Below are 144,179 nucleotides of genomic sequence, written 5' to 3'. Positions count from 1 at the left end.
GATGATATACCATTGGATTCCAGGGTTCAGCTTTATCTAAAGCCAGGGTGGTGTTTTCTGCTTGCCTTTCTTACTTAACTAGAATTCAATATAAGTTCACAGATTGCACCACTTTAGAGCCTAGAAATAGTTGTTTGTTAGGTTCTAGTGCTGGACTGTGTACTAAGGGATGGGGTTGTGCATCTCATCCCCATCTGATGTGAAACATGGTGCCATGCCAACTGGTGGTACTGCAGAGCCAGAGTCTTTCTTTGTCTGTAAATATTGCTCTCCCTATTCACTTACAGCCTTTACAGACAAACAGGGAATACAGGCAACAGCTCAAGACAAATAATAAGCGAGGGGAATTGTTATGCTGAGTATCTCCATATCCCTTATTGGGTAGCTTTGGATGGGAACTCTGGCATGACAGACAGTGCTGGGTGAGAGAATGAAGAAATTACAGTCTGTGGTTTTGCCAAGACCAAACTCTTAGTAATGATCATCTCAGCCTGTAGCCCAAAGCTAGACTGATGACAGAGACTTGCAGAGCAGGTCCATGGCTTGTGGTTTTGTCCTTCTGTAGACATCTTGGTGCTTCAAAGGCAGATTTTACCCCTGCTAGCCATGCCCCAGTATTGGCTATATTTATGCTTCCTGCCATTGTTTTACCAAACTGCTTCAGGTTATGGTCAAAGGAGGCCTCAGGGTACAATAAGTCAAAATTGGCTCTGATGTGTTCTAGATTGCTAGACAGTCTGGGTCTCTTCCAGTCTGAACTTGGGAAGTGGACACACCACCAAAAGGGAAGTGTTGGACTGAATTATGAACTGTCTGGAAAAGCTAAAATCAAAAAGCCGAAGTTTTCTGGAAAAGCTAAAATAGACTTTAAGCTTTCTGACATAAATCTAGCCCTAGGTTAGGCTTCCTGGGGAGTCTGGAGGGTGATGTTGCTTGCTTTCTAAGCAAATGGGTCTTCCTACCTCAGCACATGCATGCTGAGGGATTAGATGTTGCCTGGTATATTTCTGTAGGCAGCCGTTTAGGGGTTTAAATCCCTAGCTGCTATCCTTCTTTCACGAATGGTAGAGGTCTCACAGCAACAGAGAGCAAGAGTATTTTAACTGGCAATATTGACAGGGACAATTTATAGTCTATTGTGTGGATGCAGCTGCTGAGCCTGCCACCATCTTGGCATTCCTGGTGCTATTTTTGACAAAGGATGTTTCACCAGGAATACCTTCATATCTCAGCATAATTTATATCTTGGCCATTTGCATCTCTTCTCTGTTCCCTTCCTTCAGCTTCCCCTCCTTCCCAAGCTTCTCCTCCTACACACACATCTTTGCAAAACAATGAAGTGGGGAGGAGTGTGGAAATGAAGATAAAATCATCATCACACACCATAAATAAAACTTGGTAACAGAAGAAAAGGTTGTTTGGCAAATATTTACATAAATCAACTCTGAAACCAGGGAAACTCCTGCATATTTACTACTGCAGTTAAAAATATCTCTATGCAGTTATTGGATAAAGAATTCTGAAGTGCTCTCCTTTCAGACTCCAGTTTTATGGTTACCTTAGGATGGGGCTCACTACAGAGAGGATGCCTAGAGTGTTCTGCCAAGGCACTGCATGCCCTGTGAGCAGAAAGCTGGGGAGAAAGTCTTTGCACAGTGGCAACTGACTCTCTGAAATGGTTAGTTTCACCATTTTTCCAGGTAAGATGTGTTCGGCCATAAAGCTTAGCCTAGTTACAGTGACCATAACTCAAGCAGTGTCAGCACACAGCTCAGTGTCTGTGCCAACCCACCTTGCTTCCCCAGGCAAAGCACATGAGAAGGGCTGCAGTGCAAAGCTTGTGCCTGGACTGCTGGCAGCCCTCAGATGTCAGGTTGTCATGACATCACTTTTCTCTCTTGCTGTGTCATTCACAGAGTTCTTTTTCAGTTGTTTTTCTATTTATTGTGATAGTCTTTCCTGGCAGTAGGTGTCGTGACATTTGTCCCTATTGCAGCAGACTCAAAATGGCAGAGTAGCATCCCCTAAGCAGTTTAATAGTGGGTGGAAAATGGTAGTAGATTATTTTCCCCAAGGGAATTGGGTACAATAACAGTGAGAAAAGAAAAGCTGAGACTCTTATTTTGACCCATGTGTTTTTTTTCCTGGGGTCCAACCTGGTCTGGTCTATTCTATTCTATTCTATTCTATTCTATTCTATTCTATTCTATTCTATTCTATGCAGCCACACAGTGTCAAGGACACACTGTGCAATTGCACCTAGCACTCAAGGAGCCTTCAGCCCGTGGGGTGTCCTGCTCTGAGGAGACAGCTCACTCCATCATTGCTGCAGTGGCTTGCTGGGGCTTCAGAATGCTGGGCAACCAGCCGCAGGATCTTCTGAGTGACATCCAGAGTACCAAGCAGTTCAGGCAGAAAGAACTGATATAAATTAAAAGTAAGTGACTTGTGGCATCTTAGAAACCAGCCCCTACCCTTGGGGGGGTTTAATTTTATGTATTTTTTTTGAATGCTTCCCCTGTTTTTCATCATGCCTGCAGGGAGGCTCAGCCTGCTGGCTGGCTCAGCACACAGGAGAAAATATGGTGTGGCTGTGATTGACAGGGCCATGATGTCCTGTCAGGGAGGCCGTGTTTTAGAAATAAAATTGCTTTGGGAAATTGCATTGGAATAGCTTCCAGTGAGCTAAGCTGAAAGTGCCTTTCAAACATAGGGATGCTTGTCCTTCCTTCTATTATCCATCTGCAGCTCTCATGGGGAGACAGAGGGGTATCTGTTATTTTCTGGTCTGTACTTTTCTTCCTCTCTTCCCCTCTCCCTGTCTTTCACCACTGAAATATCTCAGCAATGCCAGGAGGCTGGTATGTCCCGGGAGGGTAAGAATAGTCTACAATGGCAGGGAGGACTCCTGTCGTCATTTGTCTGCTTGCAGTTTTCTGGGCAGAGGATCTTTACAAGAGGTAGGAGCAATCTGAGAAGCCAGAGCCTTTGCAAGACAAGCTCTTAAAGCCTTAAGAAGATTTGTTCCAACATTCAAAACTAAACAGGCCTGTTCAAATCACCAAAATAATCTTTCATCAATACGTTGGTGTGGCTGGGTTGCTCCTGGACCCTCATGAAGAATTCCTTTAATTTTATTTGTTTATTATTTAATTGCTAATTCCCTGTCTAGGTCTAATCTCCTCTGGAAAAGCCAAGGTTGTTAGGACACCAGGAGCCGGAAGCGTTGCGAACTTGCTCAAACATGGAGCACTGGGACTCGCTGGGACTTTTGATTGTCACCCTCAACTATAATGTGACTATTGTAGGTAAGTGCCTTAAAAGAGCCCTTTTCCATTCCTGAAGCCACCCAAATGTCCTACTGCCCTGTTCCATTCCTGAAGCCACCCAAATGTCCTACTGATAGCTGACTAATTGCTAGCTGTATCTCCGTGATCCTTATGCCGGGAAGCTGTTATTTAGATACATGATGTGAGTGGCTAATGTACTTCATTTCTTGTTAAACAGATCCTTCCTCCCTTCCTGACAGCTATTTTCTGAAATTTATGTAAAAAATTCTGGCAGGGTTTTAAAATTTGGCTCCTGTTGGTGTTTAGGCTTCCAGCTAGCTCCAGCAGCTGTCATAGGCACTGTGGTTGAAATACTCAGAAGTAACACTTTATTGATGCTGCCTAAAGTGAACAGTGGAACGTATCCAATAGATTAGTGATGAATTAAAAAGTTTAAAGAAAGTAAAAACAACAACAACAAAAAAAACCCCAACCACTTCTCTTTTACAGGAAGATGATTGTGGTTTATTACTCTTGTAGTTAATTACCATGGATTTTAATTTTTTTGTTTTTATAAAGTTCACATGCATTTAAAAACCAAAATACAGAATGCTGGCTGGCTGGTTAGTTGGTTGGTTGGGGTTTTTTTCCTCAGCTAGCAGTCATTTCAATGCTTCTTTTCCCCCCCTGTTCTTACTTAAATAAGACACTGTTGCTTTTTTTTCATAGGCTACTTTGCTCAAAACTTTCAAGGGCCTTTCAAAGACCTTTTGCCTCCAGCTGTGGAGGGTTGCTGTAGTTTGTGCTGTGCATTGCAGGGAGTATCCAGCTAAGCAGCAAGGGGGTCAGCGAAGGGGCTTGTTATAGCATGTTTAATCAAGACTGAGTCACTAGGGAGGGTATTGCATGGAGGGATTATCACTACAATGTATGTCACACTAAACTACTTCCTAAGGATCCATTGATTTTTCTTAATCAGTACTCCCTACTGTACATGGTCTAATGAAAAATTGATAGGGAAATAGCATATGGTGTTTTGAGCTTAATTAACTGAGGTGCTTCAAACACCTCGAGGTCCTTGCAGGGAAGAAAGGCTACCTAAGGATGAAACATTGCTTGCTAAAGATGACTGATTCTGTACAGCTGGTGTTCCCTATTGGCCCACACTATGCTGAAAGGAGAGTAAGCAGGGCTGTGGCAACACAGCAAAGCCACCGCTAAAGTTTGGGTGATGAAAGATGAAATGGAAAGGCCTCAGTTTATTTGTGGTTAGGTAATATCACAGAATTATAGACCCACAGAATGCATCGGGTTGGAAGAGACCCTCGAAGCTCTTCTTGTCCAACCCACTCTGCAGTGAGCAGGAACATCTTTGACTTTAGGTTGCTCAGGACTCCATCAAGTTCCACCCCTGGAGTTTTTTAAGGCCAGGCTGCATGGGGCTCTGAGCAACCTGGTCTAGCGTGTGGTGTCCCTCCCTGTGGCAGGGGGGCTGCAACTGGATGATCTTTGAGATCCCTTCCAACCCTGACAATTCTGTTATTCTGTGAAGTCTGGCCTTCAATGTCTCCAGGGATGGGGCCTTCAACACCTGCTAGAATATTTCACTACCCTCATTGTAAAGAAATTCCTCCTAATGTACAACCTAGGTCAACCCTGCTCTAGTTTAAAACCATTGGCCCTCATCCTATCACTACATGCTTTTGTAAACAGTCCCTCCATATATTGTTTGGCCAGGAGCAGCAGGTTTCGCTTACATATCATCAACCTTTTTCCAAGCCAAAGAGGAGTTTTTAACAGGGGAGGCTGATTACAAGAGACTATTTCTTCAAATGTCTGGTGTGTAGAGACATCGTCTCTACATGAGGCCTTCCTTTCCTTCTCAGTGCTCTGATTCTTTTTCTTACCTGTTCTTCTCTTCTAGGAAAGGTCTGGCTAATGTTAATGCTTCTGCTGCGAATGGCAGTGGTAGTGCTAGCAGGCTATCCACTCTACCAAGATGAGCAGGAGCGCTTTGTCTGCAACACCCTGCAACCAGGCTGCTCCAATGTTTGCTATGACTTGTTCTCTCCGGTATCTCACTTTAGATTCTGGCTCATTCAGACTGTGTCTGTCCTGCTACCTTATGCTGCATTCAGTGTTTATGTTTTGCACAAGGTAGCTATGCACATTGTAAGAATGCATGGTTTGGTGCATGGATGCAAAGAGAAAAAAGGGTTGTCAAGCCCTGAAGACCTGAAAGAGCTTGCTAGAAGTGCTGTGGTCAATAGATTAGATTGTGGTGCCCACAACCTGAGTGTACTTGATTTTTCTGGAGCATATACCCTTCATCTTTTTTTCAGGACACTGCTGGAAGCTGCCTTTGCAGCTGTGCAATATTTTCTTTTTGGCTTTCTTGTTCCTGATCGCTTTTCCTGCTACCATTCCCCTTGCACCAGCACAGTTGACTGTTATATTTCTCGGCCCACTGAGAAATCCATCATGATGGTTTTCATCTGGGGGGTCAGTGGTCTATCCTTTCTGCTTAGCCTTGTTGATCTTGTCTGTGCTCTCCAGAGAACAACAGCAAGAAACCAAAAGAACAAGTTGCTGGCAAACCTCCATGTAGAGGATGAGAGCATTTTGACTATTCCTCCAGTACAGCATGGTAGCTCTTCACCTCAAAATCAAGACTGTGTGGTACCAAATAGCAGCCAGACCAGCGATGGCTCCTGCTCACTTCTCTCTGGAGAGGAAGAAGAGGCTGTCTGTCATCCTGAAGTGGTGTCTCAGCAAATTGCCAGAACTAACCTTAACAGCAACAGCACTAAGCTCTGTGTATCAGGGGACCATATTGTTAAGGAAGATAGCACTGAGGAACCTGGTGCCAGTGGCCATCAGGCAACTACATGCAGGCAAGTGAGACCCAGATTTCAGCAAGATGCCATTAAAGATACTGCCCTGTCTTTGAGACCTCAGAGCAAGTCTCACCTTGGAGTTTCTTCCTCTCTAGTTCAGAGCAAGCTCTTAGGCTATTATCCTTCAGCTGAACTGAAAAACCCTGATGCACAATCAAATTACAGCAGTACTAGTTGCTTGAGGTCAAAAAAGTCAGAATGGGTATAGAGCCCTGAGTGAACGCTACCCTATGATCCTGGCAGGGCAAATCATTGCATCACTGAGGTGGTTTCAGCTGGATGTCTTGGCTGTAGTTTCACTGCAGAGACACTCTGATATGCTGTGCTCCTTCCACTGATGAGGCAGCAAAAGCCTTGGATAAGATTTTGAAGGATACTGAATTAAGGGAGCTGTTATTTGGAAACTGTAACATCTTTATGTTTTTCTGACTGTGAGTGACTTTAAAAAAGTTGTAAAATGTTGCTGATGTGATTGACCTGGTTTTCCAGAACTATGTGTGAACAGTTCTTTAGCCTAGCCTAATTTTATTGTAAAAGAATGAGCTTAGGAAAGACATTACTTTAAAGCACAGCTGTACATTGTCTCCTGCTAGAAGGTTAATTTATCTCCTCATACTAAATTGTCAAAGCCCACTCAAGGCAAGAAGAGTGGACAGTGACTAAAATAAAAATGCATATTTTGTAGTAAAATGTTAATGTGAAACAAAAACATCAAAACCAAACCACACAAAACCAACCCTGGACCTTACTGATGGAAGGTTATGCCTACGCTAGTTAGCAATGCCATGGCAGTACCTTTCCCTAACCCTGACATCATCTGGCACAGTCAGACCATGTCTGTATTGTTCAACTCAAATAGCTAAATAAATAAAACAAGGTGGCTGCATTCAGATTAATTGTTGGGAATGGTCCTGTGCTCAGGAATTGCTCAGGAGATGACTATCACAGTATCACCAAGGTTGGAAGAGACCTCAAAGATCATCGTGTCCAACCTGTCACCACAGACCTCATGACTAGACCATGGAACCAAGTCCAATCCCCTCTTGAATGCTTCCAGCATCTGTGACTCCACCACCTCCCCGGGCAGCACATTCCAATGACGAACGACTCTCTCAGTGAAGAACTTTCTCCTCACCTCAAGCCTAAATTTCCCCTGGTGCAGCTTGAGACTGTGTCCTCTTGTTCTGGTGCTGGTTGCTAGAGAGAAGAGACCAACCCCTTCCTGGCTACAACCTCCTTTCAGGTAGTTGTAGAGAGCAATGAGGTCTCCCCTGAGCCTCCTCTTCTCCAGGCTAAGCAACCCCAGCTCCCTCAGCCTCTCCTCACAGCGCTGTGCTCAAGGCCTCTCCCCAGCCTTGTTGCCCTTCTCTGGACACGTTCAAGTGTCTCAATGTCCTTCCTAAACTGAGGGGCCCAGAACTGGACTAGGAGGTATAAGCCCCAAAAGGGTGTCAGGGAATGCTCCAGCAGTTTGATAGAGCAGGGGACTGACATGTACTACTGACATGTCTACAAGGTGTTACATGACTCAATCTGAAATAGTCACCCTGGGCTATTGATTTCAGTAGGGAGAATGAATCACAAGACCAGTTTTAGGCATCTCTGAAGGTAACATGAGTCACTATTCCAGGTGTACCTACTTCTCCCACAGTGTGATTAGCTCAGACTTGGGCTTAAAGAAAATGGTTTGTACCCTGAAAGAAAGGTGTAGTGGCAATGTCTATATCAAAGTGCTCACCCTCTTTGTCTGACAGACTTCTGCACTGAGAATGTGTCTAAACTGAGTGAATCACAGAAGATTTTACTGCTGTCATGCTTTGTGCTTTCCTTGAGTGCTAATTCTGTTGCATTTACATAAGCATGGTCCAGCACTGAAGCACAGTGGTGTGCGAGTTGAGTTTTCTTTTACCTACGAGTCAGTGGTGGTTGAAGGTTGCATATAAGCTGCAGATCATCAGTGGGAATGACTGTGGAGGAGCATGTACCCAGAGAAATGTGTTTGAGATAATGTCTTATAAAACAGATTATTCAGAGGGTAGCAAGAGCTCATTTTTGTAGATATTGCTAGGAGCTGGAGTAGCTACAACACTGTTTAGTCCTAGGCACAGCTCTAGTCTTGGTCTAGTTTCTGTAATGACTTAATGGCTGGCTCCTCTGTGCAGGACATCAAGGGATAAGACCTTTCACATTCTTCCTTTTCTGTGGGTGCAGAAGTCTTTAAGACAGGCTCACAACACCTGTGTATCATTTTTCCCATATGCAAGGTATAGACTAGCACTTAATTATCCCTCACTTTCTGCATCCTCCTCAAAATTAAGTAGGTTGATAATAGATGGGCAGCTCTTTGGGTTGGGAGGCAGATTTTGCTTCCGCCAGCAAAGTTCTTTGGGACCTTGAGCTGTGCTACAGAGGGTTTTAATTACTATCTTCTAAGTAGGGTTTTTCCTCTCTGTTAGTTGTGTTTGTTTCTTTTATCATGTGTGCTTGTTGTAGGATTTGTCATTTCCAAGGTAGGAGCAGCATTAATTATTAAACTTACAATAGGCAGAAAACCATAAAATATTCAAACTTCTCATCCTCCAGAGCCTCTTTAACGAGGTCTGTGCTGATTACACACACCACGACAAAACCTTGCACCAATGAAACCTTTTATGATTCATTGCTGCTTCTCAGTTGTGAGAAGGAATTCAAGGATCAAATGTGGATTCGGTCTTATCACACACATCCTTCAGCATGAGATATAAATAGGGTAGGATGAATAATAAATGCATGGTGGCTGGACAGTTTGCTTTTTTGGTATCTCTAGCTAGACAGCTTGTAATAACTGAGGAGTCTCATTTCAAGTCAGAAAGATCCTGATTGTGTTTGGAATGGGAAGTTAAATTAGTGAACGTCTTCCTTATTCCATTTGCAGTTTCTTCTTGTGGGATGTGGCCTTTGGTTTGTGTCACTCAGCTGCAGACCTGTCTGCTTTTGGGATTTATGGCACCTTTGACTTGTAATTCAGAGTCAATGTAGCAAGCACTAAATGTGTTTACAAAACCTGCTTATTGAAAGAGCAGGATTCACATGGGCTTTTCACTGTGGAGTGAGGAGAAACTTCTGTCACCAGCAACCTGCTCCTAAGGAAATGTCTCCACATCTCTTCTAACAACTATTTCTGAGTCACATTTATTAATTACAGAGACATGGGTTTACAAGCTGGGTGGATGTACTAGCAAGGGAAAAGCAAGGGAAATGTGTTTGAAATGTTCTGAGCTTCCAAAGTGAATTAGAAGTGATCCTTAGTAGGGGCTATCCACAATGGGGAGGAGAAAATAGGAAAGGAAATCTGTTTGAATGAACCAAGAGGATAACCTCTAATTTCTCCATATATTCAATATCACTGAATGTTAAGGTGCAGTAAAGATGCCTAGATGTCCTAGAAGCAGTAAGTCAAAGATGCGGTAGAAATGGATCAAGAAAGCAACAAGCTGTTGTTTAAGAAAGTATTTAGTCTTTTAAATTTGTGATCTGGTTTTGTAAGTTCTCTCAGGCCAAAAAAAACCCCACCCCACAAACAAAACCAACCAAACAAAAAACCCACACAAAACCCCCACAACCAACCAAACCCCAACAAAAACTACAAAAGAACAGCAAACTTGGTATGTTTGCCAGTGGTCTTTAAATCTGTTCTTAACCCAGTGACTTCAGAAAAGCATTTCAGAAGATGCACCGAAAACTCAGTAGTCCTAATGCTGCCCTGGGGAAGGTTTGTCTTGCATTCAGACAAGGCTGCCAGAGCAGCAGCACAGGCACCACTTGCACCTTGAGGTGAGTTTATGGACCAACACATAAGATACTGTTCATGCAGTCTCATGCAGTACTGAACACAGGGCTACACAGAAATGAATGGAGCTGCCTGGCAGTAAGTTTGATCTGGTGAGGAAACCTGTGCTAAGACAGTTTTCATGTGGGAAATACAGTTTTTATTGGAAAACTATAAAATGTCTGAAAAAATGTTGTTTTCAGAGGATCTTTGACTGCATCTTAGCACTTCTCTTGCTAAATAAATACTAGTAGGCTGTCAGAGACGTGGAATTTACATTTTCCATGCAGCAAAGGTATCACTGGGAGTTTCTGCAGTATCAACGTGATATAAAGAAAAGAAAAAAACCACAAAATTTTTTAGTTCTCTATGAGATAGAGTTAAAAAAAAAAAATAATAATTTCTAAACAAAAAAAATAATTTGTTTTAGTTTGAAATACATTTTAAAAACACAAAGTAAAAGCCAAATCTCAAGTTTCAACTGGTTATCATCACTTTATTTTCTTTTCCTCACACTCTAGGTTGGGTCACTTTGATTCATCATCGTAACGAGAAGCTGTGATTCTCTCTTCTCTTGTGAAATATGCTGTAGACAAGTGTCTAGGGAATGTATCATTTCCCATTAGCAGCGATTGTTCTCCATGAAACTTTCAGTGCAGACCAGAATAAGTAAGTATTAAATCTGAAGTTAACAATGTAGAGAGATCCTCAGTGTATTCTTTCAAGTTATTAAAATTACCTGCTCTGGTGTGACACATTATTGCAGTGATTATCTTTCTAGAAGGGATCTTTGAAGACTATTTTAATTGCACATTATTTTAATATCATTATTACAATGGAGAACAAATAATTATTACTGCTTGTAGTATTTTAGGACAATAAAGACATGCATTTCCAAAAATAGGGAAGGAGAATAGGTTGAAAAGGCTGCTCTTTAACTTCAGTCTTTTGTACTGCTTTTAATAGACTGATGTTCAACTGAGAGAGAAGGAAATTTACAATGTAATGCTCTTACATGGTAATTGAGTTGCTAAAATGTTCTGCAGATTAGATGTGCTCTGTTCAAATCATAGAATGAGCTCTCGGCCTGTGATGCACAGCAATGCCAGTTCTGAAACATCAGATCAACTGAAAGCAGAAAGAAATTTGATCAGAAATTATGACTTGTATCTTTATAATTGTCCAGTGTCCACATAAGTAGTTTACAGTCACAGTCTACTTCACCAGCTTTTGCCTTCTCCCACTTTACTTTCTGACCATTTGTGTCTGACAGGCAGGATGTCCCAGGCCATCTCTATAGCTATAATTCAAAGATGGGAGTGCACCTACAGTGCTAACTTCCAGGACTCTTTTGTGATCCTCTGCCATTCACAGCATGGAAATGCCAGGATACAGAGAGCTGTTTCTAATTCAGATTCTGCAGCTTAATGCTTTAGGTTGAATATACTGACGAACAATTTACTGAGTGAAAATAGCAGATTCTGAGATTCTGAGCTTTTCTTATTTTTAAGAAACTGAAGTTTATATATGATGTTCTTGATAAAGATGGAGGATTTGGGGTCAGGAATCAGAAGCAAGCCCTTTCGCTTCTGGTTTCGCTATGTGTGTAACAACTTCTTTTGCCTGTAAGACTGTAGATGACGTGTTTGGGGATTTTCTTTCACTGAATGTGCTACTTTTGACAAAGAGGTAAAAGTAATGGAAGGAAAGAAAAGATTTTGACCTAGCAGAATGTATTTTTACATATTCATCTGTGATTTCTTGCCTTTTCCTCATAATGAAGGTAGCCTTGCCTTATTTATTTGTTTTAAAGAAACCAGAACAAGATGTTTTTAGAACCCCAGTAGGCTTGTTAAGCAATGCCCTTCTTGTCCTGACAAATTAAGCACCCACTCAGACACCCACTCCTGCTCATTTCTCTGGAAGTCAGAGTGTAATGCAGTTAGCTCCTTCTTTCTGATACCTGTTTTTTCCTGTAGCTCTGTGTGCTATCTTTGAAGGGCTAGTGGAGGTATACCAAGGTAGGTGTATGGACAACTCATATTCACAAATCCAACCTTTTATTTTCTCTTCCCCCCCACCCCCCGGCTTCAGCAAACCTCTTTCTAAAGCATTTTTCTGAAATACAAACATGGAATATTTATAATGCAGTTTACCAAGTGTGATACATTGGTAGGTACCTGATTGTAGAGAGACTTTCACATAAATCATGGTGAATAGTCTGTAAAGGATCCTGATCATTGAATGGCTGGGAAAAAATCCACAGGATTTGCATTATAGAGCCCCACTCCTGTCTCCCACCAGTCACTCAGAGCTGATCCCATAGAGCACAAACCCATATGAAATTCAAAAGATGATCCTAAATTAACAAATTATCTAAATACAGAGGTTTTGGTAAGATAGATAGAAGTGATAACAATTATCCACTTCATGGGCCGGAGTGATGTGAAACACAGAACTATGTCAGTGTAGAAGAAATCCAGCTCAATTTTCAGAGTCTATAGCAATAGGCACTGAAATGTGCAGATAAATAGGAAATAATTTCTCCAAATGCACTGCCTGAGAAACATATTTCATTACTTTTGAAACATACTTCACGACTTCTGAACTTCTAGAAATATTACCAGCCCCTTAGAACAACATTCTGATGTTTTCTCTCTGGAAAAAAAAATCCTTCAAATGGTATCAGCCCACAGATCTGGTGGACATCCAAGCCTAGTTCCTGGCCCTGGCTGCATCCCTATTGCCTTCTCTCCTCTGCATTATGATGTCGGTGAGTTGGGGTTGGGGTCAAGCAGGGCCTACAGAGAGTAGAGTGCTGCATCCACACTAAGTGCCAGGGCTCAGACAATGTCTCAAAATGCCAGACTCGAGTAATTGTCCATTCCTTCTAGTTCTTTGTTCTTTATTAGTACTTAGATAGCTTAGTTAATGAAGATTGTGTCTCAGGGAACGTGAGGTTGAATCACATTACTGTTTCATTTGAACATATTTGCTGCTCTCTAGAGGAGCTGGTGGAACTTGCATGGTTTAAGGATACATGGTTATGTACTTTCAGCCTAAAGTACGGATAAATGAGGAAAAAGGAAGAAAGGCAGCTAACCAAAGGCTAAAACAGCCTCCCTCAAACGTTGCCAGGATATGAAGCAGCAGCAATATAAATGTTTAAAATAACGAACAGAAGTTAATATACTGCAAAGTGGTAGAAGAAAGCACATAGATACCATTACAGATGAGGGAACTGACAAAAGAGGTGATACCTTTCCAAGAAATTATTGTTGTACTGAATGAATTATGATTATACCACTAAGAGGCCTTGTCAAGAATAACTGCTCCAAAAGCCTTGGCAGACAATGTGCAGAGTGCTTTTAAGGCAGTCAGGCCAGTCGTTAAGAAACAGCCCCTCTGTTGAACAACCGAAACTAGAAATTGTACCAGCTTGTATGATACAGCTCAGCAAAAAGTGTAAAAATCCAGGAAGCAGCAACTAAGGAATCTATCACCAAGAAAATACTGAAATCTTGCAACTGTGTGGCTAATGGCAAACACAATACCAGACACTCTCAGCAAGGCTCAGCTCAAGATTAGGTCACTCACGTTTTAGCTTGTAGCTGTGAGGTAGGTGTCCAAAATCCCACGACTCTCCAAAGAGATGTTGTTAAATGCAGTTCTGAGTGACATCAATTGCCCACAAAGTATCCTCAAAGATGCCAGAGGGTAACTGAGATATTACATGACACCCATGAACATTCAGAGAGGCAGATAGATAAGAGTCTCCAGGACTACCTGGAACCTATGTCTGCCAAGTGAATTAAGGCCCACCTGGAGCCTGTGCCAGGGCAGCTGAATTAAGACCCGCAAGTTCACTTCAGAGGGAATTGACTCACCTGTCAGGAATCATAGAATCAAAGAATCAATAAGGTTGGAAGAGACCTCAAAGATCATCAAGTCCAACCAAGACCTCATGACTAGTAAACCACGGCTTCAAGTGCCACATCCAATCCCCTCTTGAACACCTCCAGGGATGGTGACTCCACCACCTCCCTGGGCAGCCCATTCCAACAGCTAACAACTCTCTGAGTGAAGAACTTTCTCCTCACCTTGAGCCTAAACTTCCCCTGGTGCAGCTTGAAACTGTGTCCTCTTGTTCTGGTGCTGGTTGCCTTGGAGAGGACCCACAGACTACATTACTAACACTGTATTGACTGCAGCAGGGGGTTATGTGATAGCTTACCTTTAAAAAATACCTCACTCGTGTTTAGATACCTACCTGAATTTAGATGTCTTAAGCTGAACTTCAGTCTTCACCTAAACATGACACTTGCTGGGGTGGGGGAAGAGAAAATGGTAATTTAAATCATCAATAAATATTTAAACAATGATCACAGCCTGGAGAAGTACTACTGAAGAGGATGTTGTATTTCATCACATGTGATACGGGTTTTGCTCAGCAAAAGAGACAGAGAAAGCAAAGTCAGGAGTATAATGTTGCTATTAACCTGGAATATCATAGGATGTCAAACATTTCACAGTAGAATTATTTAGGAAAAGAGCAGGAAAACCAAACCCACACTGCTCATACTTTTCACAGATTTCAGAAAGACCTCTTGCAAGTCACTACTGCAACACTCTGAAATCTTCTAAAATGCAGAAGGAAGAGTTGACACCGAATTCTTAACTTTCACAATATGGCCCCACAGCTGCAAAATGAAATCTTTTCATTCTCCTGTGTTTTGTTGCTAATGACTTACTTGAGAGAAATGCTTAAAAAGTAGTGCTGCAGTTCCACAAGAGTATGCTAGGAGATGTAAATACACAGCTAGACTGATGCTTCAGTAGAAACTGAAAGATTATCCACTGTTGACAAAGAAATATCATCTCTCATTATCAGAAAACACAGCACATCACAATCTGTCACCTCAAGATAGTTACAGGTAGACACACAGCATTTTTTGGAGACATTAAATAAGGTTTTTCTGTCCAGTGTTTGTGACAAATGACTGGGGGGAAAAAACAGCAGGAGTTTCTTAAAAGCAATTCTCTTACTTTTCTCAAAGATAGAATATAACTTCATGTAAACCAGCATATCCCATTTCTTCCAAGAGGCTAGTGTGATCTATAGAATACTTTACATTCAAAATCTTCCATAATTTAGTTGGGATGAAGGGTCTATAAAAGCTGTTCTATGAACAGTATTCACTCTCAACTTTGGCAGGTTGTTTTTTCTGTTTTCACTGTTGGCTTTTGGACCTTAAAGAAAATTCCACCCTGAATAATTCTCTCCAGGCTATTTTTCCATTAGCTTCTTTTGAGACATAAAAAAAATTATATATATTAAAATTACATTTTGTATTGTTCTTATCTATCCTGTTTTCCCAGAAGGAATTACATGTGAAAGCATTGTGTAAATTCATGAGTTAAACCCTAACTCAGAAAAGCACTCTTGTTCTAGGAAAACATATACCCCTTACTTTAAGCACCTTATAAAATCTCACTGAAATCAATAGGACTTTGGCATGCACTTAAATAGTCCTTACCACCCTACATGCTTATGATGGACTTCTATTCAAGAAAGCAATCAAGCACAAGATTCTGAATCAGGATCTAAATGTATTCTGTGAAAACCATTTCTATTCCAAGCTCTACTAATAAATTAGGGGTTTTGTGATTTTGTTGTTTAGTTGTTTTTTTCCCCCCTTTTTTTCCTTTTTTTTTTTTTTTTCCATTAAGAATGTATAATGTGAATGTGCTTTGCTTCATTTGAAGCTGCAAAGGCCCATTTTATATACTGCTTGTTAAATCAGATTCTAATGATTCTTTCCCTCATGCAAATCTTTCCTCTCATTCATGGATTGTATTTAAATTCTGCTCAGCTTGCATTCATGATGCCTTGTCAGTGATTTGCATTGCTCTGATGCGTTTGCCCTGGTTGCACCTCTCACTCACTTTGGCTTGAGAACATAGAAGCCATAAATAACTCTTTAGCTGCTAAAAACAACACATACAATTCTTGTACGCTAATGAGCTAGAGGATGGCAGCAATGAAGCTCCTTGTGGGTCTCCGTGGTTTCCTGATCTGACTATTCCCAATGCCTTGTTTCATACTTTGGAAAATTGCTGTTTTCCAAATTGTTAAGGGCCAAATACCACTTCCATAGAGTTTTTACAAAAAGGTATCTTCAGCTTAAATCTCAACAGAAAATGTGTTTTCTGCCCAGCAGGTTTTGGAAAAGAAAGTAAAGCAGCTGCCTGCTGAGGGGTTGGTCTGCCCTCTGCACGGTGCTGGGAGGCTGTAGCTCCAAATGGCAGCAGTGCCCCAAAGCTGCAGGTTCTGTTGCTGGATGAGAAACACTCCCTTCCAAAAAGTCAGATTTAGTTTTATTCCCACCCTGCATTTGGACAGAAAGCCAAAGTCAGTCGCTGAGTTTCATAAGCCAGATTGCTACATTTTCTGCTTTACATTGAAAGGGATTCTTTCGATTTCAACCATTGAGAAATGATGAGGGTATCACATCTAACATGCATTTTTAACCAAATCAGTTCACAGCATGAAAATTAATCCTCTTAATTTCAGAAGATGTTAAAAATGGGGCCAGTACTACTCCTAGGTTTATTTTGTTTGTGTGTGTAAACATCGAATGGAAAGAATAATTGAGGCTAATGCTCCTTGGTGAAGAATGTTAGGTGTAATTTAGCAATGACAAATGTTTGGAGTAAAGAACATCTAGGTAAGGCATTTAAAACATACATGGAAACATCGAATAAGTCACACGTAAAGCAAAAACGATTGGAAAAGGACAGCTATTATTTTTTTCCCTGCAATAAATGAAATCAGGTAGCATCCAAGAGAGACAGTCCAGCTTTCTACTGGGTAATCTACTGAGTACAAAAAATAACTTGCCCACATTTTTCTGACTAAATGTATGTTCTAAGAAAGGACAGCCTAGTTCTGTATTTTCCCTCGCTGGTTGAAGTGCCACTCCGCTCTCTCCGGAGGGTGGCCGCAGGAGGTATGTGCCAGGTCAGTGCTTGCCGCGGCAGGTGCCGCGGAAGAGGCATCGCCCTCGCCACGGCCTCCGCCGCGCACCAGCGGCAGCGCAGGGCTGAGAGTCTCGCTACCGAGGGCAGAGATCAGGGCAAGGGCCCCGGTGTGAAGTTCCCAGCCTCTGCCAGCTGGGGGCACTGCTGGATGGCGAGCAGAGCGGAGGGCCCCTACCGGGTCCCGCTCCAGCCGCCGCCGCCCGCCGAGCCTTCTGATTCCTACGGGAGTTCCCCCGTTTGCCGGGATTTCTTGCCCGATGCAACTTTAAAACTGTCGTAAGCCCTCTTTTCCACACCTGTCTGCCTTAGAGAACGGGAAGAATGAGTAATCTTCATCTAGTCTTCTAAAAGTCGAATTTACAACATCCCTTCAGCACACGTAGCCCAGGTTTGGCTTGGCAAGTCTCACGTGGTGACCTTACGCTGTCCTGTTTCTTTTCACCTGACTCCTTCAGGTCTCTTCGTATCTTCCTGGTGAAGAGGATCGCATCTCTCACCCAGGCCCCATGTAAGGTCCAGGGTATTTTCCAAGTTGTGAAGGCAATAGCAGGACTGGTGTTTGAGGTTGTCAGCTTTACTGTAAACTGGAGATGGATTTGGTGCTGTTCCTGAGAAACTGCATCCACTATGGTTGTATGGGACCATGGCCTTGGGGGGGAGTGCTGGGGGGAAACTGGTGGGAAGGGCATAGGTGTGAGGGTGTGCTTGTAAAACGGAGTGGTATTGAAGACAGGAGTCAGGAAATCCATATTCTTCCCCTAGACTTGCAGTTAAGTTTTGTTAAGCTGGGCATTACTAGCTCAATTTTTGTCTCCTAAGAAGAAATTTGACTTAATTCACTGGTGAATATGAGTGTTTTGAGATCATAGATAACTGACTTGTAGGAATGAGAAAGTATTATCTCAGCCTTCAAAACCCTTGGTTCAGCATTTGACCTTAGGTGCTAGTTTCTGAACTGATTTGACTATCCTTAGTCACCTCAGATTATGACTCCACATTTTAATACCAGACACTAGTTATTTCCATACCACCATAGCATTCATGATGTGCAATCCTTTCTGCTGAACTAGTGAAATTCATATTCCTGATTACAGTAATGATGGGCATTTATAAAATCTTAAATAAATAAAGCTGTCTGAACATTTCTAATTGAGTTCTCTTAAAGGCTGCCTAGAAATCATCATGCAGGGAGTCTGCCTTGCTTAATATTTCTTCCTTGGACTATCATTTGCAAATGACTTTCTTTATTCTTATTAGGCTCATCCTGTTGCTTTTAAGGTAACCTTTGCTGCCCAGCCTTTTTAATTCTAGGAAGAGGTATGCTATTTTTTCCATACCATCTATTTGAAATATGCAATGCAAAAGGAGAGGGAAGATGGCCAGGATGGGCAATGGAGAGAAATTGTTCCTCACTTCCTTCCCTCTTGGGACAGAAGCTTAGTTGGACATGGAGGGTGGGACTGGAAGAAGTGTGTGCCTAAAAAAGCCCAGGCTGTGTGGCTCTGGAAATGGGGTGCAGGAGCAGGGCATGCTACAGGCAGGTTGTAACAGGCACTTTAGAAACTGGTTGTGATTCTACAAGCTGGTTAGACTGGCCCGCACTGAGCTTTCCTCCAACATAATCTTTATTGTAGGTGAGCTTTCACTCTAGGAGTATCTTTTGTACTTTTCCAATACTCATTATCACCAGTTCATTTTCCCCCTATATTAGGTGGCTTGTCAATCCCATATGAAATGACTTATGTTTATTGATTAAAGTCAACTTACTGGGCAGACATGTGCTTGTGAAAGAAGCATGTTGAGCACAGTCACCAGGATCAAACACTGGTTTTGTATTGGAGTTTTTATATTTCAAAGTAGCCCTAGGATTCTCCCAAGGACTCTAGTAACAATTTCTTTATCTGATTCCTTTTTAAATTTGGGCATTCAGCTTTGGCTCCCAGCATGTGATTCCTCTTGGGTAAAACTGTTGTTGATTTTTCCTACAAACTACCTTCAGGTGCCTAGCAAGATGTTTGCCCAAGGAAATCTGGAAAGGGCCTGGGCTCTGAAACTGGGGTGAAGCACAATGTAGGTGACATGCACACAGAGGTGCCCCTGCCTCCACCTTTTTTGCTCCATCTGGGGTTCTTTTCAGGACATCTGAAAAATGCTTTAATAGGTAAGCACCCTGATACTTTAAGTACCAGTTTCAGCCTTCACAACCTTCTCAAAAGTCTGACCACTTTTCCCAGTTCCTCCCTGCTTGAAGTCTTCTCCCTTCCATGATTCATTACCAAAGTTCCAGAGAGGCTACCCCTGCACAGGGAAAATTTTGCACAGCACTTCCAGGTATCTCCCAGGGCCTCAGCAGCAGGGTTTAGGGCAAGTGTGGTGCCCCTCCTGAGGCTTTGCAGCACACCTGTGCTGCTCTGCCTTTTTGAAAAGGCCCACTGGCAGCTGAGACAGCTCCTTTGGAGGCTGCCAGCATTATTCAGTCATTACAGCACGAGGAGAATAATCCACGGGATTTCCTATTGAAGCAGAGATGCAGAACATGTATAGCAGAGAGGGGTCATGGAAAGAAAATGAACACTAAAGGTATGTTACTTACTGGAGAAGGAAAAAACACAAGCCTTGTTTCTCTCTTCTTAACAGAGCAGTTAGTTAGACCTTTCTGTGACCTGCAAGAGGCTCTTAGTTGCCCATCTATCCAACTCTCCAAATGTTGCTATGCAAATTGTACTATGGAGCTACATTAGTGATAATGAAGCTCTCCCTTAGCTCTCCAGAGCTGCCAGGTGTGTGGGTGCTGCCATCGCCCATGGGCAAGCTCATGCCAGCAGGGATGTCAAGGGCAATCCTGCTCCACTGGCAAGGGCTTGGGCCATGGGGCTGCTGGGACTGTTAATTTAGGACAAAGGCAGTTCATCATCAGACCTTGAAAGTTAACACACAGCTCCTACCACCTCACTTTTTGGGTCTTCATAGCAAACTTAAAGTCTGATAAGTGGTATCATAACAATGTGAAGTCATGTGTAGTTGTGTATTTTTATTTCTGGTATACCTAAACACCTTGCTGTTGTTTTTTCTGATTTTTTTTTCTTCTTAAGACACAAATCTTAATTCAAAATAATCTGCACCTGTAAATTAGCTTCTTTAGCACCATTTCCCCAGGCTCTTGTTTCTAGCACTTTGAATTTTTTCTCATTTTCACCTTTGTGCTATTACTCACATACAAAGCAGACACCTTGTTAACCTAACTAGATGTGAGGCTCCCTTCCTAAGTCCACCTGCAGCATCTCTTAGCGCCTTCTAGGGTAAGTTAAGCCACAGGGCCACTTCCTACCTGTTAGCAGAAATGCTTTTATCTCAGTACTAGCAACCTGCACCAGCTGCCTGCAGAGACCTACCTAAATAAATCCTCACAGAATAGTTGTGCCTCTGTTTCTCCATTCTTCCTAGCTAGAGCCTGCTAGCAGGGGAAGGAATGCAGAGTTTTACCTGAAGGTGTGCTTGTGCTTTGATACATGGGGCTTCCCTAGCAGGAAGAAGACCTCTGCCATAGACCCACTGACAGCAGGGCAAATTGCCACGTTGGTTTAAATGTTGGTTTAAATGTTTCAACTGTTAAAAAAATGCTTCCAGCAATACAGGAGAATAGTAGGGCCTTTTCAACTTACAGGTATAATCAACACTCTGATCCTGGTCAGTTGCTGCATAGATAGGCAACATACATACATCCCAACTGAACATCTTTTGCATTTGAGAAGCTAAGATAATTTTTCCCTCCAAGAAGTTAAAGACTAGCATTTTAAATTCCTCCTTTTCATGATCCTGGTAACTTTGTAGAAGTGGTGGAGTCTATTAAGTTAGGGGATCTTTCAAAGGGATACCAATAATCAAGTCAGTGCTCAATGGAACGAGGTTTTTCCCACAAATCATGACTGATATCTGTGTCATTAGCAGGGTAGCTGCCCATCTCTTATCATGATTGACAGCTTAATAAGGGACCCGGGGCTATCTTTTCACTACCAGGACCCAACCTAACCAATTGCTTTTAAATGATTGCTAATTTGACAGAATATAAGCACAAGGCATAAAAATATCAGGAATCATGTCTAATGCAGCTTTTACTCCTGCTATTCTGAGTGATTGCATTCTAGAAAACAGAACGTAGTTACTAGATATTATTATTATTTTTTTTAGACACTCAGTTTTTAAAGAAAATCTTGCAGTTGTTCCTTGGTTCAATTAGGAGCAAAAGAGAAGGGAGTTTTGTAATGCAATTGTCCTGTAAAGGAAAATGTTTTAAATTGGGGAGATTATGTGAGCAGACCACCTGTAGGGCATTCATAGCCCTTTTCTATAATGCTCCAAGCCATGCCTTGCTGCCTGCAGTCTGGCTAACAATGCAGGGAAAAGCTGTTTAAAAGGCTGTTCTCCCTTTTCCCTCTGGTGTTCACTAACTGTTACAAGTCTTCCTCTTAAAATAAAATTTTTTAAAAAGTAAAAAAAAAAAGGGGGAAAAAAAAAAAAAGTCCCACGTCCCTTTAATTGAAGAACTTTAAGGCTCCATGGTGGCCAATTGGTCTGCAACAAGAGGAACTGGGCAGCAGGGAAAGAAACTTCAGACTATACATCACATTTGGTGAAGAGAAAAGATCAAAGTTTTCCCAAACTCAAAAGAAACCAAGTTCCCTACAGATTAACCCTATTCATTTAGCTCCTCTTAAAGGAATGATGTTCTGAGCCACTGGGCAGACAGGTAAAAAGTTCAACAATTGCTAAAGCATTCTTCTGTTAATTCAACAGCCTTCTGCTCAAATAAATTAGCTTAGTCCTGACAGAAGAACAATACCTTTTCTCTTGAAAAAGGACCATATTTGATATACAAAAGTTAAGATGTTAGTTTAATCTGTTAAAACGAGATTGAACTAACAAATCTCCACTCGCTGTCCCACTGCAGTACGTGATCTATGAATTTTGAACATTAACCTTTTACACTTCAGCATGCATCCCCAGGAAGGCAGGTGCTTACAGAAGTGTAGACAACAGATAGGAGAAGTGTGTGCACATTCCTAAAATAACAGCCATTTTAAAAGGATACTTAACATGCCATGTGAGGTGACCCCTTTGTAAAGTCTATGAAGACACTGTCATTTTTCAAAAAGCAAAGGAGAATATGGTAAGGCACCTCCCAGTTTGGGTAAACACTTTTTCAATACAACTTGCTGACTAGTTTTGGTTTGTTCTGTTCCCTTGTGCCTATGTATCTCACTGCTTTAACAGAGGCAGTCATCTATTACGCAGTAATGACTGGAGCACAGATGTATATTGTACCTAAAGGCATGGCAGCTGGACTGCCCAGTGCAGGAGCAGGAAGAAAGCTTGAAAAAAGTAATTTATCAAAAGTCATTTTTATTGACAAAATAGAATACTCATATTTGCTCTTACAGGGGTAGCCTCTAAACTTTTTTACAAAAAAAATTTACAGACTGTATAGCTTTGGATATATACATATCTTACACATCTGTACAAGGTAACAAATAATTATATAAATACATCCTTTAATGTAGGAAACCCGTATTTAGCTGGGGTGTATAATTAAGACAAGTTTTGATTCAGTCTGTATTGTAAGGCATTTGCCTGGTCATCAATATCCCAAAAACCTGCAGTCCCAGCAAGCTCCCACCTCAGGATGGGCAGAAGAACGGCCCTCCCTCCCATAAGGAAAGAACTGCTGTTAGTCTAGAATCAATCAGAAGCCGCTTTGCCTTGCCCTCTTCAAGACATGGGTGAGCCTCTGCCCTCCTCTGCCAGCAAAATAATAAGCTGGCTCCTTGAAGTACATGCTCCCTGCATATGAATGGAGGGGAAAGAGGAGGGGGCTGGAGCCTCTGCCAGCTGCATTGTTCTATACAAGCTGTGGCTAATAAGGACCATTAGAGGTTCATTAATGGCACCAAACAGTGAGAGGGCATTTTAGGCAGGCCAGTGTCCTTCATTCCCTAACCTTTGGCCTCTTTACTCCTTCCTTACACTTGAGACAGGGGCATCTGCTTGGGGTAGGAGACAGAGCTGGCAGTGCCTGATCTCCACGTCAGTCCAGTGCTGACATCGCTGTAGAGGGAGCCACCACCTCCAGCCCCAAGTCCTCCTGCTGCGGCGATTGCTGCCTGCCCACCTGCTCCTGCCCCTGTGCCCCCCGCCACAGCAGCACCTTTGCTGGCCCAGCAGCAGCGGGTGCAGAGGGCCCTCCAGGACTCGAGGGTCTTGCCAGACCAGACCCAGACACCGGAGGTGATGCCCACCACCAGGCACATGAAGTACTTGAGCATGAAGACAGCATAGTCAGGGCGGCGGGCCTGGTCGGGCTGCTGGTCACGCAAGCAAGGGCAGTTGTGCGTGGCCTCCCAGCGGGGCCGGTTGTGCTGCTCGTAGAAAAGACAGGCCACCACGCTGGCAGCTGGTACGGTGTAGAGCACAGTGAAGAGCCCCAAGCGTATCATCAACTTCTCCAGCTTGTGAGTCTTGGTGGGGCCACCCTGCTGCTTGATGACGCTGCGGATGCGAAAGAGTGAGACGAAGCCCGCAAGCAAGAACATGGAACCAATGGCCAAGTAGATGAGCAGTGGTGCCAGCACGAAGCCCCTTAAGTTCTCCAGGCTCTGGTTGCCCACATAGCAGATGCCAGCCACGGGGTCACCGTCCACGGAGCTGAGTGCCAGCACCGCGATGGACTTGACACTGGGCAGCAGCCAGGCGGCCAGGTGGAAATACTGCGCGTAGCCAGCGATGGCTTCATTGCCCCACTTCATGCCGGCAGCAAGGAACCAGGTGAGGGAGAGGATGACCCACCAGATGGAGCTGGCCATGCCGAAGAAGTAGACGAGCAGGAAGACTACAGTGCACAGCGCCGGGCCGGTGCTCTCGTACCGCACGTGCTCGGCCACCGCCAGCTCCGGCTGCAGCTCGGCCGCCCCGCCCGCCGCCCCGCGCCCCCCCGCCGCCGCCGCCCCCGCAGCCGCACCGCCGCCGGCCCCCGCAGCCCCGGCCCCCGCGCCGCCCGCGCCCGCCCCGCCGCTGCACGCCACCTTCTCGTGTCCCGCCACCAGGCGCACCAGGTAGCCCAGGGAGACGAAGAGGTAGCAAGCGGCCAGGAAGATGATGGGACGCTCGGGGTACTTGAAGCGCTCCATGTCGATAAGAAAGGTGGAGACGGTGGCAAAGGTGGAGAGGAAGCAGAGAACGGACCAGAGCCCGATCCAGAAGGCAGTGAAGGCGCGCTCGTCGGGGCTGAAGTAGGGATTGTGGCACGGCAGGGCGCAGTTGGCGATCTGCCCCGTCTTGACGCGGTTGTAGAGAGGATGCCGCTCGCTGGACACGGACACCATGGGCGCCCGGCACTGGCAACCCGGCTCGCAGGGCGGCGGCGGCCGCGGCTTGCGCGGGGCTTCGGCCGGCGGAGCGGCGGCGGGGGGCGCTTTGGCAGGGCCGCCGGGCTTGGCGCCGCGGGGCGGAGGCTTGGCGGGCGGCGGGGCGGCCGTGGTAAGGTCCGTGCGGTTGTAGTCCATGCAGAGGGTGTCTGGGCTGCCCTGCTCAGGGAGGCGGTCGCAGCGCATCCTGTCGGGCCAGGCGAAGCCGTACTGGCGCATGAGCGGGGCGCAGCCGGCCTTGGCCCGCTCGCAGACGCTGCGGCAGGGCGGCAGCGGCTTCTTGTAGTCCTCCAGGCAGATAGGGGTGTACATGCTGCAGAGAAAGAAGCGCAGGTCGCTGGAGCACTGGATCTCCACCAGCGGCCAGAACTGGTGCACCTCCAGCCCGGCCTCATCCTGCGTGTCGTGGTTGAACTGGTTAGGCATGTAGGTGTAGTTGTAGCCGATGCCCTTGCACAGGGGCACGGTAATCTCCTGGCACGACAGCTCCTTGGTCGAAGAGGAGGACGCAGCGGCGGCCGAGGCGGCGGCGCAGCCAGCGCGCTGCAGCAGGGACAGGGCGGCGAGCAGCGAGGCGATTTCCAACAGGTAACTCCACTCCATGCTCCGTGACGGGCGGCAACTCGGCTCTTCTCCCGTCCCGCTCAGCAGCCGCCGGGAGCGCGGCGCCACAAGAGCCCCCCGCCCCAGCTACCCCTCCGGGGGGCGGAGGGCGGTCCCCTCCGTACCGGCTGCAGGTGAGAGGGCTCGCAGCCCTCGCGGGGCTCCGTCGCCCGTGGGGGTGGCAAGCAGCCCTTCTCGCACCCGGTTAGGTGGAGCCGCCAGCAAGCCCCAACGCTGAGCCAGAGAATGGGGGTCCGCTCAAGGAAGGCCCCTCAGCCGCCGTCGCATGGTTCTTCGCGGGGATGGCTGCACAGAGGGAATCGCCGCTTTTCTAGCCGCTGCTCCAGCGCCGGCCGGGCACGGAGCGGCAGCGACAAAGAAGTTTCGCCGTCAGCCCCCGCGCGGCGCGGTCAAGATGGCTGAGGCGTCCCGGGGACCAGACAGTGTGTCCCGCGGCCCCACGCTCCCACCGCCCCAAGCGGGCGGGCAGCAACAGGGCCGGTGCTACGGCGGCCGGAGCAGCTCTTCCTGCCGCCGGCCCGACTCTGCGGCTGATCGCCAACCGGCCGGTCCGCGCTCTCTACCGCCCTTTTCTCTGCAGGGTAAGCCGGCTGCCGGGCGCCCCTGGCCGCGATTGCGCCACCTGAGCCGTGGAGCGATCGCGGTGGCGCCTCCGCACAACTTCTCGCGTTCAGGCCCCGGCAGCGCCACTCCGGCTACCGCGCGCTCATGAATATTTATAGCTAGTGTCGCCAGGCCCCACCTCCGCGGCCTCGGCCGCCTATCAGTGAGGCTCGGGCGGGCGGCAGGGGGGCCGGCCCCCAGCCCTCCTTAAGGTGGAGCCGGTGCCCCAGCTGTGAGCACGGCTGTGTGCCCCGGCTGTGAGCACGAACCCCTGAGCCGCGAGGGACGCGGCGGTAGGGTTTTCCAGCGTTGTACAGGTTTCTGACCGTACCGGAAGGTGCGGTTGTGCATTCGGAAGCGCTCCCTGCCGAGTGCGCGGGCTGCTGTACGGTGCTTCTTTCTTGTCGCTAAGGGCTCCCGGTCAAGTCTGATTTACTCCAGGAGCAGCAGCGGTTCAGCAACTGCCCGGAGTCTCCGCGGACGCGGTGTTTTAGTGACTCTTGGGTGCCTGCGGGAGTTGCCAGCCTTTTCTGGTTTGAGCGTTGCAAACGCTGGTATCGCTCGGCGCGTGCTGGGCGTCCTGCCCCGCGACGCTGAGGCCGTGCTGGGGCTGGCTGTGGCACGTGTCGGTGAAGCAGACGGGAGCGCCGGCGAAGCTGCGGACCCGGTGGCACCGCGCGGTCCTTGGCTGGCACCTGGCCTCGCCGCCTCGGGCTTCCCGCGTCTCCAAAGACGCCCCAGCGCACACCTGTCGGTACACGCGTGTACAGCGCACAGTCGACAAGCACTGTTCGTGTTCTTGCACCAGAGGTCATGGCCAAGGTGGAATAGCAGGGGCAAAGTGTCAGGTTCATGTATCTAGAGTTCCTAAGTGACGGCTAGTTGCGAGTAGGAGCGCACTTGCCAGGCAGAACAGCTCAGTGAGCGGACACACACACGGGGCGGGCAGGTACCCATGCAGCGAGGAGCAGCCGGTGGCTGAGTTCCCCTGAGGACTGCGGGCAAGGCCCCGCGCCCCGGCAGGTGAACGCTTCCCGGCAAGGGCAGCTTCTGCAGCGGGGGTGCATGGTAGCTTCGAGCTGCTGCCCGTTCAGCCAGGGGAGGGACCGAGCGCACCCAGAGCCCCACGCCACGGCTGCCCCTGGCGAGTGTCCTGCGGTCCGGTCGGGAGTCCATGAGACCGGTTCTGGCAGGGACGCAGCTCCCCAGGCTTTCGCGTCAGGCCGGCGCCGGAGGCGGTGACTGGCTGAAGAGCTGCGTGCAGCTGCCTAGGGCTCTCTGACCCGCCCGGTGGCCCCGACGCGGTAGAGGAGCCGGGGCGCCTGCCTGCTGAGGCGCAGCGCGGTGGCTCCCGCCGGCCACCCGTAGGGATCTCCCGCTCCCGGCAAAGGGGCCGAACAGCGGCAGCCGTGAGGGCCTGAGAGAGCCGATGCTCCATACCCTGCACCTCGCGCAGGCGCTTCCGCGTCAGGCCGCGGGCTGGCTCCTGCCCCGCAGCAGCGCGGGCGGAGGCCGGCGCCCGGCTGCTCGTTGCTCCCGGGGGCCGTGGAGCAGCCCTGCAGGAAAATTGCTGCTGTTGCCGGCCCGCTCCAGGGAAGGGGGAGTGGAGAACTATGGCTGTTCCTCCATAGCCAGACCACCTTAAGGGGAGCGGCGTTGTGCAGCGGGCGCGGGTTCGGTGCGCGGCGGGGCCGTCCCGGGGGGTTGTCGTCCTCCCAGGACGGGGCGTTTGTTTGTTAATTGACGCGCTGTTGCGCTTCGCGCTCGTGTGGAGCTCACGCTGGGGCTGTAATGACTGTAATCTCGGGAACACGCCGCTCGGGGTGGCGGCGCGGCGGGGTTTGTCTTTCGGCGGCATGAAATTTTGTGATTCGCCGGGTTTCAAACCGGGAGAAGTGGAGCGGGGGCGAGGGGGCGAGCACGCCTCGGGAGGCGGTGCGGTAGAAGTGGAGCGGGCGCCGGGAGGGAATTAAGCACATGGGGCAAAACAAAACAGCAATCCCAAGTTTGTTGGCTATGCCAACAGGATCCTTTCCACTCCTGCCTGCCTGTCTGGCTGTTTAAACGAGCGCACGGATTACCCTGTTAAGAGGAAATGGGCAATAATGGGGCAATAAACACATTTACTCTGTAATCACGGCAGTAATTTGCAAAACCTCTTTCTCGACTCCAGCGCCCACCTGAGGGAAGATATTGCGCACAGACGGGATGGGGAAGTGCTTGGAGGACGTGGCCGCGCTCCTCCGTGTTTCACAACCCGGGCTGTGAAATCAGCCCTACTACTACACGTTCGTTGTTATTTCTGGTCAGAATCAGACTTTTTTCCCCCAAAGTTATTTTCGTGCTAACTTGGTTAATACCCTACTGAAAATGGTAGGAGATTGTTCATTCCTTTTTTTTTCACTGGGCAATCTTCAATCTGTCATCTCTCTGAGATCCTTGTGACTGACCCTTTCCAGTCCTGGATGTGATGCTCCGTTTTACGAAGTGACTGTTAAGACTGGTGGCTGCTTGAAGGTTGCCTTATTTAAAATTCTCTCCAGAACGTAAACGAGTGAGTCTCGTCAGGAGAGCTGGGCGAGGCTGTAAATTACTGCTCTGTCAGGTTGACTATGGTCTGTTACAAAGTACCTTTTTACGCTGAACTTAAGCTCTGCACTACAGAGACAGCAGATGTGAGGTGATGGCTTCCAAAAGCAACACAGATGCTGTAAAATTTCCATTGCTATATTTCAGCGAGGAAACTCAGGAGACATGCTGAATGTTACAGTTTAGAGTTACACTATAACTCTCCTAGAAATAAGAGAATACCAAGTTTCTCAACAGTACATTTGGCATCATTTCTACTGTCATTCAAATGCTCTTGGTTTTTTTACAGCGTGAAAAGAGATGCAGCACAAAGATCCTGTGTGTCTTGAAGCTGTTCAGTAATGACAAAATTGGTAATATGGAACTTTATGGCAATTTCGTAATGACTGCATATCCAAATTCCCTAGTAAGACCATGATAATTTTTGGAATTGTCTTTCAGGTATATGAAACAGCACAGCTGTGGGGAGGCTGCTTTACTTTATGTGACTGAAAAAGCAGCCTGGATAGCTCAAAGATACGGAATCAGAGCCTATTTTGTGTTCCTCATATATTGAGACTTCCTTGAAGTCAGTAGAAGTACTGAGAGGAAGGAATCAAGGGTCAAGTCTTTAAAATGGTTTGTGTGTTTATTCCAGAAAATACAGCAGCTGCTCTTTCTGAAAAGCTGAGCTTTGCTATCGCAATACATGTTACTTGAGAGCACTTTTTGCAGGGATTTCCAAACAGATGTCTGCTCATCAAATTGTGCAGAAATATAAAGCCAGCAAGAATGTTACAAATACTACGACCTTTTGCAAACCCATTTCACTAGTCTTTGTTGCCACAAATATTCATGCCTCTCCTCCAAACATGTAGATTTATCACTGGTCTCTCAAACATAAGTTTAAGATGTGTCTGCATGTGAGACTTTGCATGTGGGATTATATGGCTCACACCAAGCTGGGTAATGGTAACTACCAGGCATTTTACAGAATCACAGAGTTGTCAGGGTTGGAAGGGACCTCAAGGATCTTCTAGTGCCAAATTCTCTGCCATGGGTTCCACTAGATTGGGTTGCTTATTTTAGTTTGAGATTAGTAAATTGGCTCTTGTGTGGTTTTTTTTTAATGCAGGTATTTGTAACTGCAGAGTTGCAACTAAAAAGTAGCTTTTTTATTCCAACCTAATTGTTCTCCAATAAATTTTAGTGTGGTATTGTCTGCATTGGATAGCTCCATGAATGGTGCTTTTATAAAAACGGTTGAAAAGAAGAATTCAATAACCTTGTTAGAATGAGGCCTTGACTGAAGGCAGTAATTTCATGGATTAAACCCAGAAGGGGCTGTCTAGGCTGATCTTCCTATTGCAGGCCACAGAGTGTTATCCAGAGACTGTCAGAACAGATGCTGGTTAGCTACAAGGCACAGGGGATTTTGCATGGCCAATACATTGAACAAAACTATGAAACTGTGGAACTTTTTGAGGACAGGGTAAATGGGAGCACAAAGAAAGAGTATTTTTACAGACAGGGTAAGCTGGAGTTAAATGAATAGGACTTTGTTAGACCTATGGAATTTCTTGCATGAATTTTTGATTAAAAAATACAAAACTGTTTTTTTTTTTCACTTTTGTCTTTATTTTTCAGGAAAAACTACATGCTTTGACAGAATTCAGAGGACTGGAAGGCTTTGACTGAAAACTAAAACCTTTTGATTTGAGAAGTGTTACTGGAATCCTCTTCCGGTGCTATAATCTGGACATCTACTGGTCCTAGTCTGCAAAGCTAAGGCTGCCTAGCACCTTCAATACTGTGCCATGGTCTTTCCTCTTTGAGGGGAGTGCTGGAAGTAGGGAATCCCTCAAAGTGATCTATTATAATTTAAATGGTAAATCTAGTTGATAGAGGAGTTCTGCCACGTAAGGTAGGTGAGCCACAGATTTAATGGGATGCTACACTAGCATTTTTTTTAATGACACTTTTTGGTTTCAATAAAAATGTTTTGGTTTGTGAGTTTGTTGGGAAAGAGGATAGCGAAGAGAAATAATGTTGAAGAGTGAGCCTCTATGGTGGTACCACTTTCCAGCTGTCCATATGTGGAATCCAGATACTTGTTTGAAGCACAGTGCTACACAATCAATGAACTTTACTTCAAGTAGTCATTTTATAAGAAAGAAATTTTAGTACATTAGAATTCATGAGTTGGAAAAACCAGCAAAAAATATTATGTCCACATTTTCCTAAAAAGTATGTGAAAATATGTAAATTCTTTCAAAAGGAACTCAGACATTTTGTGAAGTGAGAAGCTAGAATTTTGTCCATAAAAGTGTGTTAAGAATAGTCAGAATAGTGCAACCTCTCTCACGACATTTGTGTACCTGAATCTGAATCTTCATGGTAGTATCAAGAAGTGAGAAGCAAGCAAAATCTCTTTACTATTGAAACTGAAAGAACTGCGGGAAGTAACTGGGTATGAAATAAACATGTGTGCACAAGTAATTGGACTGAGACTACTTAATGTCTTTCATTTAAGGAGTAGGTAGTAACTACTTATATATCAAGAAAAAGAGAAGATTATGTCCTGCAAAACTTTCATGCAAAATAATCTATCCCCAGGTCAGTGGTCCTGCTTATTTTAAAGTGTCTGCTTTCTTGAGAAAAGGTTTATCAAATCAGGTCTTTAAATGGGGGTTAGGAAACACCAAACAAAATCCTACTTGCAGTGGGAATTCACTTTTGGGGCTGTGGAGCAGAGAATGGAGGTGAGTATCAGAATCTTTTCCAGCATGTATGTGGAACAAAACTTCAGTATGCTTGGATTTGTAATTAACAAATGTAGAGGTGATAAAAAATACCTTCCCTAGCTTGATGCATGGAGATTAGGTTGGACTTTTTCAGAGTAATGTGGTAATGATGATTTCCTTAAGAGACTACAAAAGCAGCATCTATGTTCCAGCTGACGTTTATTGACACACAGCATCAGCTGGGAGCCCCATCAACTTCCTATTCTTTTCTGTTTACCACCTCCTGCTTTTATTTACAGTCAGCATATCTGTTAATTAGCCTCAGGTAAAGCCAGTTCTTCTAAGAAGATCTGTTGTCTTCCTGGTGATGGCCCCATGAGGTGACCATGTACACACAGTCTGTGAGTGAATTAATCTTTAACTCATTAATTTTGGTGCCTGATTCTGAAATGTTTAATTGTTGGTTTGGTTTCATATTCAGCAATTTGTATTTGGAGACTTGAGGGCCTTGACTCCCACTAAGATTGTGTGTCAAGAAGATATGCTGGTGAGCTCTCAGTATCTCATGATTACCTTGCTGGAGGTCATGTTTTTTGTTGTTTATTGGTTTGCTGTGTTGGACCAGAATGCAGATAATGCATTGGTGACTTCCAAGTCACTCACAAAAGATAGTACTCTGTGGCAATTATTTTATAGTCTCACCAACCTCAGACCTTATGATGATATGAAGCTGTTTACAGCAACAGCCTGAATGTTGGAGGTGGTGGTTATGGTGTGCTTCTCTCACAGCATACCTTGTTTATTAAAAAAGAAAAGAAAAAGTTGTATTTGGAGGAAAATTTCAGAAACAGGATTTGGAGATCTCCTACTCAAGTCTGCAAGGTATGCTAGAAGTGGCTTTGAGAGGTGTGAGCTGATCTGTGCATCTCACTGGGGTGTTCGAAATCTTATTGGTTCAGTGCTAATGGTTGTGTTTGCTTTGTCTGAAATCTAAGAAGAAGAAAAACTGGGCCACTCAGCTGTAGGTGATGACCAAGTTCCTCACTTTTGCCAGAATGCTGTCTATGCCTTCTGCATTCTCCAGCTGAGGAGTAGCCAAACTCTGAAGGCCCCTGCAGAAGTTAGAAACACTTTTCAAGTCCAGCTCAGAGCAAGTGCAATTATGGAAAGCAATAGAGCACACACTGTAGTGTGAGAATTTTCACAATTTAATGAGAGCTTTACCAGTAAAATGTCACTGCTTCAGCTTAAAAGAAAGCAGTACACTACTAGTAATGACAAAAACGTCAACAAAACCCACCCACCTAAACCAGCAGTATAATCCCTGCAATACATCCAACATTTATACTGGAAAAGTACCTCATAGTAGTATGACTTTCTTTCTTCAGTGTGTAAGTATTTGTGCTGATCTAAACCATTTTATGCTGCTCCAGCTGCACCTCAATATCTCATTATTGTGGATAGGCAGACCCAGGTGAAGTAACTTATTTGTAAAGGAATTAAAACCTCTAATTCCTTTAAATCCAATTCCTAAGGTGACCAGATATCCCAGGACGCTGTGAAAAGAGACACAAAAATAAAGGAAGCCTGATGACTCACGGTTACTGCTGTGACCAAAAAAAAAATCAGTGAAAAACTATCAGTCAAAGATTCTGCCATCTTTAACTGCACAAAGGCAGTGCTGAGTGATCTTTTAGGGCTCTGTGAGGAAAATTGACACAGAGGGGAAAAGGTGGGTGATATTTCTTCAAAATATGTTAACTGGTTCTAAGTGTTTTGTGGTTGAAGAACAGAGATAAGGGATGCTGCAAATGTTTTCAAGAATTTAGTGGCCCTTCAGCAGTATTTTATTGATACTGTTTAAGCTATCTTTGTTAACATGCTGTCATCTTTCTAATCTCATCAAGGCAGCAAAAGGATTTTTTTGCACAGATTTCCTTTGACATACACCCTCAATAAGTATGGAAATTACAACTGAAATATTTTTTTTTTTCCCCTTGCAAAGCAATGCAGTGCCCAAATTCATTGAATTTAAACTTTTTTTCCCCCCTTCTTAATGTTGAAAGACAGATATGCAAATTTTACTAACAATATGCATAGTTAAATATAGCTGTAAATTCCAGTCAGAGATTTCTGCTTTGTTTATTGTCCAAGTCAATATGTCTGTGGAGAGAACCTCCTGCTGTGCAGGAATACATACTCAGCTACTTGGAAAAGTAGAAAGTTTAATTATGAGAGTTTATTCTGTAAAAACATAAAGCAAGCATTGGGGTTTGGGTTGTTGGGAGTTCAGTTTATTTCTGTCATGACTTGAGCTAACAGAAATGCTATTCTATTCTATAGTTTGTTTTGACACTAACTGTTATCAGACAAACCACTTGATTTTTCTATAACCTGGTCATCTGTGTAACTGAGGGAGTCTGAAAGAAAGTAGAGATCATGAATAAATGCTGCATTTCTTAAACTTGTAAGGTAGATCATGATGTAAAGGAAATAAAATCCAAGTGTGATGAAAAAGAAAGTATTAACCCACTTGTTGCTGACAAGACCTCCATTAAAATATAGTTTAGCCTGTGAAGATATTAGTAACAGGTTGACTGAAAGATGCAAATTCCCTTTGCAGCATTCTCATAAGTTATTTTTGTGCATGGTATGAGTGAAGTATCTTTACACAGCATGTCTGAGCAGAAAGGTAGCTTATTGCTGGGGAATATATACAAACATTATCATGCTTATATCAGAAAGCTCTCTAAGATTTTAATTATTGGAGTGGTTCCCATTTCTTCTTTTTTTTTTTTTTCAAGAAGTCATTTACATGGAATGTATTTTCTATAGCTACCTATTAAAAAAATACTGCATGCAGAGAGGGCATTTCTCCTGATGATCTTCAGTAATACTGCAACAATCTGTATTCCTCCTTATGGTTTGATGCAAATTCCTCCTTTGTAAGCCTGTTCAACTGCAGTATGGAGAATACTTCTATGATAATTCTACAATGGGTGATAGTAATTAGATCTACTCCAAGCCAATAATTTTTTTTTAAAAATGTGTTATGGCTAATATTTGGATTGAATTAGTTCCCTCAGATGTGTAGGCATGTGGTGTGTTCTTTTTTCTTTTCTTTTTTTCTTTGCATACATGTGGGACTGATAAATGACTTGAGCTTGTAGGCTCTGCAGTAGTACAAATGGTGCACAATAATCACAGAACGTGAGGGGTGAGAAGGGACCTCCAGACATCACCCAGTCCAACCCCCCTGCCAAGGCAAGATCACCTAGGGCAGGACACAGAGGAATGCATCCAGGTGGGTTTTTAAAGTCTCCAAAGAAGGAGACTCCACAGCCTTTCTGGGCAGCCTGTTCCAGTGCTCTGTCACCCTCACCGTACAGAAGAGCCTCCTCATGTTGTGGTGGAATCTCCTGTGTTCTGGCTTGTACCTCCTGTTGTTCCTTGTCCTGTCACTGAGTACCGCCCAAAAGAGCCTGGCACCTTTGTTTTGACACCCATCCCTCAGATGTTTATAGGCATTGATAAGATCCCCTCTCAGCCTTTTCTTCAGACTAAACAGCCCCAGGTCTCTCAGTCTTCACAGCAGAGATGTTCAAGTCCCTTAATCATCCTTGAAGCTCTCGGTTGGATTCTTCCCAGTAGATCCCTGTCTCTCTTGAACTGGGGAGCCCAAAACTGGATACAGTATTGTGGGTGTGGTTTCACCAGGGCAGAGGGGGAAGAAAGGCTGGCAGCTTTACAGAGGAATTTTCTGAACCTGTGGGTAGGTTCAGGATAAATAATTGCCTGTAACTTCCTTTCCCCCATACTCTGCATTTCTTCAATACTTTGCTCATCTAATGCTCATTAAATGTCTGATGTGTAGGACTTTAAATGTTTTTATGGCAGAGTGGGAGTTTTGTTCTGAGCCACTGGTGCATTAGGATTTTCTTCCTAATACTCTTCTGGCTGCCTCATACAGGGAGACCGGCATCAGAGAGACATCCACACTGCTGAAACCTAAGAGATGTGGAGGTGGCTGAGTTCCTGCAGAACTGAGTGAAGAGTTTAAGATCCTAAGTAAGAGTTAGGAGCCTAAATACCTTGAATTGGAAAAAGCGTTGGGCAGGCAGTAAATAAGGTGAGGATGGAAGAGAGCATGTGCTCTGTGTTGTTGATGCCTGACAGCAAAATTGTTTCCCTTCATTTGCAAGAGTAAAGCTGATTTATGGTAGTAGATTGCTTTCTGGACTAAGTTTGTAGAATCTGTTCTTAGAATAACCTAAATCTTTTTGAATGCCAAATGCAACCAACCGAAATGTCCAGAGGTTTGTAGATATTACATTATTTTTGGTCTAATCTAAAAATTGCAGCACATTTTCACATAGAAGTGGTGGTGCTTCCAATGCATTGGGTTTTTGGTGGCTTCAGTGTAGTGTAAGTAAACATTTTTCAGATGGGAATGAGGAATGTAAGTGGCTTGTTGGCTGAACTCATATTTTGACCGACTAGACTTGTTATATTAGTGCTGTATTAATCAGTGCTCATGAGCAATTATGCTGGTGGAAAACATGATCATGGGATGTGACCTTCTTGGAAGCAAGGGCTTTTCCAGGTCATGAAAAGCTACATATCCAGCACATGACTAGTGTAGAACTCTTTTTCTGCCATAGCTGGAATAATGACACCTGGTTTGCACTTAAAAGTGTTATCAAGGAGCCCTGTCAGGGAGGGATATAATTTTTTTGCTGACATAGCTATGCTAGCAAAAACCTGAGTGCAGGAGCTGTGTAAGAAGTTCTTTTACCTGTACATTTCACTTCTCTTGAGGGACAGGTGTAAGTTGCTTGGGAAGAAGAGGAATCTTGTTGGTATAATTTCTGTATTATCCTTTCTAGTGTAAATCAACTGTGGGGCCCATCCTGTAGGGACTCATATGCAAGTCCATCACTCCACACAGGGATGATACATCATAGCCTTTGCTTATGTTGCTCTGAACAACAACCTCTTGAGCAACTCTAAGAGTAGTATGTGATCTCGGTCTCCTGTTCGTGTTCTGTCTCCAGGGTTGTCGTACAGCTGCAGGTTGCATGAATAATGCCTGCCAATGCATGGATTTTCATGTGAGTCACCTGTCCTATTGGTGATTCCAGGCTTGTAGAAAGTTTTGGGACCACACTCAAGAGACAGTATAGGCATTAGGATTATTTAACTGAACTACTTGCTGGAAGAGAGCAGGCTGGATGCAGTTGTAACAAGGAAAAGGAAGGAAGGAAACTCCCTATCAGTGAAGTGCGTGATGTCCAACAGACAAACTGAAGGATGAGAAGTACAAAAATGTAAGATTCCATGGGTTAATCAGTTCCAGAAAAAGTAAGCATGTAGCAGCACTTGATGGATCAGAATTGTTCTTTGCTGATCCTGTGCACAGCACTAGATCACAGATGGCTCTAAAGAATTTGGTATTGGAACAGGAGAGTAGAAATTATGCAAGTGACATCAGTTTATGACTTGAAATCTTTGTTTCTTAAGATGCAGTTCCTGTGCGACTCAGTTATCTTTCATCTAGATGTTCTACCTTAGCTGGAATTGATGACCTAAAGAGTGGGCTCTTGATGTTCCTCTTATGCAGAATGAGACCCTAACTAAAAATTACAGCTAGCCTCAAGCACATGCATATTTTGTATTTGTTCAAGTTATTTTATAACATCAGAAATGAAGGCTGGACCAGATACAGGAGTACATTAGTAGCACCAGCAGAAATAATTCCTCATCACACTCGGCAGGAATTTGGACTTGTTCTTTTCTGGGGATTTGAAAGAAGAATAGCTTGAACAAGATGGGTGATGTTTTGAGACAAAGGTTTCCTTTTTCCTCAAAGACTTTTTCAAGATAGATGGAAAGTGTATTTCAAATAATACTGACAGAGCCAAACCTGCATATGTAAGCTCTGCACTGGTCCTGCACTGAGGTTGATTAATCAGCCAAGGTTAATAGAAAACGGTATTTTTACTTCAAATCCTAGAGATTTGGAAATGCATGACGTTGCAGGCTAGCAGTCTTTCTGTTAGATTTGAATCTAGTCTTGAAGATGTTAAGTAGAGATATAACTATGGCATTGGATGCGATCATAATCATAAAAGGGAGATATTTTGAGATACAGAAATTGCCAATTCAATCCCTGCTGTTACCAGTCCAGCCACAGGGGCTATTTAACAAAAGATCCCCGAGTATAATGATTGCTGTTCTGTGACAGGGATATTGGACTTATTATACGCTGAACACAAAGGTTTCTGATCCATATTCGTATCTTGTTTCCTGCTTGGGATTCAGCACCACATGGTGGTGACTGTCTGCTTCATGCAGGCAAGCGTTCTGCTGCGCTATCAGTGAGCGACAGTATCAGAAGAACATCCCTTTTCCATGAATTTAAACTGTTACAGCAGTTAGGTGCAATTATTGAGAATCCCTGTAGAGTCATACAAAAAGTGTTGTCTCTCTCCAAAGGTGTTGATTCTGGAATGTAGCAGTGCTGGTCTGTGACATTTTTAGTTTGGGGTCTCGGTGCCTGCTATAAATTGTACCCTGGGAAATGGGACTATAAAGTCTAGTGCTGCATTTCAAACTCTGTTTTAAGTACCAGTGGTTTTGTCAAACTGTATGTGAAATTTAAATCAAATTTATATGGTGAAAATAATGTTGAAGGCAAACCAATGGAAGAAGACAACTTCACAACAAAGAACTTGGCTTGTATGTTAATTTGCTTAACTTAATGCTGTCTCTTGTGTATTGCAAAATTGTTCAAGTGAGAATAATAGCTTTTGAACTACTTACAGGCTAATAGGTAGTGATTGTAGTCTCTAAGACTTTGAATAGCTGTGGCTGTTGATTACACAGATTAAATGTGAGTGCAGTTTTCAATATGGCTGGTTTTCAAAAAACCCTTATTTTCTGTCCATCCTTTTGACTTTCATGGCTAATGACACCGACTTCTAATGCATATTAAATTCTGGGAGTGGGAAATTAAAATCCTCTTCCTGCATGTCATAGTAGAGGCATGACTGCAGAAGCATGCCGTGTGCGTCTTTTACATTGTTCAAGCTTGAATCTGTATTAGTCAAATGCAAGCCTGTATTAGTGGTAATTCCCATACAATGGGACATGCCCTGTTTAAGCAGCTGATTGGTTATAGATGTTTATAGTATTCACAACACTCATTTTTCATGCACTCCATCCCTTATGCTTTTTCTCCTTGTATCTGAGCTGTCTGCCCATCTCTGTGCATCCACTGTGATTTCTCAGTGAATGCTGGTTCCCAAGTTCTTTCTCTATTTTCTCTCTCTCTCTCTTTTTTCCCTCCCCCCTTCTCCAGGGCCTAATTATGAAACAGCTTCAAATAAATACAATTTTTTAACAAAAAAACATTCAGCTTCCTGTGAACAATGGGCTGAATTTTTCTCTTTATTCTTGGGGAGTTCTTATTCAGTTGGAGTGCTTTGCAGTTGGCTAGGCCTGAGATTTCTGGGAGCTGTAATTGTGTCTCATTAATTCTTACAGTAATGTAGGGTAACTATAAGGAGCATGCAATTAGTGGTCTGGTCAATGAATAGAGCAGTTAATCAGCAGACAAAGGATGGGGCTCAGGACCTATTAGGCTGAAAGGAAGTGTTACTATTGTCACAGGCAGTAGGAATGCATGCAGACATGCCTTAAAAGTTGAACTGTTTAAGGGAACTGTGTATGTCTTTTTGCTAAACCATTTTACTACCTATTCCACTACTTGAGAGAGATTCATTTAAGGTTGCCTGTTAGAAGTCAGAGACCATATCAGAGGTTTCAACAATGCCTAGTGCATTCTCTCACCTGAACAGAGGCAAGCCCAGGGTTTATCAAAAATCAAAAGTGGCCAAAGAGATGTAAGGAATCTTCAGCTATTCTTCCTAGGTGAGAAAAATGGTGGGTGAATGGAGGAGACTGATAAAGTTTAAATCAGCCATTGTGTAGATTGTCACTCAGTCATACTCTGCTTGTTTGTCTTCATAATGAACCTTGTTTGTTCTGAATGGCTGTGCTTTCAGTGCATGTTAATGTATGCAAATACTCATAACTCATGGTAGCTCTTATGGTAACAAATAACATTTCCTACTTTTCCTGTATCTGGGCTTAAAAAATGCAAAAATTACTCCAACCCTAGGCAGGAGTTTTATTGTTGGCTTCAGATCAGAACTTCCAGTTGTTTCTGCCTTTGAAAAAATATGAACCTCATGAATCCTGTGAAATGTTATGACATATGATTTTATATATATATATATATATATAAAGGCTTAATCAATGAAACACTGCCCTTGAGTAACTCTCATTTCTAGGAGGCATTGCTTCAAAGAGAAAGTAATTTCTTCTCTTCAGTAAAACAGACACTTGGTATAAAAAAGCAGTAATTAAAATAACTTTCTTTTTTTTTGGGAGGGGGGAGGATGACACACGACAACAAAAAAGGGAGCTGAACTTTAATAATTACCTTACATCCAGAGCATACTTTCTCAAAACTGAAAGTAATTTTTTACTGTCTCCTTTGTACTAACAGGTCTGTGGCTTTATCTCTTCTCATGGTATTCACATCAGCAGCAAGTAACGTTAGAAGAATAAAGTCTCTCTGGCTTTATATTAAGGATTCAATTATTCCGTATAATTAGCCCTGATTTGTTAAATATTTGAAACATTTTCTACTCTCAGGTATGGAACAGCATACTGGAGTGATCAGAACCACAGCTGGCTTGTACCTTTACTCAGAAAATGCTTCTTATCAAATAATAAGGAAGATTAAGCCTAAGTCTCTCTCTCTTTCTCCATCTCTCTTTTTCTGTTTGGATTTTATTCCCACGGGAGATATCAGTTTTGTTCACAATATCTCATGTATTTCTCTTCTCTTGAAACACAAAGAGGCAATGGTTTCTGGTATAAATTAGGTAGATTTAATGAAATTTATGAGTTGTAACTTGTGCCTTGAATATAAAATATTTGAATGAGGCATAAAGTATTTTGCTGATGCCATCATTGTCATCCATCTGTTTTCTTCATTCTTCTGTGCCTGTTTTTGAAACACTTTGGGGCTGTGGGGTATTGGGAATTTAAAAGTTTTTGTGCACAGCAAATCTTTCCAAGGTCACGTGCCTTCTTTTGAGGAAGCAGGGTAGACTTACCCTGCAAAATGATTAAATGGTACTACTTGCACACTCATAAGCTGGCTCTTACCTCATATATATACAACTTGCCCATTTAATTAGAAAGTGATTTCTTGTCTGGTGTCAGCATCAAAAAAGTTGCTGCTCAGTATCTCTGTTAAGCATTGCAAGTTTAAGAGAAATTTCCTTTCCCCTCCCCCCCCCCCAATAAAGTTTGTCCTGTTGAAACACAGATTCAGTCACAGTATCACAGTATCACTAAGGTTGAAAGCGACCTCAAAGATCATAGAGTCCAACCTGTCACCACAGACCTCGTGAGTAGACCATGGCACCAAGTGCCACGTCCAATCCCCTCTTGAGCACCTCCAGGGACGGTGACTCCACCACCTCCCTGGGCACCACATTCTAATGATGAACGACTCTCTCAGTGAAGAACTTTCTCCTCCCCTCCAACCTAAACTTCCCCTGGTGCAGCTTGAGACTGTGTCCTCTTGTTCTGGTGCTGGTTGCCTGGGAGAAGAGACCAACCCCTTCCTAGCTACAACCTCCTTTCAGGTAGTTGTAGAGAGCAATAAGGTCACCCCTGAGCCTCCTCTTCTCCAGGCTAAACAATCCCAGATCCCTCAGCTTCTCCTCATAGGGCTTGTGCTCAAGGCCTCTCCCCAGCCTTGTTGCCCTTCTCTGGACACGTTCAAGTGTCTCAATGTCCTTCTTAAACTGAGGGGCCCAGAACTGGACACAGTACTTAAGTTCATGGGAGGCTGTTGATCTGGAAGATTGAATAAAGGTCTCTAACCTTTTAAATTAAGAGAATATCTATCTCTATATCTTTCTTTACAGAGACACACTATTTTTGCTTAGCAATAAGAACTAGTGTTACTCTGACAGTGTTGGCTAAGGTAGGTGAAACAACTGCATTTTGAGAACTTCTCTTTTTCATAATATAGTGTGAATTGCACCTGGCCTGCTGCATGGGTCTCAACAGAGCACAAAAGTTTATAGCTGCTAACTAAAAAGATAATATCCCTGTATTTTGAAGTGCATTAGCTTTAAATAAATCCTTCTATATATGTCCTGTTTCTTCTAGTACAAGATGCCAAATTTCTCTCTATTTTAATCCAGTTGTCTATGCTTCATCTGTTGTCAGAAGAGGGAAAAAACGTTGCTCTCTAGCCAGTTGTTGCATCTGTTTTAAACTTGATTCATGAGTGTTCTTCTAAGTGGCAGATCTTACAGGTCTGACCTTGTTGAAGTTGCTGTTTAAGCTGGTACTGTCACCAAATCGTACTGCCATTATGAAATCTATCCTACATAAATTAAGAAAAGACTGCTTTTTAAAAGGTAGCTGAAATGAACTGAGGTATATGCCTCCATAGTGAAAAGTCAATTAAAAAGCTTTCTTGTTTGTACAGCATTTCCACCCTGAAGACTCATCATAGGATCAAGCTGTGGTTCACACAACCAGTAAGGAAGACAGTATGGAGACAGTAAAATACTGCTGAGAGAAGTAGATCACTGAAGTCCCTCCTTTTTTTTTAACCTAAAATAAATTTGGAAAAGTAAGCTATCCAAGTCAAAAGCTGTTATTGTAAGAGCATCTCCTTAGCTGTAGTCTGGCCTAGTGAGCAACTTTACCATTCCATAGTTCCTGGCGTGCTATTGCAGCTGAGGTCCACATCAACCCTGTTTTGGCAGAGCTTATTGCCCTGCTCCTAATGTTTGGCTGGGATCCAGGAAGCAGATGTTCTGGGATCAGATTTACCTGGGAGAGTTACCTGATAAATATTCCTGGAGCACAGAATATCCATGGACAGCTTCATCTTCTCATAAAATGCACTGACAGCTGCTACTACTGGGAGAAAGATGGTGTAGCTCCCCTTTACATAACATTGCAGCATCTAGATAGACATTCAAGAAAGGTTTGAGTGAGCCTGCGTCTTTGTTGCACATTGCCTTGTAGATGACTCTAGCTCCTAGAGTGCAGGCTAGTCTGAACTAGCAAAAGAAAGGAGTTCTAGGCCTTTAGTGTCTTGGCATATGAAATAGTTTGTCTGGAATTTGAACTAGAATCAATTCAGTGACCCAGAAGAGAATATGGAGTATTGGTGTGTGGCATGCATGCTCTGTGCAATTTGTCACAGCAAATAAGCCACTGTATAGGCTATTTGCAGCTGTTGTATAACATTTTCTATATACAGTTTCTTTAGCAAGCCTGCTGACTAACAACAACATGCATTAGAATGGCTAGGAGCAAGAAAAGGTAGTCTTTCTGATGACTGCTGAAAGAAAATTTCTTGTGAATGTTGCTTCTCATTTCACTGTAGTCTATATTAAAATAGGAAAGAAAAGCCTTCCTGACCCGTTGTTCCAGCTGTGTTTGAACTGTGATGATTTGGGGCATCTACGTGCAACTTGGAGACTGTGATTGACATTGTGATGTAGTTGTTATATTGCAAAATATCTCTGCATATCTGCTTTTGCTTCCAAATGCCTACTAGAGGGACCATGGACACTGCACTTACTGAATATGTTTTGACTTGCATATAAGAAGGACTTTTGGAACTGGGAAAATTTATCTTCTTGCAAAGGCCTAGAAAATGCAGTGCAGAAAATGTCCACATTGGCAATAGGATGATGATAGATACTAATTCACAGAGAGGAAAGTAAGTTTGGGGTGTTTTTGAAAGAATGAAATATTTACTGAAGTACCACAGGAGGGTAGGGGAAGTGATTTGACTACAAAGTTGCCCCATGCCCTAAAGGCATCTCCTGAAATGTCGGAGAAGGATTTTGGGTAGTATGAGCTTCTCCCAAGGGTGAAGGCCGTGGTGATCAGAATTTGCCCAGAGTTGACACCCTTCAGTTTGAATCCCCTCACTGTCAGCTGCTATACCTGCATCAACTTCAAGTTTCATGTGATCCCCCTGAGTTGCACATAACTTTCTTCCTATCCACATTTATGTCTTACTATCACAAAGTAAGAACAGTCATACAGGATCAGACTAAACATCTGTCTAGCCAAGTATCCTGTTTCTGACAGCAGCCTAGGGGTGCATATAAGAAAATGTCAAGCATGTAATGATCCTTTCTTGGTGTACTCTCCTACCTTCTGCTGAATCATGGCCTTGAGACTTCCTGAGCCAGAGATAATACTTAATTTTTCATCCCTCCTCTCAGTTCCATTAGTGGTGCAAGCCTTGGAGACTTTCTCTTTTGTTTAAAACCATTTTCTTACTTTCCTATATGCAGTATCTTATTTTCTTATATGCAGTATCTTATGCAAGTGCTCTTTCTTACACCAAACTGGAAAGCTAATACATCTGTTCTTTTTCCTGTCTAAATTCTTCTTTGGGATCACTTCTTCTTTCGCATCTGCCAGGATAAGTTAGTTGTTAATTAATCTCTCTTTGCTCTGTTAGTTACCCATTCATTAATGTGAGGGGAAGGGTGTGGGGGTCCCTAGGGAAGCTGCTGGCTATACAGGAGCAGGATGGCTCCATTTTAGCTGCGGTGCTAGAGAACAGGGAGGAGTTAAGGTGCTTAGTCCAAGACAAAAATAACTGGAAACTAACAGTTCCAAGAGACTTTCAATTCTGGAAACCTGGTGTTTCTGTGGACTGCAAACTTGTGCAGCCCAGGTCCCAGTATGGCAAGAAGCAAGCCAATTGCTGCTTACAGTGGTTTTGAATGATGTGGATAATCAAGCAGTAAAATAATTTGTTTGGCTTCTGTTACCCAGCAAGTTGGGGCTGGTTCTTTTCTGAAAAGGATAAATGGTGCTGCACTTCACACTGCCTCCCTCCCCCTTCTCTGCAGCAGGAAGTAAATACCTCTGTGGAAGAACTGTGGTGTGAGCAAACACAATATCGAGCCAGGAAATGTTTATGCAGGAGCATGTGAAAACCTGAAGGAAAATATAGGTCTGAAAAAACCCCACCAAACCCCATACCTATGCTTTCCCTTTCCCACCAAATGTAAAAGAGTTTAAAATGGCTTCATATTTTAGTGCATGTGGATTATCATAAAATAACTCAGGATTAAAGGACTACTACAATTTTTATCAGTTCTTTCCAAATGTAGTATTTGCTATTTGCTTCTTGGAGAACTTGATAGGCCAGTGTTGGGGTCAGCAGGAAGAGGGGAGCCACATCCTTTGTATTGGTAGGTGCATAACTCTTTAGATGCCCACATTTGGAAACATTGCCTTTTCTACTAAACTGCTAATTGTAACAGTTCTCACTACTGAAATTAGGTAACCTCTAGCCTCACACTAGGAAAGAAGCAAGAAATATTACTGAGTCACTCTTTGTCACATAGTGTCTGTCTCCCACTATGACAAAATGGTGTGTGTTGTGGTGTGGGTTTATTTATTTAAGTTTTCCCCCTCCATATTGCTACTTCCTACGTGCTGAGTGGTAGTGATTAAGCCCCTGGAATGTAAGATGCAGACTATGTGTCAGCTAATCCAGTGCTGACCCCTACTTTCTAGTCTCTGTGGGAAGGTTCTCCTCTGCCTCAGCATCTTGTCAGCTCCTTTGAATGTTCTTAAACTCTTTTTTTTTTTCATTTTTTTTCCTTTTTTTTTTTTTTTCCCCCCCTGTTTTTATTTTGTGGTGGCATAGACCAGGCCAAAAATGTGTCCTTGTAATCCAGTCTAGGCAAATTTGGAGATACTAAGGCCCATGGTGAAAGGGTTTGACTCCCAGGGAAACTCATGATTTTATTGCTTAAATGTTTCACTGTGAAAGCAATGTCTTGTTCTTCCTCTCTGTTACAGCAAAAATAGGATGAAGTCACATGCTTTTCCATCTTCAGTTTCCAGCTCTCCATAAATTTTTACATCATGCAGCTCTCTTTATCCACCTCTGTTTTCCAGATCAACCACACCCCTCCATAACTTTCCCCTCAAATTCAGAATCCTCCTATTCTTGCTGAAAAATGACCTCACTATGGCCAGCCATCTTTGCAAAGTCAGTCAAATGTTACTTTTCTTGTTATTGGCAGATAAAAGAATTTGGTGAGCAACCTGGCTATAATAAATGGGGGGGTGGGGGACAGAATGTATTTCCACTGGTTACTGGTAAAGTCTTGCTTGTTGAGATGGATTGATCATAAGTTGGTTATACACTTTCTGGATGTGAAGTACTTCTGGGTACAGTAAGTTGGAGGCCATTTATTAGAGGCCTTATACTTGTTTTCTATTCAGGTTTGCAGTCATAGTTTGAAATGTTTATTCTAAATTTCATGGATGGGATTTTTTGCTTATGCCAAAGTTGCCTTCCTCTGCTTTGGAACAGAAAATCTGGTAATAAGCTAGGATTTGGAGGTGAGAATTTTTCATATGTAAAAAGTTAATTATCCTCATGGACCAGACTAATATCCTATCAATAAAACAGCTGCTAGGCTGCTGGCTGCTGCTGAGCTTTAGGCATGATTTTATGAGTTACTATTTTGGGGAAATAAAACCATACATATTCTAACTTTTACATGAGTGCTTCTGACTTGAAGAACTGCTTTACAGTACTCCTCCTTTTGATTCATGTGTATTCATTTTGATTTCTTTGAGTGGAGATTGCTGTTAAACTAGAGGACACAAACATAAACAATGCATATATGCCAGAACCCCGAGATTACAGACTAAAATGAAAATGAAAATTCTAAGTGCATGCAGCTGTGCATGCCACTTGGCCTGTTTTCTCTGCTGGTCTGCTAGTAACCTTGAACTTTATTTATTTGGTTTTGGAATAATGACTAAAGTAGTGTTGGCCTCCAAATATCAAATCCTCCTCTGCATTTCTGGTTTGGAAAACTTGCGCTGCCACTCTCTACTGATGGTCTGGAGAAGCGGGGCTGTGTCTTGTAGACATCCAGATGCTGAATCCACTCCTCCACTCCTGCTTCGTCTTCATAAGGTGGAGCAGCTGTTGAAATATGACTTAGTGTGGCTGCTAACCATTGTCTGATTCAATATGAAACTATTTCTAGACTTTCAGTAGCCTTGTCTGTATCCCATCCGTGAATATTGCCAAAGCTACACAATTTCTGTCCAGCTGTGGCTTAGCTGTTGCTTTATATACTGGTAGTGTTGTTGGTGCTGGTAAAGTTGTGGTTGAAATCCATGTTCTGGAATTGCATGATGGTATTCATTTGCTCTTAACCACCTGAGTTGTTGAGGTATTGATGTTCTGCTGTACCAAACAGCAATTGAGGATGCCTCGAGCAACTAAAAGCAGGAGGGAGAGTACTGTATTCCAGAGCAGATTTTAATGGAAGGAGAGGTAGGCTTTTCACAAGGTGTCACACAGGAATGACTGAAACTTGCCTGACAAATTCTAAGCAAAATTTAAGAGATTTAAAAACATTTTTAGAGTGAGTTTGCCTGCCTGTGTGTTGCAAATTCAATGCAGCCTTTCCATTCATCCTTTTGCCAGATCCATTGTGCTGTATCTCCTTTGCTCTCCGTGTTTCCTACCTTCCAAACCAAGACTTCGATCCTGTGTGCCTCCTCTTCCTCACTCTTCTGCATGAAATTTGTCCTACCCCTGCACTGCATTTCAAGGACTTGGGGGCAAGTGTGCTGTATGTTGAGATAGAATGGTGGTAATGAAAGACTGGATAACTCAGCCACTTGGCTGCCCTTGTCAGTTGTTATGAATTTTAAATCATATATATTCCCTGAAATGGTATCTGTGTTGTACTGTCTGTGTGGTTTACCATTTCTTTTACTTGTTATATTTTAAAAGCCTAATGCCTGCTGTCTTATGCTGTGTTTTACAGATGTGTAAAGAGCTCTGAAAGCAGTTACATGGTGGAATTTAGCAGTGCATGGTATGTTTTATTAGGATTAAAAGCTTGTGAATTAATACAGTAGTTCTGAGAGCTTCAGGATGTAACTGCCTGAAAAAAAATAGCAATGCAAGCTTGATATGATATTTGTGTATTTGCTTTTAGTTTGCAGAATGTCTCTGAGAGACAAGCTTCCTGCTAGCCAATTTATTTTTTAGATAACAGGGACTGTCTAGAAGTACATTCAGAAGGAAAACACAGTAATTAATTTGTCACTGAAACCTGAGGGGTCCTCTTCCTCTTATAGGTGATAATGAAGGTTTTGCATGTAATTAGTAGGAATAATTAGCACGTTTCTGGTAACAAATAGACTGAGTGGTTCTCTGCAAATAAATTAATTGTTGTGCTAACACGGGCAATTGTCTCTTTATTGTCTGACAATGCCCCTTGTTTGCACTAAAGCCTATTCCAGACCTTAGCAGCTTTACACAAATAGGAAAAAGAATCTATAAAATTGTACCTCATCCATCTGCTTCTGAGAAACTTCAAGACCACCAAGAGACTTGTTTGTCAGGACTTGTTAAACAATCTGTAATCTTGAACGTGTGTTTCACTGTATTAACAAATCAATTGTTCAAATCAACTTAGTGGGTAAACATGAACAAACACACCAATCGAATGCTGGCTTTGGGCACCTAGGAAGAAGAAATGTCTCTGGCAAACAATGTAGCAGCAAATTCATAACAAAGCTGAACAAATCCTACAATTCCACATGTAATCACACAAGCAAGTGGAACTGGTTTTATGTGATCGATGTTCCTTGTGGTGCAAAGTCAGACTGCAACGTGTGTGCCCTTTGCTTCACCGCAGCAAACACCTAAGTGCTTCACAGGTCTGCCACCACATACCCTCTGAGCAGATGTAGTTTAGTTAGAGCTTAGCCAGCCTGTATTCTGTCTTCAGTTGCTCTTTTCAGAAGATTGAAAAGCTACTCCTGAGCTAGTCTTTCTTCTTCAGATGCGTTGTTTCATCCCTTTCCTGCATTTTACTCCATTTTTCTTGTGCTTAGACACAACTGTCATCTCAGCAATAAGTTTACATTAGCGTCTGGATGTTAATAAATACAGAAGATGTTGGTTATGGTGAAGTCTGCAAATAGATTTGATCCCTCCCTTGTGTCTGTGGAGAAGACGGGAGAGGAAAGGGAGAAAATGTAGTTTGAGGATGGGATGCTGCAGACATAGGATTGGGGGCAATCATAAATTTTGTTTGTGGGAAATATTGGCTCTTCTGTATCTTGCTACAGTAATAATTCTCTGTCCTTCCTCTAGAATGGAAGCAATGAAAATGTAATTGATGGTTGTTTCTTTTTCTGTGAGGGTAGGGTTACTGTGTTTTTTCCAAAATAACAATTTGTGATTTCATTTCCAGATGAGTATTTATATTGATGTGTGTTTTGGTTTTTAGTTTTTCATTATTTCCTCACTTTAGTAGCCATGGCACTGTGCCATGCTTTTATGAATTGATGTTAGAGTAATGACAGCAGCTTAAAAATTAATGTCAGAACGCAATGCCAGCAATATTTTGAATCAAAACTGCAGCAAAAGGACTGCTCCTCCAAGTTGTTTTATGGAGAGATGGTTTCTTTTCCTGGCATAGAGGGGAAATGCCACTTATACCATTTCCATCTTGTTGTATTTGACTGATAATATGTACAAGAATATGAAACCCACCGCCACTAACAAAACCCCTACAGCCAAACAAAGCTTCAGAAAGTGTCTGTGCAGTTGTGAAATTTAAGTCTTGTCCATGCCTGTGGCTGGTTGACTTATATCCCTATATGCTAGTGTGGCACATGTCAGCCAGTTAACTTCTGCTATGAATCTTATCCAGCAGTACACTGCTTTAGAAGTGTTGAGGTGTTGGCTGAGTTAAGTTAAACTGTGTGAGCATCAAGTTATTCCCTATTGAAAGTACTGCTTTTGCATCTTCCCAGGGATAGCCTGCCAAAGGTTGTTTGGCTTCCTCTAGTCTTTGCTTGTGTGACCACCCAATGTCCAGCAGTCATGATGACAAGATAACTTCTGTGTGTAAGATGTTGTGGAGAGGGATGTAAGCCCTGATACCATGCAGTTGAGCCTTTTACTTTTTGCATGAAGTTTCTCAGTCATGTGCTAAGATTTTTGCTTCGTTGTCCAAATAGGAGAAAATTTGTTAACAATGCCAATATTAATTAACAGTTTGTATGGAACTGGGGGAAATATGCTTAGTGAAAGGGGGCTCAGTCAGCATGACATAGGGAAGATGGATTCTGTACGGGCTACCTCAATTCTCAAGCTATCTTCAGGACCTCTGAAGGTTTCTGTCATTCAACTTTGTATCCTCTTTCTGCCTGCTGAATTTTTAGGCTACCACTGTTTTGCTTGCTTGGTCTAGTGTAAATTTTTTTTCTTCTCTCTAAATATGCAAGTGAAGAGCCAGCACTTGTACTTGTGCAGTATCTTTCTACTGATGTGCATCTTGCTTTCTCTCTCTCTCTCTCCCTATGCTTTAAACAGCCATCTGACCACCACTGATATGGTGTAGTTAAATAAAGAAGGCTTGAAGGAAAATAAGTTTTTTTTTTAGCAGAAAAGCATTTGAATTTTTCTGTCTCACAGTTTCATCAGTGCCATCAGCTTTGAGCCAACAGGAGGCATTATGAAGGAATTTGGCCATGTCATACAATGCAAGACTTTTCACAGAAGAAAAGTAATTTATGGCCCTTGAATTAGAATTCTGTTTGTGGTGCCCTGTGCTGATTGTTGATGACTAGAAAATAAAATTGAAGCCAGAGGATTATTCTTTTGTGGAGGTGACAATAGCAGTTGTGGCAGAAGAGTTGATCTAGTCTGTGTTCCACTCTGTACTCCCTTTACTCTCCACTAGCCTCTCAGCTGTACTGGGTGCCAAGGTATAACCTGTCCTGAGTGTTTGCAGCCCCTGCTTACTGCACTCCTTAGTGCAGCTCTGTTAATCTGTGGGGTGCACATATTAAATCTTGAGATAGGGTTGGTAAGCCCAGCTGTGTAAGAAGGATGTATTCAGTCATGTATTGAGAGAGTTCTGTGGTGATCTCAGCATGGGGTGCACGGTGGTACAGTGACAGTACTCTTGGTTCCAAAGAGGCGCCAAGGCTGTGGTGGATGGCCTTGATGTGTTGTGCAGCTACAGACAATGGGTCAAATGGCTGCATGATTTGTGCTAGTGACTAATGCTGACTGAAGAAAGATAAAATCTAGAATTAATATTGTTGCTGTTAAAATGTTTCCTTTGGTACTAACTTTACCTGCTGAAATATGCTGTTTGTATTTGAACTGCTGCCATCCACTGAATCTGGTAAGATGAACAAAGTCTTAACTCTTCAGCTTTTAAATAAAACACATTAAAAAAAAAATAAAATAGTTGGTTTTTTTTATTTTTTACTTTGGTTACTTTAGAGGTTTCTGTATGTGGTGACAGCATTGTGTTGGTGAAATAGATGTCTTCTCTCTTCACTTGTGTTCTGTTTGTAAGAATGAGCTAAATTAAGGTATTTTGCTCTATGAAACCACTTGCAAAACTGTGCATCTCTCCAATCCAGTATCAATAACTGATCCTGCATCTCAGTGCTGTATCTGCTTTTCACAAAACTGAAATAAATCAGAGCGTGAGAGACAAACCTTAGCCCATTCCTGCAGTAACTTTGTAACAGTTGAATAACCCTGGAACTTCTCGGAATCACAGCATGGCTGCACACAGCAGTGGGTAATGCAGACAGAAGAAATTGTAATGTTTGCCCCACTCCTGTGCTACAAAGTTTTCAAAATCCAGCATAGAGGAGGACAACTTTAGGAAACCAGCAGTTTAGCTTTCCATACTGTTTTTCTCTGAAGACTCAATAGTACAGATAACTTGCAAAAGCCTTCTGGAATTTGCTTTTAGCAGCTGCTAGTAGCCTGACTTCACATCTTTACATGGTAGGATTAAGCCAGGGCACTTACAAGAGCTGGAAAAGGTTTTCCTTGGCTGTTGTTTAGATTTCATTTTTTTTCCCCCTCTCTTGATTTAGTTTTAATCTAATCTCTTCTGGGCACCAAGCAGAGCTGAAAAGTGAGTGACTTTTTATCTAAATTGAAGTGATAGCAGTTGATCAGGTTTTCATCATCTGTCTCTGCTGTCATTGGAGCTTCCTTTGTGATCTGCAGTTGACTGAGAGAAATGAAAACTTAATTGAATTCTTTAGCTCACTAGATGTTTATTTATAGATAGGTGTGTTGAAGCAGGGTGATGTAGGGCAGAGTTCTGTTTCTTGCCATGAATATAAAAGCTTTATTGATTTAATTGACAGCAGGAACTTATTTGACTTCTGTCAAAAAGCAGGATGAAACTTAGCTTTGTACCATGACTGTTGTCTACAAAAGTATTGGCTCAGAGCAATAACCTTCTTTCTGTTTGAAACTTTACCCATTCCTCCTTCTTAATGATGCTCACTGAAGTTCACCAACAAAACACTTTGAAACATTTATTCACTCACAGGCTACAAATTACAAATAGCAACTTAGCCTTTGTTGGTCATTTTTAATATTCCAGAGGGATAAAAATAGTTTCTGTGAGTACTGGAATGTAAGTGTTCCTAACAGTATTCAAATGTTTCCAGCAGTCAAGTAAAGTTATGGGTAAAACTAGAAGATATTTCACAATAAGAAGACAGGTTCTGAAGGAGCAGTAGCTTCCTCTGCCCCTTGAGAGTGTCATGAATTCCAGTCACTCATCACATGTACCCTGTCATTTAGTCTGAATGAGTGCATGTCATATGAAAGTTGCTGTGGATGGCACTGCCCCTTTCTAGACTGAGGAGTGTTTATTACTTTGATAGTAGGAAATGAAATCATACGTGCTGAGCTAATAAAATGTTACAGATGCTCTTACTGTGTGCTGAAATGTTAAGATATGTAATGAAATAGACCTGATTATGTCTGTGATCATTTAAAGGGGTATCTCTGGCTTGCTCTCATCATTTATTCCTACAGCTTAATGAGAAAGCAACAATAATGAATTAGTCTTAAACTTCAGCAGGAGGGAGAAACCCCTTATTTTAAGAATAATCAGAAAGCTTTGCACTCTGGTGGGAGGAAACATGAACAGACAAATTTGTCTACAACTACCTGAAAGGAGGAGGGGGCCAGCCTCTTCTGCTTGGTGTCAAGTGACAGGTCTAGAGGAAATGGTTGCAAGCTGGACCTGCGGGGGTTCAGGCTGGGTATTAGGAAATATTTCTGCACTGAAAGGGTTCTCAAACCTTGGAATGGTCTGCCCAGGGCAGTGGTAGAGTCACCATCCCTGGAGGAGTTCAAGTGCTGGGCTGACCTGGCGCTTAGGGCCATGGTTTAGTGTTTGACCCTTTAGTGCTGGGTTAAAGGTTGGACTGCATGAGCTTGGAGGTCTCTTCCAACCGTGTGTATTCCATGATTCTTTGAGTTTGAATTCATTGTCAGGTTGAGGGTTCAGCCACTGAATCAGCTTTTGGTATGGAGGAGCTATGAAGGGAGGAAAGAGCAAAGAATGGCTTGCTTTCAGAAATAAAGGTAGAGTGGAAGAACACAGTGACTTCACAGCAATTATCTTCCACCTGTTCAAAATATTGGGTACCAACCTGAGGCAGCCTAGCTTTTTCCTGGTGGGGAAAATTCAGTTTCAGTTATAAGAAAAATGGATCCAAAATTTAGATTTTTATTTTTGTGACTCCTCAAAAAGAAAAAGAAAAAAACAACAAAAAACCAGAAGGCTATGATATTTGCCAAGTTTCAACTCTACAAAGTCAACTCAGCCCTCCTAGGAGCAATTATGCAATAGCAAAGTCTGCCAAGTGCTGTTTTATAACTGGTATCACTGGAATATGCAAGACTCAACAAGATGTTTATCTGTCAGGGGTGGTGTAGGATTAGTGAAATTATGCTTCAGGAGGCTTGGATTTAGATAGCCCTTTGAAATCCTACAGACTGAAATTTTTCCTGACCGAGATGTGTTCTAGGAACACATTGTAAGAGCTGTTACATAATGGGATCAGCCCTAAAAAAGAAAATGTATGTATTCTCCAAAATATTTTGGGTGGTTTTGTTAATCTTGCATTCTTTTTTCTTTTTTTTCTCTTTGTGGGAGAGGTTCATTTTTGCCAGTGTGAGTACATTTTACTTATAGTGTCTGATAGTAAAAGTGAAAAAGAATGGAAAAATTACACACATGTGCAGAGTTTAATTATGATTAACCTTTAATAATGATCATTGGCTATTTTCAGGTAACAGCAACTCTTTGTAGCTATTATGTTGTGGATGCCTTCTCCCTGGGGGTGTTGAAGGCCAGGCTGGATGAGGCTTGAGCAGATGAATCTAGTTGGGAGGCATCCCTGCCTGTGGAGGGAAGGTTGGAGTAGATGATCTTTGAGGTCCCTTCCAACCTGAGCCATTCTATGATAATAATTCCATGAGAAGAATAGCTTGATCTGGAATTGATTACTGAAGGCCTTTGTAGAGCAGAACAGAAAGTTTAGCCTGGAGAAGAGGAGGCTCAGGAGGGACCTCATTGCTCTCTACAACTACCTGAAAGGTGGTTGTAACCAGGAAGGGGTTGGTCTCTTCTCCCAGGCAACCAGCACCAGAACAAGAGGACACAGTCTCAAGCTGCACCAGGGAAGGTTTAGACTCGAGGTGAGGAGAAAGTTCTTCACCAAGAGAGTCATTCATCATTGGAATGTGCTGCCCAGAGAGGTGGTGGAGTCACCATCCCTGGAGGTGTTCAAGAGGAGATTGGACGTGGCACTTGGTGCCATGGTCTAGTCATGAGGTTTGTGGTGACAGGTTGGACTTGATGATCCTCGAGGTCTCTTCCAACCTTAGTGATACTGTGTGATACTGTGATACTGTAATAATGCCCCACATAAGGGATTATCTGTCATTTGCTGAGGAACAAAGTGTTTATAAAAACTTCTGGCCTTGAGACAGAGCCTTAGGGTGGAAATTTTGTGCTGTGTAGGACTCGCTGTCTACCGAGGGGTTTTTACTTTCACAGCCAGTTAGCATTCTTCTCTGTAAATCCTTAATCAAAATATTAAGACTAGCCGTCTGATACAAATCTCCTGCAAAACAATTCTTGCAATGGTATGGTGAATAGATAGTTTAAATTCTGATCTTCTTTCCATTTACACACCAATTATGTAGTCTTAGAATTGTCCTTATCCAGTCTCAAAATTTTCCTTAGGGCAGCTTATATTTAATAACATGTGCACTAATCCATCAAGTGAAAACTTGTCAAAGGCTTTCTGAGAGTCTAGATATCTTTTGCTGCTCATGTCAGTGGCTATTTCCCCTAGAACCTTGAAGTTAATATGATGTTTTAATGTAATTTGGTTCATAAATCCAGTATGATCTGGTTTTATGCATCTTTAAGCAGCTAATATAATACATCTCCTATATCTTTAGCACTTTTGCTGCAGTTTGTCACCCATTTCACACAATGCTAAGGCCAAGTCAAAGCCACTGGAAGTGAAGAATTCACCTATTTGCATCTCAGTGAGTTCTGGGGAACATTATTTTTGTCACCATTTAGAGTTAGAGCACTGGTATGTAAAAGATTGTGTGAAGCAGTGCGCTTTGTAGCATGTGAGCTTACACCAAATTTAAATTATACACAATCTTTCAGTTATCTGTGTATTTTTTATACTTAGTCTGATATGTTCTTGCCAAGTCTATTAGTGTATATTTTATCACATATAAAAAAATCTGTATAACCTACACAAAGGCAAATGAGGAAAAATGCCACTAACTAGCAGTAGCAATTGCTTGGAGTTAGAAAGCAAGGGAAATCAGAATCAAGGGAGTATAGAAAGACATTTTGAAAAGGCCTTAGCAGCTGAGAGAAGGGGTTCTAGATATAGCAGATGTGGATCACAAATTAGAGAGGTAGCCAGAAGTGAAGATTGGTTTCCTGTGGTTGCTTTTTCTTAAAAGTTGTAGCTATGTGAGTGGGTGGGTACACTTTGTTAAAAACTAAGTTTTATTTAATTTTATGGTAAGTTTTCTATAATCCACCCAATCAACAGCCTCAAGAGTTAAGACATCTGCCTTGGAGATACATTCGTGTTTTGATGAGCTTTAAAACACATTATGTTGAAATGAAATCTTTGATGCTTGACAGCTGCAGGCTGCATGGAATGCTCTCCCCTCCCTCCCCCCCCATTTCCCCCCCTCTTTTCAAGGTGATGTTTACTACACATAATAGGAATGTGCATCATTTTGAAGAACAGTTTTAATTCTCTTTATCCAAAAAGCTTTCTGTAAAAATGATAAATTCATAGGAGTTAACATCCTTTTGGTGAAGAATGTTGGTGATTTTAACAGCTGTGTGTGAAAGCACAGACTAGGGATAGAAGGCTGTGTGAAGTTTTGCATGTGGAAGCAGCAAGATGCCATCAGATGTCGTGCTGGAAGTGACCAGTGCTCACTGTACATCAGAGAGGAGCTGCAGTTGGGAGGCTGTCAGGCTTGGTAGAACAGCAGCTAATGTCCCACAGTAACATTTGCAAATGCTCCTGCAGTGCTATTATTGTAAGCCCTTAAGCCAGATGGTATGGCTCATATGGCTCATGTACACGGGTGAGCAATGCAGGAGTAGTCATATTGCTGCAGAATTGCTGTGGCCGTGGAGACTTGAGAGAAGAGCCATGACCGTGTAGCTTAGAAGTGGACAGCTCATGTTGGCAGTAATGGCTGCCATCTCTAATCTGTAGAGTGGTCACAGATTAAGTTATGACTGATAGTTTACATTGATGCTGTGACAACCCTCAGGGCAATTTCTGTGCAGTACTTTACTTTGTATCTATTAATGGTGGCATTGGGCTAGCTGGTCTTCACCAGCAATAATCACTTTTCACTCAAGCTAAAGGAAAGAACGGTGACCTCTGTCTTGATGCGGTGATAATAGAAACAATAGGAAGCCAGTGTCCAAGACTCTGCAAAAGCCAATAATGAACTAAAACAGGATAAGAAAAATGAATGCCTGCCAGTTCAGCTGATTTACAGGCATCTGTGGATGAGGGATAGGCTGAGGTAGCTGAGGTTGTTCAGCCTACAGAAGACTCCAGGGGCGTTTTAGAGCTGCCTTTCAATACAGGAAGGCTGCAGATGGACTTTTTATAAGGATGTCTAGCAATGGGACAAGGGGAATGGTTTGAAGCTGAGGGAGAGTAGGTTTAGACTGGATCTTAGGAAGAAGTTCTTTAGTAGGAGGGTGGTGAGACTTTGGAATAGGCTGCCCAGGGAGGTTGTGGCTGCCTCCTCCCTGGGATTGTTCAAGGCCAAGCTGGATGAGGCCTTGAGCATCTGAGTCTAATTGAGAGGTGTCCCTGCCCATGGTGGGGAGGTTGGAGTAGATGATCTCAGAGGTCCTTTCCAACTGGAGCCATTTTGTGATCAATGAACAGAAAGTTAAATGAATAAAGGGAAGCAGACATGGTGACAGGGAACATGGCAATAGCAAAGCTTAGATGTAGAGGACTTAATGGATGGGCAGACTTACATGTCAGAATAATTACATTCACCTTTGGTATTTTTTTTTCCTTTTTGTTCAGTAAAACAGGACTCTGTATATGTTCTTTCCTCCTCCAAATAAAAGTGAGCAAGATCTCAACCACTAGCAAACTCTCAGCCAAGTGGGAAACAAACTTTCCTGAATTTAATCAAGCCTCAGTACCTATGGCAGATTTTTGAACATGCCCAAGGCTCATTGCTACTTATAGGGTCAGTTCTGTGAGGTGCTGAAAGCTCTGGCCTTAAGCCAGCAGCAGGATATGAGGGCTTTTTAGTCTGCAAATAGCTCCATGACTTCAGTGGAAACATCTACATATTTAAATTGAATGTGTGCTGAAGTGCTTTACTGCTGCAGAGCCAGAATGCTTGATGCCTTGTAGGACCAAGTCCTTGGAAATCTAATTAATGCATTTCAGTGCCAAAATGGGGACAAAGTTCTTTTGGAAGTGTGTCCACTGAATTAGGTATCTAAATGTTGAACACTGCATTTTCCTGAGAATCTGGCCCTTAAATATCAAGCTGGGTAATCTTTACTGATAACCAGTTTAGTCACTTAGAGTTGCAAAGGTGGGGATATAATTCAAATTAAGTAGCACATGGGCTGCTGTAGCTGTTTGTTTGTTTTGTGGCTTTAGACACACAAATGCAGGTCTGTGCCAAACAATGTAAAATCTAATGCTTAATTCAAGTAAAACACCACACATTTCTGATAATGAAGTTACCTTTCATTTTAAAAATGAGTCTTTCCAGAGTGTCTGAAAATCAATTTGCAGTAGTAGTCATTCTGATATAGATTGCATCACACTTGTTTTGGTGCACACAAGGCTTCAGACCTGGTGCTGAACCTGCATTAACTTTTGCTCTCCTTGCTTTAGGAAACACTGTAGTACTAACTGCTGTTTAATGGATGTGGCTGAGGCTGTATTTATCTGTGCAAGGTTTACTGGTTGTGTTATGCTTACAAATCTCCATAATTAGGACTGCAGATTCCATAATTACAGTTGCAAATGAGAACCATTTTGCCAGAGCTTGTTTGGACTGTTGAATTTGTGAAGAAGGTTTTTGTTTTTGTTTTGTTTTGTTCTGTTTTGTTTTTCTGGGAGTGGTACTGCTTCAATTATGCCAGGATTTTTATTGGTTTACTATAATTCCTGTCTCCTTTTAACAAAGCTATGGCAGTGAAGTTTTAAGTTGTAAGCAAGTCTTCTGCTTTGTTTAGTTTCCTTGAGGTTCCAATAATAACCAGCTACTGAGGACAGTCTTGGAAGTTGCATATGATCCTTCATTTAACTTGATTATCTTTACATACATACTCAAAATAGAAGCACAATGGGATAGCTTAATGGCTGTTTTATATTAAAAATGGGGGAAACCAGTATTATGTAGCAAAACCACAACTGCAATCAAGCAGTTCATAAACAAGTTGAGGTTTTTTTTTTCTGCATTAAAAACAATGCCCCATAATATGACAGATATTTAGGAATTTTGTTAATCAGCAACCTGTGATTCATGGCTTGTGGCAATCTCATACTCACAGAAGCTGACTTAGTGGCATAGGAATTTATTTAATGCACCAGAATTAGTTCAGGCTTGCATTTTTTTTTTCACCAAGAAGTATCATCTTTGGCATTTTCTAGAAAGTGATGAGTCAAAAAAAAAAGGGGGGGGGGGGGGAGGAGGGACAGAGAAATGATGTCTGAATAAATGCTCAACATGGGACACAGTGTAGTTTAAGATGTTTCAGCTTGTCAGGCTGAAGAGAAAGTTTGTGTCACATGAAAGAAAAAACCCCAAAGTTAAAAAAGGGAAAACTCAGAAAAATGAGGAAACTTCTTGAAAAAGAATCTAAAAGAGCAACCAACAGGGTAAAATGATTAAAGACCTTACATTAGAGGTGCAAAGTAAAGGGAAAAAAAGAACCTTTTGCTAAAACCAGCCTGGCCAGCAGTACAGCAGCAAGGTACTGCTCAGAAATGCAAATCACAGATCAGCAGGATGAGATGAATTTTGTCCCAGGATTCACAGTGCCATTGCAGGACTTCCAGAAGAGCTCAAATATAGAATTGTTCACTTATTAGCTACAGTATGGAATTATTAATATTATTAAAGGGATGAATAGCATTTAAATATTTTGTCTTTTTATAGAGTAATAGCTAGCCAAGGATTAAAAACAAGAGGTATAAAACATCATGAGTTTTCCTTAAGGGATGGTCAGTGTCTTCTCCTGTAGAATCTACAGTGACACCTGAACTAGTCAACACATTTATAAATAGCTTAAGAAAAGTTTATGATGAGCTGCTAAACATGAGGGAATGGGTGGATATAGCTTTTTTGGGTCAGGCTATCCCTAAACTACAAGTTGCCAAAACTGCGATTTCTTCATAGAAACAATTCTTGTGTTGTTTCTCTAGTCTTTCCTTAGGATCTTGTGCTGTCCACCTTCTGCTTCCAGGTAGACTTTCATTCAGATCTCGTTTGGCCAGTTTTATGTTCCTATGAGTTGAATGTGCTCTTTACTGTTTTGTTGATTTGTAAGACTACTGAAATGGGGGGAAAAAAGCCTGGTAGGTGCAGAGATAGTTTCAGTCTGGAGTCTGTGGAGGCTGTAGAAGCTTTGCTGCTTGTACTGGTTGATTTACAGAACCTTTTGTCTGGCACTGGTTGCTGGACCCTGGCTATTCATTGTTCCACTATTTCCTCTGTCACTCAGAGCTCATCAGCTTTACCGTATTTCAAGCTGGTATCTCTAAAGTACACTTCTTAGAAGTTCCTCTCATAGTTTAGGCCTGAATTAATTTTCTCCCCCTCCCTACCCGCCGATTTAATATTTCCAAGAATTGGTCCTGATTTCTTCCTGAGTGAGTGAGACAAATGATACTGTTAAATATTTCCTCCCTTCTTTATATATTTTCCTGAAAAATCATGACTCAAATGGCAATTAGAAGCTTACCTGATGATTCAGTCCAGCCACCCGTATCTCAAACACTACAGACACATGCACTATTGATACTCTATTTATAAACTGGCCATGTAAATTTATTTTAAAGGCTCTGGAGTCCTGCAATGTTGCTGAATAAACACCTGATTGTAAAATGTTTGATACCTGAGCTCCAGTGCTAACTTAATTCCACTTCAGGATATTGAGAATCACAGACCCCTTCTTCCCAGTTAATTGTTGTGTTTAATTTGTTTGCTGAAGTAACACAATACTTTGCGTTATAATAGAGACCGAAAGGTCTCAAACTGTTCGTTCCCCAGAGCAAGCCAAGAAATGCAGAAGAAACCCAAACATGTTGAATATCCATCATGAAGAGCAGCTAGTTTCTTGCCAATTTTTGATAACAATTTGCTGACATGAAAATTGACTATTATGTAGTGCTTTTGAAATCCTCCTCTACTGTGAATTCGTCAGTTTGCATGAAGGAAATATCGAACCGTAGCAGACTGCCTGTTTAGGACAACTTAAAGTGACCTGCTGTAAGCATCTTGAATGAAATGTTGGTGGACTAATCATTAGATTAATTACAAGTCTGAATCATTTTCTGCTGTGCCTGCCACTTGGTAGCCAGCAGCCAGAGTAGATGTGTTTACTAGTGACTGTGGGGAACGTTTGTGCATCCTCTGCACACTAGCAGAGTAAATGTTCAAGGTGGGAACTCATCATCCTTTAACAGTAATTTTAGGAAGTAAATTCTGATAAGCCCATCTCCTCTGAATGGTAAGGCAAAATCTCAGGGTATTGGAGCTGCTGAAATTGAACCTATTTAATATTAGATTTATATTTAGCCTAAAATCAACAGGTGGTAGGCCTTTGCCTTCTGCTTCCTTCTGACCAGGTCAAAACTTTTCACATATGTATGAGTTACCTGATTGATTTTATTCTTCCTAAACAGAAAAAAACCCCTATGAATTAATAAAAATAACATAACTTAAGGTTTTATTGTCTCTGAGGTATCCTTCAATATCAGTCATCTAATCCTTGTTTGGGAGATTTTCCATAAGGGAAACTTTAAATTAAGCAAAACATAGTTGCCCCAGATGATCAGAATCTCTGGAAGATGCATTGTGAATCTATAAATCATGCAACTTATTTTTCCTTGCTAACTGTATTCCTTTGCTCTTTGATATCTGCTTTCAAGATTTCTGCTGTAGCTGGAATAAACAGTAGATATGATGTAAAAGATAACTCACTCTCAGCTCCAGAGAGAAGCCATAACGGCCCAGATAATCCTCTGGGTAAGCAATGATTTCCTGAGATGATAATTTATGTGAAATTTGTGTGTGCTTAACCAGCAGGACTGAGCATTTACAGGGTATGTGCATCTTGCTTACAGGTGCTGAGTGTTTTCCCTTTCTGTTCTTTTGGAAGAATGCACTGAAGTTTCCCTTTGTCCCATGTTTGATACACAGAACATATTCATACCTGATTTCTGTCGATATGAATGCCCAAAGAATTCTCTGAAAATGTCTCAGTCACTTTGACCCTGAGGGTTTCTCTGGAATTCATCAAGTGCACTATCTGCATTGCCTAGTAGCTTGTAAAAATTTAGCTCACTGTCATCTCTTCAGTTCAGCATAACTTTGGGAAACAGCAGCACTAAATTAGAGATGCAAGCTGCAGACTGTAATATTAAAAATGTGTTCTCCTACTGTGGCCTAATTTGCCTTTTTTCTTTTTATGCTGATAATGTATCTGAACCCACACTGTGAGCAGTCTGCAATGAGTTTCTAGGCTTTTGGCATCTGTTATGGACAAACTGTGGATTCTTTGCAGCTTCAAACAGCAAATGAAATGAGAAGATAGATAGAATTTGTGTCTAGATGTGTGACATGGAAATGTGCCTAAACAAATGTAATTCTGCAGCAGGAGCACTGAAATTGTGTGGAGGCTAAAAAAACAGATCTTGCTTATCACATGAATTAATTAACTGCAAAACATTTTCTTTCTCCTGTTGTTACACAAAGTAAAGGGCTGGGGATTTCAATCCTGTAATTCAGCACATAAAACTGCTGTCAGAACCTCTGGCTCAGGAAGCCCTGAAACCGCAGGGTGCTGGAAGCATAACCAGGGGAAGGATCACTGTGTGCTTGCCTTGCTCTGGTACTTTTCCTTAGGCATCTGCTACTGGCTGCTGTCACAGCCAGGATGTCCAACTAGATAAACCTTTGTTCTGACCTGGCATGGTCACTCTTATGTAAGAATACATGTGACCATGAGTGGTTTTGATCTCCAGAACCTTCCAGGCCTAGATCACAACTAAGGATGAATGAAAAACAGTGACTGGAGTAAATTTTAAAACACTGTTACTCAGATTTGGAGTAATTTCAAGGAATGTTGTGCTGTCCAAAACTATGGAAATCCACTGGATATACACAACTGCTCAGAAGAAATCAGTTATGTACGTTCATGTCTTCTAAAAGGATTTGGAGGAGCAAAGAAATGGTTTACCTTGTGGTTCACCTGCACAAGCTACCTTGATGGATGTTATACTTAACTCTATATCCTTTCAGCACAGCCTGGTATGAGTGTGCCTCAGATCTATAGTAATGATCTGGAAATACATTTTTTGTTCAGTGTGTGTGTGTGTTATGCTTTTGTTTTGTTTGGGTTGGTTTTTTTTGTTTGGGATTTTTTTTGTTATGTGTTCATTTTGCTTTGTGTGGGGTTTTTTTGGGTCATTTTTGTTTGTTTGTTTTTCCCTAAAACATACATTCCTTGCAGCAATATGCCCTAGCATTTATGATTGAAGCACCTAATGCATGGAGTCCTAATTTTGTCTGGGCTGTTTAGATGTTGCTGCATTGCACATCTGACCAGTATTTTAAGATGAAGTGGTAGGAGCCAGTTTTTCTGAAAGATTCTGTAGTCTGCTTGTGATGCACCCTCTCTTTCCAGATCATAGATATTTGTGTGAGGCTGTAAAAGTGAGAGTTAAAGAGTTTTGCTAGCAATGCAATAAATAATTCATTCTTTTGTTTAAATAATACACCCTCTTTCCTGAATCTTTGCTGTCAGGAAAGTAGGCTTGGCCCTGGATTATTGTCTCCTGGTGAGCATACAAGAAAAGAGGCCTGAATTTGATGCTGTCAGATTGCCTTCCTCAGACCTGTAACCAGGGCAAACTGTCCTGGAAGAGGGGGAGTGAATTCAGATTTGACTCCAAGAGGGCAAGGTCAAGGGCTTCTTTAAGCACATCTGTTCACATTGCAGTGAGCATGAAGTGGGAAAAGGTGAAAACCATTGTACTCGAGCCAGTAGCTAAGCTGTTTTCAGTCTCTGGTTTGAGTCTGGAGAGTGTTTGGACAGAAGCAAGATGTGTTTGGCAGCTGATGGCAAATAAGGGAACTTTTGACTGTGAGCACATGTTTTTATTATTATTGATCTTTCAGATATTGAAACCAATGTTACAGCAGTGTAACTTCTCATGGTGATGACCCAGCTGTCCTTTGATTAGTGCCTGAGAAATACCAGCTATAATTAAAAATGTAAAGAACAGTACAGCATGGTAGGAAGAGCTGCTTATGCAGTTTGGTGCCACAACTGTCCAAATTAGGTGCGGTTCTCCTTCAGATGCCCTTTGGGTAGCATAATCTAAAGGAGCTAAATTGATTCTGCAGTATGTAGGGAAAAAAAAAAAAGGACAGACCATTGCAAAGGAAACAGGAAGTCTGAGACAGTCTTGATTTAATTTCCATAAATGTTTGTTCTAAAGATGTAGCAAGTACCAATATGAAAAAGCTATTAAAGTAATCCCATTTCTCTCTCTTCTCCTCCCCCCTTTTTTGCTGATTACAACTCCTTCTATAACATCTTGGGGTGGGTTGTTTTGTTTTGTTTTGCTTCCCCCCCCCCCCCCCCCCCCCCCAGCTTTGAGTGCTGTTATTCTGTGCAGTTGTAGGAGCCTGTATTTAAAACTAATTCAAGGGGGAAAAGAAAATCCTGCGGTCTGAGGAGCACATATCTGGAGGGCCACAGTTTCTGTTGAAATAAAGTTGCTAATGGAATTAGAATCACAGTGCCACACCACGAAAAGCTTCTCTTTACTACACCCCTAAGATTTATTAAGGAAATGGTCCAGACTCCTGCATATTTCTGTGAATAGTGAGGAATATATGCATTAGTGTGACAGTTGACATATGTATATGTGCATGACAGATTAAAGCAAATGAAGTTGTAGTGCAGATTTTAGCTGAGGTGGTCTTTGGGAGAAGTTCACTGTCTCCTGGCATTTTAAAAGCCCTTTTTTATTGATCTTGATGCTTGAGAAGAAGAGATGGAACTAATTCAGTCTGAATTAGTTTTTATCTGAGTCTCTAACAGATTTTAAGAGAGTAATCACAGAATGTCTTAGGTTGGAAGGGACCTCAGAGATCATCTACTCCAACTTCCCTGCCATGCCTCTCAACAAGACTCAGCTGCTCAAGGCCTCAAGCATTTGCTTTAGAAAGAAGTAATTTCTTCACTTTAAGGAACACTGACAGCAAATTGTATCAATATCAGATGTAATGAGTTTGAATAGAAAATATAAAGTCCAAATTGCCTACAGAGTTGTTCAGTTAGGTAGGTGAATTCTTGTATACAGTATAGACAGTAGATCTCGAGGGCTTATCTAGGTCTTGCAGTGGGGTTGTGGGAGTGAGTGGTGAGTCGTAGTTCATTCAATTCACTCAATCAAATTCAGTGTGGATGTGAAAGAAGAACTCAGTCCACCAGATACAGGATCTGAATCTTGCTGTTGCAATATATTACTGCTTCTCTTTCCCTGAGATCTGATATCTGAAACAGCCATCAATCATATTTGTGGTTAGAAGAAGAGAAAAAAGGCTGTGGTGGGATTTACACTTGATACTTTAAAAACAGTGAAAAGGACTGGTATGAGAAGCAGTAATTGTGATGAGGCTGTGGAGAGAGAGTTTGGGATTGTGGAAGGCAAGCAAAGAAAGGAAGCTTCAGAGATTAGATAAGCAGCCATATTTTTCAGGTCATACTTGATCCAAACCTCAGAAGACATTGTGGTTCATATATCATTGGATTTTGACCTATGCTGGAAGTTCTTTTTAACAGAGAGACTGTAATGAATTAGTAAAAAACCATAAATTTTCTTTGAAACTTTTTGTCTTTATGCCAACATAAGCAAGAGAAAAGCTTTTACCATAAGCCTTTAGCTTTCCTATAGCCCACAGTCTTTGTTTCACTCACTTAATGCACTTAAGCAGTGGGTTAAGGTTTTTTCTTGACTTTCCCCCCACCTATCTACCTTTTTTTTTTTTTTTTTAAACACAGTTTTAGGGCTTTATCTTGTATTGTGTGTGGGGAATATCTCATTGGCCAATTATTTTCTGCATGTCTTTAGGTCTCCCATATTTAGTAGTCACAGCATAGCAGTGGGCAGCACTGAACATTAAAATGCACAAAGAAGACTCTTAGCCCCCACATGGCCCCATAGGCAGAAATCTCCCTGAAAGAGTTGTCCTTTAGGCTGCAACTATCAATATATATTTCAGGCTGAAAGCATGGAGACATTTAAAGTTTGAATCATAATCATAAATGAAAGACTATCAAAACCAGTGGTGGAACGAAGCCAATAATTTATCAGTTTTTCAAGACACCATTTGCAAGAGGAATTTTTGATTTCTTATTTTTGCTTTTTCTTTTGTTACACATCCATTGATATTATGCAGGCTGCATACTGAATCATGGCAGAAAGATCTTTGGTGTATGAGGTGGTGGGTTTTGCTTCTTCAAGTTTTTCCTTTTGCTGCTGTTTCATGTGGAATTGGTCCCTGTTCCCATTCATTTTGATTGTCTGCTATGAGTTTAGAGTGTCCTTGGCACGCTTCCATTTTATCCTTCTTTGCCATGCTGGAAATGGGCTCTGGATCAGACATTGCAAAGGACATGCAATTGCAGTCCTGCTTTTGAAAACAGGCCTATCCCCAGAAGCACACATCTGCTTCTTGATGCTGCTTCACAACTCAGAGTGGTTGTCATAGGTGCAATTGTTCAGAGTCTAACAATAGTGGGTGAGCCCATACAGTGGAAACTCACACTAGCTTTAATTTCATAGACCTTTCCAGGCTCTTTTTGAAAGCCAAGGGATTGAAAACTTTGATCCTGGAGCATCAAGAGTCTTTGCCTGATTGCCTCCATCCAACATCAGGAAAAGGAGAATATTGCAGAAGAAAGAGGGCTTTCTCTTTCTCATCAACTGAAGTGTATGCCTACTTTGTGTATTGACAGACATGTTTTGTCTTCACAAATCAAATACAACATATCTGGAGACACCTCCTGCCACACAGGCTGTCATGTGTTTTTCTCATAGTGGATCAGTGATGAGTTACTTCAGAAAACACTTCTTCAGTCACGCTGTCTTGATTTTTGTTGATCCCAGTAGCACAGAGGAATAATTTGCTTTGTGGCACAAGGTTGGTGATTTCCAGAACGGTTCCACAGATGTGTAGCTGGTTTAGCTTGCTATATTCCAGTCTGTGCATTTTGTTACTCTAGGGAAGCAGTGTCATAGCATGCATGACCTTTTCCATTTTGTCCTTTAAACATCATGGCATCATTTATATTGTGTCTAAAGAAAAGGGTCTTTCCAAGTTTTCCTGGAGAAAACTGATCTTCAGGTTCGGTGTCACACGCTAGGAACAGAAAATGCTCTAACGGAGGGGAGGACAATTCAGGTGTGAAAATGCATGCAATGTTTTACATGCTGTGTCCCAGCTTCTCATGCTTATTAGTAAATAATCACAAGCTCTCAGAAATAAGTTAATAAACTATTTTTCTACCACTTGGTATACCTCATAAGCATGACCTGATTCTGTTAATGTGCATTCTCTTGAGTTCCCCTGCACTTTTCTATGAGAAAAGTGGGCCTCAATGAGACTGGAAATATATCAGTGAAGTCTCTCAATTCCTGCTTTGTGACCACATAAAAGTGAAGCAGAAATTGGCTTGTAGTGAGAATTTTCCTAGTAGTTCTACAGAACACATTTATAGGACCCCAAATCTTTCTGCTTGAGTAAATTCTGCTTTGCTGCTTAAAGTGGAAACCCTCTTTGGTAAGTGAACAAAGCCATCAGGTGTGTTATCTAACCTGACAGTCTGGTGTTTGATTAATCAAACTGTTAATTTGATTTTAAATGACTGATGCTCTTTTAGTAGGTCTGACTTAAGTGCTTGTTTATAATTACGGTACTGAATCAAAGGCTCTTCCCAACCATTGTACAGATTAGTTTGGAAAGATGTGTTTTGATTTTTAGTAGTTGTAAAAAAACCCTAGCATTGGTGTTTACTTTAAAGCACAAATATGTTCAAAGAAACACATAGTTAAAGTGATAAAGCAGTGCCCTCACACTTTTTATCCAAAAGAGAAAAAAAAAAGCAGGAATGCAAGGGTGTGATTTTTAATAAGTTATATAAGCAGCACACTTTATCTTCTGAAGAGATAACCACTTTGGGGGCATTCAGAGCAGGCAGTTTGATTGGTGGGCACTTAGTTTTGTGTGATGAACATATATCATGCAAAACTTTTTGTAAAACTGCTAGAGGTAGGGGAGTTAATCTGTGCAGCTGTCTGCATCTTGCAGTTTGCAGGGAGTTTGTAAATTCCCAGTGAACTTGGAAACTAACAATGTTCTCCTGGAGCAGATAACAACTCCGTGTGCTGGGGTGGTTTTTCAAGGGGGTTGTAGTAAATGTTCACATGTTAGGATATCTGAATGTTTGATTATGAGTGAAGGTCATGCTTGATTGGTAAGGTCCTAATCCTATAAAAACAGCCAAGCATATGGTTCATTGGAGTCATTTGTGTAGCCCCATTTGGTCTCATATAAACTCTTAAATGCAAATCAGATCTATCACTTTCCACTGGCTTTATCACAGTATCACCAAGGTTGGAAGAGACCTCAAAGATCATCGAGTCCAACCTGTCACCACAGACCTCATGACTAGACCATGGCACCAAAGCAGACCTCATGACTAGACCATGGCACCAAGTGCCACATCCAATCCCCTCTTGAACACCTCCAGGGACGGTGACTCCACCACCTCCCTGGGCAGCACATTCCAATGACGAATGACTCTCTCTGAGAAGAACTTTCTCCTCACCTCGAGCCTAAACTTTCCCATGAGCAGCTTGAGACTGTGTCCCCTTGTTCTGGTGCTTTTATGTATGATTTCAAGGTATCTATAACTGCAAGAGAGTGTTTGCATTTGGAGAAAACCCTCACTGCCTTCTGCAAAAACACTCTTTTGAAATAATTTAAATTAAGGCTAATCACTAATTCAATGTCTAGTAAATGCACAAAATACTTTAAAAGTATCTGTCTTGGTATAGCAAAGAAAAAATGTCTAGAGGCATTATTTTTGCCTATTTTTAAACTCTACATGTCTCAGATAATGCATAATCATCCCTAGTGTTCCTCATGAGCTACTTGAATATCTCAGGGGTATATATTGCAATACTCTATATAGCAGATAATCCAATCCTTTCACAATGCCATTACTTTTTCCAAGTGTGTTTTGGGGCATTGTAGTTAAGTAGGTGTTAAATGTTCTTTTTTTTTTTAAATTTTCCTTTTCTAAATTTAAAGAGAGTTTTCCATGCCTCATGTTTTGCTTTTCCAGCTACATACAGTTTTAAGAAGCTTGATTTTCAGAGGAAAAATACTCGACACTTTCTGGAAACGAATCCCCACCAAGGCGATTCAGGCCCTTGTAGCAGCCAAAATCATTAGTCATTCTTGAAAATCTTGGCTGAAGGACACTAGACAACACAATCTCTATTTCTGTTTTCTGTTTCTTTTCTTTTTTCTTTTTTTCCTCACATCATAATTTCATAAATTTGTCAGTCACTGCAGCCTTTCCAGAGTACACAGACATGAATTTTGTCTGTAGAGCCAAGCTAAACCACCTTCTTGATTCTTCCCTTTAGGTTTTTTTTTATATATCACATTGAGTTATATGAAAGGAGAAGTAATCACTGTTTTTTCCCCTTAGCCAGACATCTTTCTGGGAAACAACCTAATCTCTCAAGGAAATGGGGAAATACAGTTTTGTCTCTCCCCCATCCCCATCCAAACAGATGAATATTCTCATTTAGCACACTTAGAATAAAATAGAATAAACCAGGTTGGAAGAGACCTTCAAGATCATTGTGTCCAACCTATCAACTAATCCAACACCACCTAATCAACTAACCCATGGCACCAAGCACCCCATCAAGTCTCCTCCTGAACACCTCCAGTGATGGTGACTCCACCACCTCCCCAGGCAGCACATTCCAATGGGCAATCACTCTCTCTATATAGAACTTCTTCCTAACATCCAGCTTAAACCTTCCCTGGCACAGCCTGAGACTGTGTCCTCTTGTTCTGGTGCTGGCTGCCTGGGAGAAGAGACCAACATCCGCCTGTCCACAACCTGCCTTCAGGTAGTTGTAGAGAGCAATAAGGTCACCCCTGAGTCTCCTCTTCTCCAGGCTAAGCAGTCCCAGCTCCCTCAGCCTCTCCTCATAGGGCTTGTGCTACAAACCCCTCACCAACTTCGTTGCCGTTCTCTGGACACACTCCAGCAAGTCAACATCTTTCCTAAACTGAGGGGCCCAGAACTGGACACAGGACTCAAGGTGTGGCCTAACCAGTGCAGTGTACAGGGGCAGAATGACCCCCCTGCTCCTGCTGGCCACACTGTTCCTGATGCAGGCCAGGATGCCATTAGCCCTCTTGGCTGCCTGTGCACACTGCAGGCTCATGTTCAGCCTACCATCGACCAGTACCAGTACCAGTACCAGGTCCCTCTCTGCCTGGCCGCTTTCTAGCCACTCTGACCCCAGCCTGTAGCACTGCAATAACCTTTATTTTGTTCCCACTCATCTACCAATGAAATTCATTTAGAATTAATCTTTGTTTTTCATTTTACACCCAAGTATTCAGCTAGAGAATTTTGCAGCTATCCTTTCTTAAAGGCACAGCCTAAACTGTCACAGCATGTCATTAGCCTCAATTATTATTATTTTTTTTAAACCTGCTTTATTAAAAGAAGTCTGAACTTTAAGTTTATGGAGCTTGGAATGAAGTTCTGCAAAGCTGTATCCCTAGACTATGGTAAAGTGTACCCTGAGATGAAGTTATATAAATCTATGGATCTGATAATTTGTTTCTATTTCACAGCTCTGTGTTCTTCCTGTGACAACTTCACAAGCAGATTACTTACAAAGCAGGAGATATTGGTGAGAGTTGTATATTCCAAACGTCCTCAGGACTCCAGAGTGGACTATTTCCTGGGTTGTGGATATAAAGAATTACTCTGGGCTCTCTTTTACTTTTTCCTTCCATATTCAAAATGGGGGCCCCATGTAATTGTTCATTTTATTCCACCTTACATTGTTGAAGAATTTTTCTGGGGATTTAGAAATGAGGTAGAAATGTCTACCAGGAACATTGAGCACAGGCACTGGGCAATGGCAATTGTTATGACTCTCTGAAGCCATGGCACCAGTGAGAATGGGTTTCCAGAAGCCTGCAGGGCCAAGTAAGACAGGAGTATCTATCCTATGTGTTTCTTGGGTTTATGTTTTAAAAACCTTTCTGAGAATGAAGAAAAAAAAGGAAAACACTTGCTGAAAGAACCCTAGGGACTGGGGCCAGAATTAATTTCAGCTGAGATTAGGAGCCCTGTTCTACAGCCCATGAGAAGAGGCAGATTTAGAGTAGCAACACTGATTTGACCATTAAAGCTGTTTCTCAGCATTGACTCATATAGGCAACTTTTGTTGATGGGGCTTTTAAATGGGCAACTCAGAGAAATTCCTTCAGTTAGTGAGATCAATTTGGAGCTGAGTGAAATCAAACACAATTTCCTCTCCTGTACGCAGCAAAAATTATCTAAAAGAATATAGGAGCAGCTGATGCAGAGGCAACACTGCCCAAATGGTCTCTAAAGTTTCTCTGAAGCACTTTTTTCCTCTAGTCAGACCTATCTGTCTGCCCCATATACTGTCTCTGTCAGAGCAGGATGGTCTTACAGGCCTGCAGTACTTGCTCCCATCTGCCTGTAGTTTGCTCTCTGTGCAAAGTTGATGGTTTTTGCTAATGTGGCCACGACACAAACATATTAACCCTGCTTGAGAAATCCTCTCCATTTATTCTGGACAGAATGCTTGCTGCAACCTCTGCTGGGTTAAGCTTTTAAAGTATTTTCCAGGGTGGGTGGACTGTAGGAAAGTGAGTGTTGAGGTATCTAAGCTGATTTTAACTGAGCTAATTTCTGTGCAAGGGTTAATCCAGTTTAGAGCTTCGTGCAGGTCAATGTTATCATCACCCAAATTAGCCTGCAGAGTTCTGTGCTCTGCAGCCGAGCTGTTCTTGGTACTCATACTAGGCTTTTGAAAGTTGCTTTGTGTATTTTCAGACTGCAAGTAGGTTAGATGTACGTTTGTGATCCTCTCCCATCCCCTTTATGTGTTTAAAGCCTAACTGAGGAGCCTGAAAATATTCCTGTCAAACAATCAGAGGGATCTTTTTTTTCCCCTTCTGTATAAAGCATGTCTCTGACACTGCCAGTCTGTGAATTCCTCCACATTTTTGATCCACATTAATGAAAACTTTGGAAAGTGTCCTGTTATGTTGGTGACTCTTGGAACACCTGGGGAACTGGGAGGCAAGAGGAAAGTGCTGTGTATATTTCTCTCAAACCCTTATGCATTCTCTGCACAGGTAATTCCAGTGCAGTTAATTTTTCATATTTCCACATTTCCCTTGCAAAAAAATCAGTTGTTTGGCCTGCAGCTCCCTAGCCTGATACAGTCAGTGCAAAAGATCCAGACCACTGAGTTCAGGTTATCTAGCACTTTATTGTGTTCACCTCCTGTCATCCAGTTGAATTATACAAATTATAATTAATCCTGAATTGTACAAATACTGTTGTTACAAGCATACTTTCATCCGGGGGTTATTCACAAGTTGTTTTGCTTGTTTACTTGCTGTTAATTCCTTCAGAACAAACACTGTTATTACCTCTCCTTGGCAGAATAACTGATTCCTCTGTCGACTGAGGGATTAAATCAAAGACCCTTCAAAATGGCTGTGTGGGAATATTCAGCATCTGTGGACGTGTTTTTGGTAAGTATTCACAAGACTCGATCGTGCTTGCTTGCCAATTAAAACATATGAATGATTCTAAAAGAATTGCAGTCCAGCCAGAGCGTACACATTTCTGCCAGGGAACCACCAGGATACTGCTGTGGTATTGGCACATAGCATGCCAGTGGGGGGATGAGGTGCTGAATGTCCTGGCATCCTGCAGAGCTGATTGTATCACTCTGTGATATAATTGTACTGTGGTTCCTTCCTATCTCTGAGTCCATTTGGCTCGCTGCAGTAAGAGAAATCTTTTGTTCAGAATGCAGGCACCTCTGAGCCTAATTGTAGTTAGGAAGAGAAAAAAAATGAAATTAAATTAGTGGTGAGCAGCTTGTCACTCTGCAGTTCAGATCAATGCTTGTTTACACAGGATCGTAGAATTGCCAAATGTTAGAGGTTGGAAGGGACCTCCAGAGACCATCCTGTCCAACCCCCCTGCCAAAAGCAGGATCACCCAGGCACAGGAATGCATCCAGGTGGGTTTTGAAAGTCTCCAGAGGAGACTCCACAACCTCCCTGGGCAGCCTGCTCCAGGGCTCTGTCACCCTCACTGTAAAGAAGTTTCTCCTCATGCTGAGGTGAAACCTCCTATGCTCAAGTTTGTATCCATTGTACCTTGGCTTATTACTGTGCATCACTGAAAAGAGCTTGGCCCCCTCCACTTGACATCCACCCCTCAGATATTTCTAGGCATTGATCAGACCCCCTCTCAGTCTTCTGAAGACTAAAGAGCTCCAGGTCTCTCAGTCTGTCTTCACAGGTTATGTGGAATATTTTTGTTGTGTACTACGTAAGCTGGGACTGGACCCTCAAGGAAGGTTTTATGAATGAATGCCATCCACAACCTAGTATTTTGTATTTTAAAGCTTTTTTTAATTATTTTTTTTATTTTATTTTTTTTTAATTTTTTTTTACTGTCTGATAGAAGTTTCTAAGCTCTCAATGTGGGAGGGAAAATATTCCATTGAACACAGCCATGCTGAATATCTTCTCTTAGTAGAATTGTGGATGAGTGCAAGACTCTTATAACTGGCCTGATGTTATTGAGATGGTAAAATTCTACTCTGTAATATTTTTTGGAAGCCTATTACTTCTCAGTGGGCAGTGGTGTGCAGTGTAGGATGGATCATAATATCAAAGATACATATACTTGTGTGTATATATATTGTGTGGAAGTGGGGAGATTCGGCCTGGATATGAGGAGGAAGGTCTTCACCATGAGAGTGGTGAAGCCCTGGAATGGGTTGTCCAGGGAGGTGGTTGAGGCCCCATCCCTGGAGGTGTTTGAGACCAGGCTGGATGAGGCTCTGGCCAGCCTGATCTAGAGTCCCTGCCCATGGCAGGGGGATTGGAACTAGATGAACCTTGTGGTGCCTTCCAACCCTGACTGATACTATGATACTCTCTCTCTCTCTATATATATATATGCAGCTTAAACTCAATGAATGAGAATTTGGTTGTGGGTAAATTGAAGATGTAAATTTCCAGAGGGGTTACAACTGCTATAGGGTAAACTTAGCTGGAAAAGATTGACGTAATTAAAGCCAGACTGTAGCAGACACATTGATAATACTGCTCCAGAAACAAGAGTTGGCATGTCTTCATCTATTTTATGTTTATTAAAATCCCTCCTTTTAATTTGATTCTCTCATGCTGTGCTTACAGGTCCTATTTGCTGAGGAATTAAACATTCACGTTTGTTTCCTGAGTCTTTTCTTAAGCTCCTATCAGACAAAACGAAAGAAAAACAAAGATTGTCTGGAAACTCTGAAGTAATTTAGTTTTATAAATCCTTTCAGGAGATCCTGTGTTTACTGAGTGAACTACATGGGGTTAATTTACTAAAGTGTTCTGAAGGACTTAGCCAAATAAGAAAAGAAACATTACCTAGAGTTGCTGTTCTTTGCCAGGAACAAAAGTAAAACAAATCAGTGGCAGGATGAGTGGATCCGGTTAAATAATAATGTCTCTCCAGCAGGAAGTCTATCAACTGAAAGGTGAGACAGCAACATAATGACAATGCCCTGTGGATCAACTCTGAGGGTGAAAAAACCCCATGCCACAACACAACACATCTCCAAAAACCCTCAATGAAAATATAAGTCGACAGAATTCACACCAGCATTTTTTTTTTTCAGTCTTTAAGCTCAAGTGTCTGGAAACGCATTTCTTCTGTAGGTTATTCACATGCAGATTCCTTCTTGTGGTGGAATGCCCCAGGGTAACTGAGGGCAGAATTTGGCCCTTTCTGTTTGCTCAGTGAGGCTAAGTGCTGCTTTCTGAGTGAAATACCTGCCTTAAAGCTGTACAGCTCGATATGCAAGAGTAGCTTTGGCATTTCCTTATTTTCCTTATGGGAGGCGAGTCCTGCAAAAGCTGAAGACTTCTGCATGGAAATGAAGCATGCAAAGGTGTCTTGCACAAGTTTTGGCCTGAGAACTTGGGGTGAGGGGATGTATTCGTGGCAGCAGAGGTAGAAGTAAGGCTAGACAGAATTAATATCAAATTATTAAAACACGCACAAAAGCGTTCCAGTCTGTGGTGTCCTGTTTGTAGTTCAGTTCCAGGTGAGTGCAAGGTTCCTATAGAACGCAAAAATTCTCTGCAGTTTGGCAGCAGTTGTAAGTGCTCGTTGTCTCTGAGAGAAAATCTATTTATTTAATGTACTTAAATATGGATTTAACAGCTGACAGAAGTTTGAAAACTTTGGTCTCCATGTTTAGGACTCTCAGCACATTGTTTTTCAAAATCGGTGCTCTCATTATTTTTGAGCTATGAAGTCTTCTCACACCGCTATCAAGAAATCCTCACTTGCCATTTATATGCCTAAAACATCTGCAGGAAACAAAGGTGTTGGGTTGTTTTGCAGTAATCGGTTCAGCTCTCATTTCCATTTGGTAATTGCTGTGAAAGGTTTACCTGCTGTAATGTAGTTTATTTTGTCTGGAAATGCCTTTGTTTCGGTGTGTGGCTGCTAAGCAACAGGCCAGATATTTACTGTCAAACAAATAAAACAAAAGCCTCATCTGCCACTTGGAGGCCCACTGTCATTGGAATTGAACCACTCCACTGGGTCATCATATTTGAGAGTCCACGCTAAACTTCGTTTTCCATTACACAGCAACTTATCTGTAGGAATCCTTTCAGTGCTTGCATTATCTAACAAGATTATAACTATATGGCAGTATTCTAATGCCACATATATTATTTATTTGTAGTGATTACTTTTTTTTTCCCCCCATCAAAGGGTAAAAGGAAAACTTACCTGATTTGAGTTACCTTCTTGGTTACCCTGGAACAATGATTCCGTTAATAAGTTAACGCTGTGGTTAGAGCTGAGTCCTTCCATTCTATTATCTCTCTTGCCCTGCCCAAAACAGTATTCAGAATATATTTCTTGGAAGCAACTGGAGGAAAAAAAACAAGAAAAGAAAAGAAAAAGAAAGGAATCCCCCAAATCTCAGAAGGAGCAGTCAGGCAGAAATGCTACTGTCAAAGGGAAATTACCATGGAGGCAAGTAGATAATCAATAGTAATCAAGCTGGCAGTGCTAAAATACAACAGTATCCCTTGAGACTTGTATTATGCTCATCTGCAATGGGTCAGAGGCCAATGCAGTCTGATTGCAATTGAGGTAAGCTTTTCAGAAAGGTGCAGGTGATGGGACAAATTTGCAGTTCTTAATAGCTGGAGCTTTCTACCTTCTCCAAGGCTGTGGATGCACAGCCTGACACTACCAGTCCTAGCGAGTGGCTTGCTCCTTTCTGTTTCAGCATGTCTGTGTTTGTGTCCATGTCAGTCTGGAAGCCTTGGATGACATCTGCCAGCTACCAGTACATGTGCAGTTGTTTGGGGGCTGAGTAGGAAGAGGCCATGAACTGGTCTTAAAACGCTGTGAAGTCTATTGGGGAATAATTTCAAGTGTTGCTAAAACCTGTTGTCAAAAATAGGCCCCTAGTGCCTGCAGCTCCCATGCACTGTGCGTCTCATTGTCCAGTAGGCATATACAAATACTTACATGTAAGCTCCATAGATTCATTTTGATCTTTCCACCAGCTATGCACTGGAAATGAGTGCTGCTGGCCTTGTGCAAGAAATAGTCAGGGAAGCTGTGTCACCAAAATGCCAAAGCATTCTAGAATTGCCTTTTGCTGTTGTGGGTTTCAGCATTTGTGGAAGAAATAAGAAGCCAGGCCTGAAAAATAAAATCCACTAAACAGACTTCATGGATTTTGAAACAGTCAGTACCCATGCAAAGTCCTGCTGTGTATTGGTTGGAATATTAATTTTACAGGCTAATCCATCTGGCCATCTGCTCATCTGAAATTCAAACAGGGCTGTGTATTGCAAGTTAATAGCCTATAACAGCCAATAGCTCTAAATGATCAGCAGAATGTGTCATCCTGCCTTGCTTCTCCATCAGCAAACGGGTATGACTTGTCATTTAATACTTCAGCTACTGATTATTCCTGATGGGGGGAAAAGGTGAGAAAGCAAATGTCTGAGCTGGTAGTGATGTTTGGCATGCATCTTGTGGATCCACTTCTTTGTTGCTCTCTCCTATGGTCCAATTATTATGGGTTGTGCCAAAGGCTAGAGGAAAGACTGTGTTTAGATCTTCAGATTGGAAGTAGCGTGACAAATAATTTCCTCTGAGAATTACTTTCCTGTGGAAAGAATTGGTCTTGACTGGATAGTCAAGACCAATATTTCAAGCTCTTGACTGGTCTGTGGAAACCATGAATATATGCAGGTTTTTTCAAACCTAGTGAAAATTTGATTTGACACAGTTCCAACCACCAAACTGAGGATTTCTATGCAGAATTGAGAAACACATATTGAGCTTTTAAATTTGCACCTGGCTTTATTAAGTGTTCACTAGACAGCTAATACTCTCTGAATCAATGCCTTTAAATCACCAATATTAGCCTAGTATTTTAAAATTTTAAACTCAATATATCAGAACCAATATTTGTCCTTGTCTTGTTTGTAACTTTAAACCTAAATTTGAATGATTTTGTTTGACACAAAGGATGTCTTAGCAAACTATGTGGTTTGATTAGCTGCTGAAGTCTTCCTCAGGTCAGTGGTACCCTGGAAATGTTTAACATTTTTGGTTATTATAACTACACTCTTTTATGTCTCATCTTGATGTGATTGTGACATTAGTTATATAATAAATGTGAAACTCAAAGCAATAGTTATTCATTCTTTATGTTCTCACGGTGCTGTAACACAGTGAGAGGAGGATTTACAGAAAGAAAATGGCAGGTAGGATCCAGCTCTGAGGCTTTCCATAATGATTATGTGGCTGACCACCTTTTGCACGCTTGCAAATCTTCATCTCACCTTGGCTTTCTACAATGCATACCGTCAAAATTGTTTCACTGAATTGTTAGAGAAAAACAGGTTGAACCAGAACCCAAGTTTTTCTAGAACCTAAAGATAATTTGCTTTTGGAGTAGTTTCATTTATTTTCCTAGTCTGTGTGAGGAACGGTGGTTGGATCCAAATCGTAATTTTTGGAAAGAACTTTAAAGTCTGTAGAAGACTATAAAATATTATTAAGTGTGTAATTAATTGCTCAAATTCATAGTCTTCCTAGTGGGTTTACTTTGTAGTAAAAGGAGAAGTTAGACTGCTTGGGGAAATACATTTTTGCAAAGTTGGAAACCACAGCAATTGAGGTAACACATTTTAGCCTGTATTATGGTTATGAGATGCTGCATTACAAGGATTCCATGTGAAACCACTTTAGACCATAAGAGGTAACACCTTTAGGTAGATGGGTAATAATTATGAGGGAAAAAAAAACCAAACCCACAACACAACATAAAACTGAGCGTATGAGCGAGAAAGAGAATGTAAATTGTCACATCAGGGAGAAGTTATTTTTATTGTTTCTGCTCTTGTTTAATACTGAGAAGGAAAAAAAGGACTTTTTTTTCTTTTCTTTTTTTTCTGTCTTTGGTATCAGTCAGGGGGAGTCAGGAAAAGAAATCCTTTCTCTGAAAGCTCTGAATTAACTTAGATTTGTTTGGCATCATTCAGGTGCCACAGACCACGATAACAAAGAAAGCTTTCAGTTTGCCTGGTTGTTGAGGTTCACTGAAAGCAGAGAGTATGACTTAAGGAAGAGTTTAGGTAGAGCCTTGGAGGCAATTAAGTAATTTAAATATTTCTGTTTGCTTTTCACTGGAAGATGACACAGAGTTTGGAACAGACACGGGCTGTGCTATTTCCTACTCTGTCAGTGCCTGAAAGAAAGAAGCAAATTTTGATACATTCAAAACCAGTACCAAAATGCTAAATGCAAAGAGAGGTTTAATTTTGATGAAAAAAGAATTGTAAATGGAGTAAATTATAATAATATGGAATTTTAAGAAGTCTCTGATAACTTTAACCTTTTCTGAAACTGTTCAAAATATCTTCCTGTAGATATTAGTAAGGAATTTGCTGATCTGATAAACTGATTGTACTGAAGAAACACTATTTTCTAACCATAGCAGGTTTGGCTTCTCCTACTATGATTATTTTTATTGAGGTTTTCCTACATTGCAGTAAAACCAGAATAACTTTCAAATTATGTATTAAATACTTTCTGGGATTGTTGCAGTCTTGATTTAAGCTTGGGCCAAAGGAACAATTTGCACGTGATTGGCAATGTGTTGATAGTGGATGTATTCTTATGTCTGTGTCCCAAGGGAAGATACAAGAACTCTGTTACTGACCCTGTTACTTCTGTTGTTGCTCTGCCTAATGCCTATTCTGACAACTCAAAATGCTGAACAAAGTGAACAGGCACTATGGAAACCATAAATTGTAAAATATTCATATGCCTAGAAAAAACCCACATATTTAAGTTTCTTTTGGTCTTTTCAGGATGACTTTTGTTTCAATATTTTGGTTTCAATAAAAGAGACAGCAGGCACTAAACAGATAAAATATCCATTTATGTTTGAGGATGTTGAGCCAAGTTTTGCTATCAGCTGTGCTGCTGTAGTGTGTTGTGACTTTCTTGGAGTTACTGTGGTATTATCTTGAAAGAAGTAGAGAGTGATTAGTGAGGAATATATTTAGTATGTATTTTAGGAAATACTGACTAGTGATATCTAGCCACAGGCTATATTTCTCACTTCATCTCCAAATGGGAAGCTAAAATCAGACTCATGTTCTAGGTGCATTCTGTAGATGTTCATGTACTGGTTTGCCATGCAGTGCAATGCAAGAGTGCTTTGATCAAGCTTTAATTCAGTGGTTAGGACACTTTCTTTGAAAACAGGAGATGAACACTTTTTTTCTCAGGAGAACATATTACCCAAGTCTCCCAGGATCTGATTAAATGCTTTAGTTGCTTTACTGTTATTTAAAGCAAGGGCACTGATGTTTCCATCAGCTTTAAAAGTGTGCAATATGGCTTTCTGCCGGAGACAAACAATCTATCTCACAACCCATGTGGTGGAGAGTCCCACCATTCATAAGCAGTGGGCATTTGTCTGGAATTTCAAGGAAATAAAGTTGAGAGGTGTGAAATATTTCTACATGAATGACCCTGTGTTAGTCCTTCAGCTCTCCTTCACCAAAAAATGCAGTGAGACAAACTAGAAACTTTATGATCAAAATACTTCTGTTCTCTTGTTGGCTTGCAGGATCAGAACAATAAGAACACAGTGGCAGCTATCCTCTTTGTGTGCTACCTGCTAGATTAATGGCACAGGCCATTATTAAGTTTGACTGCCAAAGACTGCATTTTTATCAGAGTCATTTACCTGGTCATTCTGTCTGTGGTGGGGGTGTGCGTGCAGGTAGTACAGGCAGTAAGGAAACAAAAGGCTGAGAAATGCAGTGATTCTCCAAGGTGCCATAGTTGCAGACACTTTAAATAATAACAAAGAGAGAAGAGGGCAAAGGCACTATAGAAAGTGAGATTCCTTGGCCATTGACCTCTCTGTATCTTCTTGTTGGAAGACACAGGGATTTTGTACCTTCAGTGCAGTCAGATATTGGGACAGGAAGACTTAAATCAGAGGAGCTTGGTCTGCTGAAACATTCACATGTTCTACAAAACAATTTACAAGGTAAAATGTCTTAAACTTTGTGTTTTGGGCAAAATCAGCCAATAAAATGTCAAAGCTGATGACCAGAGAGAACCATTTTGCTGAACTGAATCAGAAAAGCTGCACTTGTAGTGATGAGTTGGTGTGAAAATGACAAGAGAAAACCAGCCAATAAACAAGATTTTCATCCTTCTTCCTTCCGCCCTGCTGCACTGCATGTTAGGAAAGAAATGGACTATTTTAAAATCTGAAATGAATACCTTTAGTCAGACAGGTGTCCCTCAGCACAAAAGAATGACATAAAACATAACAAATTTCATTAGACTGTATTTTTTGTTTGCCTCTTTTCTTTCCTCTTTTCTTTCCTCTTTTCTTTCCTCTTTTCTTTCCTCTTTTCTTTCCTCTTTTCCTTCCTCTTTTCTGTCCAGAGCTGCTATTTCTTAGGTAATCTTCATTGTTTTTCTTGGATGGTGGAACATGTTTTTCAAATACTATGCCTGTTTACAAAGTTTAAGAAGTCAGAGGACAGAAGCAGTACTGTCTGACTGGTAGAACCAGTCAGATGGCTGGAAAGGTGGATTCCAAATGCCAAGTCCACAAGTGAATAAAGAGCAGCTCACATGCATCCACTTATATTTGCTTTGTTTATAAGCAGTGAATGCTAAATTACTATGAATAATTCACAAGAATTATGTCTTGCTTCTAAACAGCCTAAATGTGCAAATGGAGCCAATGCCCTGTGACCAGATTTTAACCAGATTTAAGTGTAAGAAACTCTAAATATTCAACTGCATTAGTTTTATGGAAAAAAAAAAAAGTGGTGGATTTTGTTATTGTTCACATGCAGTCAGGAAATCCTGAGTGAAGACTGATGACTGATTGTCTCTGCTATCTTGCATCTTATCTAGAAGCCTTCACTGTGCAAGACAAGTATCAAATGCTGCCACACTGATGAAACTATAAATGATAACATGAGAGAGATAGGAGCAGAGAATGTATCCCCAAAGAGTTGTGGTTTTATTAGCAATATTAGGTCTTGGGTGAAAGTTTAACCTAGTTTCTCTTCTAAAATTGTGACCTGCAACCCAAGTTACTTAATTATTTGTGAACTTTCTATTTACCTCATCATATCTATTGTTGACTTAACTAAATATAAATTGCCCCACAAGCTGTCTCACAGATCCAAAGAAACATTTAGAATATTAGCCTATGCGACTGCATTAATTTGGCTGTCATCATCTGTGCTGGCTGGGTTACTGAAACTGAATAAAACAATCTGGAATAAAATAATCTGTAAATGAGGATATATCAGAGAAGGAGAATGCTGTGTGGTGTGAACAAATTCAGATTATCAGCTTTAACTCTGCATTTCCTCATTGTTTTTGAGACACACCCACATGCTGTAGTTACTCATTGCCATTGAAAAAACAAACAAACAAGCGTTTTTTTATGTTGAAAACAAGTATCCCTCCAGACAGAAACCCCAGAAACTTCTTCAGATACTTCCTGTTTCATCTGCAGTGTTTGAGCAGAGGATTGTTCACTTTAGTATTTAAATGGAAGAAATGCTGAGCCATTAATTCCTGCTGATTTGGTACAACAGGAGTGTCTGCTGCAGTGCTGTTGCAAATTCATCATCCATCAACACCTTTTCTAAGGAAGCAGAAATCCCTGTGCTTCTTGTCCAGGATATATGACACATTTAAGTTTGTGGACTCTACTATTGCCATCCAACCTTATTTCTTCTTGAAGTCCTGTAGCAAGTGTATGAAGAAAGTCTGTAGTAGGATGTGCAGTGGGAAGTTTCTTGGATGAAAGTTAGGCTCTGGCAGTGGTCACTCAGCCATGTATACAAGGATGTACAGGTTTGTAGTTGTCAGCCTGGCCTCACCCTAGTCAAGAGATGTCTTCACCAATGTGTATTTTGTGTATGCATGTGGAGAGAGTAAATTTGATTTAGAGTCAAGAAGCCTCTGGGATAATTTTCCCCCCAACACTTTTCTGTAGTCACCAGAGCATGCCACCTCCTTTAGCTAATATTTGCAGTAACTTTATATGTTAAACAAGGCTATGCAGTAGCTGTTGGTAGCTTAACCATGTGGCTGCAAAATTAACCTTTGACCTTTCTTAGCCTAATCAGGAAATTGACTTTAGGAGTTATTCCTTAACCCAGGATATGTGGTTAGAGTTAAACATCACTAATAGGAAGTCTAGAAACAGGAAATGTGTGAATGCTAATCCATACAAATCTAAACAAACCCCTGCCTTACTTACAGTTTTATAGGAATTCTCCTCTTGATTCCCTTTCCTTCAACAAATCAGAAAATATTACAAGCAACTTGTCAAAGTCTTTGAAAAAAAATCAGCTTTTTGTTGCTATTGGTTTATTAGATTTCTACCTGGGTAGGATTTTGTCAGGAATCATCTCTGGGCAGGTACATGCTATTCACCTTCACTGCACTTCTGATTCATGAGATTATTCACCAGAATTTTCAGGCAAAGTATTAAATAGGAGTGTTTCTTTTTTTGTGTGTTGCTTAAATTGAGTAATTTGGGGAAAACAAAAATCTGTTTCCATAGGTTGCTGTATCAGCAAGAATGTTTCATCAGCTGTTTACTGATGGTGTGAAGTTGTGGCAGTTTAGGCTGGGTCCCTCCTGTTCCTGCCACATAAGTTACACCTCTGGTGTCCAGAGGGTCCAACCCAATAAGGTGGACACAGGAAATAGCATATTTCATACCCATAATATTCTGTGCCTTATAAATCCATTTGTAAAGTCCTTCTCTTCCTCTTTCTTCCCTCTCTGTTGCCGAGGGAGATGCTCCCTATCGGGTAATGCAAGGCCTCTTAGGCTGGCCAGGTCTGAGACTGCCTCCCCCTTTCCCCTCCTGGCATTAGTCCTAGCCAGGCCTGAGACTAGCCCAGCAGTAGTGAGGGGGGAAAAAAGAGCCCTGGGGGTTTTGGGTATACCCTTGGGTGGGGAGAAGGGAAGTATTGGGAGGCTTTTGGGTGTGCTACAGGAGATTCTGTATGCTTTGGGATTCTTTTGTCACTATGCTTTGTAGCTTCTGTAAAACACTTACTGCTTCCAATTTAAACTTTCCATCACTTTTGTAATCCATTTGTGTGAGTGTCATCCTTTTGCCCCTTTCAGGAGCAAGAGAGGATCTGCCTGGCCTCAAACCGGGACAGAAGTACAATGGTTGCCCAAGACCTGAGCAGAAATAGAAACCTAAAGCGGAAGAATATGCAATGTGTCACTTCTGGGCTGCCAGCTGTAATCTGGCTTTTCATTTAGTGACTCGAGATGTTATTACTTCAAATCTATGCAGTGAAATGACTTTGTGGACTCACTGCACCTTTAAAGGGCAGGTATCCTTAAACCATAAATTTACACTTCAGCTCCAGATGACATCCTTTCTGGTGTTCTCAGACTTAGAACTGGTATTCAGCATTGTGTTCACTTATCTTTCATCTTTACAGATCACTGAAAACTGCATGTATGTTGCTTATGTTATATTTTGTGTACAGAATGTCACCCTCTTGAGTCATCAGTCCAGAGCAATAATTTCACAGAAAAAAAAAAATCACTATGTCCCTGCTCACTGCAGGGGGCTGGACTAGATGACCTTTGGAGGTCCCTTCCAACCCAAACCATTCCATGATTCTATGAATAATCTCATTTCATTGTTAGATTTTTCCAAAGGTTTTTGTATGCTGCAAACTGCAAAACTGAAGGCTTGCCTTCTACAACAGCAAACCAACATTTTTCAGGTGGTTTCTGTTAATGTTGTTATACTGCATACCTAAATTGGGAGTGTCCCATAGCCAGGATCTGTGACTCAGTCCCCATTCCATCCTGCAGGAACACCTGCTCCCTCCACTAAAAGGCCTGCTTTGCCTTTGTAACACTCACAGAAGTATCCATCCAGAATGAATGGCAGTTAAGGTCCATTAATTTCAAACTGTTGTTGTGATCATACTGGCTACACAAGGCATATTTAGTAGTAATTTGAGTAAATGCTTATACAAAGCATGGGATGGATTATTGCAGGTTTACAGTTTTAGACATGCTAAAAGAACAGTAGCAGTTTGTTGTGTTCTCATTTGTAAGGATAAAAAGCATTATGGATGGGTATTTCTATCATAGCATTGTGGTGATAGCCAGCCCTAAATCTGTGTGAAATCCCCCTCAGCAAAAGCAGTGTAACTCAAAGAGCTCTCCTGTGGTTTTGGGTACCTTACTGAATTCACAGCTGCTTAGATTTAGATTAAATCTCAACAAAAACAAGGCAGGTGAGCTTTTCTGTCCTTGTGCCCACCCCCACACCCTACCAAACTGGAAAAGATCTAACCAACCAAATCCTGTCTGCACGGTTTAAGAAAAGAAGTCCTATAGCAAGTTCTGCTCAACATGATCCTCACAACTCAAATCAATTTGGAACTCCTTGATCACATTGGCATGGTGGGAGTGACCTATTAAATATCAGGACTATCTCAGGAGGTGTCTCATGGTGGCTCCACCCTCTTATCCCTTGCCCATTATCAACCATTCCCTCATGGCTGAGGGTCTACAGCACATATATTTGACAGCTGTTTAAACAATACAGAAGTTCCAAAGTTTGAATTGTGAAATAAAGTAAAACTCTTTTAAAGCCAGAAGTTGGGAGTGGAAGCTAAAATTTCCTGCTGGTTTTCATTCCTTAGTTTCTGCCGGTAGCATGAATTTTTGGGCATGGTATTTAGTCAACCCCAAATATTTTTCCACAGATCCCTCCATTTCCAAGCCCTTGTGGCTGAACTCAGAGTCTCTGTGTTTAGATTGTATGTTTTCTTGTGGTTTAATACTTTTTCTTCTCTTCCTGATACAGTTGAGACATCTCTGTGCTGAGCCATCTCATCTGAAAGAGGCTGAGAGCATATGAAGGCAGACAAAGTACCCCTTGATGACAAAAAATGCAAATCCCAAACAAAACATTTGCAGAACCATTAGTCACCATTTCCATGCAACTGAGCAATGATATAGTATTATAGAATGACTCAAAGGTAAGGCTGACTCCTTATATGAAATTCAACAAATAACTTCATATACATCCCCTCCATTTGTTTCTCCACCAGGTCTTTTCCAACCTGGTTAATTCTAGTCTAGTCTAGTCTAGTCTATTCGTAGTATGAGATGTCGTGAAGTACAACAGGGAACTGCTTTGGCAAATGTTGTCAGAAGGAGTTTTTTAATTGGGATAAAGGTGTGGCACTCTGGAAAATAATCAGAGATGCTGGGTAGCCTCAACTGTCCTTAGTTTACAGGGTAGTGAATTCCACACTTTGAAATGAAAGAATTGGCTTTTCATACCTGATAAGTGCATGCAAAAGTGGAGGTAGCCAAAATCTTGGACAGTTTGGAAAGGACTGGACTTAATTTTATTTCTTTTCCTTTATAGTAATAATGATGGCTACTTCATTAATTAGTGTTTATAATGCCACTGGACTCAGAAAAAAAATAATCTCTCTCCATATAGATATATATTTATAGATATATGTGAACTTGTTGGTATTTTTAAATGCTTCCCCTGCTTAGTTCCACTTTTACCATGCCACCTACACAGAAAAATAATGTAATTTATCTCAAGCTGTTTTCATTCTGAGCAAACCCTGATTTAAAGCTGTGGGGGATTGTAATTCCATTTAATTATTGTGAGTTTGGGTTTTGAAAAAAACCCAGTTAGTCAGGTTTTGGTTTTAAAAAAACCCCACATCAGTTCATGGTAGACCTAAAGACTGATATTCTACTGCATTAGATCAGGTTTTAGTTCTACTCAGCTAGGAAAATTAATCCAAACCAAGAGTCAGAATTTGGCATTTTTCTCTATCTGTTAGAATCTGGGACATCCAGACATTCAGCACTGAATGCCTTAGACACATTTCCTTTTCTGATTTGGATTCCCAAAGGTTGAGGAAAATAATAAAACAAAATACCTCCTCTGCATTACAAATTAGATTGAGAAACCCAAGGGTTCTATTTGCTGCTGGAAAACAAAATGGAGAACTCATACCTTCTGTGTAGGGCGTAGGTGGAGTGCTAGGAGAAGAATGTAGACACACTGATTCTAGTAAACTGAATGGTTTTCTTGTTTCCATTGTCAGCAGAATGTGGCATATATGTTCAATATAATTGACCCAGTAGTTATATTCCATTTGCCAAGTCACACAGAGACTGAGACTTAATAAATTTGAGATGTGATCAACCTCATTGTAATGTAGATCAACTAAAATAGGTCAGATGAGTCATCTTGCAATGCTTATTTTTCTTTAACTTCAGAAAAAGCCTAAGTTAGGTATAGACATCTATGCTCTGGGTGTTTAAAATAAGGTGAGGTGAACCCCACATGAAATATTCAGTTTGGTTGATCCCAGGTGGATAAAAACATAGCTGTACTATGTTTGGTCTGGTTCAATCTTAGTCCTCCCAGAATGTGTGACTGAGCTAATGGTCTGTACTGAAAAGCTAATTTCCATCTTTAAAAACTTAAGAGTTTGGGAACATTTCTGTCTAAGTGCATACCTACAGGTAAGCAGCATGTTTATACTCTGGCTTAGTTGTTGTAAGCATGAAAGAATTTAGTTCAGTAGGAAGAAACGCTGTCTCACACCAGATTTTCCTTTCCTTCTGTTCACCACTGGCCAGCGGGTTGGCTTTCTCAAAGGCTTTGCAACCAGCAAAACACTAGGAAGTGTTTGTTAGGAACTAAACCCAAGGTTAAAAAAAAATAATATATGGGGCATTGAGCTGTCCCAAGTTAAAACATCCCAAGAGAAGGATAACTGATCTCAGAAACTTTGGGTTTACTTTTACAGTGTAGGAAAGTAACTCAGAAAATGTCAGTGTCCTACTAGGTGGGTGGCAGAAGGAATGGCCGCTAATTAGCACTTCTGGTAAAGGAAATGCTGCATCTGTTACCATGCCAATTATATAAGGAGTTCTTTCTGTAGGTCAAGTGGCTCGTCATTATTAATCCCAGAGTGCATGTATCTGAAAAACAAAGGCAAATACTAAGAACATTGCTGTTGACTCCACAGCACCAAGCCATTTAGCCTTGCTGCTGTCAAGCACTGTGGTATTCCAGTAGGTCTTCATTCAGTTCTCTGGTTCTTCCTGTTAATCTTCTGGTCTGTAGATGGGGAGAGGAATTGTAAAACTATTTATATTGGTACTTATAAATCCTATTTCTCTCCTACTTTCATTTTGAGAGTTAGCTGTTGGAACATGATACCCAGGGAAGTTGTGGAGTCACTGTCCCTGGAGGTGTTCAAGAGGGGATTGGACGTGGCACTTGGTGCCATGGTTTAGTAGTCATGAGGTTTTGGGTGACAGGTTGGACTTGATGATCTTTGAGGTCTTTCCCAACCTTATTGATTCTATGATTTTGGAGTATAACTGAAGCAGGCATCATGTTTTAAATGGGTATGAAATTAAAGCAGGGTTCCATGACCTAACTGGGTTACCCATAGTTTGAAGTTGTCTAAGAGGAACCATCAGTTTAAGAATACTTCCAGTGATGGAGGGAGTCATTTTATGACAAATGTTAATATACTTCGAATGTAGAGGGAACAGGCAAAAGACAAACCAGTGCTTATGCTAAAAATTGAAAACCACTCTATCAGTGCTCTTTATTTGCAGAGTAAAACTGACAGACAAGTCTTCTGAAATATCTAATTCAATGTGGTGTTTGCCATCAACTAGCAGGCATTTGTTTCCAAAGCTGGTGGAAGCAGTTTTGACACTTTGTGCCTTCTCAGTGATTGATTTTTTTTCCTTTTTCTTTTTTTTTTTTTTTCCCCCAGAAAACTTAATTGCATTATGTTCCCCCGCCAAAAAACCCTAAGCACATCAAATGTCACAATATTTGCCTAATCATAAAAATGTCGAGCACTCAGTGCCTTTGCAACTTGTCAGAGTTTACTAAAGAATATATATTTTCATACAAATAATGTGTGCCTTTGGAACATACATTTGAAAGGACAGCTCTTAAAAAGATGACAAAGTGATTGCTGCAAATTATTCTTGTTAGGGAAAAAGAATAGTTTGTCCCTCAGGTAGAATTATGTTGATTTTCAAAAGCAGTAGATCCTAAAGGATTAGACAGGTGTAAAAGGTCACCTAAGAAGAGGATAGGTTACACACTGTGTGGTAGTATTCCATTGAAATTCTTGCTGTGCCTGTCTGACCCCACTGATTTCCACTGGCGAGAACCTGGAAACTTGGATCACAAACTTCAGTGCCAGTCATAACCTGAACAATCTGGGTTTGTGTGATGGGTAACGTTGCTTTTTAAGTATAGGTGGTTGACTGATGCTGTATATTTAAGATGACTAGATAAAAGCACTGAGTCCATATTAATAAATGTACTAATTTTTGTATTGTTTTGAAACTTGCAAAGGCTTTGTTGCACTGCTTGTACTAACTGCAACTGCATTACTTGGTCACTAATTGCATGGAAGAGTTTGGGATGGTGAGTCTCAATGGGAAAGATGTGAGACAAATGGGACTTTCAGATGCAGTCTGTAAAGGAACTATTATTAAATTTCTGTCCAGAGTGCCTTCATCTTTCTTGGCTCTTACAGAGGGAAACAGACACAAAATTCAGTACAGTTGCAGACTGTAAAATGTGGACATGGGAAGCAAACTTAATTTCTTGTCAGTGCAGTAATTTGCTTCCCGTCATGCTCTTTTGGATTGTCCCCAGAGCTCTTCAGTGACTCATGAGAGCTATCTTCAACAAGATCATGACTGCAATGGTAGGTGAGACTGTTATCTTAAAAGGCACTGTTTTTTTTCCATGCATGGAAAGACATCTTAGATTTACACAAGTCTGCAGTGTTCTGGCATGATCACAGGAGAGGAAAGCAAGCGTGCTGTGAGCAGTGATGTACCTCTTTCTGCCTCTGAATGTCCTACTGCAGGTTTTGCTGAGGAGTATCCTGAAGTATCCTAGAAGCTCTCTCTCACTGTCTTGTTTGGATGGGTAAAAGTTTGCCTTTTGCAGATTTGCACTTGTGGAAAATACAGAGAAATATAAATAGGTCACACAGCCAGCAAAGCATACCTAACAGGTAACCTCCCTCTGAATGTGTTTCTAGCCTTGTAAGCCCCTCTGTTTATGCTAAGGACAGAATCATTACAGGCAGACTTTCCTTTCTGTACTTCCATTATGTCCTAGACCTCTCCCTTTTAGTTCCCTTAGTTCCCTCTGCTGCTTTATGATACAGCCAGAACAGGGCCAGCTGGTGCTGATGTGGTGGTAGTAGGACACTGATGGACTTTCCCTGGCTATGGACTACTGCAACAAATGGTCTGACAAAGAGCCCTTAGCTGATAAATACTGCACTGGGTAAGAACTGGCAGAGCCAATGGCTGTATTTGTATCCTGTGACTACTCTTCTGACCTAGGGAATATTTTTGTGCTTAATTTTCCTTCTACTTTTTCTGCAACTACCTGTCTGAGCTTCCTGGTGTGTTTAGTATTCATTGAAAGAGGTCACAAGCAGCTGCATGTGGATTTCCACCTGCAGAAAGGAGATAGTGGTGGCTTCAGCCTGAAAACTGAATGTAGATGCAGGGGAGAGGGGATGGGGATCCCCTGCGGTGAGTGAAGAAGGCATTTTACTCATTCTTTCTTCTTCACCTCTCCTTACATTCTTCTCTGGCCTAGGAAATGTGACTTCCTCTGCTGTAGTTTTGGACCACCACTACCCTTTCCCAGTTGGCTGAGCATCACTTTGCATTCCCTGAAGTGATAATGGGATTATATTGGAGGTATCAAAGTAAATGGCTTTGGCAGCAGTTAATAATGATAATAAAACAGTTGCAAGGCAGATTTTGTAATCCATCTGCTGTACATCCAGGCCTTGAGGATGGACTCAAATATAAATGTGAATAATTCAGAAAACATCCTGCGTAACTGTGCTGTAGGAACTACCTCCCTCAAATCCCAAGTACTGGACTGCTTGCAGTTGCCTGTGTAATATGTACTTTTCTGATCATTAAATTCTGCTCTGTGCTCTGAGACAACACAGTCATCTTCAACAACTAAGAACAGGTCCTGCCCTTATCTTGGGGATGTGAGGAGCTAGCAGCAGAGAAGTAGTGCTTTCCTGCAGAGCAGTAAGACCAGTGGAAATAATCAGGATTCAGTTATTGAAAAGCCTAAGCTGAAAATAATTTGTATGCATGTGAAAAAAACCACCCCAAAACAACACAGGCATCTTTCTAAATTATTTGCAGGTGTCTTTTTTAATCCATCTGTAAAGATGAAGCAAGTGGCAGATTTTTCCAAAGTCTCCCTCTAAAATGAGTTTTTGAGGACAGTTTCCAGGTAATGTGCATTTTATATTCAGCAACTCATCTGATGCTGTGCAAGATTCCCGCCCTGCTTCTGCCAAAGGCAATGTGAGATTTGACATTGATGTCAGGAAGACAGCAGCAAAACACATCAGTCATTACAGCCACTCACACCTCAGTATAAGGGATCCAACCCTGAGTCCATCGCATCGACCTATGCACAGCTGCAGGATCATGAGGGTTTTCAGAACTGTCTCTGCACTGCCAGGAGCATCTTCTGGCCTGATGTGGAGATGCCCCATGGGAAGTGCTGCCTCTGTGCTTGTCAGGAAGGGACTCAAGGCGTATGGGCATGTAACTATGGGGCAGCTGCTGCTCCTCTGCTTTGCAGATGAGACCGTGCAAGCTCATGAATTGCTCTTTCTTATTCTTTCTATCCTGTGAACCAGTTGCAAGAGGGTGTGAGCCTTGTGGCACCGACAGCATAATAGTCATGTTCTCCATCTGAATTTGTAGACTTCAGCTTTTACAACCTAAATATCCTTGATCTGCCCTGATCTGTTAGCCACGATGGAGGATTTCTCACTGATGTCTGCAGGTGATTCATACTATCTTCTTGCTTCTTCCCTATAGGAGACCTTATTCCTTAGCTCACAGTCTACCCTCAGAAGGCACAAATGTCTTTGCATTGTGGCCTCATATGGTGACAGTTGCTTCTGCATGTCAAGAACAAAAAGGAAGTGTGTAAACAAAATTTGAAGCGTGGTAAGATGTCAAAGGAAGGAAAACAAATGAGTGTGATCCAGAACATTACATCTCTTTAAGGATGACTTCACTTAGATACAGATTGAAGGGAGAGACTTTTTTTACCATTACCCCTCAGAACCAAAAGATAAAAAATTGCTTTGCTGGAGGCCACTTTTTCCTGTCTGCATTCAGGTACAGATGATTTGTTTCAGGGCACAAGGACATATCCTGCAGTGTTGAAGCCAGTGGGAATTTTGCTGCTGAGTATGGGAAAAAACATGTCACCTCTGTCTCTGGTAATTGATGTCACCATGATTTTGGAGGGGTTTTAAATCTTGTCTTGATCCTAATACCTCCATCATAAGGGGCATCTCACTCAGCTTGTACCAGGATGCTGTCCCTTGTGAAGTCAGGGCGAAGGTTGTGCACTGGAAAGGCACTTGAAACTGGTACTTACTGGGAAATAAGTCATTAAGACAGCTAAATAGAGAAGGGCACATCAAAAAATAACAATTTAGCAAAGCAGATGCCCAAGAACAAGAAATAGGATCTGGAAAGGTGAGGTTTGAGGTGAACTCAGCACAGAACAGTCATGGTTATACTAGATCCTCAACTTGCTGCACTTGTGACTGCTGCTTCCTCTCTGGAGTCTTTCCAGGGCAGATGGTGCAGCTGAGGCTGCATGGCCTGAGGCAGAGCGTTGAAGCAGCTGTTAGCTGGCTTAGCAAAAATTAGGGTGATATTTTTTTTTTCCTTCCCCCTCCTTCCTCTGTCTGGGTAGTGTAAGTTAGGATCTAGCTTTGGACTTACTGTTTTCCTCTGGTTTAATCCACAGAGGATTTGGACTCCAGTAATGACGATAGGTTGTATCTTTTCTTGTCTTTGGATGGTCTGACAGCAGGTCAGCATTGGCAGTGGTTCTTAGAGCAGTGAGGATTACCTGCCTGTCAGATTTTCTTTTTCCTCATTATGCTCCTCCCAGCAATGAGTTATCCAGAGAGCTAGCCTGAACAGAGGACTCCAATATTTATTTATTTATTTTAAAAAAGACAAACCAGTCAAGATTTCTTGCATTAGCTAACTTGCTGGAACCTGTGCAGACCTTGACAGTACTCCAAGGCCATGCAAACCCCAGTTTTCTAGTGCTAGTAGCATTTTCTTTCCCAATATCTGACTCCAAGCAGTCTGAATCTGTATTTCAGGGAGATCAGTATTCCTCCTGGTAATATTTCTGCTCACCATTAGTTAATGGGTCATTCTGAAGACCACCAGAGCTGCTCTCCTTCAATAGGCATGCTTGAAAATGGCTAAGTGGGAAGAGCAGCCTGGGAATTTAATCCAAGAAGTGGATTTTACTCTGTATGTGATCTTTTTCAGAGTTCTGTTGTATTTGCATGTTACTCTGAGGCCTTCACATCTTTTCTTAAAGCTTTTGTTTTTTTTTTTATTCAGGTCTTCAGTAGAAGGTCTAATTTTTAAATAGGTGATTATGCTCTTTTAAGAAGACCCTTCCAGTATCTGAAGGGGGCCTACAGGAAGGATGAGGAGGGACTTCTCAGGATATCAGGTAGTGATAGGACTAGGGGGAATGGAATGAAGCTGGAGGTGGGGAGATTCAGGCTGGAGGTGAGGAGGAAGTTCTTCACCATGAGAGTGGTGAAGCCCTGGAATGGGTTGTCCAGGGAGGTGATTGAGGTCCCTTCCCTGGAGGTGTTTAAGACCAGGCTGGATGAGTCTCTGGCCAGCCTGATCTAGTGTGGGGTGTCCCTGCCCGTGGCAGGGGGGTTGGAACTAAATGATCCTTGTGGTCCCATCCAACTCTAACTGATACTATGATACTAAGAACCTACTACTAAATAGGAAGTAAATTTCTCCACCATATTCTCCTAATTTGGATTCCACACTTTAGGAGCATTCAAATGATGCCACTGAATTGGAACAGTAGCAAGTCTGAGCCCCAAAGAGAGAAATACCCAGTCTTTCTCAAGACATGTCGAGACATCCCCCTGCAGCTGTGAGGGACTATCAGTACATCTCCACCCTTTCACCAGAGGCAATCTCTTAGAGGCAACTTTGTCTTCAGACTTCAGCTGTATATCATCTGTTCGCAACTAGTGTCAAAAGACCCAGGAGCTCTCTGCCTGTCTGCTGAGAGCATTGATCCACTCACCACAACCACGTACAAGATGTGAAGCCTCTCCTTCCATGCACTCTCTCTTAAAGTAAAAAAAAAAGGCAAGAAAAAAAAAAGGCAAAAGCTGTCAGTGTTTCAGAAAGTGTGTGCAGCAGCTCTCTGTGTACTTTAATCCATAAATAAACATTTCTTCTTTTGAACTTCATTAAAATTGGATGTGTTTTCCCTGTAAAACACTCCAGCAGCCCTATCATTTAGATGTGTACGGTGATGAATATTGCAATTAATTTTTTGTCTGTAGGAGTACTTGGGGTCTAGAAATGCTCAATTTATGCAAAAAGGGAAAAGAAAAAAAAAAGTCAGGCAACAAGATATGTTGCTGGTAACAGCACTTTTAGAGCAAGATATTAAGCTCTGCTCCCACTGTTTTAACAGGCTGAGCCAAATTTGTCTTTGTTCTGACCTAGCTTGCAGGGAAGTTGTAGAGAGGTGCTTTTGGGTTGCCTTCTGCATGATTGTATCAGACTTTCTTTGGTAATACTTGTTGATGTATCACATTCAAATCTCCAGCTTTTCCTTTCATGCCTTTGACCTGAAGAAAGGAATTCCTGCTTTTAAATGCTCATCAATCAATGCTGCAAAGTTAAGCTGATAAAAAAGCTCAGGCTAAGCCAGTGTTAATTTAGCCAACTGTAACATTACTGACAATATTCATCAGCAAATGATTTTAATTAGACCAGCATAATGAGATCAGTAGATTAAGACTAAGCAATGACTAAAACCAAAGAGGGATTCTGATGACAACCAAGTTCTGATGAGAATAAGGATTTTTTTTTTGTTGCCATCAGTGTTTGAGTAGCATGTGGGAACAGAGACACAGTCCTAATCACATGAGAAATCACTTTGAAATAATGCTGGTGTGCTGGAATGCTGCGTTGGTATCAGCAGGGCTTGCAGAGTGTGAGCAAGTGCAGTGTAAATGTTCTGCACAGCCTTGTGTGTTGGTGACACTCTCTCCCTGTGTCAGCAAAGCTCTTTTGTGTACCTGCATGAAACCAGGACTGGGAAGGGCAGCAGGCACTTGTGTTGGGAGTGAGTACAGTGGAAGGGCAATTGGAATAGGACCTATTGATGTATTTGGCTGTAATTAAGAAGAGGTAGGGATACATGGGAAGAGGATTCTGGGAAAAGGGCAGTAGTTTTTAAAGAAAAGAAGTAAGAATAGAGAGCCTAAAAGGGAAGAATTGTTTGGTGTTTGAGAATGGCAATGTTTGGGCTGTATAACTCTTCACTATGTTTGTCTCTCTTTCTCTCCCTACATAGATTTGTTACGACTTCTGGTGAAGTGTTCTGCCCTCTGCTTTATTTCCCCCTGCCTGACTGTTGGTTTTCCCAAGACCTGCTGGCAGAGGAAGGTTTTTGCAGTCTGCAGTGATGATTCTGAGAAGTGTGTAGGAAACAGAACCATGCTGGATGATGTGACTCACCTTGGAGAAGTTGATGCTTTCTGGCTGAGTGAAAGTGGAAAGTTCCAGCCTTGCTAGTTCAGATGTTTTAATGGATATTGCTGCAGCAGAGAAACCCTTGTATTCATGTCTTGCTCAGCCCTGGATAGGGGAGTAACAAGTTACATACTGACTGAAAAGTTTAATTATTTATGATTTAAAAAAAAAAGGGGGGGGGGGGGGGAAAGCAGAATCCTGGGTTAATTGACTATGGAGCCCTAAATTCCCCAAAATGAAGTGTTCCAGCCAAATATGGCTGAAATATCAGCTGTCATATGATGAATATTTTAAAGAAGATTCTATTATACACCTAGGGGTTCATTCTCTTCAGTAATGAGGACAGTTACCTCTAGGGAAAGGAAGCTATATTATGCTTGCCACTTAACCAGGGGCTGGTTTGACAGGCATCAGCTCAGAGTATCTGTGTATATATAGGGAATCACAGCAGCTTGTCTTGAGCTTGCCGAGCAGGAAATGTTGTGCTGTAGCATACTTTGGGTTTCTATCTATGGATTTGTGCATGGCGCTGAGTGGGATTCAGCCTATTTTTATTCCTGAGTCTGATTGTTGAGGTGGAAATCCATCACCTACTAAATATTAAATCAGCAGGGTTTTTTTTTTTTTTAAAGAAAAAGAAACACTGTCTCTGCTGATTTGAACATCCCTGCGTGGCCCAGAGGAAAAGAAAAAACAAAGACGAGATGAGAAAACTATTGTCTTTTGCATTCTTCTTAATATTAATGATTTCTCTAAAGTTTCCAAACTGTTGAAGGCAAAAAGTAAGAGCAAAAAACTTTCACGTGGGTAAGAAATGACCCAGGTGGGGAAAAAAAAAAAAAGGCATACATTATAAAACCAGCAGCAAAACTTCTGGAGTTGAATTATTAGTTGAAGGGATAGGGGGAAAAAAATAGTGTCCACAGATTATTATTTCAAAGCTAATTTCCTTTAATTGTTTCCAGGCAACCTTAGGAATATATCAGTTCAAAATGATTTGAAGATTTTATGCAAATGTAATTTATGTCAGATTTTTGGACTGGGTATTGCTTCTGAAACAGGTTGTTTGCAAACTGTAAAGTTTCGAGATGCCTGCCCAGCTTACGTGAAATTATCCACCATGCCAGACTGACAGGAATTGGACGGAGTTGCTGCTCGGGGTTTTTTGTTTGTTTGCTTGGATTTTTGGAGATGCTGAAGGCAGTGGAACATCTCCCTTCTGAGGAAAGGCTGAGGGAGCTGGGACTCTTTAGCTTGGAGAAGAGGACCCTGGGGGGTGACCTCATTCATGTTTCTGAAGATGTGCGGGCAGTGTCAGGAGAATGGAGCCAGCCTCTGCGCAGTGATGTCCAGTGATAGGACAAGGGGCAATGGGTGCAAGCTGGAGGAGAGGAGGTTCCACGTGAACATAAAGGAAATCTTTTTCCCTATCAGCGCATTAGAGCCCTGGAGCAGGCTACACAGTGTGGTTGTGGAGTCTCTTTCTCTGGAGACATTCCAAAACCACCTGGATGTGTTGCTGTGTGACCTGCTCTCACTGCTCTGGCAAGGGGGGTTGGACTGGATGATCTTTCGAGGTCCCTTCCATCCCCTGATGTGTTGTGATTCTGTGACTTCATAGGCAATATCCAAACCCAGCAGTTCCTGAATGAATATTTGTGATATGCCTGTAGTTGCCTATGTGAATACTCATCATGCACCACTGAACAAATAAAAGCCCATCTCTGTCAGCCTTAAAAAGTCTGCACAACAGTGACTTTTATGATAATGGGCAGGTGGGTGGAATAGCAAAGGCAGGATAACTGATGGCACATTTTTTTGTTTTTACGTTCTGCAAAATAGTCACATCATCCCTTCAGCTGCAGAAATCAGAATGAATAATGGTGATGAAAATCTTCTCAAGGCAGTGAGGATTCTTAAAGAGTTTATAGCTCCTGACAGCTAGGTTGGGAGCTCACTTCTCTTTTAGATTTTAAGTTCTCTGATGGCATATCAAAAAGTCCTGGATGCCCTGACGTTTTCAATGGCACATCTCATCCCATCCTATGGTGGAAGAATTCTGCTCCTTAGATTAATTTAAGATAATTCTTGTTTAGCAGATGAATTATCCAGGTTTCAGAGAGCAAGCCATTTACTCTGGTGCTCTTTGTTAGATGAAATGACCCCTCCATGCAAGAAAAGGACAAAATGAAAGTGCTCATTAAGTTGATGCCTTGGATAAGTCACTTGCATTTTAAAGATCATATTGCATATTCATCAGTTGGGCTTAGTCACAGAGTTACTGCCATGAGTGCTGTGTAAGCATGTGGATATCTCAGCTGCTTTGTAGGGGTGAGGGGTGGGAAGGGAAAAGGTAGGAATCTACTGTGAGAAAGGGTAGGGAGTAAAAGTGACCAGAAGTTAGGAGGGAGTGTGAGCTATATAGTTCCCAGTCTGAATCTTAAGAAGTTGTAGGGTTTCATTTCCCAGTATAACTCCTGCAGTGTACTGAGAGTTTTGGTCAATTTTTGATGTTACAAAAAAACCCTCAACAGCTATTATTTTCCACCTTGAGATAGAAGTATTCCTAAATTGACCATGAAGGTTTTTGCTGTGCTATCTGTTAATTCATTACTGGCCTTGTTTTTAATTGCATGTGAAAAAGAGAATACTTAAATAAAGCTATGCTTTCTGTTCCGAGAAAAAGTAATGTTTCTAGAGTTTGTTTTAGATTTGTGCCCTGCTTGACGTGATGTCCTTTTATGTTAGGTATGTAAGACCACAACACAAAGCTTTACCAAGACTTGGAAGTTTGGGAAAGTTAAATCAGGTGGGTTTGTGGTGTTGGTTTTTTGGAGATTGTGTGTGTGTGTTATTTTCTTCTTGTTTTGCTTTGGTTTTGGTTTGTTTGTTTGGTTGGGTTTTTTCACTTTCAATAAAGCATGGGCTTATTTGTTCAGATTGTGAACCAAAATCCAGCATCATGCAGCTCAGAAGTTGTTTTTCTTTTCCCCATAGTGGCAACAGTGAATGTGGAGAAAGGGTCTTTGGAGTGACAGGCAAATGTCTGCACAAAGCAAATAATTTCATCTCACAAATCTGTAAAAATTATGCTGCATGCTGCTTCATTTTAAACAAAGGCTAAATTCACTGGAGCTGAAGGTTGGTGCTAACACTGAAAATCCCAGCCCAAGGAATTCCTCCCCTAATTTTCCCCCCTTGCCCTCCCATGTTTTTCATTCCACAGATTTCTTAGCCCTTTGGCACATCTTAGACTTCGTTTGCTCTAGAGGTAAGAGAAGAATTTTACTTGGCACATAGTAGTCCAACACATGTTCTACAACTTCCAGAAGGCCTGAAGGTCATCTGCTGTCACTAGGTAGAGCTCAGAAATGTCAGAGCTGCCTGCAGTGCCCAAGATGCAAACATGAAAGTTCTAGCAGATTAGTCCCAGCCCTACTGCTGGTTATGGTATTCCAGTTCTTATGTGCCCTATGTGGACACACCTCAGCATGCTTTAAATGAGTGGTTTTGACTTATGGTGCAATGGGTAAGGAAGAGTGACCATTAATAATCTTATCTAATCTCTAAGAGATCCTGTGGAAGGAAGCAAGCAAGCAGTTTGAACAGGCTGCTACAAGTCATAATGAAGATTTCTGGGAGCAATGAGAGATCTGGGGAAGTGAGTTGTTGACATGGCATTCTGCACTTGACAAAGCTCTGGAGGTCAAAAGAAAGATGCTTGGGCACAAACTCCTAAGTTCTCCCCCTCCAAGGCCTCTGCATGAACCTTGCACCGCCAGAGTCTTGTTTAGGAGCTGTATGACTGACATGCTTTCTGCCTGAGATTTGTAGAGGGCTTATTTAATTGCCATGGGTACCTTTCCCCTGTTTTGCTCTTCAGTGCCTGCTCATTTTTCTTTCCAACTCGCTGTTATAAACAGTGATTTTAGCCAGAAGCAGCTAAAATGACAGAAATGTGTGAAAGGCATTCATGGTTGGAAGTAGAGCTCTACATGCTGAGCATTGCCTGTCAGAGGTCTCACCAGCGTTTTAAGTGAGGGAGGAGGAAACCAAGTGTCCTCATCTTTGTTTTTAATTAATGCAGACACCATTTTCATTCTGAAGTGTCAGACACTGGAAATCAATGGAACCTTGTCATAGTAATGATAGCAATAATGATGATGATAACAACAACAATAATAGTAATCCCTTCTGCTGATTAGTGATGGAAAATATTTTCAAACAAGGTCTTCAGAATTGTGATAGGGCAGACAGATGCTTTCTCAAGGTAAAAGGACCTCAAAAATCATAACATAAATTATTGATTTGTCCAAGTTTTGTCTCCATTGGAGATTTACAATCTTGTTTTCATAGTTGTCTTAAGAAGGGAGGGGGAAGAGATTCTTATCTAGGTCAGAATGAAAACATCTTATTTTTACAAAAGAATAATAAACCCTTATTTTAGCTCAGTTGAATTGCTGAGCTATGAAATTAGGGGGCTTGCTGCCCTGATATTTGTGTAAAGCCAGGAAACACTGCATTTAGGCAAATAGATTTACAGCTATGCAAGTGTAACCAGAGCCACATTATGTCACAGCTTGGGTACAAAGAAAGACTGTGTTGAGCAGAAAGCAAGATGTATAAGGAAGATGTCTGGCCTTCTCCAAATATTTGTGCTGATAAAAATTGGCTTCACCAAACTGGAATTCCACAAGGAGCAGAAGGTAGAAAGTATGAGGATGGTGGCAAGCTAGAAGAGAGAAGATAAAAATCTGTCTCTTTCTGGCTACCATCTTGGTTCAAATACAGTGGTATATGAGTCTAACAAGTAAAGAGCAAGGAAATTAAATGAAAGTATAAGTAAGGTAGTGAGGAACGTCATAGAAGGTTAAGAGTTCCTGGGGAGCTTCCTATGACTGGCAGCACTTCTCCAGATCTATGAAGGAGGAATCTGGCTGCTGAGGAACCAAGGGAAGTGAAAACCAGGATGAAAGTACTCCGTTCATAATCACCCCAGGCACAAGCGGTGAGTACCATTGTACACAGCAGGAGACAGATGGTGATTAGCAGAAAAGTGCTGAACAAGGAGGAGGAGATGCTTAATCAATGTTGTTTCACCTTCTTGGTGAGAAGAAGCAACAGACTTAAGGTGTTTCCCATCTCATTGTACATGAGATGGAAATAAGCATGTAGAGGGTGGATGTAGAGGGTTACAATTTATTGTTAAACCCAAGGAAGGAGCAGTTAAGCAAAAAAACTGTTACTGTTGTGTGTCAAAGGAAAAGGTTTCCAAATGGTGGACAATTAGAAGTTAATGTTTGCTGGTCAGGGTCTTAAAACAGAAAAACAGAACAAAGAATTTATTTATCATCTACTGTGGTGGCAACAAAAAACCCAAAGTAAGCTTCCTAATGACTCCTTTTGAATAAAGGAAAATACCTTGTGTTATCCTGGGAGACTTTAATGTGAGGAATGTGTTAGAGATCTCATAATATAGAAGTAAAATACCCAAATTTTCAAAGATCTTTAAAATTGTCATTTCTGAGCTGAAAAGATATTGTACCCACAGTAGAGAAATCTTACATCAGATCTTACTCTTAAAAAAACCCAAACCTGGAACAGGTTGCCCATGGAGGTAGTGGAAGTCCCATCCCTGGATGTTTTTAAGGCCAGGCTGAATGTGGCTCTGGGCAACCTGCTCTAGTGGAAAGTGTCCCTGCCCATGACAGGGCAGTTGGAATTAGAAGATCCTTAAAGTCCCTTACAATCCTGACAGTTCTGTCAGGGATTGTGTAAGGTGCTTTAAAGTTGATGTGATGGAGGCAGCTGCATTTATTTTATTACTGTATTTAGATATGTATGTTAAGTAAGTAGAAACATACACACAGGGACATGTACTTGTGCAGGGATCTCAAAAATTATGAAAATGCTAAGTCAGGAGCAGGAACAATGCATACAGATCTCAAAAAGTTGGAAACATGCAACATCATCTTGGAAGAAAGAATAGAAGAAAAGGGTATTAGAGGAGAGATTGTCCCAGAACAGTCATTCTGATGACAGCTAGGGGAGATTCTGATGCAAGTGCACTTTAAACTGCAGTCAAGTTCTTCACATCCAGCTGTGCTGTGATTCCATCACAACTCCTGCAGCTGCTGTGTGGGCTGCAAGTGAAGCTTCACCAAGAGCATTGCTGGGAATGTAAGGAAGAATTCATCTTGTGCTTCAGATTTGACTCAAAGAATAACCAGCCTGATAAAAAAAGCCTATTTTGACAAAAAAAACCAGGCAGATTTGTTTCAGACATACAGGAAGTTAGTTCAATTGTCGAGGAAGGAGAAATAATTTTTACTGCATCATTTTTTTCCTGACTGTTACTAGACATTGTTCCTCCCCAAACACTGGCTTTATATATCCTTTGTGGAGAAAAAATGTTCTTCTTCATGATTGTAAGCATTTATACACACCAAGTGGCAGTTTTGCCAGAGGACTGGAAATTGTCATGTAGCAAATAATTCAAATGAGGAACCCCCCTGGGCTGGTGGGTTTATCTAGTATGGAGCTCTTTTCTTCTCATTGTAAGCATACTCCTAGTGATTTTGAATGGCTTGATTCTGGTCTCGTTTATGTTGGTGGAAACCAGGAATAACTCAGATCCTACCAATGCAGTTGTCCTGGGTTAAGCCAGCCTGCTCTCACAAGCCCCCCTCTCTCCCCACACAGACAGGAGGGAAAGTAACAGACAGAAAACCCCCACCCCTATTGGTTGAGATGAAGAGTTGAGGTAAAGAGTTTTACTGGCAATGATCCAATGCACTATGGTCATGGCCTGTTTGCAGAAAAGCACAGCAAAATGCAGAAGCAGCAGCAGAAGCCAGCAATGAAAACTGTTCCCCCCACCCAGGCACACAGCAGCCCACCCAGCGGGAAAGCCAAACACCCAAACCAGGAAAATAGCACAGGAAGCCTCCCAGGCAACCAGCAACAGTGCAAGAGGACACAGTCTCAAGCTGCGCAGGGGGAAATGTAGCCTTGATCTTAGAAAAGGTCTTCACAGAAAGAGAGATTGGCCATTGGAATGGGCAGCCCAGTTTGATGTCCCTGGAGGGGTTCAAGAAGAGAATGGATAAGGCACTTAGTGCCATGGTCTAGTTGATTAGGTAGGGTTGGGTGATCAGTTGGACTTGATGATTTTGGAGATCACTTCCAATTTGGGTGATTCTGTGGTTCTGTTACCAGCTGAACTACAAGCCCCAGGATGCTTTGCTCCAGCCAGCGCTTTCCTTTTGATGATGGCAGCACGGTATTGAATATCAGCAGCGGGTTCAACTCAACCCATGACAGCAGTCCAGGTAAATGATATCAGGCTCTGTCAAAGAAGCTACAAATGGATGTTCCTATAGCTAAGATTTGCATAGATCCTCTGTTGTTTTGTTGTCTGCATAGATACCCTGTTTTTTAGCATTCTCACGCATCGTTTCATCAGATGTTCTACTCAAATAACTATTTCTTATGTAAACAGAAACTGCTTTCATTTATGATGAAAAGCTTTTAGAAACTTCCAATACCTGTTTCATAATGTTCTTCTAACAGTGAGTATCAGTTAATCAGCATGGTTGTATAACTGCTGCATCCCATCAAATAGAGCTCTCAGAGCAAAAGGGAAAAAAATACCCAACCATAAAGCATGTTAAGATGAGATGAAATATGCAGTATTAATTTAAAATGCTTTCAGAACTCAAAGCAAAATGCCTTATCTGGTTTGCAGGGAACGTTTGAGAGAAAGAAAAACAAGCAAATAAGTAAATATATTTCCTTGATATGAAACATACAGAAGTGGTTTCCGATAGAAAGCAGACTTTGTGGACAGATTGGAGTGAGATTCAAAACTCTGTTTAGTTACAGTCCAGCAGAGGAGCTCATGCATTTTACAATTCTCCCTGAGGGATTTTCTGAGATATTTAGGAATCTATCAGGAAACCACAGGGCTTAGCTTCCTAATTAGTGTTGTGAAGCTGCGTTTAAAGCATGGAATGATTCAATTGCAAAGTGTGTAACACCTCTGAATCTCCTGCGTTCTCCTCTGCTACCTTTCCTCCTGAAAAGCAGCAGCTCTTAGCATCTTATATACTCTGTGCAATTTGTTGGCTGCTGTGGGGGGTTAATTCTTTATGCGAATACCTAAGTCTTCCATGAGACAATTCCCATTTTCAGGCAGACACTCTCTTTCTTCCAGCACAGGAGTCTCTAGGTGTAGGTAAATCTGTCTAGGGACTCTAGCCCAATGAAGCAAATGAAATTGTGACATGACCACAAGACAGTGCCCAAGTGCATTGAAATGAAAGTAACTCAATTTTCAGATACAAAAAATTGAACTTTCAGACAAGTAGCTCATGATGAAGCCTATCTATCTATCTACCTATCTATCTATCTATCTATCTATCTATCTATCTGTCTGTCTGTCTGTATCTTTTTTCCGCTTTTCCCTTCTGGTGGAAAACAGACACAGTTTATCAATATATATAATTTTTTTCCTTTCTTTTTCTTTTTTTTTTTATTTTTTCCCCTGGTAGCTAGATTTTATATTGCAAAGGTTAGAAAGGAGATATTTTCAGGAATCCCTAATTGCAGGTCAATACATACCGTTAATACATTCTCTGCTGCAGCAATAAGGAGACCTTGGGACCAAGCTCTCAATTATTGGTTCTTGCAAGCTCAGCTGGTGGTCCTTGGACCTTAATAAGTGCTCCTCATCTTATTTTTGCACTCTTATTCCCTTGAGCTATAGCTTAACTGTGTAACTTCTCTCACTACTTGTCGATTCCTAATAAAATGTGTTGAACTGTAAGGTTCAAGGTTGGCTCATCCCTAAGGTTAAGCCTTTCCAGCTTTCAGCACAGTCAGTCATGTCGCACTTAGCTTGATTTGCTTTGCTTAAGGCTTTCTGAACAATTGGTTTACACGGTGCCGTTGCTAACCCCAGTCCTAGCCGTGTGATGACCTTTTCCCAGCGCTGATTATTTATGTGTATCCTGCAGTTCACTGGGGAAGTGTGTGTTGGCTTCCAAACAAAGGTTTCTGTCTATTATATATAACCTAAAAATACAACTGTGAACATGTGTACAAGTTAGAGGCATAATTATTTTTTTTTCTTGCCCCTGAAGTTTATTAACATCCTGTGGTATTTATTTCAAAACCTACAAGACTGAACAAAACCCACTTTTGCTCAAAAGTTGCTGTAATTATAACAATTGACAGACTGATAGGTGCAAAGTACAACTGATTACATTCAAGGGCTATACAAAGCAGTCAAAATGACTGCATTTATAGACTGTCATGGTCACTGGAAACCTGGAGTTGAAGTGGGAAGTGCCTGAGCTTTGGTAGCTACCCACAAATGCTCTAAAACCACTAAGGTTCTGGGTGTTGGAAATGTTCTGCTGCCCAAAAACAAGTAGAATGAAGTGTCCTAAACCAAGATTTTAATTTAAGGAAAGAAATATATCAGACAAAAGTCACTATTTGACTAGTAAATATGTCTCCCTGCAACATCTCTATGTTTTCATTTATTTAGCCAGATTTCCTGAGAAGACAAGTACATAGTACTCATCCTCTGTGTGTGTATGTACAGCACATACAGTTATATGTGGATGTGCCCCTACAGTGGTGTCTGAAGAAGTAGCTGATCTCACCCTGAGTTTGGCCAGAGAGTAAAATTGGCAAAACTAAATAATTTTCTGCAAGTTTTCTGAAACTATGTGGGTAGGGAGAAGAAAGGAACAGGCTGTAGCTGTTCCTTGGCACTTCACAAGCTAACTTAACTCCTCATGGAATACTGGGAAAATTGAAAGATAAGGAAATTTCTTATTGTCTCCATCATGCAGAAAGCTTCACCTGCGACTCATGTCTTCCCCAACACAATGGCAGATGAGAGCCTGTTGCTCTAATCTACCAGGCTGCAATAATCTGGGCATTCACAGAAGAACATCTTGCACCTTTTGGCTAATGCAGAGGCAGCTCCACAAAATTGGTGTTGAGTAATCATCTATATTTTCTTTCCTTAAAAACCATAACAAAATCCTTAAAGACAGCAATGCTTGATTGATTTTTGGAGGAGCATACAATATGGGAAAGATGAGAAAGCCCTTGTGTCAGTGCTACAGAATGCAGAGGGGAGCCTTTTCTTCATTCCTCTGCAATCCAGTGTGCACCACTGCTGTTTGGTATTGCCATGCACCAGAGGAAGGACTGCAGAGGGTCAGACTCAAACAAAGCATGGCTTTGTTGGAAAAATGACTCCCTGATTTTACCCTAGGATTCTTGCCTGGTCCTCTGAATTCCTGCAGAGTTTGCACTTACCTAACCCCGGATATTCGGAGTGCTGTTATGAAGTTCCCGTTACCATAAGCTATAAATTTTATTCCCCACACCCATTCCCATGAGCATCCAAGCACCTGGTCTGACACAACATCCAAAGAGACAAAGCAAAACAATGCAGAAAGTGGTAGCAGGAATGATAGGAATGACAGATGACATGTGAAATCCATAAAAACAGCAATGTGTGTTCTTCTAGGCTGGCTGTGCTGAGGAGGGAGTGGATAAAGTAGTAGCAGAGTTGAAAAGTGAACTGAGATTAGAGTCTAATGCCAGTTCCACAGGAAGGATGGAGAGAGGTGAGGGTGAGTTCAGAGGGCAGTCAGGCAATGTGAAGAAAAGAACAACTTCCAGCTGTAGAAAATTGCAGGGAGGAGACCAAAAGGAAGCAATTCTCACAGACAGTAAACATTTATGCTATTATAGTAACTCAAATTAATAAATATTTATCTTAAAAAGCTGTCCAAAGGACTTGGACCTCACTGATCTGCATGCTGAGTAAATGTGAAGACCATCTTCTTGTGGCTTCCCAGAGGGATTCAGGGAGTTTATTGAACAAAGCTTGCGATGCAGGGCAGGATACATGATCTCAGGTCTCTTGGGCAAGCTGCTTTGTAGCACTGGCTCTCTTTTTCTCTGCACATAGCAAACTCTTCTGGGCTCCAACAATGTTTAGTGCTTTTCAAATACTGCAACAGAGTGGATGCATGGAGGTGCACCAGCATCCTGGTCCTCCAGAAGTGTTGCTGCATGCTGCTGCTGCTGCACCTGGTCTCCTGAGGGCAACCAGCTCTTGTGCTTCCATTTCACATGACAGAGGGACCACAGTCTCTCTTTGAGTTCCTTTTTGAGATGGCTGTGCCCATGAGGATGATTTTAGGTCAAAGAGACAAGTTGGAGAAGCCTTCAGAGGTCATCTAGGCCAACCCAAAGTGAGAATAGCTGCACATTTAAATCAGATTCCTCAGGAACTTGTGTGGTCGTGTTTCAAAAATCAGCCAAGACAGATTCCACCATGTCCCTGGACAACCTCTTACAGTGCTCAGTCACTCTCAGGCTGTTTTTTCCCCTCTATTATGGCCAATTAGAGCTGATCTTGCTGCAACTTGTTGTGACTGTTGCTTCTTGCTGAGAACCTCAGAGAATAGATTATCACCACCCTCATGTGAACATCTCTTCCTGTAGCAGAAGCCTGCAGTTAAGTTCCCCTATACTCTTTTCTTCACTGGTCTGAACAAACACATTCCAGCATCCTCTCTTTGGATTTCATCTGCTGTAGACTCCAGTCAAATGGCCTTTCTCTGGACTCTTTCCAGTTTGCAAGTATATTTCATCAATTTGTAAGCCCCAAACTGGACACAAGAACTGAGTAGGAGCAGTAGTCCACTTGTCTTTCTGGCTTTGCTTTTCTGGGAATGCAGCACTGTGTGCCTTTATCCTGCACTCTTTGCCCAGGCCGCTCTTGCAGACCTGTGAGCCAGGCAGTCCATCCCCAGTTTACAGAGGGCATTTCCATCCCCAGGGCAGGACTTGGCATTTGTCCTTGCTGAACTCCGTGTGTTTCCTGTGTGCTGAAGTCCCTTTGCACAGTGATGTTGCTCCTGGGGAGAGCAAAATGAATATTTCATAGCCACAACAAACATTGCAGGCTTGGAAGGTAACATAGGAGAAGGAAGTGCATCCTGGTTCTGTCCACTATGAAATATACCTCAGACTTCCATTTCCAGCATTTGTCTCCCCTGTGCATGTGGAAATAAATGAGATCAGGCTGATATTTATTTATGGAGATGTAATGCCCTCTCTTTGTGTAGCTGCAGAAATGCTCAGTTTATCAAAACTGAAAGCTCTACCAGATTCACTTCAAAAACTTCCCATTGGCAATAATGAACTTCTTGACTGATTTTTGTTTTTAATATAAATAAGAAAAATGCATGAATTGTGGCATGTAATAGAGAAATCTAGAACAGAAAAGTTCTGCAAAGACTTAAAGAAAATCAGCTTACATAAAGGAAGGGGTTGAGGAATGGGCTGTTGGAATGCACTGCAGACATGGTTAGCTGTAGCAGCCTGGGTTTTACACTACAGCTGACGTGCTCTTACCATCTTGTAAACTCTCTCACACGACTGGCTTTGCTAATCTGAAGATTTCTACCTTCCCATGAAATGTGGGAGAATGAAGACTACATGTGCTAGGATTTGCAGTTAGCAGCAAGTAAAGCAGACTCCAAGTTTTGTTTTTGGATATACCTTGCAGGCTGATGAAGCAAATGGCATTCTCATCTTGTTACTGTTCATGAACCCAAGGATGTGAAATCATTCTCTCTTCTCTTACCAGACATCCCATTCCTGTGTAAGTAGTGCAAGTTTGTCCACCACTGGGTAATCGGAAGGCTGTCAGGATTTACTGGCTGCAAAATTTGGCAGTTCTTATCATTTAATTTGAAATCTGGAAAGACATTTGAAAAGATTGCTGGAGATTCTGCATGTCACAGAATAATTAGTTCTTGGTTTACACTAGGTTTTCCATTAATTTTGTTTCTCTTAATGATGTGGACTGTTTCCCTTTGGTGCTGTTGTTCACATTTGGCCTGCTTTCAGTGAAGCTTGTCAACAGAGGGGATTGCTGTAAATGAAATCTGGAAAACATATACAAATACATGCAGGAAGAAAAAATAGTCTTGATATTATTAATCTCATGAAAATTAATTTAACAGAAGTGAGCCTTAAGTCACAGAGATTTCAACTGTGGGGGATTTATTTAATCTACTTTCCAGGGGGAGGTTTGATTGCTTTAAATAATAAACATTCTGTTTAAAAGAAATCTCAAGAAAGCCCTCTGTCTATTTGAATGTATGTTAACATTCCTGTGCTTGAGACCTCCCTGAACTCTCTTATTCTGTGACTTTTATGCTGTTGACTTTGCCTTTTTTGCTGGTAATGTCAGGCTTACTTGTCCAATCTCAGCTGTGTGACTGGGGCAGTCGGCATTATCCATTGTTTGAACAAGGTCTTGTTGTGTGCTCTGGCTGATTGATTGCTTATTCTCAATAAACAAAGACTTGCACTCAAGGTCTTTGAAACATTTCTTGCTCAATTAGTCAACTTATGTGCACAGAAGGCCAATGCTCCCTGTCCTATATTCATTTATTCAATATTCAATAGGTAACTTTTTTTTTTGTCGGAATCTTAGAAGGGAAGAGAGAGCAGTCAGGAATTAGTATTATATTTCTAGTCCTACTTACCTTTCTGTTTAAGACACAGTGCTTTTCTGGGTGCTTCTTTAATCCAGAGTCACAGCACAAGATATCACATAAATGAAATCCCAGTGCTGCCAGAAGAGGGTGAGCACTGAAAACCAGTCTCCCTAGGAAAGGTGAGGGATCCGAGAGTTGTATTATGAATATCAGTAAGGGATGATGTTCAGCTCAAAGCTTCATTTGGGAGCAGTATCAGCTGTGAATATAAACCCTCTGCAGGTGATTTACCTATTAGTCCTTTGCATAGTTTTCCTCCTTCACTGCCACAACTGGTTATCTTAAGCAGGTTTTAAAATATCCTAATACTGCAGTGTCACAATGACAGTTCAGTCTGCCTTGCTGTCATTAAAAAAGTTCTATGGCATGATTTTTTTTTGCAGTCAGCCCTACTATTTATTAATCATGAATGTGTGAAAGATTATAGCTGAGTAAAACTTTCAGTACCTACTGCAATGGGAAGATGTAATCTGATGGTGCAAATCTGCTATCATTTTACTGTGATGGGGAAGAGAAATCTCTTGCAGGTTGCTGATATTTTGTGAAGTGGCAATGACTCCTCTGTGTTGTGCAGACACCAAATAACACAAACGTCTCCATCTTCTCCTGTATGTTCTGGTCACTTTTATCTAGTCCTGTGCAAGAAGAAAATTCTCATGCCAAGGTGAGGTCAGCAAAATTCCTCCAAATAAAGTTCCCTATAAAGGGAATGTATATATGTGCAGTTGAAAAGTTTAATGGCAAATCTATAGTAAGGGTGAATCACAGAATCATAGAATGTTAGGGGTTGGAAAGACCTCCAGACATCATTGAGTACAACCCCCCTGGCAAAGCATTAGCACCTAGGGCAGGCTGCACAGGAACACATCCAGGCAGGTTTTGAAATTCTCCAGAGAAGGAGACTCCACAACCTTGCTGGACAGCCTCTTCCAGGGCTCTGTGACCCTTGCCCTAAAGAAGTGTCTGCTCGTGTTAGAATAGAATAGAATAGAATAGACCAGGTTGGAAGAGACCTTCAAGATCATCATGTCCAACCTATCACCCAACACCTCCTGTGTTCTAGCTTGTACCTGTTGTTCCTTGTCCAATCGCTAGGCACCACCCAAAAGATCCTGGCACCTTCATCTTGACACCCACCCCTTGGATATTTATAGAGGTTGAGCAGATCCCCTCTTAGCCTTCTCTACTGCAGACTAAAGAGCCCTAGGTCTCTCAGTCTTTCTTCAGAGAAGAGATGTGCCAGTCTCATTGTCATTCTTGTAGCTCTCTGTTGGACTCTCTCCAGTCGATCCCTCTCTCTTACACACCACTCTTTGCAGATAACATCCTGCTGGAAAACTTAGGACATTGTACTAGGAATTTCCATTGCTTGTAATTTTAGGAAATGAAGAGCAATTCTTATGTAATCCCTTTCATTTTAAAGCCTCCTCCCTCTAGTCTGTTAAACACTAATCTGAGGAGTAAAAAGGGATTCTGACTGATCAGTGCTGCTCCATTCCTTTAAGTCTAGGGGTGGCCCATCCCTGTCAGGAGGCTCATAGGCCTGTTTGTCCTTCTGCTTTCTTATGTCCTGTCCATTCCCAATAGATTTTCACCTTGGTAGTACTGAACATCTGGTAAATAGGTAATTCCAGTGACTGGTACCCCTCTACCCCTTTCCTTGCTGCTTGTTTATCAAGTTTTGAACAATCACCCTGTCTCCTATGACCCTCATTCTACCTTTATTTTTCTGTCTTTTCAGAAACCGCACTTTTTGCATAATTGTTTTGGCTGAGTAATCATTTTGTCTCTAGAGACAAATCCAGCTAATCTTATTTCTATTTAGTCTTTGCATCCTATGAGCTCTTATACTGTACAGCCTCCTGCCTTCCAGAGCCACATTAACCAACACCTGCTGCATCTATTATTATTATTATTATTATTATTATTATTATTATTATTATTATTATTATTATTATTATTATTATTACTATTTTTCAAACAGGGCTAAATCTGTGCAATGTAGCATTTTTTAAGCCTATTTTATAATTTAATTCTTTTTGGGTGGGGGGGGAGCATATGAGCATTCCTACACACATTGCAGTTTAAATGCAGTCATGAATTTCCTATGCTACATCTTTGTAGATTTGCTGGGGAAAAGAGAAATCAGTAAATCAGTATTTCTCTCAAATTAATTGATAAGAATTTTGTTTAGCCTGATGGTTCCCTTCCCCCCCCCCCCCCCCCCAGTCTCTATTGAATGGTCTCTCTTTGACCTCACAAAGCCCTTGATATGTGCACACAAATAACTTAGGCAACTGGTGTCAGAGTGACCGGGCCCAGCCCAGGTGTAAGTGAGTACATAGTTTTGCAAGTAAGCACACAGAATTACAATCATATCTCTCAACCTTAATTGCCTTATAGAAAATAAACACTCCCAGTTACATGATCTCCCCTATTGCCAGGACAATACAAATCACAGAGATCTGTGATAAGACCCTGCTTTTTAATGAAAGGAGATTGTATTTCTCCTCAAATCCCTCTAAGTCTTTGGCTTGATTTGAGAAAGAGAGAGACAGGCTGCTAAATTAAATTGACTTTGAGAAGTATTAACATTAAAAGTTTGCTAGGACCTCTGTTAGGATCAGGGTTTAAAAAAACCTTTAAGAATAAGATGTGAAAAACTTCACTCAGTGAAGATTTTCACCCCACCCTGAAGTCAAAGTGGGCTAGGACTGCTCAGACTTGCTGAGACTGAGAGATATTTACCATCCACTAATGCTTTGCACTTCAGGGTTGGTGAAGCTGATTCTTCTCCCGAGTTTCCTTGAGAAAGCCAGACTTGGATATCATGTCTTCTGTCCTGCTAATGGGACATCACACTTAGTGTTTGTGACACTGGATACACTTCAATATTAATTTCTGAAGAACCCCTCTGAAGCACCTTTTGTTACTGCTCCAGAGAGGTAAGGCATGGGAAAGGCTTCATGAATGAAGTGGTACAATGAAGAAAACTGTAATCCTTGCCCAAGGATTGTGAAAGAACCTCTTGTTCAGCTACACCAAGGTACCAGCACTCACTGTGGTTTTTCTGTGCTTCATACTGGTTGCCATTTGCACATGTTCAAAACAGGTTAGACCTCTTCTTCACCTCTATGAAAGACAATAGGCTTAAAACATGTTGATTTTGGGATGACAGTTTGCTTTTAGTGAATAGTGGGGGGCAAGTCCCCTCCTCTCAGTGGGGAAGTGGCTGTGTCCTGCTGGACATTCAGCTGTAAGGGACAAGCAGTGCATGTACTGCAGGACCATGGTCACCTGCTCCACTGCATGGAGAGGATCACACTCTTCTTGGAACAATCCACCTGTTGTGGGTCCTGCTGGCTGCTTCTGCTTTTGTCTGACTATCAGGATAGGGTAGAAAGGCCGGCCAGGATTTCTGATACTTTTGCCATGGCCAGTCAGAGAGATGAGAAGACTTTCAGCTTCCTTTCTGCCTCTGAGTGAGCAGGTCCAGAGGGAAGAACAGTGCAGGCAGCCTTTCCTCTCTGCAGAAGGGAGACATAATGGAGGAGAGGTGGGGCATGGGGAACTTCCATGAAAATCAAACCCAAGGTCACAAATGTGAAGCATGATGAAAGATTAAAACCAAAAAGAACAAATCAATTTGCTGTTTGCCTCCATACCCTCTCCAGGGGTGCTATAGTTGCTGGGAGGTTTTTATCAGATCCCTGGTAAGGATGTAACAGAAATGACCTTTCTAAATCTTCTTTTATTAATTGCTGGTGTTACAGGATTGGTATGGGTGTGGCTTTTGAGAGAACTTCCACCTGCTCATTATGTGGCTGCTATTTAAATAAGGGCATTGCTGTAGAATTCTTAAGTGATGGTTGAGGTACCATGCAGAAGGCCTGACTTTCAAATACAGAGGTAGGTGGCTGCTGTGCTTGCAAAAGTAACTATTGTAATGTTCTACCTGATAGGTACTCCCTTGTTTTGAGAGCTGTTTTCAAAGACTACTTTCCAGTTGTCATTATAGATTAATTTGCCTCTTTGCAGTCACTGAATGCACATATGCATGTACAAAAATATGCAAAAGCTTCCAAAGCTTGGCATAATTTTTTAAACAATAAATTCTGAAGTCAACCAAATTTAGAATATGGTAGGGAAAAAAAACACACCCAAACAACAAAATCCAAGAAGAAAAAAAGACCTTGCCTGCTCAAGATGCTACAGCCAACTTCTCCTTATAAATAATATATGTATATAACTGTGCAATCAGACACCTGTTTCAATATGTGCTTTCTAGTGATTTCCCTGTGCCTATTGTTTGCTGCTTGGAAATTCTCTGAACCTTCTTATGGGGCAACATTGCCTTCCCTGCGGGTGCCTGAGAGATCTACAATGTTTCTTGCTGCTGTCTTTCAGTGGCTGTCAGCAGGCAGTTGACCAGAGAACCTTTATTTAGCACATGTGAGCAACTGGAGAATTTTCCTTTTCTTTTTTATTTTTCCTTTCCTTAGTGCCTCGATTTACTGGGAGCAGAAACAATGTTTCCCCCCCACTGAATAGATGTAGCCTGAAGCTCCCTGACATTAATAAATGACTAGATCAACCTCTCTCACCTCCCTTTCTCCAGCTACAAGTGTGAAGTGTCGAAAGTGAGACATGAGTAATACTTGCTGTAATTTGATTCAAAAGTTGGAAAAGGGCAAGGGAGAAGACAAACCCTTCTGTTAGCTTTTGTAAAAGCAATTAGTTAAGATACAGTGAAAGACTTGCTCATTAGCCAGGTATTACTGTGTTGTGCTGTCACTTCTTGCAGGACAGCGTTAGCAATCCAGCTGTTCATTTCTGTTTGGGATGTTTGTAAGATAAACCTTTTATGGCATATCTAATCTGAAAACATTGAACAAAACTAGATAGAGTCAATTTTATTTCATCATATTTGCTGATAGTTTGTGATGATCTGGGAGCAGCAATACTGAACTGAGTTATTATTGACGGACATTTTTATCTTCCAGCAGAAAAAGGTTTAAGGTTGAAGCAGGATAGATGCAAAAAAACCCCTCAAAAATAAACCAAACAAAAATTCTCAAACAAACAAAAACAACAACAACAACAAAACCCCACCCAAAACCAACAATAAAATATAGAAAACCAACATCCCCCCATCAAATGGATTAGCGACATTTTAATTGTTTATGGCTTAGTAGAATCTGGGTTAGATTGCTACAAACTGGTGCACAGCATTAGCCATGAAACAATCCTGAGACAGATTTGTAATGAGAGTACAGATTCCATAAATCCCTGTCACTACCCTGAGCAAGACTACAGCTGATCAATCTTAATTGCTTGTATATATGTGTTACAAGAAAGGATCATCATCTGAGTTTTGTTGTGTGATATTCATACAGAGACTGCTGAATTTTGTTTGTGGGCTACACCTGATAGAGAGGAAGAAGTCCAGCTGTAACGGTTCTCTAAATTTCACTATAAATAATTCATTTGCTTAGGGTGAAGTTTTTGAACTACATATCTTTTGGCTGTGTTGTTAAAGCCGCATTCTTTTGTGAGTGGAAGCAAACTTTTCATTTAAATGTTGATTTTCATGCTGTGATACTTGTGATTCAAATGGTGCCCTCCTTCTTTACAAATTTTAGACATTCCTCCTCTTCAGTGAGTGACTGTGTCACATCCTGGTTAAATACATTGAAAATCAGGCTTGCTATGAGAATGGAAGACTAGACTTGCTAGCATTTTCACTTCATATGAAGAGGGTTAATTATGAACTAGACTACGGATCTCAAATACACCAGCGAGCTAAGTAGCTGGTGACTGCTGCAATCAGTTAACTGCAAGGAAATGAAACAGGCAGGACTTATTTACATTTAGAGTGATGCCTGAGTTCTTAATCACCTCAAAGCATTTAAAAATTAACTTTACTACCAACAGCTCAAGAGGCATAATGAACCCCAGGAGGGAGTTTTCTTCTCTTTCATTTTCATTGAAGCCGTCTATTCATTTACATCAGACTACTTTCACTTTAGTCTGTTTTCCTGCTAAAAACCTCAAAAGTTTCCTTATTTCATTTTCTTAAATAACTTGTGGTTCATTTGGTATGCTTCATCATAGATTAGTATTAAGACTGTGCTAGAACTCTTGGCAGCTACTGAAGCACATGCAGCTGTAAATGCTTGAAGGAGAAAGAGAGGCAAACAGCTTAGTTTTCCTGTGTTTTGTTGTAGGTGCATTTATGCAGTAAAAGGCAACAAAATACCTTTTATTATCATCTTTGTGCTTTCCTGAGCCTTTGCAGCTGCAGAAGTACATTGTGTGATTTTTACATACAGACATACCTATGCTCCAGAAAGGGGCTACGCTGTAATCAAGTAAGCAGCTAACAGCCTGACCAGTAATGACATTTGACAATTTAGAAGATGGAACCAAAGATATTGAAAGTAGTTCGAATTCTCCAAGGTGTTTTGTCTTGACTCTTATTTGCCCTGAATTCCCTAATAGGAGCAATCCTTTCATAATATACTCAGCCAGCCCATTATTTCTATATGCTTTTTCCCCCCCCATTGCTACAAACATTAAGCACTAACACCTCCAAAAGTGGCCTGTTCCCTTGGGGAAGGTCTCAGCTATGAGAGGGAGGAAACCCTTTTCTTTGGAAGTTTCCCTTTAAGGTTTGAAGTGAAGCTGATATTGAGATCCAACGGTAATGAAGAGTACAGCAGTCTAGCAAAACAATAGCATCATTTTTTTGTTTGTTTGGTGTGTTTTTTTTCTTTTATCTTTAATGGACAAATTGGATTTAGGTGTTTATACATCTATTTAGATAAGCAGAAGTGCTAGAAGATTCTTCTTCTTTTTTCATCTAAGAGACAACATAACAGTGCCATGGCAGTTTCAGCAAACAGTGGATAAATAGTTGCAGTGTGTGTGTATATACATATATTTGTTTATGAAGTAAAGCTATAGGTGCAGTGGTGTAGTTCTTTTAACACTTTTCCCTTTGTCTGCTCTTGCAATGAAACTTTAGCCATAAATCTAATAAAGTTAGAAATTAATTGCTGTAACAGCTTTTGCTAGATGTATTTTTACAAATCATTTAGCACGTGAGTCTGTGAATCTGAGGTCATTAACTGTTCAGGGCAACTATGGCATCATGTCGTCTGTGAGGGGAGGCATTGGGGCGAGCAGTGGTGGTGTGTGGAGCATTTCAGCCATCCTGGTTAGCTCTGCACCCTCTGAGCTGCAGTGGCTGCTGGTGAATTGGATCAAAGAGCTGATATTTTTGGAAAATAAATGGCATTAGCACTTGTGAAGCCTGGGGTGATGTAGAGCTGGAAATAAGGACCAAGGAAGGGAAGCTAGGGTCTCTTTTTCTTCTGATTACCATGCCACTTAAATACTCTCAGACTCTGGCCTCAGCACAGGAAAAAAAAAAACAAGTGACTGATAGCACCTAAGGAGAAAGAAATGCTTTAATATAAGTAACCTAGACACTGGCACTGCAATTGTAAGGAAAGAGTGTCTGAAACAACTGCAGTTTAGCCTTGTGAATCCTTTTTCAGTTGGGAGGGCAAAAATTCTACTAACAAAATCTCCTTATCACCTCAGTGAAGAGATAAATACTCAGATTGGGAGACAGATGGATTTTTCTGTATGCTGTCCTGGGGAAAGATGTGACTGCTGATAGCTGTCAGCTTGGAGGAGGCTGGTACAATATCTATCCACCTGCTGGTGAGGCTTGAGGGATTGTTTCCTTTCTTAGCCCGAAGTTGCATATTTAATATTACTCTTTATCTCAGCAGGAAATTGAGTGTGACATGTGGTGAGGCTGGGGGCTAGTATTGCTTCAGCTACCTGTCTTGCAGAAGAGCCAGAAAGCTTCTTAAAATCATTTAAAATAAAAGGATGCTGTTGTGTGTATCAGTGTTCAACATTTCAGATCTGTAAAATGATTATTGAGTAACGTTCTTGTGATGGACCATGCTGGCTGTTGGATTTGGAAATCTCTTTCAAAGCTAACAGCTCATTCCCTCTTTACATGCTAAATTGTCCTGAGCTTCAGGTTTTCTGTAAATGACTTACACAGACTACAAACAGCCAGAGTTTGAAATGACCCAAAATACTAAATGATTGATTTGCTTATAGCAGAGTGAAAGATTTTAGCCATCTTCTGTATTACCTATTTTCCTCTACAATTTCTAATCTATCCACTTTAAATTTATTTTTAATATTTCCCTTATTATGACCTCTGCAGAAAAGGCTAAAAATATGATATGTGGTGTTCTTCTAAGGTTTCAATCCATTTTGATATTGATGGCTATGCAGCTTATCTACCAGGATTGAAGGACTGAGCAGGACTCGCATTTAATAACTCTTCTACTTAACCCGTAGCAAGTACCACTCACCCCTGATATTAGCTGCTGGATAAAAGCTCTGAGGAGGCTTTCTCGCCATTTATATTCTCTAACTGCTTGTTTTCATATTTTTTTTCCTTCAACCTAAAAATAAATATATAAATAAGTATATAGATTTTTTTCTAGGAACCATAGCTGTCTCTGAAGTTTACCTCAATTCACTTCTACAAGACCATCTATAGTTTCACCTTGATTTATAGTTGCTGAGTGAGAGGATCATCAGGTCTGTCCAGTCAAACTCTTTCCACCCATTTACTCTGTGAAAAGCTTTGCTTCAAACCAGTACATTTTAAAAGTTGTTTTCAGTATCATTTCAGAGGTTAGTTTTTCTGGTTGGTATTGTGGCCAGTGGTGCCTGAATCCCTTTTGATTTAATGCTGAATAACTACTGAAATAACTACCTTCAGGACTTCTGCTATTTCCCTGTCCTTTATTTCAGTCGAGACCTTGAAATGTAGGGTGGGGGCTTTTAGAATTTTTTTGGTTTTGACTGGTTGTGACATGGATTTGGAAGGATTTGTAACACACAGTAAAACATTATACTCATTCAAAAAAATGATGAACTTTTGCAGTAAATGTTTCCTCATAGACAAATCCTTTCATTTGTACATAGATATTATTTGACTGTGACTAACAATGGAGATGGTCTGTGTGACCGTATTTGATGTGACATATATAGTATTAAGTGTTCTGCCTGAATTCATGGGTGCTTTGTTAGAGACTTCATGCCATAGGGTGACTCCATGCATTTTGTTGTCTTAACTGTTGTGTTTTTTTGTTTTTTTAATTTTTAGTTCTTCCTTCATGTTTTCCAAATATGGACTAGAATTTAAGGTAGATTTCCAGCTGGGAGAATTATCTCCATTGCCTGATACAAAAGCAGCTAAAATTACTCTAGCAGGTGTTTGGGATGCAAAAATACTGAAAACATTCATAACTCAGGAAATTTCACTCAAACATTAATTTCCTATTAGCCTCTGACCTTCCTAGAGCTGGGTTTATGTGGAGCATGTTCAGATAAAATGGTTTTGTAAGAAATTAATGTCAGGTAACAAATTGCTGGGAACCAATTATCCAGTGTGCTAACAGAACTGTTCAGATCTAGGTACTCCTGAGGCACTGTCAGCTGAAGCTGAGCTGAAACTCTTAATTCCTGAGTGTTTCCTGCTCTTGCAGGTTTAGTGTCCTGCTTTACACAGTTTGTACTGAAGGAGCTAGAAAAAGGCTGCCTGGTAGTTGACTCCTTTGGGAATCCCTCTTAAAATGAAATGTATATTTCATAAGGCCATCTCAGGGAGCAAAATTTTAAGTAAACGTGCATTTTAAATGAGTAAGCAATTGTCTACTGGGAAACTGGGTATGGAGCTTTATTTTTATACATATGAGAGTGTGTGTGTGTATATATATCTCTTTCAGTGTGAGGAACTGCACACATAATGGAGACCATGTTAGTGAATGCATAACATTTCTCTAAACAGAGCCTTGCAAGCTAAATTAGTAAACACCACAGACAATATTCTCTGCATAAGGCCCAGTTTCACTGGAGCCAAGTCAAAGCTCTGCTGCCATTGATAGATAAACTGCGATGGATCTGCTTGGGTATTCTTGGAATTCAACTGGAGTTACCTGCAGTGACTTGAAGGTATCAGTGCACTTGGAATATATTTGTATATTGATAGGTATTTGTGTGACACAGTTCCTGTAGTAATAATTCAGCTAGGTTAAAGCTGGGCTGGCCACTAAATGAGTGACAGACACTATCTATTCATGCCCCTCTCTTACCAAAGGGGAAGAGAAACAAGGGAGAGTCTTATGAACCAAGCCAGATGTAATGACAATAATAACAATAAAATGAAATATACACCAATAAGTAGAAAACCTATTATCAAACTAAGCCCCTTCCCCCTGATGGCAATTAGTCACCATCACCACTGATGCTGTGGCAGATGTCTCAGGCTGGACTTGGTGGCAGATGGGAACTGGATTCAGGAGCTGGATTCTGAAACTGGACTCAGGAAATCATGGATGAGGACTGAAGGCAGAACAGAGTCCACCTCCAATGCATGCCATCAGAGAAAAGAGAATGATTCTTATCAGTGTAAAGCCTCAGCTTTACACTGGATAGGATGTGTGGATGGAGTCCTTCCTTGGTCAGTTTAGGGTCACCTATCCTGTCCGATCCTCGCTACAGCTGCAGCCTTTTACCCTTCAACCCCCAGAATGGTACACAAGGTGTAGCAGTGACCTTGATACTAATTAGCAACATCATCACTGCCACTGCTGGAAGCAGAAACTATCACACTGCCAATTTCAAAAAGTGCAGGCACTTAGAGACTGAGCTGAAAAGGAAAATTACTGAATGGAATTAGTGCTGTTCTAACTCAAACCAGGACAGGGTGGTTTGTTCAAGGATTATCAGAGACTGGACATGGTGAATGTTTAACCTCTTACGACTTTAAACTTCTGTGGGGCAGATGTCTATACCTGAGCTAGTTATTCTGGGCTGTTTTCATTATCAGAGAGAAGCAGTTACTTTTGCAATGTGTTCAGATTGTTTAGTTGAGATCTCTGCTTAGGATGAGATGTTGTGGTCCCTGGATTCTGTCATCGACACTGTGCACAGAGATGAGGATGTCTGATTGAAATCTAGAGGCTTGTCTCTAGCTGAGTCATAGGAACTGTACCAATGTTGACTATCAATACTATTTATATATAGTCAGTTTGGGATTAAAAACTGCAGGTGCATCTTTAATATTACTAATTTAATAGGATTTAGCTTGGTTGTATATGTTTATGTGAGAAAATTGAGCCAGAGTGATAAAGGAAGACAAGTTGATGAGTGATACAATGCTTTTCTTTCTTCACTTCTATAGTTCAACAGAATTATAAATAAAGGCATTTTTGTATGTGTGCATATATGCATATTTTGAGAAAATCTTTAGGGCAAAGTGAACAGACTGATTTCTTTGCTGCTTTTATGCACTGCGATGTAAGCTGGCTGCTATGATACCTTTTTCTGAACTGATGATATCACTCTGAAAGAATAGATTGTTTAATAGGCCAGAGAATAAAAATACAATGAAATAAAGAGAATGTCTTCAGATCTGGGCCCTTCATCCTTTTAAATCCTCTTGCATTTTGAGAAAGCATTCAGATCTTACCTGCTGCCTGCAAATAGTAGCCACATTAGAATCAGCAGCACTTGAAGACAAGTTGCAAAGATTCTAGGGTACAGAGTACATCCTGTACTCCTAAGTACATACAAAGCTGATTAACAAGTCCCAGGGTGAGGTAGGCTGATTCTTTGTTGATGAGGCCTATATCTATAGAAGAGATACAATTGCCAAAAGGGCTCTTATTAAAAATTAGAGGCATATATGGTTTTGAATGTGTTAATTCCCCTTTGTCCTTGCTTTGCACTGCTCCATGAGTAGGAAAACAGACCAAGAATGTGCTCTGATAGGACTACTTTAGTCCATCTTTCACCTTGGAAGAGTCCTTGTGAAAGGGTTACTCTTCTGTGTGCCATGTGCATGCTGCACACCTGCACCAGTGACTTCTCTGCAGGAACTGGGCGTAGGAGGTGCTTGTGCAGTTTGGTGAGGGACTGAAAGGGAAGGGAAAAACCACAGCAAGAATATACAGAAAAAACCAAAGATTTCACAGTGCCTTGGTCTTACAAGTTTTACTTACCCTCTGCCCTATACTTTTTATATTTCTTATGTCACTACCCAAAACTATATTCAGGAAAGCATTAATTCCAAGTTCAACAAGTCACTGTAAAACTAGAAGACTTAATGTAGAAGTACATGTCATTTATTTTCCTGTCCTGTGTCAGGAGAAGGGAGCCAGTATTTAAAGTGCATGTAAATGGACAAAACATCAGTGTGTGCAGACTGGTTAAAACTCAACAAGCTCAGTGCGAGGTTGGAAGAGGGGCTGGTCAGCCTTGGACATACAAACAGAAGAAGGTAGAAGACAACTGATGGCACACGACTGACTGAGCACAAGAAAGAGGAAAAAACTTACTCCTTGGATAGTTCCTATTTTCCTGACAACTGATTTCTTTTCCATTATTTTTTTCCCCTGTTTGAAGCATGTCAGTTGCAGCTGAATAAGACACTTGGGCAGACAAGGGGTGCAGGTCCTTGCAGTTTACTGGACTTAATTCAGTTTATAACTATATAACAAAAAGTGACTCTTGTGTTTGTGGTTTTTGTGGTTGTTGGCATGGTTTCAGGCATTTGTGTAATAGTGTAGTAGAGAGATATGAGGGGTAGATGTACGTTAACATTGATATATTAATTCTGATCACTGTGTCATGTAAAATCCATATTAAATTTGAGACATACAATACACTTTCTATGCCCCAATCTATTTGAATTTTTTTTTTCCTATAAAGAAAGTACCTAAATTTAGCATTCTTAACAATAAGGAACTCATGTAGATCATGAGCTATTAGATCCTTTTTTCCCTTGCAACATCTTCTGTTTCTGAGGGACATAGTGGTAACAGGAGACCATAAGTGCCTTTATGAAATGTGTACTTTAGTGAACAAAAAAAAAGATTGTGAAATTCCTGATCAATGCTCTGGGGGATTGTTCCTGCATTGATATTCTGTCACAAATAATAGACTTACATCATAACTTAACAAAGGATCACTTCCAGCTGATGGTGTCAAAAATAACTTTCAGTGGTAGCATTTTGAATTTTAATTGCACTCTTGTTGTGTGCTGCAATCCTTGACCTAAATATTTATGAGGGCATGCGGTGTGCAGCACACTACATTAGTACCCTGCAATATGGCATGTAAGCAAGAGTAACCTTGATTATTCACATCCTCTCAGAGACAGTGGCAGAGCTGGGGAGTGGCAAGTCTGAGCCCCTGGATCCTGGGGGTTTCTCTCTTGCTCATTTTCTGTGTCTCGTTCTCTCTCTGCAGATCAAACATTCCCTGAAGTGTGGGAGAAGGCAGGAAGAATGACACTTGCTAATTTGAATTTCAGAAAGCACCTAAACCACATTCTGATCTCCAGCTAAATGTCTGTGAGCCACTTGGCTTTGACACTTGTTAAAACTTAATCACATATCTTTTTGGTGCCAAGCCACTGCATGCAGACCAAAGAGAGGAATATGTGTGCGAGTGTGCTTATGTTTGTGGGGGAGGGAATACTTTATTTGTCTGCACAGATGATGTGAAGTGAAAACAACATGACTCTGAAAAATATGAGATCAGCTTATGAAAAAGGAGGAAAAATTTAGTGATAACTGAAAACCTTAACCTACAGGTACCCTAATGGGGTTGCTCTATTGTGAGATCTCAAGTAGGAAACATCTGGGAACATGTAATTGACTAATTTAGATCAGGCTTTATTTTCATGTATTCATTCTCTTCCTCTTGCTACAAACTGCTCTTTAAAAACACCCTCAGGCATGCGATGGGCTATATCAAAGTCCTTTCTTAAGCAGTAACTGTCAAATGTAAAGGGGGAGAAATACAAATAGCATATTCTAAATGTCAATGGTAACTAAACAGGTTCTCTCTGTGAAGATCTAGTTATGTCCAAAGAAGTCTGGAACAGGTTATCTATACTGTGAAACCATTTTAACCATGTAAAGTGTGCATATACTGACCAGTGACTCAGAATCAAGCCTTTTGCTTTAGATGCCTCATCAAAATGATTAGACTGAGTACTTCAAAATATTTCCTGTGCTTTCACTTGCAGTTGAGAATAAATTCACTTCAGTCAGGACTTGGATGCTTCTTTTCAAAGTATTGAAGGCATTGGGTTTTACCAGCCTGAACATTTGTGGGAGGTTTGTTGTGCATGATCTTGCTCAAATATTTCATATACTGAGGTAATCTCCTGTGCTGATGTCGATTTGCTGTCTGCTTCAGATATCAGACTGAGATTTGATCCAGTGCACCAAAATTTAGGAGCCTGTGTTCCTCAGAGTTGGTGGAAAGGAGTGGGCACCTCTGAAGGGTGACTTGTGCAGACTATCAAAGGGGGTGTTATGAATATGCCCCATCTAGTTTGCTTGCAGACTAAATGTATCTGACAGTATTTCTATCCATTTCATGGTATGTTTGCTAAGGGCAAAGTCAGCTGGCCTCAAGTAAATAAAGCTTAATGCCATAAGGAAGAATTTCCAGGCACCCTGGTAAGGGTACTTCATAGGACATGGGGCACAGTTGCAGTCATCACTACACACATGATTGGTAAAAGGAGAAAATAGACTGTGAAGTTGCTGTGCTCTGAAGGTGCTGTGTGACACTGTGACACAGCTGAACATACTTAAACATACTTTCCATTAAATGCAGCAGGCCTGCTGCATCCCATGTACTTTCTGGAACAGGATGATATACAAATACTTGACGGTCTTGAACTATGTAAAATATAGTTAGCTGGCATAGAGAGCTTGGCTAGGGTGTTCAAAAGTAAACCAAGAAATGTGCAAGAAGAGAACAGTTTGTTCCCCATATTCCTGGTGGATAGTACAGCAAAACACGTGCTTAAGCAGAGAAGCCTCCAGTGAGATAAAGGAGCACTGAAAGGGGCTGGGAAATTGTCATCCTTGAGAATCTCTAAGTTGGCAAAATACATCTGTTGTGTCTGCCCTTGAGCCTGTGATGTGCGCTGGCAAGGACATGGTGTTATCAGCAGCTGAGATGGGAGCTGCCGTGAACTCCTGAGCCATACCCAGGAGATGGTTTGCTAAAGTGTGCAGCTTTCCAAGGCTGGCACCAGAACTCTTCAGTTTCCATATTAGTGCTCTCAGCTTTCCCTGACACACAGTGTTGCTTCAGTAGCAGGGAGGAGTGAGGCAGTTTTTGTCAGCAGAGCAATCCAGAAGTTGTGCTCACTGCCAATTATTCAGGCAGCCTTCAGGAAGGCCTTGTTTATCAGAACAGCTTTCTTCAGCTATTTCCCACCTCGGAATGGAGCATGATCCTTTTCACATGTGTTGTGAGCACTATTTATAGCTGAGCAGTGAGAAATATGCTTGCAGGAGAACTGACGCAATCATTTGATTTGATGCAATGTACAATTTCTCCCTGCCCCAGGTGTAATAAACACAATCTGCGAGATACATTTTATCTATAAACACAATAAATCACAATGATTAATTCTCATGATCTCTTAGCCTGCAAATAGAGTGAAGAAATATTGCTTAACAGGCATAGTAAAGGGTTGAGGAAGGGCATTTCTGAATCACAGTTATACTTACTGTGGACACATCACTTTGCCTCTTTGTGCTCAGCAAAGTCCCCAGAGATTACTCCACCTTCATGGATAAGGATAGATTCAGGTCAGGACATTCTGGAGCTAAAAATGTCATCTGTACTGTGTGATATTATTTTCTTTCTGTTTTTTAAAAATGGTTTCTAATGTGCATCTTTAATAGTTTTGAGAAGGTAATTTGTCACTATTTTCCAATCTATCAAGCCATACACAGCAAATTCTGGCATTCCTAAAGAGGCACAGTCTTGTTCTCAGTACAAAACCTGGAACTTATGGTATAAATGCTTCACAAAGGCATTCACAATTTGTGGGTGTAATTGGTAATTAAACTCTGATCTTTTTGGAACAATGGAATATTTGGAGGGAAAGCAAAGGTCTGCTATGAAGAATCTGTGAAAAGCTTATCTGTCTCCAGTTTCCATCCCCCTGGTTTAGTCACTAGCATGCTGCCTAGGTAGAGTGATTTTGAATCCTTCGTTATGACAATCATTTTGCTTTCAGTTTTCAGAATCAACTTGCATTGTATTGCCCTTAATAGAGATAAACGCTTAGCAAAAGTGTGCTCCAAAGCAGGATCAATACAGAAATCCAATTCTCATATTTATTTGGCTTTACTCCTCCTTAACATTTCTAACAAGCAGGGAAAATGTTAGGTCTGTTACACATTGCTTAGCTGGCCTTTCACACTGAAATATTTCTCCTACCTCTAACCAAATTTCCCCTTATTGCACTATTTTCACCTATTTTCCAGAGGCTATGGAAAACAATTATTTATCTTCTTTTACAAAGAATCTTTCTGACAATTTGAAAGCTGTCATCACATCTCCTCCTGGTCTTCCTCCTTCTGGATTAAGCAAGCCTTGTTCTTGCAGTCTTATGCTAGATCACTGTTTTTGGAAGTTCACTCTTATTTCTCTTTCTGGGAATTTCTCCAGCTGGTTGATGTTTTCCTTGACATGTGATAATAACCTGAACTGGTCAGAAGGATTCAGCTAACTGATTACCAGCTCCCAATACAGTGGAAGGAATGTTATGTGTGTTTAATGTAAAATGGACTCATTTTCTTTAACCCAGTATAGAATCAGAATGGTAGGGGTTGGAGTGACCTCTAAACATCATCATGTCCAGTTCCCCTGCCAAAGGAGGATCACCAAGGGCAGGTCACACAGGAACACATCCAGATGTGTTTTGAAAGATCTCCAGAGAAGAGACTCCACAGCCTCTCTGGGCAGCTTGTTCCAGTGCTCCACCACCCCCACTTTTTCCTCATGTTGAGGTGGAACTTCCTGTGTTCCAGTTTGTATTCATCGCCCCTTGTCCTAACTCAGCACACCCCTGCAAAGAGCCTTGCTCCTTCTTCTTGACACCCACCCTTCAGATATTTATAAACATTCATAAGATCCCCTCTCAGTCTTCTCCAGATTACACAGCCCCAGGTCTCTCAGACTTGTGATGTCTGTTGGAAGCGTATCACAAAAGGTGACTGTAGTACCAGATACAAGACACCAACTGCTTCCATCTCCTCATCAGCTGCTCTCCCATCCCATTTAGTCTGGCTAGGATGGAACTGATTTTCTCAGTAGCAGCCCACATACTGCTGCTGTTTGTTTTGGGAGGGATGGTGTTAATTACACACCAGTTTTGGCTGTTGCTGAAGAGTGTTTCAGGGCTTCCTCTTTCTCTTACTCTGCATCTCTCAGCAAGCAGAGGATGGACAAGAAGCTGGCCATCACCAGGACAGTTGCCCCAGAGCAGCCATAGTGATATTCCATGCCCTATAACATTGTGCTCAGCAAATAAAAGCTTCATCAAAGGAGGAGGATGTGGGGAATCTTCATGGTTACATCATTAGTCCAGGAAATGGCCAAAGATCTGCCTGCCTCTTGGATGTGGTGATTGAAGTCTTTGTCTTGCTTTGCCTGTGTGCAGCTTCTGCTTCACCTGTTTAAATGTCTCCATCTCATGATTACTTCTTATACAAAGGAATGATTTCCCTGCTTGTTTGTGTTCCACTCTAATAGTTAGGATCTCTTCTATGCTGTGTTTGTCTTGCCAGTCCTCCTTCAGCTTTTGTTTGTATACACACATGTCAATTATTTCATTGAATTCTGTAAAAGTACAAATTAAGTGATCATGGCTGGGGAAGGTGTGGGGGGGTTGAGTGTGTTTAGCAATGGATCATTTGATAGCTCTATGCCATAAAGTTCTCCTCTGTGTACAAGTGAAGATACGTTTGGAAAGCTCCATAAGTACAGAGCTACTGTGGGTATAGCCAAGGGAAAAGAATGTCATGGAAAGTTGTAGTGTGCTTCTGAGCAACTGTCATGCTTCATTGCTGAAGGGGCAGTTTTTCAGCTGTATGTAGGAGATACAGGGCTGTATTTCAAAGATGGTATTTGAGTACATTCTTGCTTTCCCAAAGGTAGCTGGACACTTGGGTATGTTGGACTGGTTTCAAACACCTCTTTTATCAGAGGTAATTGTGGTGATACTGTAAATACTCATGTGTACTGCTGGAGCCTCAACAGTCCAAAAGACATTTTGTGAAAAGAGATGGCCCTGTACTTGTGAAGATTTAAAATGGGCACAGAAATGGGTTTAAAATGGGCACAGAAACATGAAATGTCTAGAAAGTATCTTAAAATCAGCAAAATATTCCACAAATAGGAATCAGAGTGCAAAGAGTATGTGTCAACAGTTCTAATTATTTATGAATCCTTGGAGACTTGCTATCACTGATTTTTGTTCATTATGTTGCTTCTTTCCTGCTACCCCTCCAAGCTTGGCTCTCTCTCCTTACTTTTATAGAATGGAGAAAAAGAAAGAGAGCTGTATTTCCATTGGTTTGTGTATCTGGCTCTGGTCTTCTTTCCCTCTTACTCTTTCCAAATTTAACCCCAAATTCTCTCCTTGTGCTCAGTCAGTGATGATTTCTTCCACATTGTTCATGTAAGGGATTACATAAAGTGTAATGCATTTAAATGTTCAGTGTAGCACACAAACCCAATACATTCCTGGAGCTGGCACTCAGGAGAATCAGTTTGGAAAATGTTAACATGCTCACTGGGGTTTACAAAGTAGAGCTTGATGAGATTGGTTCTAAATAGGTATCATACCTTGCCCATAACTTAAACTTATTCATCCTTGCCTTCACGCTTGGTAAACAAGATATGAAATATATATTAGGAACAAGAGCACATTTCAATCCATTGCAAACATAGATCACAAGAGGGAATAAATCATAACCCAGACAACTATGTTTTTCACCTCATCTTTCCTCTCCAAGCTCCATTAAAACTCAACATGTTTTTTTTCTTCTCCCTAGCTCCCTTTTATCTACTCTCCTTCTTGTGTTTCCATGTCCTTCGCCTTCCCCTGCCTTTTCTTTATCTGATGAGGCTAGTGCTGTAGGATAATGAGGTAATTCCTGGTAGTGTTGGAAGTCCCAGACACCTGGATGATATATATATATATATATATATATTTTCTACCCCAGACTGGGTCAGATAAGAAGTGATTACCCTTGGGTATTTCAGTGGTGTATGTTCAGAGTAAGTTAGTCCTTCTGGGACCCAACAGAGTTTCTGTGCACTGCAAAATATGAAAATGTCCTTCTTTAGATATAGAGATTTTGGTCTGGAAATTCAGATCTAGATGAATGGCTAGGAAATAGCCTAGATGTGTAATGAACAGAAGTGTTTTAAGTTTGTCTTCCATCCCATCCAACTCTTTACAGATGTCTAACCCCTGACTCTCATTCCTGGCATGGATCCAGTTCTGATTTGGCACTGACTCACTCTCCATACGCAGTGACTACTCCTAATCTAGTGAATTTTTAAATATAACTGCTCTGAATGCATTGTGTAAAGAAAATATTAACTCCCCCACCCCCCAGACACAACCTTTTCCAACAAAATTCTCCTGACTAATTGCTTCAGTAGAGTCTAATCTGTAGTAGGTAAATTCCTTACTTTCAAAAATTTTATGTAGCCATTAGAACTGCATGATGATTTCTTAAAAAAAGTTGGACTACATTAGATTCAAGAAAGCAATTATATCCAGCAAAGAGATTAACTGGAGAGATCTCCAAAAAAGGCTAATTACAGGGCCAGTAATTTACCTCACTTTGTGATGATTCAACTCAGATTCCCATTTCTTAAGCTTTTGTGGACGTACTCTTCTCCCTGGCACTTTAATAGCAAGCTTGCATGCAAATACTTGCTTCTCTATGACTGAATTCTAGGCAGCTTTGGACCAAAATTGATTGCTGAAGTTACTCAACTGGAATGCCTCAGGTAAAAATAACATTAAAAAAAAAAAAAAAAGACTAAAAAGAAAACAGTCTCAAGCTGCACCAGGGGAGATTTAGGCTGGATGTTAGAAGAAATTCTTTGGAGAGAGAGAGATTGCCCATTGGAATAGGCTGTCCAGGGAGGTGGTGGAGTCACCATCATTGGAGGTGCTCAGGAGGAGGCTTGATGGGGTGCTTGGTGCCATGGTTTAGTTGACTAGATGGTGTTGGATGTGATGATCTTGATGATCTCTTCCAACCTGGTCTGGTCTGGTCTATTCTATTCTATTCTATCATTCGATAGGCTGCTATGTGAAGTGTGTTGCCTGACAGCCACTCGTGCTCCCAGGATGGAAGAGGTTCTGCAAATAAGGTCAATAGAATTAACACTCATTTACCCCTTCAATATCAAAGATGGTGCCAGGCATAGTTCTGACGACATTTGGGGATATTCATAATTGCAAGCTACCTGCTACATGAGCATATGTGGCTAGATGCTTTTTCTTCCTTAGACTAACTGCTCATAAGCTGAAATGATGAGCTCGCTCTGTCACATTTCATAACTTTTAGGCACATGGGTGGCCAGATATTCTGTGAAGTCCCTTCTTTTTGGTTCAGATCTCCCTGTTTACATAAACTGTCACCATTCCACCAGAGTTGGTGGAGTCCCAAGGGTTTACACCATTTGAAGTCACACTTGTTTAAGCACTTGATAAACATGGAGACAAAGTAAGTACAGTTCTGTGGTGATCAAATAGGTAGTTTAGTGTATATCAAGATGGATGCTGCCACTGTTACTTCTGTAAAACACTGTGGTTTAGGTTCTGACACAAAGTCTGTGGAAATGAAGGAGGTTTTCACTTAACCTCAGGGGGCTTTGGCTCAGAACCACAGTCCAGCCGTTGTGAAATACACAATTTATTTCTAGCCTTTTGTAAAATAGATTCCAGTGATGTTTTCCCTTATATACCCCCTAAATCTGTTTGGCATCACATATTTTTCCTCTTTGAAGAGAGAGAATCAAACAAGAGAAATCAGGGTTGCAAAGTGTCTCTAAAGGAGATGTCACACAGTCAGTCATTCATCCATCCAGAAGCATAAAAACTGACTCATATGTTTCCCTCTTTCAATTTTCATTGTCCTCTCCCCACCCCCAGACCTTCCTATCAGCCCCAGCAAGTAACTGGTATTAAAGACCTCCTCTTGCTTTTCAAAAGGGGAAGAAAAAAAAAAGAGCTTTTTTTTTTCTCTCTTTTTTTTTTTTTTGGATGATTGTCCCAGTTTAGTCCCCAAGTCTCAATGGGGTTGTGCAATCTGAAATTTGACCTTTTCAAATTGCACTTGAAGAGTGAAAAATCACAGCAGAAAGCCCTTTCTGCAGTTTTTGTTCGTAGGCTTTGTGGCTTGCAATCCTACAGTATCCGAGAGTTCAATTAAGCGGCGTGTAATTGACAGGTTGCTGAGCTAAATAGATGGGATGGGATCATATACCCAAAATAGCTTTAAAAGAAAACCTGTAGACAGGCAATCAGTCAGACAATCTTTTCAGGCGCTTGGAAAGCCCCTACTTTCCTAAACACTTGCCCTGTAAATGCTGTGGAAGTCTTGCACATAAAGTAGTTTAATATAAAGATTGCTTGGGGGCAGTTAACATGCAAACATAGCCCCTGATTTAATATCTGGGAGGAATTTGTGAAGATTTGTGTGCTTTGTTTTCCCCAGAAGTATTGTTGTTGCTCATTATGAGTGTGACATCACTTCCCCTGACCTAGTGATGTGTGTGCAGTCTGCGCTCTGATTTTTACCTTCTTGAAGATCAAAGCCTCATTTCTTCTGAATTCAAGCCCACCTCTTCTTTTGCTCTGTTCATTTCCAATATCTAGAGGAAAAAAATTACCTCCAAAGGAAAGGAAAAAGACACCCTAAAAATATTTCCCATCTTTTCCTGTTGATAGAATCTGCAGTTTGTCAGGTAGGATAAATCTCCTTTTCTTGCTGCGACACTGTGGTAGAAATCTCAGTTCTGAAGCCTGTGTATGCCAGGAAAAATAGGAAAGAATGTCTTGCTTTTCTGTTCTTGAAAGAATGTCAGTGCATACTGTGGAATTGTCCATTTTTATTCCCACATTTGCAAAAACTAGGCTTTTAAGGTGAGAATTTCAGCAGAGAATAACTTTTGAATACTCCAATGTTTCATTCTAAGATGTTTATATTATAGAGTCCCTATTATCTCAAAGAGCCTGATAGATCAAGGGCTGTAAAAATGGAGCAACTGTTTCTACTTTGGCTTCCCCCCCCAGTTTAACAAAGCTGGAAAGTATGAGCACTCTTTTCCATTTGTACAGTAGCTCACTAGTTGCAGCTTTTGACCAGCATGTGGAAAACCAGAGTTTAGTTCCCTAATTCTGTGGATGTAAATCTGTATTTCTTGCCTTTGAAGAAAGTGCCCTGTTACTGAACAAGAAGTATATAAAGATTGAGTACTTTGTTTTCCATACCTGGCAGGTTTTAAACTGTCTTAAAATGTTTTTCTCATTCTCTTAATGTGTTCCCTAGCACACTGGTCCTTTAGTGATGGTATTTTTCATCACATGGTGTTATTTCTTCCCAGAGGACTGTGCCCTAGACTGTTTAGGCCATTAATAACCATGCCATGGTCAAAAGGAGGAATTAAACCTCCAGTGTTTGTTGCATCTTCCTGAAGTAAATATCTGCCATATAGTTTGCATTTTTGATCCACTGATGTTTGGCTTGCTTTGAGGAAATCAAGTGAATGTAGTGCTCCCAAATAACCCTCAAACCCCCAAAAACTCAAGCCCCCAAAAGTAAGATTTTACTGTATCTCAACCTAAACCAAGCATTTAAAATTGGATAAATGAATTTCATCCTATGGTGCCTGTTTCCTTTTAGCTGATTATTAAGAAATCCTTTGGGTATCCATTGGCCACCATTGGACTGCAGACATCTAGCAGTGCAAGTTTTGAATCCAGAGGTCATAGCTAATGTGAACTCACAAGTGGGAATCCTGTAGAAGGAAGAGATTATCTTCTTCCATGCCAGGGACCCTCATACAGCTTGTTTCAGTTTTTTGTGCACAACCCAAGTACTGTAATAGTATAAAGGAAATCTGCTTTATGTTATCCTGCCTGCAGCTTGAGCATTTGGGAAGAAAATGAAAATTATACTTTTTTTAACAGAAAGGGGTAAAGCAGAGGTAATAAGCAAGCTAGGAATTGGAGCAGTAGTGCAGGGGCCTGATGTGCAAAAAGGAGCAGATCCAATCCCACCATTTAGACGTGATGAGGAGAAAAATAACTGTCTGGGTACCAAGTGACACAGAGTCAGTGTAATGCAGGAAGTCACTGAAACTCACGGGAGACTGTCCAAAAACACCCTTAAGTTTCACCCAGGAAATCTGAGCAGTTTCCCTTTAAAGGATATTGTTATATTTTATTATTATGAAGGTAAATTAAAGTTAGAAGCTGGAGTCCTCTTGGTCTCTTCTAGCAAGTTCCTTGCTAGAAGACATCCCAGCACCTGTAATTTGTCAGCATGACCATAAAGACTGCCTATGTCACTTTTCTAAGCAAAGTTTTGCTCCTTCAGCATTTACCAGGTTTTCACATTTCTTGTGTCCCTATGAGGAGATGGAGTCCTAGCTGTTTATTGCTCTTGTATGCATCAGAGGTTAAATATATTTCAGCTGTATATTCTGCAGAGTTTTGTGACATGTCATGTTATGGGCAGGTACTATATACAATAGGTACTGAAATTCTTGCTGTGTTTGAAAGCTTGAATCAATTCTGTAAAACATAAGGTCATTTCTGAACTCCCTAGAAAGCTGAGCAGTGCTAGAGCAAAAGTCAGCTGTAGAGCAGGTGATCTGAAATGGCGAAACCTCTGGATGAAAAGGACACTCAGATCTGGCAGTGAGAGAGGAAGAAGAAAAGCTCTCACAGGGCAGGTCAGAAGACCAGTTCACAGAGAGAGGAGTGAGATCACTGGATGACTTGGTGAAAATCTCACTTTTGTTCAGGTACATGTTTATACTCTTCTTCACTTCAGTTATCTTCCTTCAATGAGTGAGTGGTGTTTAAAACTCAGAAGCATAGCCAGTCCCTGAGAAGCACTATTGCTGAAACACAGTTCACAGTCTACATCTCTCACTCAGGCCTGTCTCATTACAGCCATTTGAGTTTCCTCCAGTGTGAATAAAACAGGAATAGGAGAACAGGTTATTTTATGGGGAAAAGTATTGCACCATAAACCACAGAGCTACACTGCCGTACTTTCACACAAGTCTATCCCCTGCTCTCATGATTTTACAAAGGTTTCCCCAGGTTCCTCTCACAAATGATGTGAAGCAAAGTTTTGAGAGAAGAAAAGACCGTTTAGCTGAAGACTTTTCTTGTGGTGAGGGTTGGCCAGTGTTTTAGTAGAGGCAATTTAATCTCTCCTCGACTGGTTATGGACTGACTGATTAAAGTCCCCTTTCGTGCTCTCCTGTGGTTGCTGACCTCATCAGTGAGGGACTGCCGCTGCTTCAGTGCGGTGGCATGGAGCTCCCATCTGAATGTGGCAACATTCAGCACAAATGAAGAGCTGGCATGCAGGACTGCCATGGAAAGAAGTGTCTCGGTCTTAATTTATATTTTGAGAGAGGTAGCGCTGCTGGGGCCCCTTCCATTGTACGTGCTAGAGCACAGAGCAACTTTTCAGGCTATTGATCAAATGAAGAAATGCTGTCAGGCCCTTGAAGTCTGAACCATTAAAAGGGATACATAGGGTAGGATAATACAAGCCCAGCCATGCCTTTCTCTAGAAGTCAGAGGGAGGCTCTTCTAACTGCACAGAACTTTTGAATTACTTTAACTTTTAGACATCAAAAGGTAGACAAAATATATAAACAGCCAAAATTTATGGGAAAAGTAACTGCATGATAAGAACACATCACGTTACAGCATTTCAATCACATTCTTGCCACAGAGAGAGGCAGTCAGAAAATTCCCCATGTTTTACAACCCTTGTGTGTTTTGCATTTCAAACTGTTCTGTGAAACAACTAATATCCTGAACCACATTCTAAAAGTGGGATAGGAAGTGAGCTTATGTGGTGGTCTTTGTAGCTCAGCAGTAAGAAGTTGTTTGTGTGGGACTGCCCCACATCAGGCCAGATTTTTAGGAGTGGTGGAAATGGTTCCTGGGGCTGGATGGGCATGATTTGTTTACACTTTGCATGCAACTTTTTCTTACCTATCTTTGCAGTACCTTTCCCTCTCTTCCATCTTGCAGTCTCCATGTCCATATTCTCATCAGGTTTTTGATCACTTTACACAAGTCAGCTCCTTGGTCATCGTACTTAGTGCTATTTTTCAGCTCCACTGTAGCTTTCTGTCCTCTTGTTTGGGCTTTTCTTCTATCACCTCCCAGATCTCAGCTGCTTGGATGTGTAGACACTCGTGTTCCTACCTTTATACCTGTACTCGGAGTAAGCTTGTATCATATCACTTCCTCAGCCATCAGGTGTATTTTGAGGATTACTCTATTCTTAAAATTATCCATTTTTTTCCATCCCCTGAGCCTTATGTCCCTACTATTCCATAGATCCTTCCTGAACTTAATGTATACGTTTTTAAATTTGTCATGTGAATCTGTTGCCTTGTAGCTCCTGTTATGTACTATCCCCCCAACCCCCCCATTTTCAGCTTCTTGTTACACCTGACAACCAGTTTAACATCTCTGCTATCATCCAATGAAATAACTGCACTATTCAAGGTGGTACACCTTATAGAGTTCTATTTTGCATAAAAAATACAATTCAGAGTGCATTTGCAAAGTCCAACATGGTATTCTCATCTTGTGGCTGGACCCTTTCAGAGACAGAAGCACACACCAGTGGCTCTTGTTATCTTGTTCCTATGGAAACAGTGATGCAGTACTGTTATGGGTGGAGATCTGTGACATTTGAAAGCACAGTATGACTGATGTACTCCATAACCCTCATTTTAATTCATCTGTAGCACTGTATAATAGCATAGTACCATAGTTCTGATAGTTATCATACTTGTGTGTGGGTAAGTAATATCATGTAGAAGAAGAAATAATGAAAGAAAGGAAGGTTTGAGACTGAATAGGGAATAAGGGATCAGACCTTCTGCCACTGATTTATTGTATGCCTTTGGAAAATACTTTTGAGGAAATCATTGTGTGTCTCAGTTCCCCATCTGTAACATGCCCACTTTCTTTCTCTCCTTGTTTTCTTTATTTAGGTAATAAAGCTTTTAATGCAAGGATTCTTGTTATGGATGTAGAACACGTGGCACAATTTTGGGAAGGGTTTTGTTAGGCAGGAGCAGCACAGAAAAGGCATAATATGCCTACTGTAACAGAGCTATAAAAAGGCTTTTGTGTTGTTGCAAGCAAAGCATATTCCATAAACAAATTTTATTTTTTTTTACCTGGAAGATGACATTCAATCCCAGGGAGCTGGAAGAGTCAATGGGATAAATATTTATGCTTGGTGGAAGTAACTAAGAAGAGCGAAAGGTGATAAGGTGATAATGTGTAATCACAAAAAAGATCAAGTCCAACCTGTCACCCAAGACCTCATGACTACTAAACCATGGCACCAAGTGCCATGTCCAGTCCCCTCTTGAACACACTCTGGAGAACCTGATCTCATCTGCTCATCTGTTATTTTTTTAATTATAAAAATTAGTTTCATGTGAAAATGCAGTTTTCCCCTGCACAACTTGTCATGTTTGTATCTGTAGACCATCCCAACTTCATCAGCACAAGTCCTGTAACTACTTTTTAACATGGAAAAGAACTTTCTGATTTTCTGCCTTGCAAATAGACATTATTGCTCTGTACAACTACCTGAAAGTAGGCTGTAGACAGGTAGGGGATGGTATCTTCTCCCAGGCAATCAGCAACAGAACAAGAGGACACAGTCTTGAGCTGTGCCAGGGGAAGTTTAGGCTTGAGGTGAGGGGAAAGTTCTTCACAGAAAGAGTAATTGGCTAGTGGAATGTGCTGTGCAGGGAGGTGGTAGAGTCATCATCCCTGAAGGTGTTCAAAAAAGGATTAGATGTGGCACTTGGAGCCATGATTTAGTTGTCATGAGTTATTATGTAATAGGTTGGACTTGATGATCTCTGAGGTATTTTCCAACCTGGTTGATTCTATGAAATACAGGTTTTGTAGATCAAAGCTTCCTCTTGGAGCTGGTTATATTTCCTTTTGTTGATAGAGTCTTCCTCATAGAATTTGTGTTTTTAATGAAGGCCCTGGCTAGCAGATACAAACAAAGGTTTATTGAAAGACCTGTAGGAAAAGATTAATAGAAAGATTTCCTCCTTAATGAATGATTATATTTGTCAATTGCTCACTTATTATACCTAGAAGTGTAACCACAGACCAAGCTCTTATTTTGCTAGATGCCAGACAAACACTGATGCTAAAGCAAGGGACCAACATTTGTGTTCCAGTGATTCAAACTTAAGAACTACAAAATCAAACTAGGAGGGCATGGCAGAAAAAAAGCATTTGATCTTCAGCCTTTCACTTGCTACTGTTAGTTTACACTAGGAGGTCTATGCTAGATTTGTGTTTTCCATGCTGATAATACAAAGCCTTCATCTCCAATTTCTGGCAGCAATTCTGAAACAACACTCTTTGAAATGCTTCAGTTGCGTTCTGCTATGACAAATATGAATGAACTGATGAGTGATGGTTGAAAGGATTACTAGTTCCCTACATAAAGGTTTGTTGTTACCTTGAATTCAGGAAAGACCTTACTATCTATGCTAATTCTTTTATTTAGGCTGCTTGTTAGTTCTCATGGAGTGTTTTGCAGCTAGCAGATCTTTGTCTGTGCCTGGACTTCATTTCCAGAACACAGTCTGAGCTTTTTCTAAATTATCTTTTATTTCCCCAAATTTCTCTTCTTATGAAACTTTCCTTTTAAAAAACACAAAGTTTTCTGATTATCATTGATCATTGTGAAAACATGTATAGTTGTGTTGTGTTAAATAGCTGTCCAACCTGCTTAATTGTTATGGCTATTTCTCTCAGTAGCAGCCCAGCTCAGCTTTTTTGGTATATAAAGTGTATAGATTTCTGATTTAACACACATGAATATAGCCTAACCAATAAAATGAGAGATACTGGGAAGGTCATTGTGGTGAGGCTTGAGTGAAGGTGTGATATGCATAGGTGATTTTTGATAACATTCTCATAGTTGGAGGATGGGATCAATCGCTGAAAGTCTGTTGCTGTCCTGCATACCTACAGATTGCCCTTTGCAATGTGCTTTAGAGGTAACAGGTCCTAATTTCTAAATACATATTCAGCACTTGTCATGCCTGGTGATGCTTTGTTAGGAAACCTCACCATATGCTCTTCATTTCCCCCCCATTTTTATTGCTAGGAGTTGAATTTACAATAAAAAGGTCAGAGGATTCACTTTTCGTGTTGAGCCACCAAGATGTGTGTGTGGACAATACTGTCTACTTGGTACTGATTCTGCTTTCAGCTGCAGTAATTGCAATTGCAAGAAAATTAGAGTAGCTTCTGTGAATTCAGAGCAACATTATCATGATGGGTCCTGTGGCAATGCCTGCTCTTGTAAGCAACCAAGCTCTGGCTCAGTCTCAAAGTATCCATTCTGCAGGAACTGAGTTAGTGTATTGGTGGTGGATGCTTTCTTGTGCTTGATCCATTTTCATGAGTAGGACCTTGGACCAACAACAGTACATTACCAAGAGGTTGCTGGCTCTCCCTTTCCAAGTAGCTGTGGAACTTGAGCACAGGAAGTGTCTCAGCATAGCATTAAGAGACTGAATTTTGAAACAGGCTTAGATTGAACTTTCAGTGTCAGAGGAGACATATGCTGAATGTTTCTGTAGGGCATTTCAGTGGGACTCAGGAAATGCTGTATTTATTCATTTTTCCCATCCCCTTGTTATAGCTTAAAGCCAAAGACATCTGTCCTGCCCATTGCCTGGAGATGCTGTCTTTCTTATTTTACAGAACTGTCATCAATGGCAAAATGCAAAAATGTTTTGAGGTAAAGTAGAGCACAGTTAACTTACCCACTTGAATAATAGCATAAAAATCCCAATTGTTCCTTCAGAATGTGATGAAAGTTACAATGGGCTTAGAAAATGCAAGGATGAAAACATACTAGTGAGTAATTTATATTTGGATGTGAGGCTTTCTGAGTACTAACAAACATCATGCCGATGCCAGTCTTTGGCAATTGTTTGTTTCACCAAACCTGTGGAAAGCACCACCTCAAGATCTATGAGGCTGTGATGGAATATCTATCTCTTTAGATTTCAAGTACAACCATAGAGATGATGATTTGGCCCGGGCCAAAAATGAACTGTCAGAATTTTGGTCCTGCTGACTTCCCTAGGAACTGCTCCAGAGGAAGACTGGACTCTGACAGTGCTGCTGTGCTAATTTTCCTGTGCTGAGCACTCACTTCATTTTTCTTTCAGGTAGTAGATGTAATGCCTTTTGAGCTTTTGCAAATCCATAGCACTTCATTACCAGGCCAGGGCTTTGGTGATTAATTTGTTGTAGCAATGAGGTGCTGCCTGAAAAAGGGCTTCTGAGGAACAAAGCAGCCCAAGCGAACAACGCTTGGCTGTGGAAGTTTTCTTTTGTCTCTGTGGTATTCTATGTGTATGGCTGCTCTGGCAGGAAATTAAGAAAAATCCAGTGATAGGCATGAAAGATAGAAGGACTAACAGACTTAAAAATAAATAAGGGACTATTTATAGCACCTAGAAAACTTTTGGAGTTATGTTTTATGGACAAAAATCAGATTCTTAGGATTTGAAATGGTAATGTATTGCCCTGGAAGATGTGATGGCAAACCATTGCGGTGGAAAAACCTAAAGGGAAAAGCCTTGAACCAAATCTCTTTTTCCCTTTGGTCTCTCTTCAGGACATTGAAAACGACGCTTGTCATTCGGGGTAGCACTTTCAAATCAGGAGAGAAAATGGTCTTACATAGCTGTACTTTTATTGTCTCTACAAAGAGCATTGCTTTCTCTCCTGGTATTCTCTTTTTGATTCCTGTACACAAAATTATGTTGATTCTGAGGCACTTAGTTTCTCAAGAACACTTTACAAGGCACTAAGATGAAGTAGAAAACAATAAGAGTTTTAGCTACTGTAGAGACTACCAATATTTCTGTATTTATATTAAAATATAACCTATTTCTTTAGGATGAAGAAAATTTCTGGTGCCTTACAGTGTCAGGCTGGCAGTAGCACCAAATTAAAGCAAAGATCTATCTGTCTAATAAAGAGGGAGTTTATGTTATATTTCAATAGAGTTGTAAAACAAATTGTACTGACCTTACACAAGAGCAGTCTTTGAAGGGCAGACTTTATTCTCCTCCCTCTCCCTGCTAGTCTCTTGAAGCAGTCATTAAATATTCATTCCAGCAGTTATTCTGTCTTCAGTTTGGACTGGTTTTGCCTTCTTGTGGGTGAAAATTTCTAGTGCCAGGAGTAAACTTTTTGTTGTCTTTGTGTATGGCACTTCCACTGAATAGCAATGAATGCAGAGCACACTGAGTGGCAGGCTAAAATTTATTCTGGACCACAGGTTCCTGGACCTTCAATTATTCTTTGCTATAATCATGTCCTGCAGTCTTTTTCATGCTGTGGCTTCATTTGTGTGCCATGTGCCATCGGTGTGGCACAGAAGCTGTGATTCAAAAGATCCCTATTACTACCAAGGAAAGTGATAAGCAGAGAATAAATAGAAAAATGTGGTGCAGAGCTGATCTAAAATATAGGTTTTTAATGTATGACTGCATGCCTTGGTTTCCCCTGGATCTAGAAAAAGAATTATCAACACAGGGTGAGAAAAATTTGGTCTGAACTAGAAGCAAATGGGAACAAAAAAAAAAAAAAAGAAGAAAAAGAAAATAATTAGATTTTCAGTGAGCCTTTTAAACTCAATATGTCTGTATATGTAAGTTAACATTTAAATGCTTTACTAGACCAAACCTTGATGATTGTTTCTTTATTACTGTTGGTGGATCATCTAGCAAACTGGAGCAAAGCTGTAGTCCATACATCACCGTGCATATTTACTGATTATGACCTTTGTCAGTAGGCACAATTTTTCTCCCTGTGATGATACTAAATGGACTTAGGAAGGTATTTTACATTATAGAAGGAAAACCTCAGTATTCAATATATCACTCCCCAGGAAAAGCATGCTAAGAAACAGGGTCTGATTTCCAGAAGGATGGCTTTGTGTCTTCATTTTAGGCTTATTGAACAAAAGAAAGGATGAGTAGAGTCACTTCCTCACAAGAAAGATTTTTGTGTTACTAAAGCCAGGCTCTGTCTCTAAAGATAGCTTATACAAGTACTTGGCAAATCAGGCTAGGCATGCTCCCTCTTCGTGCAAGAGACCTGTAGAAGACTCCAAACCTGAAGCACTGAGGTAGTTCTATGTTTGTGAAGAAAAATGAAAGTATCGTGGCCCCTTTTGGACTCTGGTGAGAGTCAAAGAAAGCTTGTGCTTTAGTGTTTGTAAGAGTGAATGTAAAAGCAAAGGTGGAACTCTCCTCCTGATAACAAGGAAAGGTGATGGCAAAATGCTACTACTACTTTAAGGAGCACCTCAAAATTATATACTGAAGAAATGAACAGCAGACTTGAGCTTTATAGTAAATACAGGATATGACACAGTCTTCCACAAAACTGTGGAGGTTTTTAAGGGCAGGATGGATGTGGCTCTGGGCAGCCTGATCTAGTGTGAGGAGTCCCTGCCTACAGCAGGGGGTTGGAACTAGATGATCCTTGAGGTCCCAAGGTCCAACCCTAGCAAGTCTATGATTCTTGATTCTATAATAATGTGGGCTGCATCTCAACACAGATTATGCTCCACTCCCATCTACTGCCACAGAGCCTTCTTCCTTTCCTCCTGGAGATCAAATAGTATCTGTACGGCAAGCTCAGCAGTTTTTGGCATGGAAAAGAACTAGGTAATAAATAATAGATTAATATTTAATTGAAGCTTCTTTTAATGAAAGTTAACACCTGAAAGGAGGTAGAGAGAGACAGACCTTTGTGACCAGTTAGCTGTCTGCAGAACAGCAGTGACCACTTTGCAGAGGCTTACATAAAAAGCAGAAACTTTCCTTATAAAAAGAAGACCTATTGCATCTCTCAACTGATCTGCATGGTCAATGCAGGACTGATACTGTTTGGACTGTAATTACGTGGCCTGAAATCCTTGTGTGGTAGTACATATTGCAGTCCTGTGGTCCGCTGGCCAAAGGTGCAACTCTGCAAGGACTGTTTGACTTCAGTCTTTTTCAGTACTGGTGTGTAGGTTTTGTTAAATACAGGTCAGGAGATCATCAGATGAATGGCTGCCTGTTGGGACTTGCCTTTTCTCTAGGCAGACTTTTTTTTTTGTTACCACCGTTTTCTGTCTATTTATGTTTCTGTGACATAAAGGTGATTATGCCAAGGTAAGGGCAGCTGCAAACTGTTCAGCTTTTTGTGACTACCCTCTGGTTTCTGAAAAGTTGCTGGAACAAAAATCAGCTCTGTAATAAAGGTTGTATGCACCTTGCTTATTATTATAAGCTAGTTTTGCTCAGGCTCTTCAGTGGATGGCAGGAGTATGTAGATTTTTGGTTAGTGGTTCAGGTGGTATGAGTGGTTCAATTAATTTAGGGTGGTCTTCTCTGCTGGTTTGACTTGCTCTGTGCAGAGAGTGGGTGTAGTGCCCTCACAATGGCTATACTTTTGAATAAGTATATACCTCAGCAATTTGAAGAATCTTTTCACATTCAACCCATTTCAGCCCATGTATTAATATTCCTTGCATTTTCTTGTGCATCTCCTCAGAGAGCAGATTAAAATTAAAATTATGCCAAGGGTAGGTAGCAGAAAGGATTAGTGAGCTAGGTCTTCACCTCTAGAGAGAAAGGTGACATGCAAATGATTGGACTGGACAGATCCTTGTTCTGCCAACTATTTGCATGGATAAAAAAAATTCTCCATGCAACTGACAGTTTGTGCCGAAGAGATATCCAGGACCAAAACAGCAAAAAGGATTGAAGTGCAGTATATTGAGAGGGTTATACAGACTTTGCTTGTTTATCTTGAGCTATTAGCATTTCATTTGCAAGATCAGCTCTTTACTGACAAAGATTTAAAAATTATGGTGTCCAATCCTCCCCCAGAAACATTATTTCAAATGCTCTGAACCAGAGGGGGGGGAAAAAAATTAAAATTGGCCAATGAAATAAAAAAACCCAAACCCTATCTCACAACTGCTTTGTAATTTAAAGGCCAAATGTAATATGCCATTTTTGAGGAAAAAACTTCAATGGGATTTTCTCTTGGAGGAGCAGAGAACTGTTTGAACAATAAAAGTGAGCACTGCACTACTCAATTTCATGCCTGTGTCAGGTTTAGGAATTGAACATTTGGCCTAAATTGTAAGGATGGAGATAACTATTGTAAGTACAGAAAGGGGACCAGTAAATGTAATTGAAGGAATGTCCTTGCCTGCATCACTCACCTTGCACATCTTTCACAAAAATGGCACAAAATGAGCTTTCAGAACTTGCCCTTGCTTTTTGTTACTGTATTTTTAATGTGTGGAAAAACTGGGACATATACACACATTACATACACAGTTCACTCAGTGCGTGTATAAATATATAGAAATGATGCACAAACACGTCCCCAGACCAGCATCACTCTTATATGCAGTATTTCCACTGTCTGATTGTTATTAGCTGGAAAATCCCACCAACAGTGCAGTCATCTGTGCTTCCAAAAAATGTAAATGTCAATTTTTGGTCTTTAAAAATTATTAAGCCTAGTAAAAGATAGCAATTTCCAGTGTTTGCTTGCTTGGTAAGATGCAGGAGAGCGAGCATTCCTCCTGAGAGCTGCCATTGGTTAGCTGGAGGGAAAATGGATATCAATTATACATAATCTAAGAAGCCTCTGCATAATAATCAGGCCCAGTAGGGGCTTTGGGGCAGCTTCGTTATTCTCTTGTAAATACAAGAGCCCAGATAGACATGTCAGTCAGGAGTAGCGGCTGCAATTCTTCCTTTTTAACACCTTCACATTCTATTGCTTCAATATGCAAACAAGGCTGTTTAGCTGAGGGTTGAGGCTGTGCTAATGAGCTCCCTGCACTAACCCTGAAGTAAAAAGGTTCTGTTTCACAGCTGCTCAGAGACTAGCTCCTCTGGGCATGCTCAGGTATTGGAAAATAATTCCTTTTAAAGAGAGAAATGGCAATCAGGATTTCTTGCACGCTCTTTTTTTTCCAGCGTGCTAATGCAATTACCTCATAACTTGTGAACCTTTTATGGTGGTGGAAAAATATTTTATCTTTGAATTATGGTATTGTGGTGTGGTGTTGTTTTTTTTTATTTTGGTCTTTTTTGTCATTGTAAAGAAGAGAGAACTTGGAAAATTTAACAGGGGTAAAAATCATACTCTCCCTCAATTCCTGGAGGACCATAACTCAGGGCTAATTTTCACATTTCCTTCTTAAAGGTGGACTATCCTTTTATCCTTCCTCTCCATGCTTTCCCCCTATTTCTAGCATAATTTCCATTTCCTTTTAGCTGGTCCATGTCATAATTGACAGAGGAGGCTTGTAGCACAGTACTAGCAACTTCGTTTGTGCTCGGCACTGAAAGGGCCAACTTCTGTTGGTTTAGGACCTTGACTGTGTCCTAAAGCTAGGTTTCAGGGCATTACTGAACGTAACCAACTGCATAATTGCCTTGCTAAAGACACAGAGACCCCATGATAATCCTTTACAGATGAGCCTACATTTACAGCTCACAATATGAAACACAATCACCTCTGGAATATCCAATTGTTCTTAAGAATAAAGTAGTTTTCTGCATGGAGCAGCCAGAACTCCCCACTGGGTTAATTTATTGTCTGATAGAAATCATTTGAGTTTTCTGTTTATAATAAGGCAGTGTATGATTTCTTACACATCTCTATGAGATATTCACTGTCTTCACTCATTCATTCCCTGACTTCCCCAGGACCATGCCTTCTAGCAACATGACACAGGAGAGCAGACTTCTAGGCAGAGCTAGAAAAGTGTCAAGCGCAAGTTACAACTATCTCAAACCACAACACGTCCCTGTGAAGAAAGACAGCATGTTTGTAACTGTTCAGCAGTCAAATATTGTGATCTGCTCTTTTTCAATTTGTTCCTGGTTGGATTTCTAATGGCTGTCTCCATGTGTGACAATCCATGTTTTACTGAGGCAGTGGGAAAGTCTTGGCTTTGTGATATTTCAGCACTTAAATTATTTATTGTGTTAGCTTTATGGCATATTAAACTCCTTCTTAGACAGGTAGAGCTAACTCCCTTCTGCCTTGCTGAAGCTCATTAAATGGCCATCATAACTGGACAGACTTAATTGTGATACATCCAAATAATTCTGTCATTTGGATTCAAATCCAAGGCAAACTGCCTACCCAGAGATCTCACTTGTTTGACTGTGACTGGCAAATGATAAAAGTATCCTGTAAGCAGTTTACTTATGGTATGTTGGTGAAAATTTACAAGTAAAATTAATAAACTGAAATAAGATGTGACTTTGCTTGTTGCAGAGTGCCTTTAAATTATACCGTCCCATCTTAGTAGTAGCATTCCCCAGCCAGTAGAAAATTCATTTATTCATCTTTATAAGGTATTTTAAAAAATAATAGTTGCCAGTGGTTACATTTATCTGTAGTTTGGAATTCAAATTTTCCAGTTCAGAGAATAAGTGACTGAAAAATATATCTGCTTTCCATTCAGGTCAGCTTTCCATATGTCAGTTTACAATTCTTCAGTTCACTTTGCATGGTCCAAATGATGGCCTTTTAAGCACAGCTACTATGAATTCTTTCTCTTGCCTTGTAGCTCTTGGTGAGGAAGAATGCTGAGGTAATTAAGACATTTTTCCATTTTTCTGGGACTGAGAGGACCCCCTCTTCTTCTCTAAAGTGTGTCATTTTGGACAAGTCAATTAACACTAAGGCTTTATGAAACACGTTTTGGAGTGTAGGTTCTTTGACTTGATGCAGTTGTTGTTCCCCGTAGTTGGAGTATCCGTGTTGCAAGTTTCTGCCATG

General features: G+C 41.3%; 2 protein-coding genes and 1 long non-coding RNA gene across 3 annotated transcripts; 2 read left to right on the top strand and 1 right to left on the bottom strand.

The window, feature by feature from the left end:
- Window positions 1–3,244: 3,244 nt before the first annotated feature.
- GJD4 (gap junction protein delta 4) lies at window positions 3,245–6,374 on the top strand. The gene is made up of 2 exons (XM_009896947.2): window positions 3,245–3,308; window positions 5,194–6,374. The coding sequence occupies exons 1-2, from the start codon at window positions 3,245–3,247 to the stop codon at window positions 6,372–6,374; spliced, it is 1,245 nt and encodes a 414-aa protein (XP_009895249.2).
- Window positions 6,375–22,414: 16,040 nt separating this feature from the next.
- On the bottom strand, window positions 22,415–25,356 carry FZD8 (frizzled class receptor 8). Its single transcript, XM_009896957.2, has one exon. It carries the CDS (start codon window positions 25,034–25,036, stop codon window positions 23,033–23,035), a length of 2,004 nt encoding a protein of 667 aa, XP_009895259.2. The 5' UTR covers window positions 25,037–25,356; the 3' UTR covers window positions 22,415–23,032.
- A 4,622-nt stretch (window positions 25,357–29,978) lies between these two features.
- On the top strand, window positions 29,979–94,628 carry LOC128898292 (uncharacterized). Its single transcript, XR_008462796.1, has 4 exons — window positions 29,979–30,152; window positions 71,565–71,656; window positions 84,607–84,781; window positions 94,279–94,628. It is a non-coding gene; the product is annotated as an uncharacterized LOC128898292 (long non-coding RNA).
- The last annotated feature ends 49,551 nt before the right edge of the window (window positions 94,629–144,179 follow it).

Source organism: Dryobates pubescens, chromosome 21, assembly GCF_014839835.1.
Source record: "Dryobates pubescens isolate bDryPub1 chromosome 21, bDryPub1.pri, whole genome shotgun sequence".
NCBI classification, from domain to species: Eukaryota; Metazoa; Chordata; class Aves; order Piciformes; family Picidae; genus Dryobates; species Dryobates pubescens.
The sequence above is the reverse complement of the archived record's forward strand: the minus strand, read 5'-3'. Positions and strand labels throughout refer to the sequence as shown.

Excerpts from the sequence above, each read along its gene's own strand:
- FZD8 (XM_009896957.2), bottom strand. The coding sequence starts at position 25,036 with ATGGAGTGGAGTTACCTGTTGGAAATCGCCTCGCTGCTCGCCGCCCTG.
- GJD4 (XM_009896947.2), top strand. The coding sequence starts at position 3,245 with ATGGAGCACTGGGACTCGCTGGGACTTTTGATTGTCACCCTCAACTAT. Across the intron at positions 3,309-5,193 it reads CTATAATGTGACTATTGTAG|GAAAGGTCTGGCTAATGTTA; the intron begins GTAAGTGCCTTA and ends CTTCTCTTCTAG.